The sequence below is a fragment of the Electrona antarctica genome, assembly GCF_951216825.1.
Source record: "Electrona antarctica genome assembly, chromosome: 20".
Lineage (NCBI taxonomy): Eukaryota > Metazoa > Chordata > Actinopteri > Myctophiformes > Myctophidae > Electrona > Electrona antarctica.
Genome location: NC_136801.1, coordinates 41,224,466 through 41,368,644, shown reverse-complemented (window position 1 = coordinate 41,368,644; position 144,179 = coordinate 41,224,466). Strand labels below are relative to the sequence as shown.

At 44.2% G+C, this 144,179-nt stretch overlaps 1 protein-coding gene and 3 long non-coding RNA genes across 4 annotated transcripts; 1 reads left to right on the top strand and 3 right to left on the bottom strand.

The window, feature by feature from the left end:
- Positions 1-41,680: 41,680 nt before the first annotated feature.
- On the bottom strand, positions 41,681-45,169 carry LOC306913446. Its single transcript, XR_013788535.1, has 4 exons — positions 45,028-45,169; positions 43,744-43,817; positions 42,778-42,845; positions 41,681-41,812 (listed from the first exon to the last, which is right to left on the bottom strand). It is a non-coding gene; the product is annotated as an uncharacterized lncRNA (long non-coding RNA).
- Positions 45,170-64,293: 19,124 nt separating this feature from the next.
- On the top strand, positions 64,294-119,366 carry LOC306913444 (ankyrin repeat domain-containing protein 33B-like). The gene is made up of 8 exons (XM_079490103.1): positions 64,294-64,899; positions 67,153-67,428; positions 97,730-97,859; positions 105,328-105,468; positions 106,523-106,664; positions 113,641-113,839; positions 117,542-117,959; positions 118,645-119,366. The coding sequence occupies exons 1-8, from the start codon at positions 64,813-64,815 to the stop codon at positions 118,782-118,784; spliced, it is 1,533 nt and encodes a 510-aa protein (XP_079346229.1). The 5' UTR covers positions 64,294-64,812; the 3' UTR covers positions 118,785-119,366.
- LOC306913449 lies at positions 98,113-98,754 on the bottom strand. The gene is made up of 3 exons (XR_013788538.1): positions 98,529-98,754; positions 98,382-98,449; positions 98,113-98,179 (listed from the first exon to the last, which is right to left on the bottom strand). It is a non-coding gene; the product is annotated as an uncharacterized lncRNA (long non-coding RNA).
- On the bottom strand, positions 102,267-103,639 carry LOC306913448. The gene is made up of 3 exons (XR_013788537.1): positions 103,478-103,639; positions 103,331-103,398; positions 102,267-103,128 (listed from the first exon to the last, which is right to left on the bottom strand). It is a non-coding gene; the product is annotated as an uncharacterized lncRNA (long non-coding RNA).
- Positions 119,367-144,179: the final 24,813 nt, after the last annotated feature.

Here is a 144,179-nt window from a genome sequence, read left to right as displayed (position 1 = left end):
GAGTGACCTGAAGAAACACCAGCGTATCCACACTGGAGAAAAACCCTACGACTGTAAACATTGTGACAAGAGTTTTACTCAGTCAAGTCCACTGAAGAGACACCAACGTATCCACACTGGAGAAAAACCGTACCATTGTAAACGGTGTAACAAGAGTTTCAGTCGGTTAAGTTCCCTGAAGTCACACATGCCTGTCCACACTGGAGAAAAACCTTTCCACTGTAAACAATGTGACAAGAGTTTTACTGAGTCAGGTAATCTGAAGAATCACCAGCGTATCCACACTGGAGAAAAACCCTACTACTGTAAACAGTGTAGCAAGAGTTTCAGTTATTTAAGTAACCTGAAGACACACCAGCGTATCCACACTGGAGAAAAACCATACCAATGTAAACATTGTGACAAGAGTTTTACTGAGTCAGGTAGTCTGAAGAAACACCAGTGTTTCCATACTGTAGACAAACCCTACTTCTGTAAAAGGTGTAGCAAGAGTTTCAGTCAGTTATTTGAATTGAGGAGACATCAGCGTATCCACACTGGAGAAAACCCCTACCACTGTAAACAGTGTAACAAGAGTTTCAGTCAGATAAGTAAGTTGAAGAGACATCAGCATATCCACACTGGAGAAAAACCGTACCATTGTAAACAGTGTAACAAGAGTTTCAGTCAGTTAAGTCACCTGGAGTCACACCTGCCTATCCACACTGGAGAAAAACCTTTCCACTGTAAACAATGTAACAAGAGTTTCAGACACTTAGGTAACCTGAAGACACACTCCGCACTGGAGAAAAACCCTACTACTGTAAACAGTTTAGCAAGAGTTTCAATCAGTTAAGTAACCTGGAGACACACCAGCGTATCCACACTGGAGAAAAACCATACCACTGTAAACATTGTAGCAAGGGTTTCATCAGTTATGTGAATTGAGGAGACATCAGCGTATCCACACTGGAGAAAAACCCTACCACTGTAACATTGTGACAAGAGTTTTACTGAGTCAAGTCATCTGAAGAGACACCAACGTATCCACACTGGAGAAAAACCGTACCATTGTAAACGGTGTAGCAAGGGTTTCATCAGTTATGTGAATTGAGGAGACATCAGCGTATCCACACTGGAGAAAAACCCTACCACTGTAACATTGTGACAAGAGTTTTACTGAGTCAAGTCATCTGAAGAGACACCAACGTATCCACACTGGAGAAAAACCGTACCATTGTAAACGGTGTAAAACGAGTTTCAGTCAGTTAAGTCACCTGGAGTCACACCTGCCTGTCCACACTGGAGAAAAACCTTTCCACTGTAAACAATGTGAGAAGAGTTTCAGTCATAAGTAACCTGGAGACACACCTGCGTATCCACACTGGAGAAAAACCCTACCATTGTAAACAGTGTAACAAGAGTTTCAGCCACTTAGGTCACCTGGAGACACACCTGCGTATCCACACTGGAGAAAAACCGTACTACTGTAAACAGTGTAGCAAGAGTTTCAGTCAGTTAAGTAACCTGAAGACACACCAGCGTATCCACACTGGAGAAAAACCATACCAATGTAAACATTGTGACAAGAGTTTTACTGAGTCAGGTAATCTGAAGAAACACCAGCGTATCCACACTGGAGAAATAACCCTACCACTGTAAACATTGTGACAAGAGCTTCAGTCTGAAAGTCACCTGAAGTCACACCAGCGCAAGTGAAGACGGCTCGCCACAGAATTTCGAAAAGTGATGACGGCTCGCCCCGAGCCGTGGAGAGCCCGCCCCCATAGTGTGGACAGCTCGCCCTACAACGTGGATATCTCGCCCCAACACACGGATATCTCGCCCCGTGTTTATTTCATGTTTATTTTACCTTTATTAGAACATTGTTTGTCAAAGGAGAACATTTAGAACCAGTTAGAACCAGTCTGTTGTTGGTCAAATGAAAATGATGCATGGATAATGAATGGCTTACTCCCCTCCATTGTTCTGGAAATTCCATTCCAAGTACAGTACTTGAAATTCCAAGGTGTTCCATTGCTCCATTACTGAAATTAGTTGTTGTTGTACTACCATTATGTTAAACTTGGGCCACAGCCATATGCACTCATGTTTACATAATGTTATCCAGTAACATTAGTTTTTGCATGTCATGGTATGGAGTTGCTTATTTTATTGTTTAAAAAACGTTAGAGTTAAATATTTAGCTGGGGACCTGGAGCCTGTGAAATCTTTCACAGACTTACAGTGCCACCAACAGGTGGATTTTTGAAAATGACTCAAATCATGACTAAAGTGCATGTCCCAGTGCCCACTGTCACTGTCCCAGTGACCACTACGTGACACTGAAGACCATTTCCGTTACCTTTTTGCTGGACTTTGAAACTAACCCTATGGGACACTAGTTTTTTTATGCTAGTATTGAAGTAGCGTTGTGTATATATATTTTTGTTCAACTTTTTTTCTTCTAGTATTGAAGAAGCGTTGTATATATTTTTTAAGTGGCATCCCATATTATTTATCTCAAATAAATGGTTACATTCCTACAGTTGATCTGTTGTTGTTGTTCTTGTTGTAGTAACGACCCAGCACACTCAAACAAAAGAGGCTGATGACCCCCCTTGGGCCCCCTCCACTCTCACTATAACTAGACACATCCCCCCCCCCCCCCCCCCTCTCTCTCTCTGTTTAAAAGTACAGGAAAAATCTCAAAGTACATGTACAAATATAGTACAGGTAAAAAATCTCTCTCTCTCCGTTTAAAAGTAGGCTACTATTGTGAATCAGTGGACCATGACAGCTTAAACACAACTCTTCTTTACTTTCAAAACTCAGAGTCAATAATAAGGCAAAGCAACATCATCACACATCATGTTGTATGTCAAGACTGAAGTAGTCGATCCCAGATAATCCCCCCAATCATCACAAACAACACAGGAATATGCAAGAGCGCAGCACAATCAAACAGCTGTCAGTGAGACATAACAGCTACATGTAAATAATCTCTCTCTCTCTTTGTTGGGGCGACTTCTCCGGACTTTTGGGGGCAAATTCTCCGGACTTTTGGGGGCGAATTCTCCGCGCGTTGGGGCGACCGCTCTTCCCGTTGGGGCGACCGCTCTTCCCGTTGAGGCGACCGATCTTCGCCGCTTTGGGCGAGTTGGAAAAGGGCGAGCCGTCTCGTATTCTTTTTGAGGGCCTATATACAGGTTTGTTTTTAGTTCAATGTTTGTTTTAAAAACGCCATTGACAATGAAGGGAAAATGTACGTCATATTGTCCCTCATTACGTCATATTGTCTCTTTATTGTTAATGGCATTTAATGTTTGTGTTGGCACCGTTTGTTTGACATCACCGTTACATCACCTATTCAACATGATATATTAGCGCCCCTCACTTCACACGGGTGTGATCTTTTTCACTGGGCGTGGCTAGCAATTCCGGGCTGGAGCCAGGTCAGAGTGATCTAGTAAGAGAGTGGTGACACGCTTTGATCTCACCGCGAAGCGGGTGCCTATGGGCTATAGTTCCAAACATTGCTCCTATGGCTGGAACTATTCCATTGAGATAGAATGAGCACTCGCATTGTAACATTCCATTGTTACAATGCGAGTCAACGGGAGTGTCATTACTCTCTTACTAGATTACTCTGAGCCAGGCTAGACACATGCACAAACTGCAGCAGCGCCTGAACAAATGGTGTCGTCAGGCATGCATGGTGATGGTTTGTAGTGTATAGTGACGTCAGCCCTGAACTCTGCCTCCTATATAAAGTGTCAAAATGTCATTCAAAACCATTATTTTTCAGGAAGATCTTTCAAAGAGATAGTGTGAATATTCTGCAAAAAGTTTACACTCCATCCCACCACAATCCATGTTTAGCAGCCTTTCTGAGAATAGACCACTGCTCCTGTAACATATGACATCTCCCCAGACTCAGGTCAGCTTCACGGAGCATCCGTATGGTTTAATGTATCAGGTCGACCTTCATGAATACGCAAAGACGGGCCACGATGACCTGGACTGCCAAATGCAGAGCAAAAGCCAGATCCCCTCAGCAGCCTGTCAGACGATCAACAGCTCTCTAAACGGCCAGAAACAAGAAGACACAAACTCACCAAGATCGTGCTGTCGTCAACAGCTTACCAAGAAGACTGTAACTCAGCCAGGAGAAGTGAACACTCATCACATGACTTACACAGGGAGTAGACCCCACATCTGTAAACATTGTGACAAGAGTTTCAGTCATTTAAGTTACCTGGAGAGACACCATCGTATCCACACTGGAGAAAAGCCCTACCACTGTAAACATTGTGACAAGAGTTTTACTCAGTCAAGTCCTCTGAAGAGACACCAACGTATCCACACTGGAGAAAAACCGTACCATTTAAACGGTGTAACAAGAGTTTCAGTCGGTTAAGTCAACTGGAGTCACACATGCCTGTCCACACTGGAGAAAAACCTTTCCACTGTAAACAATGTGAGAAGAGTTTCAGTCACTTAAGTAACCTGGAGAGACACCATCGTATCCACACTGGAGAAAAACCTTTCCACTGTAAACAATGTGAGAAGAGTTTCAGTCACTTAAGTAACCTGGAGAGACACCAGCGTATCCACACTGGAGAAAAACCCTACCACTGTAAACATTGTGACAAGAGTTTCAGTCATTTAAGTTACCTGGAGACACACCTGCGTATCCACACTGGAGAAAAACCCTACTACTGTAAACAGTGTAGCAAGAGTTTCAGTCAGTTAACTAACCTGAAGACACACCAGCGTATCCACACTGGAGAAAAAACATACCAATGTAAACATTGTGACAAGACTTTTACTGAGTCAGGTAGTCTGAAGAAACACCAGCGTATCCACAATGGAGAAATAACCCTACCACTGTAAAGTGTGTTACAAGAGTTTCAGTGTTTTTAATTAACCCTGTTCTTTTTTCACCTAAACATCATCATGGATGTTCATTGTTTAGTCTTGCATTGCCATTGGTCATATTTTCATATAAATACCACCCACAGAGGCACAAATTTACACAACTTCAAAATCTCTGGACAATTTGTAATGAAAATTAACATATGACTTTTGACCTTTATCCCTGATACAAGTAATTAAAAGTTCCAGACCCACATGAACGCACCCAGGGTGCCGGCCCAATTCCGGCGAGCCGCCCCCCGTCCGAAACGAGTTACCGTGTGGGGGTCCCTCTACTGTACTGTCACTGTACTGTACTGTACTGTACTGTAATGTACTGGCACACCCGAAATCACCATATACTGTATACGGGTGATTCTTCAACTTAGGGAGTTTTTTCTGTCCCCAGGGTAGATTTCCAAGAAAACAATATGTTATGAAAAGAAAAATATTCTATTTATTAGTGCTAGGTTGTAGTGGCCATGAAAAAAAATCATTGTGTATCAGTGATAACATTTTAATGTTTTTTCAGTATGTTGAAAACTTAAAAGTACCAGAAATTCACTGTTTTTGGCTTGTCCCTAAACCAGACCTTTGAACTTCATCTCCATAATAAAGTAATAAAAATTGTTAAATTAATTATAAACGTACTTTGCATTTCCTCATAATTACTTGAAAAGACATATTTCAATTTCCTATTGTTCATTTATGTGGAATTTGAATATTTGTTCAACTGTTTAACTGTTAAATATCACTGTCCCTCATGCATACGTCATTACCATCACAACAAACATTTAAGAGAACAATAAAGTTTTATTCAAATAACCACAAGGTGGTTGCCATGGAAATTAGAAGTGCCAGATCACATGACCAGACATGCTGGAGAGCAGGAGTTTTTGATGTCCACAAATGTAAGTAATTTAAGGGTTTATACACCCTGATTAACTTTGGGAGCTTGACAAGTTGACTGTCTTCGACCTGGTTGATCACTGCTTTGAGAGCACCTCTTTCCATTCCAGCAGCTCTTGCCTTGAGTTCCTCGCCGGGCTTCTCTACGCAAGTACGCATGCATGCTTGTAAAATGTCAGTTTTACAAACACAGGATATGATGTTATTATCCAAAGTGCCATGGACTCTACTCGGCAGGGGCGTCCTCCTCCCTGAGCCAAGCTTGCGCCTAACCTTGCTCAAACTGACAGGTGCATGGAGAGATGTATTGTTACTGAACACTCGGTCCCGCAAGATGTTCAACTTCTCCTCTCCTGCAAAATGGGCTGATTTAAAGTCCACAATGAGCTCATCAGAGGCAGGCATGGCTCACTGTTGGGTGCGAAGTGTGGATGAGGCCGGATTTATACAGGAATGAGTCCAACTCATCACTTTCCGTGTGCTTCCTCTTGGCTTCTTTTCGGGTGGGAAGAGTGCTGTGAGCTACTCTTATACGGGCAGCATTGTTAACATTTCTGGAGTGCACCAGCAACTGCTTTTCATTTTAGAGGATGGAGAGACAGCCTGACTTAATTTTTCTGCCCTTGTTCATTGTACATTCAATCCACATGTCCCAGGCCATGTTGGAATTAAGCAATATTACACAAGAGGGGGTGGTCTAAAGTCATTAATGCACGCCTGCGATGCTGCAGGGTGTAGTCACTACGACCACAAATGTCCCAAGAAACTAGCTAGCCTATCCAACGAGTTTGCTGCGCTCTGGGAGAACAGAGCAGCTGAATTCTTAGTTTTGATTAGGTGTGGAGTGGTGCTCGTTTGAACCACGGCTAGAAGGCTGTTTCAACCAATCAGATTGCTTCCTCGAAACGACCTGTTGTATAATAGTGGTTACCTGTGATGGACTGAGTGAAGTTATTATGAAGGAAGGCAACCTGTTCAGCAGGGAGAGCTGTCAGCATTGCCCAGAAGTCAGCCAGCCACCTCCCATACTTAGTGTTGTCGTATGCTACCATCCACGGCTGCATAGCACGCCCAGTTGTAGATATGGACTGCTTGCACATTCTGTGTTCTGCCCTCGCTGCTTCGAGGCACAGTTAGGCAGAAAGATAACTCCGGACAAAAGTATCGGGTGTAGTATCTCTTTTACTGAAGTCCCAGAGTAAAACTGTAACAAATACAAGTTCAACAAAACATCATCAGTTTGATTAAAATATAGCATAAATGTTCATTCATTTGACATACATAATCATGAAGATGCGAAAATAGTACTCACAGACAATGGTTTGTCACACAAGCAAGATAAAGGACATCTGTCTGCCTTCACACACCAAACTGAACTGAACAAACTAGTGTGCTGCACTGCTAATTACAATTGAGCACACCTTGAGCAGGCTCTGCAGAGACTTGATTACACAATGTCAAACACCTGTCTTAAAACAAGGCACATTCTTCAAAATAACTTGTAAAACAGCACCACCCACTGGCGGACATAGTCTCAGCCAGCACATTCTGCATTAGCACATATGTCATGGACAGGAAGTCCCTCCAGCATCCTCACTGACCTCTAATTGGGAGAAAAGGTTGCTGATGAGATTCTTGAGATCAGCACATCCTCCAGTGCTATGAGCAGCAGCAAGGGTTTCCTGGGAGAGAATTGTATTCCTCAGAATATCAAGATTCTCTCTGGTCTCCTCTGTTAGGGTGGGTATCAGCCTCTCCTTGGCCAGCTGACTAGGCATGTAGCCCCCTCTTGGCCTCTTATAATGCTGCCTTTCAGCACACAATCAACGGATCCCTCAGCAACTCCTATATATCTCCTAGCTCACTCCGCTTGTAGAACTTCTTGATGGCACTCATCATCACACATATGGAAAGGACCAACAAAGGGCACGATGACATGGTACTTGTCTGGGTTCTCTGCCTTGAGCAGAGTGATGAGGACGTACACATGCAGGATGATCTCCCAGTAAAAAGGCAAAGGGCATGCGTTTTGTGATACCTGCCCCAGGGCCAGTTGAAGAGGATGAGCAGGTTGAGAGTGAGGAGGATGAGGATGATGATGCACAGAGGAGGGTGGAGTCATCTGAATCTGATGATTCAGAAACCAGTGACACAGAATGTTCTGACACATGTTTTGTGTCTGTAAAAATTACAACCCCCAAATACATTACTTTCCTATTCAAGTATATGTTTACACTCTACTGGATGGCGGCCATCTTGAATTTCGGGGCCAAAACTGGGTCTTATGATTAAAGTGGTGTCAGATTTGGAATCCTCATGGTTGACTTGTATGGAAAAGTGCCTTCATACATGATTATAGGTCATCTGGATCAAAGGTTAATTGTTTGTCATTACCAAACACATATTGTCATTACCAGAACACACAGTCATTACCATCATGCTACATGTTTTGATAGAAAATAAATGTTTTGGGTCTTATCTCAACCATTGTGGTGACTGTTTTAAAGTAAACATTTGTATTCTCTAAAAACTAAAATTGCTATTCAAATATTGTGACTAGTAAATAACATTACATTGTTGAGCCAAGGCAATATGTTGAAAAGTTACAGAGAACATGCCATTAAAATGTATTTTAAATGCACCTACACATATGTAACACATGGTTCTCAAAGAATGCTTGTTGTATTTGCTGGAATGATATTGAAAACTTTACTTGTCATGTTATTTTTGCATTAAAATCTAACTTTTGCTGTGACAACTTCGAAAAAAGCATGATAATGTCAAAATGATCATGAAGGACAATCAAAGCTATGCTAAGATCATTGTTCCAGACCCCTTAATTAACATCTAGGAATCGAAAAAACTGAGTTTAAACCATATTTATATTTTTTTAAAGTGAATCACCCATACAGTTAATATGTGCGTGTGTTTGTGTGTGTGTTGCGCACAGGTGGGGGGCAGGAGGCATGTGGTCAGTCCGCTGCCCCCCCCCAGGTTGGCAGAGGAAGTGAAGCGCCCAGGATTACATTAGATAATTGACACTGGGTGAAAAAAATGGGTTAAACAATTGTGGGATAAGTGGTGAAAAACAACCATGCTGTTTTCATGCTCAGACGCACCCAGCCAGCCAGCCAGCCACCCACCCACACACATAGTCACTTAAGGAAGTGGTTGCACCACTTTAAAAGTAGTATACGGTTGAAATCTCTTTTTTGCAAGTATAAATTAATCCGGGTGTTACAGGGTTAATGCTCCTTCTGCATGCATGGCTCACTTGTCTGAAAGTCCTGAAAGTGTGGTTGTTATATACTGTATATTGTATGGTCTTGCTATAATGATCATGCCATGGTTTTCCTATAGCCTATACTATATCATGACAGGAGATGGTGCTGTTGGCAGTTTGCCAGGTTCCTATGGTCATGTTAAATGGGTTCACTTCCAGGTTGCCAGGAGTGATGGAGAAAAGTAGCCATATTGAATCCCACATGGTTTCTGTAATGTTTGATCTGCAAATCTGATATGGCTTATGAAAGACATAAAGACTGAGTTTGTGCCTTTCTTGATGTGAAGTTACCACATCTTTTTGGCGACGAGGAAAACTGGATTACTTTATTTTGCTCAAGCTGGATGATGTTTGTGCTCAAACTGGATGAGTATGAGCAGCAGTAGCAGTGACTCGGCAGAGGACGAGCAGAACGGAGACGTGGGACAGAACGTGGCAGTGGCCGGCGAGCAGCGTGTTCAGATGGCAATGTTCGGAGCTATTAGTGAGTTTGTGGAAGGAAACGAGGACTGGACGGAGTATGAGGAAAGGTTGGGACACTTTTTCTCTGCAAATGACATTACTGAGGAGGCTAAAAAGCGCTCCATTCTCCTGAGTGTGTGTGGGGCGAAGACTTATAAGTTGATAAGGAACTTGGCCACTCCACGGAAACCAGGAGATATTTCCTATGATGATATTGTCCGGCTCGTGGCAAACCACCACAACCCAAAGCCCTCTGTGATTGTGCAACGGTTTAAATTCCACAGCCATTTCAGAAGGCAAGGCCAGTCAGTGTCTACCTTTGTAGCCGAGCTACGGCAGCTATCTGAACATTGTGATTTTGGAGCAGTGCTAGATGACATGCTCCGTGACAGATTAGTATGCGGCATTAGTGATAACGCCATTCAGCGCCGCCTGCTGGGGGAAACGCCACCATTGACTTTTCAAAAAGCCTTTGACATTTCCCAGGGCATGGAAATGGCTGCCAATGATGTGAAGGATATCCAAAAAGGAAATGGATCACAGGCAGGGGCAGTGTACCAAGTCAGGAAAGAGACTGGTAAGTCAGCAAGGCGGGTGGAGTGTTTTAGGTGTGGGGGTCCACACTATGCTAATGACTGTAAGTTTAAAGATGCTGTCTGTCATGCATGCAATAAGAGGGGCCACTTGGCGAAACGGTGCAGGGGCTCTAAGGGGAGAGTTAAGCCTGGGGGGAGGAAACCTCAGCAGTCCCAGGGCCGGGCACCCACACACCACCTAGAAGAGGAGGATGGGGAGGCCACGTGTTCATATAATATGTATGGCGTGGAAACAGATGAGGAACCACCTGAGCCGTATTATGCTACTGTCACTGTTAATGGGCGGGGCATTAAGTTTGAAATTGATTCAGGAGCTACGGCCTCAGTCATAAGTGAGGAGACCTACAGGGCATCATGGGGGCCGAGTCTGCCTCCTATCAGGCCATCAAAGCTCAAGCTCAGGACTTACACGGGACAGCCCATACCTCACTTGGGGGTCATATATGTGGACATTGCAGCTGAAGGTCAGAGAACTACAGCCAGGCTGGTGATAGCCACAGGGAGCGGGCCTAGTCTGTTGGGCCGTGATTGGCTTCGCAAACTCCGCCTAAATTGGCATGAAATTAAATATGCCCGCACACACTCAATGGAGGACATTCTGCAGCGCTACAGCGATGTGTTCAAGGATGAGCTGGGCACACTGAAGGGCGTGGCAGTGAAGCTACATATGGACACTGATGCCAAGCCACGGTTTTTTAAGCCCAGGCCAGTGCCTTTTGCTATGAAAGGTATTGTGGAGGAGGAACTGAACCGTCTGCAGAAACTGGGCGTCATCGAGCCTGTTCAGTTTTCCAGGTGGGCGGCTCCTATTGTTCCAGTATTAAAGGAAGACAAAACGGCAAGGATATGTGGGGACTACAAGCTGACAGTGAATCAGTGCTCTACGCTGGAGGAGTATCCATTGCCACGGGTTGATGACCTTTTCGCGACCCTGTCAGGGGGAAAGCTCTTCACGAAACTGGACATGAGCCATGCCTATCAACAGTTGCTGCTGGACGAGGAGTCAAAAGAGTTTGTCACAATCAACACACACAAGGGGTTATTCAAGTACAACCGCCTAGTGTTTGGAGTGGCGTCCAGCCCTGCCATTTTTCAAAGAACCATGGACACTTTGCTGCAGGGCATTCCGCATGTGGCCGTGTTTCTTGATGACATCTTGATCACGGGGGCCACGGAGCACAAGCATCTGGCCAACCTAGAGCAGGTGCTGAAAAGGATGCAGGACGCCGGCCTGCGGTTGAAACGTCGCAAGTGTGTGTTCATGGCACCCAGTGTGACTTACCTAGGTCACAAGGTCACATTAAAGAGGCGCCAAGTCCCAAGTCTGTACCCGCACTCAGATCGTTTCTAGGTCTAGTTAATTACTATGGAAAGTTCTTACCGGACCTCTCAACAGTCCTGGCCCCACTGTACAAGCTGCTGCATAATGACACAAAGTGGCAGTGGGGTGAAACACAGGAGAGAGCGTTTGGAGAAGTGAAAGCGCTTCTCCACTCAACAAGGTTACTCGTTCACTATGACCCAGCCAAGGAAATCACGCTTTCCTGTGATGCCTCGTCCTATGGCGTGGGGGCCGTCCTCTCCCATATAATGGAAGATGGATCTGAGAAGCCTATTGGTTTCGCTTCCCGCACCCTGACCGCGGCCGAGAGAGGGTACTCACAGTTGGACAAGGAGGGGCTGGCTATTGTGTTCGCTGTGAAACGGTTTCATCAGTACCTGTATGGCCGTCCATTTACCATCTATACAGACCATAAACCCCTGATGAGCCTGTTCAGCGAGACTAAATGCATCCCACCGCTTGCCTCAGCGAGAATACAGCGTTGGGCCCTCACCTTGTCCGCTTACCAGTACACTATTGTGTACAGAGCAGGTAAAGATAATTCAAATGCTGATGCACTGAGTAGACTGCCTTTACTGGATACACCTGCTAGTTCTTATGTGCCACCCGAGACTGTGTTTTCCATGCAGAGAGTGGCAGAGACACCTGTGCAGGCAGCCCAGATCAGACAGTGGACAGATAGAGATCCAGTCCTATCTCAAGTTAAGACGTTCTTGTTGCAGGGTTGGCCCAGTGAGGTGGAGAGTGAGGCTCTCAAACCCTATGCAAAACGCAAGACAGAACTGAGTTTGCAAGATGGATGCATTCTGTGGGGGGCGAGAGTGGTCGTGCCACCCCCGGCTCGTCCACGGATTGTGGAGGAGATACACGAGACTCATCCAGGTGTGTCTCGGATGAAAAGCTTTGCAAGGTCCTATGTCTGGTGGCCGAAAATGGATCTGGAGCTGGAGTACAAGGTGAAATCATGCACACAATGCCAGATCAACCAGAACATGTCACCACCAGCACCGCTGCACCCATGGGAGTGGCCAGACCGGCCATGGTCTAGGCTACATGTGGACTTTGCAGGCCCTTTTATGGGGCAGATGTTCTTTATAATGGTAGATGCCCATTCCAAGTGGATAGAGGCCCACATCATGAGCAACATCACAGCCCCCGTCACCATAGACAAACTCAGGCAAGTGTTTGCAGTTCATGGTTTGCCTGATTCTCTGGTGAGCGATAATGGCCCGACGTTCACCAGTGAGCTGTTCAATGATTTCATGCAGCAGAATGGCATTCGTCACATCCGGACGGCTCCTTTCCATCCTGCTTCAAATGGTTTGGCAGAGAAAGCTGTTCAGACAGTGAAGGCGGGCCTGAAGCGGTTGACAGGAGACTCCATTAGCACCAGGCTGTCACGTTTCCTGTTTAATTACCGCCTCACTCCACAGACAACAACTGGACGCACACCAGCAGAGATGTTGATGGGGCGTCGGCCCAAGTCAAAACTGGACCTGTTGCGTCCAGACCTGAAGGCAAAGGTGGAGAGAAAACAGGAGAAAATGAAGGAAGGACATGATCAACATGCCCGAGAGAGACAGTTGAAACCAGGTGACAATGTCTATGTGAAGGAATTTAGCCATAACAACAACCAGAAATGGCTGCCTGGGGTCATCCATAGGCAGAGTGGTCCAGTCTCACATGTTGTCAAGCTGAGGGACGGACGGGAGTTCCGCAGACATCAAGATCATGTGCGCCTGCGTTATGATGCAGGTCCAAACACAGAGACAGTCACACAGTTGCCGTTGGTGAGTTACCCTATTGAGGGAGCAGGCGGAAACATGCCTGTACCGGAGAGAGAGACACTGGCAGAGGTGCCTATGCCCCCTGAACAAAATGACAATTCTTCCACACATGCACAGGCCCCTCTCTTGCCCCCATCACCAGTCCCTCCAAAACCACCTACACCAGTGACTGTGAGAACACCTGTAGTGCGCAAATCACAGCGTGCTCGTAAACCTCCAGACAGACTGGTTCTTTAAGTGTTTATTTTTGAATATTGTGTGGTGGGAAAAAAACAAAAACAAAAACAAGAAAAAAAAAGAAATTATGCACTTGTATATGATGGGGGTGTGTAAATATTATGTATGCACTTGTAGATGGGTGAAGCAAAGGAAAATAAAAATGTTTTTGTCTTTTTGCAGTTTGAGGTTGAAATCTAAGGGGGGAGAAGTGTTATATACTGTATATTGTATGGTCTTGCTATAATGATCATGCCATGGTTTTCCTATAGCCTATACTATATCATGACAGGAGATGGTGCTGTTGGCAGTTTGCCAGGTTCCTATGGTCATGTTAAATGGGTTCACTTCCAGGTTGCCAGGAGTGATGGAGAAAAGTAGCCATATTGAATCCCACATGGTTTCTGTAATGTTTGATCTGCAAATCTGATATGGCTTATGAAAGACATAAAGACTGAGTTTGTGCCTTTCTTGATGTGAAGTTACCACAGTGGTGTTGTCTTTCCTTGTTTCAGTCGTATGACGCGGAAGCCCCTGTGATCTTGCGAAGAACAACTGCTCAGTAAGGTATGCGGTCAGTCTTGCGAGAACTCCTGAGGCATTTAATTTTATTCTTATCATTCGAACCTTAATTTGTTATAGTCGATTATTATTTTATTTTTTATATTCGAATATTCCTTAGAGTGTGTAATATTCCTTTTTCACGCTGATAACTGGCTAAACCTCAAAGTGTTCAGCTTTCAAACAAATCATCAATGACAACACATTGACCTGATAATGGGATATTTAGGTCAGTGTCCTCCAGATCGTATAGGCTACTGCCATCGTTTAGTGACAACCGTATAATGGTCATGCATATTCATTATACCTATACCCTACTTATACCACCCATAAGTGTCCATTTGATTAAATTTTTTACACTAAAATACAATTTTGTATGTTAAAACATTGCCAATCAACCAGCTCACAACGTGTCGATGTAGATATTTTAAGTATTCAAAAAAAAAAATCAAAATAGGAAAAAAAGGAAAAAAAAGAAAAAAAGGCAAAGTAGTTCAGCCCTCAGAGTTACAGAACTGTAACTGTAACTACAGTGGGGGCAGCCATGTTTGTTGTTTGACGTCATCGACGTGAAACGGCACTGATGGCGAATCAGCTGCTGCATCGGATTTTCGAGTAGTAGACCCCACATCTGTAAATATTGTGACAAGAGTTTCAGTCATTTAAGTTACCTGGAGAGAACAGGTAACTTAAATGTTAACAGTAACAAATCATCAATGACAACACATTGATCTGATAATGTGATATTTAGGTCAGTGTCCCCCAGATCGTATAGGCTACTACTGCCATCGTTTAGTGACGACCGTATAATGGTCATGCGTATTCATTAAACCTATACTTGTGTCAGCCCTGGAGCAAGATTATGCAAGACTGTTATACCACCCATAAGTGTCCATTTGATTCCATTTTTTACACTAAAATACAATTTTGTATGTTAAAACATTGCCAATCAACCAGCTCACAACGTTTTTAGTTTTAAGTATTCAAAAATGATTTTCAAAATAGGAAAAAAAGGGAAAAAAAGAAAAAAAGGCAAAGTAGTTCAGCCCTCAGAGTTACAGAACCGTAAAGATTCACGTGGATCCCTGGTGGTTGCTGAACCCGACGTAAAACAGTATTATTATTATTATATATTTCTGTGTGGAGTTTGCATGTTCTCTCCGTGTCCCCTAGGGTAAAACATGCAGTAATCCTGGTCTCTAAACTACCTCCCCTGGCCAGCCGGGGCGCCTGATGGAGGGGAAAGGAACTGGTTGGAATAACGTGTTCCTTCCACGCGCTATGTCCGGTCAGGGAAATTCCCCCCTGTCAGGTGAAAAGAAGCAGCTTGGACTCCTCATGCATGGAAGGAGGCATGAGGTCAGTCCCCCCCCAGGTTGGCAGAGGAAGTGTAGCGCTCAGGATTACATTAGATAATTGGCACTGGGTGAAAAAACTGGGTTGCAAAATCGTGGGATAAAAAGAAAAAAAAAGAAAAAAGAAACAGTGTTATAAGATTGTGCCAAAGTCAGGACACATGCTAGCCTGACACTCGGCCTGCATTTTCATTTTGTTTCACTTCATTATTCAGACTGAAATCCCTTCCCACGGCAGTGGGTTCATGGGATCGGTGTTGCCAAAGTGGCAGTCTTCGGCGATTTGGTTCACAACAACCAATCAAAATAGTAACAAAGCAGATGACATCGTTGTCAATGTGGCTGGCTAACCCGGTTGCTAACCAAACACAGTAAACGAGCACTGCTAGCGTGTAAACAAACACAGTAAAGTATGTCGGAGGATGATGTTTCTAAAACCTGCCAATTCTGTAAGAAACTATTTATCATAGGGTGATTTAATGTTCAGATCGATACAGTCGCATGTAACCACATGGGCAGCCATGTTTGTTGTTTGACGTCATCGAAGCGAAACGTCACTGATGGCCAATCAGCTGCTGCATTGGATTTTCGACCGAGACTAACTAGACCGAGTAACCAGAACATGTTTGTGAGGGCCTATATACACACAGGTTTAATGTTTGTTTTTAGTTTTTAGTCATTATTGTCCCTCATTACGTCATATTGTCTCTTTATTGTTAATAACATTTAATGTTTGTGTTGGCACTGTTTGTTTTACATCACCATTCCATTACATCACCTATTCAACATGAGTTAGACTTTAATATATTAGCGCCCCTCACTTCACACGGGTGTGATCTTTTTCACTGGGCGTGGCTAGCAATTCCGGGTGGAGCCAGGCTAGACACATGCACAAACTGCAGCAGCGCCTGAACAAATGGTGTCGTCAGGCATGCATGGTGATGGTTTGTAGTGTATAGTGACGTCAGCCCTGAACTCTGCCTCCTATATAAAGTGTGAAAATGTCATTCGAAACCAGTTATTTTACAGGAAGATCTTTCAAAGAGACAGTGTGAATATTCTGCAAAAAGCTTACGCTCAATCCCACCACAATCCATGTTTAGCAGCCTTTCTGAGAATAGACCACTGCTCCTGTAACATATGACATCTCCCCAGACTCAGGACAGCTTTACGGAGCATCCGTATGGTTTAATGTATCAGGTCGACCTTCATGAATACGCAAAGGCGGGCCACGATGACCTGGACATCCAAATGCAGAGCAAAAGCCAGATCCCCACCGCTGCCTGTCAGACGATCAACAGCTCTCTAAACGGCCAGAAACACGAAGACGCAAACTTACCAAGATTGTGCTGTCGTCAACAGCTTACCAAGATGACTGTAACTCAGCCAGGAGAAGTGAACACTCATCAGATGACTTACACAGGGAGTAGACCCCACATCTGTAAACATTGTGACAAGAGTTTCAGTCATTTAAATTACCTGGAGAGACACCAGCGTATCCACACTGGAGAAAAACCCTACCACTGTAAACATTGTGACAAGAGTTTTACTGAGTCAGGTAATCTTAAGAGGCACCAGCGTATCCACACTGGAGAAAAAGCCTACCACTGTAAACATTGTGACAAGAGTTTCAGTAATTTGAGTGACCTGAAGAAACACCAGCGTATCCACACTGGAGAAAAACCCTACCACTGTAAACATTGTGACAAGAGTTTTACTGAGTCAAGTCCTCTGAAGAGACACCAACGTATCCACACTGGAGAAAAACCGTACCATTGTAAACGGTGTAACAAGAGTTTCAGTCGGTTAAGTCACCTGGAGTCACACATGCCTGTCCACACTGGAGAAAAACCTTTCCACTGTAAACAATGTGAGAAGAGTTTCAGTCACTTAAGTAACCTGGAGAGACACCAGCGTATCCACACTGGAGAAAAACCCTACCACTGTAAACATTGTGACAAGAGTTTCAGTAATTTGAGTGACCTGAAGAAACACCAGCCTATCCACACTGGAGAAAAACCCTACCACTGTAAACATTGTGACAAGAGTTTTACTCAGTCAAGTCCTCTGAAGAGACACCAACGTATCCACACTGGAGAAAAACCGTACCATTGTAAACGGTGTAACAAGAGTTTCAGTGATTTAAGTTACCTCGAGACACACCTGCGTATCCACACTGGAGAAAAACCCTACTACTGTAAACAGTGTAGCAAGAGTTTCAGTCAGTTAACTAACCTGAAGACACACCAGCGTATCCACACTGGAGAAAAACCCTACCACTGTAAACATTGTGACAAGAGTTTCAGTCATTTAAGTTACCTCAAGACACACCTGCGTATCCACACTGGAGAAAACCCATACCAATGTAAACATTGTGACAAGAGTTTTACTGAGTCAGGTAGTCTGAAGAAACACCAGCGTATCCACACTGGAGAAAACCCCTACCACTGTAAACAGTGTAACAAGAGTTTCAGTCAGATAAGTAACTTGAAGAGACATCAGCATATCCACACTGGAGAAAAACCGTACCATTGCAAACAGTGTAACAAGAGTTTCAGTCAGTTAAGTCACCTGGAGTCACACCTGCGTATCCACACTGGAGAAAAACCTTTTGCCTGTAAATAGTGTGACAAAACCTGGAGACATACCAACGTATCCACACAGGATACAAATCCTACCATTGTAAACAATGTGAAAAGAGTTTCAGTCATGCAGATGCTTTGAAAATACACCTGGAGAACGATATTACATCTGTAAAGAGTGTTACAAGAGTTTCATTGTTTTTAATTAACCCTGTTCTTTTTTCACCTAAACATCATCATGGATATTCATTGTTTAGTCTTGCAATACCATTGGTCATGATATTTTCATATAAATACCACCCACAGAGGCACACATTTACACAACTTCAAAATCTCTGGACAATTTGTAATGAAAATTAACCTATGACCTTTGACCTTTAACCCTGATAAAAGTAATTAAAAGTTCCAGACCCACATGAACGCACCCAGGGTCCCGGCCCGATTCCGGCGTACCGCCCCACGTCCGAAACGGTTGAGAAATGACAGAGTTACCGTGTGGGGGTCCCTCTACTGTACCCTCCACTGTACTGTACTGTACTGTACTGTACTGTACTGTACTGTACTGTACTGTACTGTACTGTACTGTACTGTACGGTACTGTACTGTACTGTACTGTACTGTACTGTACTGTACTGGCACACCCGAAATCACCATATATACAGTTATTATGTGCGTGTGTTTGTGTGTGTGTTAGGTTGCGCACAGGTGGGGGGGCAGGAGGCATGTGGTCAGTCCGCTGCCCCCCCCCCCAGGTTGGCAGAGGAAGTGTAGCGCCCAGGATTACATTAGATAATTGACACTGGGTGAAAAAAATGGGTTACAAAATTGTGGGATAAAACATTTAAAAAAAAGGTTGCATACAGGTGGTGAAAAACGCAAGTTACGAATGTAACTATGGTTATGTGAATTCCTGGATGACTGCCAGTAGGCAGTAAACAATAGTGAATATACCTCTCGCGCTCCGCGTAGGTCGAGTCTTAATATAAACAAAGTCATGTGACGTGTAGGCTGACCGTGCGTCCCGGTAGGCTATATAAGCACGTGACAGCCCACACCCGGCCTCTTAAGAATCTTCTCGCCCTGAAAGATTCCGAGTGACCGTTATTACTGGCAGTCATCCAGGAATTCACATAACCATAGTTACATTCGTAACTTGCGTTATGTTTCATTCCTTACTGACTGCCAGTAGGCAGTAAACAATAGTGGATGACTCATACCAGAAGTGTCACGAGGAATCGAACCCACCTACTAAACTGCCGTAGCAGCCAGTGGCAGGATCGCTGACGTCAGTGAGGATCCAGAGGCCACATCAAGGCGATATAACCTCGAGAACGTGCAAGGGGCTGTCCAAGACGCCGCCGCACAGATGTCCGCCAGTGACACCCCTCTCATCGCCGCCCAGGACGTGGCAATGCCCCTGGTAGAATGGCAGATGACCTCGGAGGGGGCAGGTTTACCAGATGCTTCATAAGCCTTCTTAATCGCATCCACTACCCAGTGGGATAGCCGCTGTTTAGACAGCGCGCCTCCTCTATTCTTTCCGCCGTAGCACACAAACAGTTGCTCTGAGCGTCTAATATCCCGTGTTGCCTGAATGTACAGTTGCAACGCACGGACTGGACACAGTAAGTGGGCCCTTTCCTCCACCTCGGATGTAAACGGGGGAGGATGGAATGCCGCCAACTCTATGGCCTGGTTAACATAATCAGGGGGCAGAACCTTAGGCATGAATGACACATTTGGCCAAAGTGTGACCCCAGTGCCACTAGCCTTCCACCGAAGGCATGTGGGGCTAATAGAAAGTGCGTGGAGCTCACTCACACGCTTAGCTGTCGTAACTGCCAACAGAAAGGCAGTCTTAATCGATAACGAGCTCAAGGACGACCCAGCCATAGGCTCAAAGGGCGCCCTGCTCAATGCCTGCAGGACCAGAGGCAGGTCCCAAGCTGCAGTACGCCTCACCCTAGGGGGGCGTAACCTCTTGGCACCGCGCAGAAACTGTGTCACCCAGTAATGCGCACCAACTGACCTGCCATCAATATGGCTATGATTGAAGGATATAGCGGCCGTGTGCACCTTCAAGGTGGAGGCTGCACGGCCGGCATCCAGTAGACACTGTAAATAATGTAGTACGTGTTGTATAGGGCAAGAGACTGGGTCCAGACCCCTGTCGCTGCACCATAATGAGAAAGCAGCCCAGCAATTCGAGTACACCAACCTTGTGGAAGGGGCCCTTGCATTCCGCAAGGTCTCACATATTGAGGGGCCTAGCCCACTCAAGAGTGACTGATCCCTTTCAGTGGCCATACCCAAAGCTGAAGGAGGCTCGGCGATGGATGCCACACCTTCCCGTCCAGCTGGGACAGGAGGTCTATCCTCACTGGAAGCTGCCATGGATCCCCGTCCAACAGACTGAGGAGCGTTGAATACCATATTCTCGAGGGCCACCTGGGGGCCACCAAGAGAACTCTGTGATCTGACGATCTCACCCTGTGAAGCACAGGCAACAACAGGGGGATCGGGGGAAATGCATAAAGGAGCGCTCTCGGCCAAGCGTTGGCGAGAGCGTCCATCCCGAGTGGGGCACTGGTCTCTGCCAGGCTGAACCACTGAGGACAATGAGTCGTGCCTTCTGAGGCGAATAGATCTACGTAGGCTACCCCGTGCCGATCCCAAATCAACTGTACCACCTGGGGGTGCAATCTCCACTCCCCAGGGGGCAGTCTCTGACGAGACAGATAATCTGCCACAGAGTTTAATCTGCCTGGCAGGTGCATAGCCCTCATCGAGGAAAGTAGAGGATAAGCCCACGTCCACAGGCGATGGGCTTCCCTCAGGGACTCCAGAGACCTGGTCCCTCCCTGATGGTTGACATGAAACACCACTGAGGTGCTGTCTGTCCGAATGAGCACGTGCTTCCCCCTGAGAAAGGGCAAGAAGTGCTTCAGCGCCAGGTAAACAGTCCGGAGTTCTAGCACATTGATATGGCGTCCTCTCCATCGAGAGCGCCATACCCCCTGGACTGACCTCCTCTGCCATACCGCGCCCCAACCTTGAGGCGAGGCATCTGTTGTCACCACCTCTCGTCTCGCCGGGACCAAGCCGAGAGGGACTCCACTCAGCAGGAATGCATTGTCCCGCCAGCGGCGGAGATAACCAAGGCACCTGCGAGTGACTCTGACCTTGACCCCCCTGTGTAGACAGGGGTCCATGTGAAGGCCATTGAACCACCTCTGTAATGGGCGTAGATGTAGCAGCCCCAGAGGAGTGATTGCTGAGACTGCAGTCAGCATGCCGAGCAGTCTGAGCCATGTTAGGACGGTCAACCTCGCCCCCAGGCGGAAAGACCGCAGGAGGTTCTGAATTCTCCCCACCCTCTGTGCAGTCGGTCGTGCCTGCATCGATACCGAAGCTAGGGACATGCCGAGGAAGGTGGTCTGTTGCGTTGGGAGCAACGAGCTCTTTTCGAGGTTTACGGTCATGCCCAGTGCCTCGATGTGAGCGAGGACTCTGGACGTCACCTGTTCCGCCTCCCTGAACGAGGGGGCGCAAATGAGCCAATCGTCTAGGTAGGGAAGTATCTTCACTCCCGACAGGCATAGCGACGTTAAGGCTGCCCTCATACACCTTGTGAAGATGCGGGGAGCCAGAGACAGGCCGAACGGCAGAACGGCAAACTGGTAGACTTTGCCTTGAAAGGCAAAGCGTACGTACTTTCTGTGCTCTGGATGTATAGGCACATGAAAGTAGGCATCTTTGAGGTCTATTGTGGTGAACCACTCCCCCTGTGTGATAGCCTGTAGGACGTCGACTGTGCGAAGCATCCGAAACGGAAGGACCTTGAGGTACACATTTAACCCTCTTAGGTCTAGTATAGGCCTGAGAGACCCATCTTTCTTTGGGATCAGAAAGTAGGTGGAGTAGAACCCATCGTTCTGTGAACCTGGGTGAACCGCTGTTATTGCTCGTTTGTCCAAGAGCTTGGCTACCTCTTGAGACAAACACTGGGCCTTCACGGGGTCTGTGACTGAAGTCACCCTGACCCGTGAAGGTGGTGGGGGTCGGCGGCGGAACTGCAGCCTGTAACCTTGGGACATTGTTGTAACGACCCATGCATCCCTGGCATGGTCTGCCCAGTAATTCAGGTGCTGCTGTGAAAATCTGCCCACCGCCGGCCCCAGACCCTCAGGCTGTGCCTGGGGGGTTATATGGGGGCTTGGGGGGGCGCCGGCTATGCCCTCGCCCACGCTGGGGCTGGCGAAGCCGCTGCCCACCTCTGGGCTGATGTTGCCCTCTGCCTGCAGCCGCCTGGTCACGTTGCCAGGTCTGAGGCTGAGGATTTAAGTAGCCCAGGCGTCGCGGATCCCGTGCGCCACGTGGCTTAGCGGGTCGACCGGGCGGTGCCCTCGAGCCTCTGGCCCGTTGACCCCAGTCCTCTGAGGCCTGCCTTGACTGCTGCCTACGCTGCAGTGCCTCGTTTGCCTCCGGGCCAAACAACTGGCCCGGTACCACCGGAAGCTTCCGTAGCGCCTGTCTGCAACTGTCAGACATAGGCGCCTGAGCAAGCCACACCTGACGTCGTGCCACGACCAAGGTGGACATCACACGGCCAAGTTCGCTTGACATTAGGGCGAAGGACTCAAGAGCCACATCATTAAAGTCGCCCAACTCACTCCCTGGCCCACTCTCCAGGATCTTGGACTGGGCGAGGAGGAGCACAGAGAGAGAGTTCCCCAAACGGGCCATTGTGGCAGCAGAAGCATATGCCTTTGTCAGCAGGTCGTCAGTGACTGCACACTGCGCACTGGGACAGCGGGTTCTTGCCTTCAGTGCCTCATCTGGGGAGAGAACCAGCGCCGCAATGCACTGGTCTACAGGAGGCATGCGAACCAGTCCATGCGCTTCTGCCTTGTCCATGGAGGCCAGGGTCCTTGCATCCTTGCCTCGGTGGGCAGATGCACCCGGCTCAGCCCAGCACTCCTTCAGCTGACTTAGGTAGTCAGGCGAGGGTGGGACAGCAAAGGGTGGCATTTTAGCAGCGGCAGCCCGTTTGAAGAACGGGTTACTCGCCCCACGAGCAGCTGACGGGTCGTCCAGCTCAATCTTAGCCAGGGCAGCACGCAGTGTTGCGCGCAATGTGCAGGGCCCGATCCCCAGCTCAGTGCTTCCCGAGCTTCTGCGGGAAGTCTTTGAGCCATCCTCAGCCTGCACACTATTCACCTGGGGATCATCCTCGTCATGGAACATAGAGTCTGAAGCTCTAGTTGACATGGTGTCATCCTCCTCATAATCGTAATCTAATTCTAGATCATCATCGCCCTCCGGCTCCTGGACCGCCTGTGGCGGAGGAGGCGGTGGCTGCTGGACCGCCTGTGGCGGGGGAGGCGGTGGCCGTACTATTGCCTTAAGGCGTTCTATTTCAGCCCGCAAATCGTCCATTTCTTGGCGATATGGAGCAGTCGTGACAGCCGCCGTTGACCTCTTCTGGGCCAGGTGACCGTGCTCGGCGCGAGACCCGCGTTTGCGCTTCACCTTCCCATCAGAAGGGACCCCAGCGGGGACCCCAGAAGGTGGGAGGTTTCCTTTGACCAGGAGGTTCTCCACCTCACGCAGCCTAGCCTCTCTCACAGAGAGTGGTAGAGTGCCACAGTTCATACATGGGTCAGTCAGGGCTTCCCTGAGATGACCGACCCCCAAGCATGTCGGACACAAGTCATGTCCATCGTCGACTTGGAGCTGAGCGCTACAGGACGTACACGCCATAGCTCAGTAGTCTCAAGCCAGGCAATACCAGCGAGAACTGTACGATCACAGAACGCGTCAGTAACCTCCAGCAAACAGAGTAGCTAACCGGTCAGGCTAAGATGGCCTGCTGTTAGCTTAATGTCAATTTGACACTTAACTGGGCAATCCCCGCGAGAGCTGTGCAGCCACAGAATGCGTGGGAACCTCCAGTAACCAAAGTTTTTTTTTTTTCTTTTTTTTTAAGTTATTTAGATTGATTAATTAATTAATTAGATTAATCAAACAAAAATGTCAATCAGATATTTAACTAGGCAATCCCAGCGAGGACTGTGCAGGCACAGACCATGTGGGAACCTCTAGTAATCTGAATTGTCTTTAAACAAATTAAGTTATTTAGATTAACTAATTAATTAGATTAATCATCAAACAAAAATGTCAATCAGATATTCAACTAGGCAATCCCAGCGAGGACTGTGCAGGCACAGACCATGTGTGAACCTCCAGTAATCTGAATTTTTTAAACAAATTCAGTTATTTAGATGAATTAATTGATTAGATTAATCATCAAACAACAAATGTCCCTCAGATATTTAACTAGGCAATCCCAGCGAGGACTGTGCAGGCACAGACCGTGTGGGAACCTCCAGTAATCTGAATCTAATTATATATTCTTAATCAAATTAAGAATGAATTAATATTAGTTTAATTATCAAACAAACAATATAACTAGGTAAATTAGGCGAGTGCTGTGGGAAACCGGCAGCACGCGGCCAACACCCAGTGTGTGGAGGAAGCCCTTTAACAACAATACATGAGAGTGTTTGTAGCTAGGGATCCTCAAGACAAACAAAGAGAAATGGTGATAATTTTGACAACCACAGCCTTGAGAGGACAACAATTTGCGCTCTCGGCAATAGCCACAGGCAGGATGTCAACACCACGACACATATAGTGTCTTAACAACTCTTTGGACCTGCAATACAGAACTGATGTACAGATTCTAGGAGCTACACTTACCTACGATACTCACGTCAGGTAGCGAGAAGAAAAAAGAGGCCGGGTGTGGGCTGTCACGTGCTTATATAGCCTACCGGGACGCACGGTCAGCCTACACGTCACATGACTTTGTTTATATTAAGACTCGACCTACGCGGAGCGCGAGAGGTATATTCACTATTGTTTACTGCCTACTGGCAGTCAGTAAGGAATGAAACATAACAACCATGCTGTTTTCATGCTCAGACGCACCCAGCCAGCCAGCCACCCACCCACCCACCCACACACATAGTCACTTAAGGAAGTGGTTGCACCACTTCAAAAGTAGTATACGGTTGAAATCTCTTTTTTGCAAGTAGAAATTAATCCGGGTGTTACAGGGTTAATGCTCCTTCTGCATGGCTCACTTGTCTGAAATTCCTGAAAGTGTGGTGTTGTGTTGTGTTTCCTTGTTTCAGTCGTATGCCGCGGAAGCCCCTGTGATCTCGTGAAGAACAACTGCTCAGTAACGTTACATGTATGCGGTCAGTCTTGCGAGAACTCCTGAGGCATTTCATTTTATTCTTATCATTCGAACCTTAATTTGTTATAGTCGATTATTATTTTATTTTTTATATTTGAATATTCCTTAGAATATGGAATATTCCTTTTGCACGCTGATAACTGGCTAAACCTCAAAGTGTTCAGCTTTCAAACAAATCATCAATGACAACACATTGACCTGATAATGTGATATTCACTAGTTGGAATGAACACACATTGTGGAAGGTTTAAAGATTTTATTGAATGAAAGAATGGAATGATGAGGAGGAGAGTGGGGGGAGCGGGGCGTGGGTTCCGGGGGGGTCGCCGACCCTGGAGTCTTTGGGGAGGGGGTCGTGTGGCGGTCAGCCCGCGGCACACATGGAGGCGTGATCCCCCCGTGGGAACTCTGAGGAAGGGAGGAGGTGAGGAGAGAGGGAGGAGGAGATGGAGCAGTGGAGGTGCTGCTGGTCCTGAGGTGGTGATGGGGATGGAGGTGGGATACGAAAGCATAGAGGATGCTGGGTTGTATTGGGCGGGTATAAGTAGGCTCAGGTAGATTGGCGTGGAGGGCGGAGATTGGCGTGAAGGTGTGGTCAAGGTGTGTTCCTCCGCCTCCTGAACATCTGTTGTTCCAACTCCATTTCACTAGTTGGAATGAACACACATTGTGGAAGGTTTAAAGATTTTATTGAATGAAAGAATGGAATGATGAGGAGGAGAGTGGGGGGAGCGGGGCGTGGGTTCCGGGGGGGTCGCCGACCCTGGAGTCTTTGGGGAGGGGGTCGTGTGGCGGTCAGCCCGCGGCACACATGGAGGCGTGATCCCCAAAAGGAAGACGGGGGGCGACCACTAGGCCAGGGAGTTGTGGGCCTGTCTGATGTCGTGGAGGGAGGAGCGGATGTAGGTCAGGTAGGCTTGGGAGGACCATCTGCCGAGCAGGCGGACAGTGTGGTCCTGGAGGCCTCGGCTGGCGGCGGTGGAGGCGGCGCCGATGCGGAAGGAGTGGCCGGAGAAGTTTTCTGACGGGTAGCCTGAGGTGGTGAGGATTTGGCGGAGGTGGAGGAGGAACCAGCAGCGGGTGGCGACGGTTCCGTGTTCATTGGTGAAGAGGGGGTCAGTGGGGAGAGCGTGCTGGGATTGTCTGAGGCGGACATGGTTGACCAGGGAGTCGAAAGGACTGGTGGGGGAGTTGATGCGGAAGAGGTAGATGGGAATTGGGCGATGCTGGGAGGACTTGCTTCTTTTCAGGGTGAAGACCAACGTGTCGTGGTCGTGGGAGGCTAAGTCGGAGAGGCAGGGGTGGATTGCGGGGTCGAAGTTATGGTTGGCGGCCGTGAACTCAGAGCAGCGGAGGAAGCCGTAGAAGGCCAGGAGGAACATGGATTCGAGGGTGGAGTTGAGGGTTTGGTTGGCGTAGCCGGAACGGATGGTGTGGATGCAGGAGGCCAGGATCTCTATGGTGAGGGGGAGGCGCCGGGGAGGAAGCCGCGGTTCGCCGCGCTGCAAGCCTTTGAGTTGGAGGATGATTTGGGGGTGCTGGGTGAATGGATGGGGCGAACCGGTTAGGAGTTTGGTGAAGAAGCTGATGCCGCATAGGTAGACTCTGATCGTGGAGGAGCGGGTGGAGAGGGTGGAGGCGCTGTAGCTGATGAAGGCGGAGAGGGAGAGGAGATCGAGTGAGGGGAAGTGTAGATTGTGGCGGAGGTGGAAGGACCGGAAGTTGTGCCAAGCTGTCCGGTAGGATGAGAGGGTGGAGTCTGCTACGCTCAGCAGGATGGAGCGCTGGGACTGGAGGATGAGGTGGTGGAGAGGGTGTTCTAGGGGAAGATGATGTCGGAAAATGGAGGGACCGGGACTGGAAGGGGATCGGATAGCGGGGCCAAGGTCTTGAATTTCTGGAACAGAAAACGGGAAAGGGAGTCAGCGATGGAGTTGTGGTGGCCTGGGACGTGGGCGGCGCGGAGGAGAAACTGGTGGGTGACGGTGAGCCAGGTTAGGCGGCGCAGGAGGGACATGACGGGGAGTGAGGAGCAGCGGCCTTTGTTGATGATGTGGACCACGGCCTGGTTGTCCGTGTGGATGAGGACACTCTTGCCGGTCCACTCTGAGCCCCACAGGGCTGCGGCGATGATGATGGGGTAGAGCTCGTGTAGGGTGGAGGACTGGGAATGGTCGGGGTCGAGGATGCGGAAGTCGTCGGGCCAGGGGGAGGAGAACCAGCGTCCTGCGTAGTAGCCTCCGAAGCCTACTGAGGGGGCCGCGTCCGTATAAAGTTGGAGGTCTTCGGGGGAGGAGATGAAGTCGTCATAAAAGAAGGTGATTCCGTTCCAATTGGAGAGGAGGAGGTGCCAAAGGCGGAGCTCCATTTGGCAGGGGGTGTCGAGAGTGACCTGGTGGTGAAGGGAGGGGACTGAGGTGGAAAGGTGGAGGAGGTTGGAGATGAAGGAGCGGCCTTGGGGGACGATGCGTATGGCGTAGTTGAGATGGCCGAGCAGTGAGAGGAGCTGTTGCTTGCTGCACTGGGGGAGGTTCAGGTAATTGGAGAGGAGGAGTGTGATGCGGTTGAGCTTGTCGGGGGGTAGGGAGGCTTGGAGTGATACAGTGTCCAGGGTGATTCCCAGGAACTCAAGGGAAGTGGAAGGGCCCTCTGTCTTCTCTAGGGCGAGGGGGACGCCGAGGTCGTTGAAGACGGAGGTGAGTGTGGTGAGGCCGGAGGCGGGGGGTGCGTGAGGGGGAGTGACGACGAGGAAGTCGTCTAGCAGGTGGGTGACGTAGGGGAGCTTGTGGTTGTTAGTGAGGATCCAGCAGAGGGCTTCGGCTAGTGTGTCGAACAGCTTCGGGCTGCTCTTGCAGCCGAAGGTGAGGCGGACGGCGAAGTAGTAGGCGTCCTGCCAGGAGACCCCAAAAAGGTGCCAAGAATCTGGGTGGAGGGGGAGGATCTTGAAGGCTGCGGTGACGTCGGCTTTGGCCAGCCAAGCGCCTTGGCCGGCGAGTCGGATGAGCCTGATGGCGCCGTCAATGGTGGCGTACTGCAGGGAGAAGGGGGGGCTGGGGATGAGGCTGTTGACGCTGGGGGTGGAGGTGCCATGGGGGGAGGAGAGGTCGAGGATGATCCTCTTTTTTCCTGAGTACTTCCTGGTGGCGATGCCTAGGGGGTTGATGCGGTAGGTGGGGAAGGGTGGGGTGGAGAATGGGCCGATCATAAAGCCGCTCGCCACTTCCTTGTTGAGCAAGGAAGTGACGGAGTCTGGGTCAGTGAGGGCGGACTGGAGGTTGTGGCAGGTGTGGGTGGTGGTGGGGAGGGTGACGAGGCCAGGGGAAAAGCCATAGTTAAGGCCTCCGAGGAGGAAGCAGGCAGTTGCGGGGTCTGGGTGGCGTGATAGTGCAGCGGCCAGGGCGGGGATGTTGATGGGGGTGGAGAGGTGGACAGAATGTCAGCTGGGTTTGGAAGGTTTGGTGGGGTGTTGGGGGCAGGTGGAGCGGGCATGGGCGCCCCCGCAGTGGGTGCAGACGTGGAGGAGTCTGCAGACAGCCGCGGCGCACCCTGCCTCGTTGAAGTTGTTACAGATGGCTGAGGAGCCACAGAACAAGACAGGGCGGCCGCGTCTGTCGAGGGAGTTTTGGGAAGCTGGGTAGGGTTGGGGGCGTGGCGGGGGTGCGGAGATGGCGAGGAGGGAGGGGGGCCGGGAGTTGGTCTGTTGGTGATGGGTTTGGCTGTGGGGGTGCGGGGGGCGGCGTGGACGCACTGGCTGGCGGGGTGGGTGGGGTTGCCGCAAAGGCTGCAGGCGATGGCGAGCCTTCCAGCGAAGATACGGCAATACAGTTCTAGGTCCAGTTGGCCCCAGTAGGTATTTGTGTTGAGCTGATGGAGTCTGGCTGCGGCGGTGGCGGAAAACTGGCGGTGATATTCTAGGAAGAGGGAGCCGCCGAACCTCACGGCTAGGTCGAGGATGATGGTATGGTAGTCGTCCAGCTCCTGGCGCCGAGCTGGGTAGGCGGAGCAAATCACGTCTCTGAAGATGGAAAAAGCCAGGCCGAACTCGGCGACGGTGAGGATGGCGGAGCGTGAGGGGGTGGGGTTGCGGAGCTGAATGGAGATGTCTCCGCATTCGATGATGCGGGACTCGGAGTTGGTGATGGAGGGGCGGAGGAGAGTGGCTAGGTCAAGGTCGTTACCTAGTAGGATCTGGTTGCGGAGGGCGGCGCCGATGTTCTGTGGGTTCCTGGCGGGGGCGTTGGACGGGGCGAGTGCCGGGGTTGCTGTGGAGAGAGAGAAAAGGGGGGGACGGGGGGGAGGGGGGAAGGAGGGGTCGGAAAAGACGCTGGGGGGTACCAGCGTAGAGTGAACGCTGGGGAGAGCCAGCGTAGGGTGGTGGGGGGCCGGGAGGGAGGGGCAGGCGGGCAGAGCCTGGGGAAAGGCGGGCAGAGCCTGTGGGAAGGCGGGCAGAGCCTGGGGGTAGGCGGACAGAGCCTGGTTCAATGTAGCCACGAGGGCGGCGAGGGATGGGGGGACGGGGGAAGTTTGAGTGGGGAGGAGGGAGGGGGGGGGGGGGGGTTGGGAGGTGGTGCAGCCTGCGAGGCAAAAGAGGACAGGAGGGACAGGAGGGACGTGAGGTTGTGGGGGGCAGGCGCTGAGGTGGGGGGGTTTGGAGGGGTTTCGCTGATTGGTGGGATTGTACTGGTGGAAGGGAGGGAGCTTGGAAGGGTTGCGCTGTTAGAAGAAATGTGCAGTATGGGGGAAAAGTGGTGGGGAGAAGTGGCGGGAGTGGAGGGGAGGGGAGGAAGGAGGTAGAGGTGGGTGGTGTTGGGTAACTAACACTACATGGGCTTAATGCTTGGCAAGTTAAAGTAATGGCAATACATATGGCATATGTATTACCTCATATATAATATATATACATGCATATTAATATACATATATATAATCTATATATTCCAAATGTAATGTAAGACACCCGACGCTGGAGGGTGGGTAACTGACACCACATTAAAACTTAAAACTTGACAAGATTAAGTAATAGTAATGAAGTATATTCCAAATATAGTGTAGATACCCAAAGCTGGAGGTAGGGGGGGGAAAGGAGGCTGTGTTGACTCTGGAACGTCTGGAACAGCGGGTGACGTCAACAGCAGTGGTGGTAGCGCGAGGAGCGCGCCTCGTGACGTCATCGGGGAGCGCCTGGCTCGAGGAAGGACCCGGCTGTGTTGTTGTTGTTGTGGTGGTGGTGTCGCAGAACAGCTTGAATAATCCCGCTTTGTTGGTGGAGCGGGCAAATGGGACATTGTGAGCGCGGAGCTGCTTATGGAGTCCCGCTACAGTCCAGTCTGTGATGGCGGGTTGTGGCGGGCTTGGATTGCTGGGGAGGCGCGAGGCGGCGGAGCTGCGGTGAGCGCGCCTGGAGCGCTTGGTGCCGTCGGAGGGTGGTGGTGGGAGGGTGGGTGGTTGGTGGCGTTCCTTCGTCTTAAAAGAGCGGTGTTTGGAATGTGAGGTGCTGCTGCTGCTTTGAGAGCCGGTGCGAGACCGACCTGAGGAAGCGCCGGAGGAGCGGCTGGAAACAGAGTGGTGGGATGCGTTGGAAGGCGGGGCGGCGGCGGTCTGGGAAGCGGTGGTGGGACTGTTGTCACCACTGTTGTCGTCTGGGTTGGAGGTACTGGACGTGTCGGGGACGAAGGAGGGCGAACGCCCGGCGCCGGCAGGCGTCGGGCTTCCCTGAGCGTCCCCGGGGGATTCGTCGCCCGAGTCTGGGGACAGCGGGACGTTGGAGGAGGCCATGGTGGCAGGTGAGCAAGTTGGTATAACGTTTTGCTGTGGTTTTTTCTTTGGCTGTGGTATGAGTACTGCGGGTACGAGCATACGAAAGCATAGAGGATGCTGGGTTGTATTGGGCGGGTATAAGTAGGCTCAGGTAGATTGGCGTGGAGGGCGGAGATTGGCGTGAAGGTGTGGTCAAGGTGTGTTCCTCCGCCTCCTGAACATCTGTTGTTCCAACTCCATTTCAGGTCAGTGTCCCCCAGATCGTATAGGCTACTGCCATCGTTTAGTGACAACCGTATAATGGTCATGCGTATTCATTAAACCTATACTTGTGTCAGCCCTGGAGCAAGATTATGCAAGACTGTTACTTATACCACCCATAAGTGTCCATTTGATTCAAGTTTTTACACTAAAATACAATTTTTATGTTAAAAAATTGCCAATCAACCAGCTCACAACGTGTCGATGTAGATAGTTTAAGTATTCAAAAATGATTTTCAAAATAGTAAAAAAAAAAAAAAGAAAGAAAAAAAGGCAAAGTAGTTCAGCCCTCAGAGTTACCGAAACGGTAAAGATTCACGTGGATCCCTGGTGGTTGCTGAACCCAACGTGAAACAGTATTATAAGATTCTGCCAAAGTCAGGACACATGCTAGCCTGACACTCGGCCTGCATTTTCATTTTGTTTCACTTCATTATTCAGACTGAAATCCCTTCCCACGGCAGTGGGTTCATGGGATCGGTGTTGCCAAAGTGGCAGCCTTCGGCGATTTGGTTCACACCAACCAATCAAAATAGCAACAAAGCAGATGACGTCGTTGTCAATGTGGCTGGCTAACCCGGTTGCTAACCAAACACAGTAAACGAGCACTGCTAGCGTGTAAACAAACACAGTAAAGTATGTCGGATGATGATGTTTCTAAAAACCTGCCAATTCTGTAAAGAAACTATTTATCATATGGTGATTTAATATTCAGATCGATACAGTCGCATGTAACTACAGTGGGGGCTGCCATGTTTGTTGTTTGACGTCATCGACGCGAAACGGCACTGATGGCCAATCAGCTGCTGCATCGGATTTTCGACCGAGACTAACAGGGCCACAGACCGAGTAACCAGAACATGTCTTTGAGGGCCTATATAGCGTGTGAAAACGTGTACGTCACCAAGAGGGGGGCGGCGTCTGAAAAGCTAGGGACGGTCCTCACGTGGGCTTCAAATTCTAGCCCACATCACTCAGAATAGAGTGACTGTGGTATGTTTTTGTAAATATTGAGCTTGTTCTTGGCGACAACATAGTGGACCAACACCACCAGGATGGATAGAAAGAACGTCGGGCCCAAATACAAGGACAAGGAAAATGTTGTGATCAAACACGGCTGTGCTTAGATACTTTGTTGAACGGTATGTCTCTGCGCCCGTGCGCCGTACAGCCGAGATCCAAGCCATTCTACGTATTTTTGTAAACTCGTCAATCTGGGTTCCTTGGTGCTGTCTCCATGCTGGAAAGCTGAACATCTAATTCCGTTTTCTGGCTCATTCCCTCGACGGGACCTGCTGTGGCACTTATTTACTGAGCAAGTCTGCACCATTGTGAGGTCAGTTTAAAAAAATAACGTATACAATCTGGGTTCCTTGGTGCTGTCTAAGAAAGCTAGCAATTCCGGGTGGAGCCAGGCTAGACACATGCACAAACTGCAGCAGCGCCTGAACAAATGGTGTCGTCAGGCATGCATGGTGGTGATGTTTTGTACTAGTGTATAGTGACGTCAGCCCAGAACTCTGCCTCCTATATGTTTGAAAATGTCATTCAAAACCAGTTATTTTTCAGGAAGATCTTTCCAAGCGACAGTGTGAATATTCTGCAATTGCAATCCCACCACAATCCATGTTTAGCAGCCTTTCTGAGAATAGACCACTGCTCCTGTAACATATGACATCACCCCAGACTCAGGTCAGCTTTACGGAGCATCCGTATGGTTTGATGTATCAGGTCGACCTTCATGAATACGCAAAGACGGGCCACGATGACCTGGACTGCCAAATGCAGAGCAAAAGCCAGATCCCTTCAGCAGCCTGTCAGACGATCAACAGCTCTCTAAACGGCCAGAAACACGAAGACACAAACTTACCAAGATCGTGCTGTCGTCAACAGCTTACCAATATTCAACAGCTTGAATATTTGAAAATACACATGCGTAGCCACACGGGAGAAAAACCCTACCACTGTAAACATTGTGACAAGAGTTTCAGTCATTTAAGTTACCTGGAGAGACACTATCGTATCCACACTGGAGAAAAACCCTACCACTGTAAACATTGTCACAAGAGTTTTACTGAGTCAGGCAATCTGAAGAAACACCAGCGTATCCACACTGGAGAAAAACCGTATCATTGTAAACGGTGTAACAAGAGTTTCAGTCAGTTAAGTCACCTGGAGTCACACCTGCCTGTCCACACTGGAGAAAAACCTTTCCACTGTAAACAATGTGAGAAGAGTTTCAGTCGCCTTGAATATTTGAAAATACACATGCGTAGCCACACGGGAGAAAAACCCTACCACTGTAAACAGTGTAGCAAGAGTTTCAGTCTGTTATGGGAATTGAGGAGTCATCAGCGTATCCACACTGGAGAAAAACCCTACCACTGTAAACAGTGTAACAAGAGTTTCAGTCAGATAAGTAACTTGAAGAGACATCAGCATATCCACACTGGAGAAAAACCCTACCACTGTAAACATTGTGACAAGAGTTTTACTGAGTCAGGTAATTTGAAGAGACACCAGCGTATCCACACTGGATAAATAACCCTACCACTGTAAACATTGTGACAAGAGCTTCAGTTGAAAGTCACCTGAAGTCACACCAGCGTTTTCTCACAGGAGAAAATCCTTTTGACTGTAAACAATGTGACAAGAGTTTCAGTCATGCAGATGCTTTGAAAATACACCTGGAGAACGATATTACATCGTTACAAGTGTTACAAGAGTGTCAGTGTTTCTAATTAACCCTGAAGAGACACTATAGAATCCACACTTGAGAAAATACTTACTATTGTAGACAATGTGGCAAGAGTTCCAATCATTCAACTTGTCTAATGTCACACAATTGTATCCATATTGGATAGAAATATATATGAAGGAACATCAGCGTCTCCACATTCCATTACTGTCCAGCAGAGGATGCTAAGTATAGCAAATACCACCATGGCTGCTAAGTTTCCCTAAAGATGGCTATATACTTCACAGAGTCCAACTGAACAATAACGTTTGTCGGATGGCCGAACTGATAAACCCTCGGACAGACACTTGCCAATACATACTGCCACCGAACTCTTCTGTGTTCTGAACACACAAATACTCAACAAATATGCCCAGCAACAACACTGCAGCTCGCTCTGTCGGTCTCGAGCCACTGAAGCAGCTAGTACAGCCAGTGATGGAACTAAGTGCTGGTTTTAATACCCTGGATCATTCATTTATTTTCCACCAGTGTGCTAAAAGCACCAACACAAACATGGTCACATGTTGAAGCAGCCATAATACGGTAGCTGGTGAGTTACTTTAAAAGCCGCTATGACTCCACCAGATTGAAGAAGCTTGCTTCACTCGTTTCACAAACTTCCATCTGGGAAGACCGTCCATTTTTGAGGGCCCTATATGTCCAGCTTTGAGGGTCTGTGTAAAACACACATTGAAGACAAAAGTGTGTAAACACAGACATTGAAGACGAAAGTGTGTAAACACAAACATTGAAGACGAAAGTGAGGATGCAAATTGTGATTGGCCAGAATGAGATGATGTATGATGACATATGATAAGAGTGTCCCCTCACTTCACACAGGCGTGATACTTTTTATGTGTGTGTGCATTAGATAGATAGATGGATGGACAGACAGACAGACGGAAGGACGGACGGACGGACAGACAGACAGGCCTCCCTGTGGGATAAATAATATCCCACAGGGAGGTACCATTTAGTGTCTAAATATCTATCTAAATATTTTTTTTAAATCACACCCGTCTGAAGTGAGGGGCGCTCTTATCATCGTACATCATCATGGATCATCTCATACTGGCCAATCAGAATGCCTGTTGCCACAAATGTATACGTCTTATTTGGCGGACATTAATTTGACCTAATTTCTCCTTTCATTGTCGATGGCAAATATGAGACGTGTGGGGACAAGATGACGTACATTTTCCCTTCATTGTCAAGGGCATTTAATGTTTGTGTTGCGGACAAAAGCTCCGTATAGGAGGCTAGCCCAAAAGAGGTGTGCTAGCCCGCCCCTCAAAGGGCGCTGTTATCATCGTACATCAACATGACGTAAAATAGACCCCGGGCTACATCTTGTAGGCCTACCACCCTTAAGGCCTATTCATAGTCTGGATTTTCGGTGATGAGGTGACCATCAGTAAAGTGAGTAAAAACAGAGAGAAGGGCTGGAGCGGTGGCGGTGGTTTGCTCTTCACCGCGGCTCGTGACGTCGTGTTGTAGTTTGGTGGTCACCTAACCACCGAAAATCCAGACTATGTATGAGCCTTTACCCTTATCCCTTAACATATTTGCCTACACGGTGTAAGCTTGTAGATCAGCTATTTGAACTATTTTAAAAGGTTTTTTTTGCAAATAAGTTTAGGGATAAGGGTTAAGGGGTGGCGATAAGATATAGCCCCCCATGCCTATTTGGGTCACACTATGACGTAAAATTTAATGTGTGTGTAGGACAGAAGTTTGTGAACATAGACTAAAAGCTGGATATAGGGAAAAACTGAAAACATGACAAAATAAAAACTCGAGGGGAGATCGTCATGGAATAGGGTTTCATACCTCTCCTCTCCTGCACATTAGAGTTTAAAATGTTGGCCCGAGCCCTTCGGGACCCGACGGGAACCTGCTGCCTTGAATAGAATTGTGTGGGTTACTGATCAGGGCAGCAACATTATGCTGGCTTTGCGTCCATACCAACGACTCGACTGCATTGACCACGTACTCAACACAGTGTTACGTCATGGACTTGACATCAAAGAGCTGGAGGCGGATGGCTGTCCTGACATGGCAGATACACTTACTGCTGCAAAGGAGTTAGTGAGGTTTGTTAAACAGAGCGGGCTCGCAGCTGACCTGACCACAACTCTCTTGCAAATGGGGGACAGCCGGTTCAGTTCAGTTTACCTCACACTGACTATAGGCCGTTTTTCAATGAGCTTCAAGCTAAACTGGAAGTGAAGGAGAGAGTGAAAGAATCGAAAAGATTTACCCGGACACACTGAGCTTTTTGATAAACTTCCTGAAGCCTTTCTACGAAGCTCAGAAGGAACTCGAGGGAGACAAGTATCCTACACTCAATCTTGTGGTGCTTTGGAACGAGAAACTCAAACGTCATTGTCGGCCCCACGTAGACGACTCAGCCCAGCAGGCCGCCGGGCAGAAAAGGCATGAAGAGTGGCTCGCTCGTGACCATAGATGACTGTCACAAAGTCGCCACATTCCTCTGGCCAAAATGTAATCGGTTAAGAATGATGTCAACATCGGACAGGAGCCGTGTGTATGACCACGTCCGCGCTCTTCTCCTGAACATGCCTGCAGAAGCAGCACCAGTCCCATATGGAGACACTGATGGAGATAAGAGGAGGCTGGGGAGCCAGGGACACCACCTCCGGAGGCGCAACATGCGGACGTGTTTGTCGAGTGGGAAAATGAGCACAGAGCTGGTGAGAGACAAGCTGACGAGGTGTCTCTCTATATTGCCCAGACGCCTGCCATGGCTGATGAGAGAGATGTCCTTGGCTGGTGGAGTGCCAACAAGTCAGCCTACCCCAAACTGGCAAAGTTGGCTAGATCAGTGCTTTGCATCCCGGCCAGCAGCAGTTCCAGTGAACGGGTTTTCAGCGCTGCAGGCAGAACCATCTCCGAGTGGAGGACAGCGTTGAATTCGTCAACGGTGGAGTCCATCCTTTTCCTGCACAATAACCTGTGATTTGGTGAGTAGCCCCCCGGCCCCTATAGCCTTTAATTATATATTCACTGGTATTTCAAACATTATAAACCGAGTAGCACAGACGAAAAACAGTCTAAGTCCAAGTTTCATTCTGACCCCTCCACGAAAAGGCCTCGTTGTCCTGAATCTATCATTTATACATTATGGATCAATAGTGTGGACTTAGACTGTTTTTCGTCTGTGGTATTCAATGTAGGCTTTATTTATTTATTTATTTATTTGACAGGGACAAAGCTCATTAATCAACATGTCAGTTTTCACCTCAATGTAAATGGGCCAGAGTTAGCCAAACGCTAAATTTCATCTGTAGTCCCTGAGCAGGCTCTTAAAAAATGCTACCTTTACAGCTTCAGTAACAGGCAGTGTGACAGACTGTTGCTGACGTGTAATATGAGGACGTTTGCCGAGTCGGCCACGTACGTGGCTCAGAATGTGGTATTTGCATATCGTCTTTGTCGGGTGGAAAAACCTCACAAGTCCAAAAGACGTTACTTATCAGGGTTCAAATTCGAAGATAGCAACAGTTCGAAACGCGTCACAAATTGAACTTGTGGATCTGCTACTTTTGATGCTTTCGTTTCGTGTGACACTGTGGTATGATCAAGTATAGGTCAATCATTCACTAAATGTATTATAATTATGGAGATGAGAGGTTTCGAACGGATTTTGCATATTCATTAGCGTTATGAATCCAAGAATGAGTGTAGATGTGGGAACACATGCAGCCGCAACATGCCTGAGGCTCTCAGCTGTCCTCACCCTGCATGTGTGTCAACAACACAATCCAAGGTTATTGCTTTTTTTTCCATCAGTTTGTATTCAACTTGTTGGACTTTTTGTCTTCAAGTTTTTAGTTTAGTTTTTTGATTGGATTTTCCAGAAGAGTTGTTATTGCTATAGTTTCGTTTTTGTTTTTTTTAACAATCGAAATTACATTTAATTAATTGAAATTATAAACCTTTTCTTTAAAGGTACATGGCAGGACTGCATTTCTAAATGTGAAAGTAGCTAGGACTTTACAAAATAATCTATGACTCGCTCGATCATATGACAAGGGGAAAAAAAAAGGTTTCAATTTCAGTTGGACCCTGCACCAAACGGTAACAAGACAACTCACCCCTTTTGCCACTTTTGGTGAGTTGTCAGGACAACTCACCCCGAACGTCCGGACAACTCACCAGGGGTGAGATGTCTTCACTTTCGGGGGTGAGATGTCTTCACTTTCGGCCACTTTCGGGGTGAGTTGTCTTCACTTTCGGGGTGAGTTGTCTGACTGAATATGTAGCCTTTGAGCTCTTTTATATACTTTACTGAACTAATGGTGACATAGTTCCTATTGGATATTGAAGTAGTCTATTTTCAGAACTTTGCAACAACAACAATTTCTACAATCACAATATAGGCTACAGATGTAAATATATTTATGACACAGTAAAATGTCGAAAATGAGTGCTATTCCCCTTTAAGTATGTCAAGGTAAAATTCATACATTTAATAAACCTTACAAATACAAACATTATTGTTTGTATGTAGGCTACCCATATGATTAGATGAATGTGCAACATTGTTTCCATCTTCCAAGCATATTCCTGCCAAAATGGAGATCTTAAATTGTTGAAAATGTCTTTAAACCTCTGATTCCACTCATTTCCTTGTATAATCTGAATGATTTCCCCCCCCCCCCCCCCTATTATTAGCCGTGACTGCGCACGTCTGTAGGAACCGATAGTTAGATCCGAAATTGCATTAGGCCTATACTGTAATGGGTGCCACGGAAAGTAAAGACAACTCACCCCGCAATGTCAGAAAGTGAAGACAACTCACCGGGGTGAGTTGTCTGGACTTTCGGGGTGAGCTGTCCGTACTTTCTCGCCCAACTCGCCCCAGCGGAAAGTACAGACAACTCACCCCGACATGTCAGAAAGTGAAGACAACTCACCGGGGTGAGTTGTCCAGTATTCCACCAAACGGGCTTTCCGCAAGAGATCAAAGGGGTGGGTAGTGAAGGCTGCATCCCATTCGACCGTTATCTCTCTATTGAATAGGCGAAATCATCCGTTATCAGCACCTTCGAATAGGGCCAATATGGCCATACTGGCATACTCACTGTTTCAGTATGTCATTATCACCCATTGTCATTATCACTGATGTCCTGACGGAGGCGCGCCGTGTCTGGTGGCCTTGAGACACGATCCGAAGGTGAAGTGGACCACTGTAGCACCCAACACCCAACACCCAACAAGATTTGTTATAATCTGAGTGGAGGGGGACAATTTCAAACTATGCCTGTGTCGCTGTGTGGCCTTATTCCTTTTCCTTTTTTAACAATGTTTAAAATAAAACACATTCACTGAAATAGTCAAAGACGTATTAATTGTGGTCCTTGCATGGTCTTGTATAAAAAAGTCATGATTCATTTTAACAGCCTAAATCTATCTAGAAACAATGATTTGACCCTTTTCATAAACAACGTGCAGTATAGCAGCAACATATTCCAATTGTCTCCACCGTATCTAATAGAACATGCAGCCATATTTGTAACTTCTGCAGGCACAGTTCTGCAATGCTGGCTCGGGTATTATGCATGCTCACCAACACTTTTACTCAGGGGCCTATAGGCTGTGAGTGTAAAGTAACACCAACCTTGACATCAAATCAAATATATTTTAATTGTAGCCTATATGTCTATACATTTACAAAAACAATAGATGTACTATCATGCAATTCAAAGTGCATGTAGTCGGTCAAGAACGACTTGCAGGCTTTCTGCACAGAGCGGCAACAGGAGACATGCTGTGGCGAAGAAATGGTGAAAACACTGGAAATAACTGGGATGGAAGATATGTGTGTATCAGGGGGTTGACACTAGACCTGTACTTGCCATTCGGGCAAGTACAGGTCATGTTCTACTTACCCTCAGGTCATGGCCAGTACTTGCTCCCAAAAAATATCTTAACATTTGAATTACCGTTCATTTTTTACTTTCTACTTGCATGCTTGAAACATTTTGTCACAGGAATACAGTAAACAATCAAGTCATGCCACACAGATGCAAATACTAGCATTGTATTAAATGCCACAGACGGGAAACAGTCTAAGTCCACACTATTGAGCCATAATGTATAAATGATAGATAAGGGTTCAGGACAACGAGGCCTTTTCGTTGAGAGGTCAGAATGAAATTTGGACTTAGACTGTTTTTCGTCTGTGGTACTCAAAAATATGAACATGAGGTAGGTCTCTTCATATAGTGCATTGAGAACATTGTGCTTAATACAGTGAGGTAGTGGGTTCCGGTTCTATCCCCGTAAACTAGAACAATACATTTTACATCACTTTGGATAGCACTTTGACACTGAGCAGTTAGTCATTTTGATATTGCATTATTTGAACAGACTGAAGGTGCTTATTGTTACAGTAGCATAACTGCAACAGTTCCCTTTCCCAGAAGGTGGCATGAACATTTCCTGTTTGGAGTCAGTTTCCCATAACTTTGATAATTATGCACAGAGCCTATTCTCTGGTCATCGTCGTCCTCCTCCTTTTTTCACCCAGTGTCAATTATCTAATGACATCATGCTTCCTTCTATGCATGAGGAGTCCAAGCTGCTTCTTTTCACCTGAAAGGGGAGAGTTTCCCCGGACAGACGCGTGGAAGGAACACGTTCCTTTCCCCAAACTCCACACAGAAAGGCCCTTTCGCCAACCCCACCTCAGGTATGGGCACTGATGATGCGGAGGAGAGAACACGCCCACAGCAGGAATTGAACCCAGGACCTTCTAGCTGTGAGGTGACAGCACTACCGACTGTGCCACCGTACGCCTTACTGTAAATCACTGGATAAAGTGTGTCTAAATGCCTGTACATGTAAATTGTAAAGTGACTTACAACAAGCTCGATACTCAAAAACAAGAACACATTACTTGTTACTCATTTCAAAACTCCCATGCCAAAAGTACTGCCAACACTACTCATTACTTTACTTTTCCGTAAAGTAATGATAATAGAACAACCACAGGAAAAAAAACAATGATAATAAAGCCAAATAAATATCACAACCTCTGCAGTTAAAGAACGAGTGATTAATTATATCGGTCATAACCTGAACCGACCAACACCACCACACTATCACAAAACGAACGTAAACAACACGGAAATCACATTTTCCACCAAGGCTCCTGAAAAAAATTACTTTACTTAGCCTACTTTTGGGAATACTGATACTGCACTGCTTTTTCCATTTCATTTTTAAATATTTTTTTCTGGAAAGGCTGCTCTCCATGACTCTACGTTGTCCAAAACATCTAAAATAATTGTAATAAATGAAAAAAGTAAAGGAAAAAGCACAGCCCCCTCATGTATTAGGACAATATCAGTCAACAGTGTTTGCGATGAGTCTATCATGGTTAAAATGGAGTTTGAAGTTACAATGGGTTTGTATAGAAAGGGGGCGGGGCAGCTAAAATTAATATCAAATATTTAATGGAGCAACTTACAAACTGTCTGTGGTGTTCACATAAGCCCGAGTAGACGATGAAATGACCAAAAGTGTTTTTGAAAGTGAAATATCCCTATAAGTTTTGGGTCTGAGAGGCTAAATCTCATCAAATGGTGGTCCGTACGTGGCTCAAATGCTGCATGAATAAATAATGGGCCTTGATATGAAAAAGGGTTGAAAACCACTGCTTTATTGTATTTTTATTTCATGTATAGCATGTTGTGATCCTGCCATCGTGATTCCTTCTTCTCGTGACGTCTCATGAGTCCCCCTCCTTCTCCCGGCTGGACTCTTTGACCACCTGGTGAGGAACCAACAGGTGCAATCACTTTACAGTTAGACTTTATAGCAGTGGTTCCCAAAGTGGGGTCCAGGGACCCCCAGGGGTCCTTGAGGGAGTTGCAGGGGGTACCCAGCTAAATTATAGTTTGGAAACAAATGGACCCTTATGGGTCTGTAACTCTGAGAGGGCCCCTTTTCCACCGGTTGGTTCCCAATGGGAACCGGTTCAGTTCTTTTTGGTTCTTAGTCCATGAGCCAGAGCTCCAAAATTGGAACGTTAATTATGAATTGAGTGGGCATAGCATACCTATATTAGATTATCACCATGAAATTTCCCCAATTGAGTACTTACACGAAGACAATGATTTATTGTATTACACATTTTGAAATATGCAAATGCGGCATTATGTAGGAAAATATGCAAAATAATCGAACATATGAAAAAGCTACTACTGTGGAAGGGTTATCATGTATTCATTTACTTGTATTGATCCTATAAACAGTGTAGGCCTACTATATGTCTAGTTTTCAAACCAATTTTGGAGCTCTGGCTCATGGACTAGGAAGCAAAAAGAACTGAATCGGTTCCCATTGGGAACCAACCGGTGGAAAAGGGGTACGAGAGTGTACAAATGGAACAAAATGGACCCGTTCCATTTGTACACTCAGTTAAATTAACATTGATTTTACAATATAAATTGGGGGTCTCAGAGATAGAAATGTCATTAAATGGGGGTCCGTAGGCTAATGCATGTCAAACTGGGGGGGGGGGGGGTCCTTGAAATGAAACGGGTTGAGGATCTCTGCTAGGGCCGTAAAAATCTTCTTATGGAGGCGTCCCTGGCATATCTCTTCAAACGGGGGTCCGCGGGCTAATTAGTGTCAATTTGGGGGTCCTTGACTGCATGAAAACGTCTGGGAACCACTGCTTTATAGAACAGGGGTCTTCAACCAAGGACCCCTCCTCAAAAGTCACAACTTTACCTCTCCATCACACTTCTCCATGGGCTTCATCATCTCATTGTTCTTGGTGTCGTTGGTCTTTCTATAGTCTGAAGGGGTACAAAAGGAAGTGGCGTACAGTTTTGGTCCAATCAGATCGTTTTTCACAGCAGTGATTCGGTCGGTGTAGGCATACCTACCGGATCTTCTTTCTACACAAATTAGTCAAAACAAGACAAAGTTGACATTTTTTATTAAAAATAAAACCGTATGAGTTTTCCTGGTGTCATAAACTGTCAGAATCAGCTTTTGTTGCGTTGGTTCATGTGCTAAAAGACTGACTTTGAGAGCTGTTTCCCTGTTACAATGGAAGTCAATGAGCGACTTTTTTTATTTCTCAAATTTCTTATAAACAACACAACGGTGCGAAATAACTCATGGAATGGACTAGTTTGCCCATAATAAGGTAAGAAAACAACCCAAACCTCTAAACAAGTGGTCTTACCCTTTAAGGTCTGCTGGAAATGGTCAGTAATTTTCACCTTCATCACTGGCTTCAAAAGGCAAAGCTTAGATTTTAATGTTGTTTTCTAATAATGTGTGATTTTCATTTACCTTTATTTAAATCAGGGAAGACCAGAATAAACAACAACAAATGAAAACAACAACCCAATGCTCTGGATTAAGAGCGTCTGCTAAATGCCTAAATTGTATGTAATGCAAATACACAGGTGCTATACAAAGCAGGTATAGTCCTTGTAATGCATTCCTCAAGCAGTGCCTTAAGACTTAAATGTCTATAGTGACGTTTATCCAGTTTCAGAGTCCTGGAGTTTGTTCCATTTGTCCGAGGAATAAAAGATGAAAGCAAGTCCTTCCTTGTCCACTATTCATTCATGGAGTGTCAAAGTGTGTAATGTGTGTGAACGTGTTAGATATCCTGTGGTTTTTGGCTTTAAAAACAAAGTGTGTGATGACGACGATGATGCAGAAAGAGAGTCAGTTTACCCGGTTGGTCACCATGATGCTCCCCCGTGTTGTTGCTCGTGCCAGAGTCTTGCGTATCGACTGAATAGGATTGCCTGGAGAAACAAATGGGTTGGGTGTTTTTATTAAATGTGTCTCAACCCTTTCAGGCCGTGACCCCCCCGACATTTTGAACTGGGGAGTGGGGACCACCCACCCCGATAATCACTTGGAATAGGAGTTGAGAAATTCAATTTAGTTTGACTCGGTTTAGTTCAGATCTACAAGGTCGTGAGTTGTTGTGAGCTTGTAAGTCGGCTATTTTCCCCTTTCTTATATTAGGCTATTTGACAATTTGGCCAATGTTTGACATCTAAGTAAAACATCGGCCACAAAGTGAGTTTAACGTTGTTTAATACAAGCAGATTGCAAACGCAAATTGGATGAATGTCAATGGAGGGTATTGCAACTCCAGATTCATCCCATTATTATAAAAAAAATCTAGAGTTGCAAATTGCAGCTAGGTTCCAACCTGCTTTGCTGCATTCCATGGGAAGCAGGCTGGAACCTAGCCGCAATTTGCAACTCTAGATTGTTTTATAATGGGATGAATCTAGAGTTGCAATACCCTCCATTGACTCCCTATACTATATCCAAATTGCGTTTGTGATCTGCTTGTATTAAACAACGTTAAACTCACCAACATTGCAGCTGTAGTCCAAGCTTGAATTATCCTCTTTCAATCTGCCGAGCTTGTTTTTCATAAAAATCCACCGTAGACATGTTATGAGCTACTTTCTGTCAAGAAATTCTAAGCATGCAATTATTTTTGATTTGAAGTGTTGCAGTTTTGAAGCACTCTTTTTTATTAACAGGTCGCGCTGCTGCCTCCCGCATTATGTACAAATTCGAAACAGGTGGTACACAGGGCCGTTCAGTGACTTATGAAGAGTGCTTCCAAACTCCAGCACTAAAAAGAATCACCTGCACAGAATTTCTTGACAGAAAGTAGGGAGTCAATGGAGGGTATTGCAACTCTAGATTCATCCCATTATTTAAAAAATCGAGAGTTGCAAATTGCGGCTAGCTGGAACCCTGGCTAAATACCGGTAGCCTGTGTGTTTTTCCTTATTACTATGGGAGTGCAATCATCCAATCCACTAAGCAAATCGTACACCCCGCTCAAAGATGGTCTTTTTTTTGGTGGTTCAAATCAGTTTAGTAACTAGAGTTCAAAAACAACATAAAAGCCATAAAACAATTAAACATTCAAAACCTAACTTAAACATGACAATTAAACAGATCTTAGGTAAATGGAATACAAACTTTTGGCCCATTATTTTAAGCAGGGTGTTAAAAGCCTCTTTCTGCTGCAAACATTCTCCTCTCACTCTGAGCAGACAGGTGAAAATCAAACTAATCATGGAAACCTCACTCTGAGCGGACAGGTGAAAATCAAACTAATCATCGAAACCTCACTCTGAGCAGGCATGGAAACCCTTTCAAAATAAAAGCACCTCGCATGTTACATAAAACCCATAACAACATAAAAGCACAGTGCTCAGGGGTCATTTACAACGGGTAAATACCATCCATTTGCAATGTTGGCAAATGTTTTGGGGGGTGCTTCCTCTTCAAAATACGAGCCACTTGTAATTATGTAATATTCCTAGTTTTATTTTTAAGTCTACGTTGACAATGTTTACGAAATTACGTCATTGTAGTCGTTCAGTTCAGACCCAGCCCGACTTGCCAGAATATCAACCCTGTTTGATATGATAAAAATCGGGGTAAAAATGTGATAAACTATACCACGACTGAATGCAGGAGCGCGCCGTGACTCATCTCGACTTTATTACGACTTGACTGTGACCACGTCGTTTGAAAAGTCAGTAGGTGTAAACCCTGGTTAAGAGTTATCTCTAAATACCTAGAACGTTTCCCCTCGTGCTCTTGCTTACAGTTTTATTTGCTATGTGTATGTGGATGTTAGAAGTGTGCTTATTGTAATACATACAAGTGCTTCATTAATTCTGTTCTGAAGACCGTGTTGACAGAATCAGAATCAACTTAGTTTGTTCTTCTTTTTTTGTGCAAGCAATCATTTTAGTTGTTTTCAGAAAGAGAACAGAAAAGAGGTTGGCGGGCGGACAGGTAAATGGAAAAAGAAAAACATTAAGCAAAAAAATGTCCAGTTAATTGCATTCTGGAAGCCATAGAATCAACGAGGTAAAAAAAAGGATGGATTGAATATACCTGCATGAAAAGGCAATATTATCCATTGTTTTAAGAAGAAAAAGATCGGAACATGAAAACCCTCGAATATAGATTTTCCTATGTCAGAAACAGAGCCTATAAGGCTTCAAATGATGCTGAACTGTTGGGTGAAATATTCTAACTTCAACCTTCTGCCAAATCCAATGTGTGCCCTTAGCTCGGCTCTATGTAAAGAAGGATGTATCGAGCCTGGATTAGTAGGAAATAATTCAAGACATGGCTCTGCTAGGATTCCACCCTGAGCCTGGAAGACCATACTGTAGCTTCGGGGACAAAACCATCTTATGTCTGGGCACAGAGATATTGTATGTCAGGGGTGCCCACACCTTAAAATGACCAGCCCAACATGATCTACCCACCCCGAATAAAAATAAATAAATAAAAACTGAGGGAGGTTTGGAATAGCAGCACACTTAAACACACTTAGAAAATGAAATAGTGGGGAAAAAAGCCTTGCCCCCATTCTGTTTGGAAGTGGTAGGTTTTCAGGTTCTTCTGGAAAACAAAGCATTTCCCTACATTTAGAATGAAATGAAATGAAATGATTACTATATTTACCCAGGGTATCTGGGCTAAGCTCAAGAACTTGTTTCCAGCCATGCCCTGCTCATAGAACACATTTCATCGTAGTGGTTCAATGCCTTGTTCAAGGGCACTTCAGCGGTGGTAATTTTAACGTGTCGGACCGCTGATTCGAACTGGCGACCTTCCGGCCACCGCTGCCACAAAGCCGTGAAGGGAGCCAACAGGCCCTTCTTGTCAATCAATCAAGTCACCTTAAGTGGCAGATGTCAAAAAGAGGGGTTCAACTTTTGTTTTTGTATTTTAATTATAATTATTTTGGGGCATGTCATGTGGTCTACCTGCACAGCCTTTGTGATCTACTGGTAGATCACAATCTACCTTTTGGGCACCTCTGCTGTATGTAGTTAATAAAGTTATATTTTCACAGTGGTGGAAAAAGTACTCACATTGTTTTTACTTTAAGTAAACGTATCAATACTGCAATATAGAAATACTTGAGTTAAAAATGTACTTAAAGTACCAAAAGTAAACGTAATGCAGAATGTCCCATTTCAAGTTTGTATAAATAATCTTTGAAAAATAGCAGACCTATACAAGCTCAATATATAGCAGATCTATGAGCTTGTAGATCGGCTATTTTCAAATGGCCGAAATTAAGCCATTATGTTTTGTAATAATAATTAACATCTACAAAGTAACTAGTAACTAACATTTTCAAATAATTGTAGCGGAGTAAAAGTACAATATTTGGATCCAAGATGGAGTAGAAGTAAAAGTACTGCACTTTGAAAATACTTGTCTCCAGTATAGTACAGTCATGTACCTCTATGTTTTGTAATAATAATCAAAATCTACAAGTAACTAGTAACTTTTCACAATGGCTGTCCATACATGTAGATGGCAGCAGGTTTCATGAAGAGCTGTCTACTATTTGCCCACTAGAGGCCGCCCTACACCCAACCAGACCAGGTGGTTTGAACTGACTGACATATTGCTCTCCTATCCTAGAGTCAAGTGCTGCTTTGCTAGGAGGACCACAATGGAAACAAACCCTTAGGGATTTTTCGCGTTACTCTTTTAGCGCCACTGTATAATCGCACCACTTCATTGTTGTTAATAAAGTATTCAATCAATCAATGCTCTCACCATTGGTGCAGAAAGTTGTTCAGCGTTCAGTGGTGAAACGGCGCCATACAGCCTGATCTGCTTGTGAAATAGCAATATTTACCAGTAAGACGCCATAAAGGGCGAGGTCGTGTGCACGCATTCGCCTCGTTGACGGCAGACTGCTGGGCGAGCGCTGGCGCTTTGGCATGGGGGGGTCAGATCAACATGGAATGAATTATGTACTGGCCATATAAGGAGCATGTCTTGAGTTAGCTCTGGTCCATAGCCTTCTACAGCTTCTACGATTCTGCCCTGCAGGCAGAATCGTAGAAGCTGTAGAAAGCTATGGACCAGAGGTAGTCTTGAGTGTACAGTGTATCTGAAATGCGTGGATCTTCGGGGAAGTACCTTGAAGTACCGTGAAGTACCTTCATTATTTTAATTTGTGATGTGAATATACAGTAGCCGTAGGCCTACGCCATATCAATGCTTGTGCCCACATCAACAACATGATGTGGGCATCATTCATCATGTGATGTCCTGATTTAATTGACTTTATTATACCTCAGTCATTTTGTGAAGCAATTGTTTAACTGCTACAAAACAAATGCTGAGTTTATAGTTATTGAACAGTGACTGTGTTCAATAACTTACTTTGTTACAAAAAAGTTCAAAGAAAGTGAAGTGATACAGTTTGCACTTGTTGCATTACAGTTGCACTTTATTGTTTGGTTGTACAGCAGTCTGTTTGGGTGTTGCTAGACATGTATGCAGAGTTAAATTAAATTATTTTACTGTGTTGCTAATCAGGGACGTGCAGATAGTATTAGAGGGGCAGGGGCTGAAATCCCGTTAGGAGGGCACCTTTGGACAAAACGAGCGAAAATAGCTGATCTACAAGCTCACAATGCGTCGCGCTGCGACGCGTTGTGAGCTTGTAGATCAGCTATTTTCGGGACGCAACCCGGCACTCTTTTAGCTAGTGGAGATGCGGTGTACCGACATGGATTTCTAAACAAATTTGTTCAACGCAAAAAAACACTGTTCCAGTTCAGGAGACTTCGGGGGAAAAAGCAATTCTCCTGAATGTCTTTTGATGAATTTTGATGAATTGAACAAGGTGGACCCTCTTGTAAACAAGTGTATTGCTTAATTGGGTTGTCCACTCACAGTTAACAGTTTTTGTATTGAGTTTGTGCTTGAAATGTACTGTAATTCTGCAAACTGTTAATAAATATTTCAATCAATCAATCAATCAATGCTGCCTTCCGGCATGGCATGGATAGGAGCGGCATTTACATTTCTTTCACCGTGGTAAATGCTGCATTCGTGGTCTGGAGAGGGCAGTTGTTTTACAGACGGGTACAAGGGCATGGGCCTTTGATGTCTATGTGTGCACGTCCCTGACAGTGACTGTGTTCAGGACTTTGTTAGAAAAAAAAGTTCAAAGAAAGTAAAGTGATACAGTTTGCACTTGTTGCATTACAGTTGCACTTTATTGTTTGGTTGTACAGCAGTCTGTTTGGGTGTTGCTAGACATGTATGCAGAGTTAAATTCAATTATTTTAGGCCTAGCTGTGTTGCTAGCCTGCTCAGCTCTAATTGGCAATAAATGCAGATTGTAGATACTGGGTTAAAAAGCTGAATTGAAGGTACTTATGCTTCGGGCAATGCATAAGTACCTTCATTATTTTAATTCATGATGTGAATGACTGTACAGTAGCCATGCCCTTGTTGTAGCCTAGGCCATACTTGTAAGCCCCTCAATATGATGTGCGTGGGCATGTCATTCATCATGTGATGTCCTGATTTGACTTATTTAGAACTATACTATTATAATAAGAATTCAAAATTTAGATTTTGTTTGAATTTGATTAGATAGCCTATATTTGTAACTGAAGCTGAATAAACAGGATGGGGGATACCTTGTAAAAGAGACGGTCACGGCCACACAGCCAACTCAAGGTACGGCCACGGAGCAACAAAGAGACGGTCACGGCCACACAGCCAACTCAAGGTACGGCCACGGAGCCGACTTGGGGACCCAACGCAGCTCCTCCAAGGAAAACAAACAAATGAACGGAGCTGAACGTGAATCCCCCCCACCGCCCACCCCTTTTTTTCCCTCACTGTATATGTTTCTTTTCCCTTTTTACCTCCTTTAAGATGAATTCCTGTTCTGTCCTTTGTCTATACAGAAGTGTCTATTTGTACGTCTCTAAATGTTTTTGATTAATTGAACATGGTGGACCCTATTGGAAACAAGTGTAATGCTTAATTGGGTCGTCCACTCACAGTTAACAGCCTTTGTATTGAGTTTGTGCTTGAAATGTACTGTAATTCTGCAAACTGTTAATACATTTTTCGATCAATCGATCAATCAATCAATCAATCAATTGAACTGTACTTCCCTGTGCTTTTTTTTCTCTGCAAACTGTTCATAAAGTATTCAATCAAAACGATGAGTAGAACATACTTATTCTATACTGCAGGAAGTAGCCTACAGAAGAAAGGAGGGAATGGAAAGAGCTGGATTATCTGGAGTAAGAATAAAGGGGATTTATTGTATTTGCTGCATAGTATTACGGTATACCATGGCTCCCCCTATTGGCCGTTTAAGGTACGTACACTCCAGCGCCAGTGCGCATGTGCACAACCCGTATGGAGGCAGCTGCTGCTAAAATCCACAGAAGAACAATGAGAAGAAGTTTGTTAAAACAACATGGCGTCTGACTGTTGACATTTAATATACAAAGAAAACTTAAACGTGCATGTCGTTTCAAAACAGTGTTGTCGTTAAGCAGCAGGAGGACGTTTGTTAGCAGTTCAACCACTGAAACACAGCAGGTAAGATTAACTGATTCACGTTGTGTTTTATCCGTTTAGTCTTATATTTGACACATCTTTTAAGACAATTAAAAAAAGAAAAGAAAAAAAAAGACAACGTAAAATACTTCAATAGACCCAAATAGTAATGTAGAGGACTCCGAAATGAATAGACACGACACCGAAAAATGAAGGAAAGATAATTGTATTGATTCTCAGTCAAATAATGTTGTAAAGATTCAGAGTTACATATAAGCCAGAAAATCCCATTCTCTGAATAATGTCTCTATAGCACTGTAACATTGCTTTTAAGATGAAGGTGGCGCCACAGTTGTTGTGATTGGTTTTGATTGATTGATTGATTGATTTATTAACAGTTTGCAGAATTACAGTACATTTCAAGTACAACTCAATACAACAACTGTTAACTCTGAGTGGACGACACCATAAAGCATTACACTTGTTTACAATAGGGCCCACCATTTTCAATTCATCAAAACAATTAGAGACGTATGAATATACGGATTTAGCGATGACCGATCCAGAGGCTGGCCGAATCCTATTGGCCAGTCAAGGGATGATGTGCTCAAATCGACATGTAAATGATATGAAACGATGATATGAAACCTGTGCCCCTCAGGGCACAGGTCTCCACCAGGGCAGGTTAGGTTGTGGCCTCCTGGTGGCGCTATAATAGGCCAATGTGAAAAGGGTGCCTATTTCTTCTTATGCCTTGGATGGCAATTGGATGATTTGAGGCATTTTGTTCAAAAAATGTGTTTTGCAAAAATCCACCTGTTTGTGGCGCTATAACAGGCCAATGTGAAAAGGTGGGATATATTCCTCAGCCTAGTAGGAACGTCTGTGAAAGATTTGAGGCTTTTTGTTCAAATCGGGCCAATCCTGCAAATTTTGAAAGCCACTGTTAGCCAATCAGGATGGAATATGCAATATCGGACAGATCTGTCTTGATCACATGACTATAGAGATACTGTGTAACGATTTGCGGGATTTCTGGACAACATATGGAGGAGTAATATCAAAAAATTTGTTTTACAAAAGTCGGCCTCCTGGTGGCGCTATAACAGGCCGTTCTGGAAAATGTGGGGCAGAGGTTCATCGTTTGCATCCAGGGAGTGTGTGTGCAAAGTTTGGCATCGACCGGGATAACGGTGCCGGAGATTAGCTGGTAACGGACGGACGGAAGGACGGACGCACACACACACACGGACGGAGTGCAAAACATACTCTCTCCCCATGCCTTCGGCCTGGTGGAGACAATAAATGCTTAAAGGCCAAACTATATATTTTTTCAACCAAGGTTGCTCGAATGCCCCCGCCTCATGTCAAAAACAGCTAAAATCCCTAAAACGAACGAAAGCAGCAAATGAAAAAAAAAAACAACACTCATCTTTAACTTTCTCTAATAACAACCTAAAACATGAACCTTGGTTGAAAAAAACTAAAGTTGTCCTTTAAACATGTAGCTAGATGTAATGTCCACAGAAGTGAACCTTTCAAGCCTGTTTTCTTTCTCTGCAAGATATTATGATTATATAAGCCATATCTCCAAAACTGGTAGGTCAAACTGAACAACCAATATGTCAATTTGAAGCTGTGATTCCCTGCTTTCACATGACATGTAAAAAAATAAATAAAAAAAAATCAATGACTTATAGCCTTGGTCAGAAATGGTCACAGGAGACAAATCTTTGGACAGATCAAATATGGTGTGGCACGTTGTCATGACTATAGGACAAACGTGCAATGCTAATCTAAATCGCATTGGCCGAATGCATCATGACACCGCAGTCTCATTGGCCGAATGCACCATGACACCACAGTCTGATTGGCCGAATGCACCATGACACCACAGTCTCATTGGCCCGAATGCGGATCATGACCCTACAGTGGTCACTCACGACCACCACACCCCTCAATCCCTCCAAACAACTTATATGGGATAATGGCGTCTGTGTCGCCTCTCTTTCTTTTTTTCATTCTACCAAACAATGCACTGTACTCGCTGTGAAGCCTGCTCTCCAATTCAAACACGTTCATCTTCTCCATGAAACCACTTGCTCTTAATGCTACATCCTTATGCTTTGACAGACGGGCTCCGGAAACACGGCCGCCGGTTTTACCGTCGCAACAGTAGGCGGTCCAGAAATAACTGGGCACGTTCAGTCCTTCTGCCACCGTCTGTGTTCCCCTTTTTATCGGCAGCCAGGTCGCTGACGGAACCACCCCGGTCACCGTGTACGCTTTCCCTTTGCATTTGCTTTTCATCTCTAATCGCAGTGGCTCCTCGACCTGCGTCGCCCATTCTTTGTTGTGACTGTCGAGCTGTGGCGCTGCGTTTGTGAGAATGCAGGTGGACTGTCTGCCATCTTTGCCTTCTCCGTAACATAACGGGTACAGGTGGCCTCTGGTGTAATCCTCGTTACCACGGCTGCCGTCCTTAGTATGTGCTGCATAGTCTTTATCCAGAGCCTGGTGATCGTGCAGCTGAAAAGTGGCGTGATCACAGTTTGTCAACCAATTTGAACATTGTATATTGTTTACATAGCCTAACTTTATATACTGTCAAATATCACATGCCACTGTCGGGTGGAAACCTCGTAAGTCCAAAACATTAGGAAATGAAAAAAACGAAACAATAATAATAGCAGCTGTTCAATATTTATGAAAACCCACAGACACTACTCTAGTCTAGACCACCTGGTAAACCTATTTTGTACAGTACATTTACTACTTTTTTTTACATGCGAGACTCACCTCAGGTTCAGTCTTCCATTGTCTGTTCACCTTTCCTTCACTCTTAATATTGGGGTCAAAGGTGTATGCAGAGTACACGGGAATCCTGCGTCTCTTGTCATAGAGAGTGGCAAACCTGGGCGTGCCGCGAAACACCTGGCAGATGGTCGCGTAGTTGGTCGTATCCACGCCGAAGAGGATGCTGGGGATGATGCGTTGGTTCTGGGCCGCCGGGTTGGGGAAGAAGAATTGAGGACAACCTTGATTGTTGTCGGTGAAGCTGTTGACGACCCCTCCCTCAGCCGGCGTCCACAGCATCAGCAGGAGGACGGCCACCAGAGGCAGAGTCTTCATGATGAAGAGGAGGATGAAGAGTTTTCTGTGAGGAGGACACAGAGGAGACTGACTGGAGGAACTCACTGCAGGACATTAAATACTCCACACGTGACCTGGCGAATACCTGCACAGAAGAATGCCTACCCAGTACCCACACCTGACCTGATATTATGGACTTGGACATGACAGGCGTGCGTGCGTGCGTGCGTGCCAGTTTTGTTTTTGGCAGCAAATTTAGATTTTAGTTTTAGTCATAGACTAGTCTCTTGAATAGTTTTCATTTAGTTTTAGTCACATTTTAGCCACCTGGAATGTTTTAGTGTTTACTCTAGTTTTAGTCGACTAACTATCATAAGATTTTTGTCGACCAAATCTACAGTTGATTTAGTCGAACAAAATGTATTTTGGCGGGCCTTGATGGCGTCGTATAATGACTGTTTTTTCACTTGCTGAAAGTAGCTGATCTACAAGCATACAACGTGACGCAGCGCGACGTGTTGTGAGCTTGTAGATCGGCTATTTTCAACATGCAACTAATTGTAAAATGACTTATACTGGATCTCTTGTCCACTAGTCCCTTCCTAACATTTTAGTCTAGTTTTGATTTGTTGACGAAATTGTCTTAGTTTTCATTTAGTTTTTATTCCGTTTTCGCCCGTGGAAAAAGGTAGTTGACGAACATTTTGTGTCATAGTATTAGTCGACGAAAACAACACTGGTGCGTGCGTACCTGCGATGGCTGATGGTTCTGGATTGGTCTCAGGAGGAAGTGGTTCTCCAGTCCGCTGTGGATGGAAGCCGTGCACTGTGACTCGAGACTTGGCACTTCTTTCTCTGTGGCCCTCCTGCTCAGGGGTGCATATATATGTACTTGAAGGAGCAGTGTCGTCATGCCATGTCAAAAGCAGAAACACTGTAAAAAAGCACAGAATTACACAATTACACAGAATTACACAATTGCACTGCATTTGAAGATAAAGACACGCTTCCTCGTTAACTGCATGAGTCACCCTGCACCTTAAAGCCCACACCACACTGTGTGTGTGTGTGTGTGTGTGTGTGTGTGTGTGTGCGCACGTAACTGCACGTATGGGTGATTCCTGAGAAGTCTCCAATGCGCTCGCATTGGTCGCTGTTGCAAAAGCCACGATGACTTCTCAAGAATCACCCATACGTGCACACACACACACACACACACACACACACACACACACACACACACACACACACACACGCTGTTACTTGTACCCCTGAAGGGTGTGTGGGTATTTGTCCGGGATTTGCTGATTGCACTCTGTACAGCACCTTGTAAATATTTGTGTCCTTGTATTGTAAGTTTATGTGGACGTGTGTGTGTGTGTGTGTGTGTGTGTGTGTGTGTGTGTGTGTGTGTGTGTGTGTGTGTGTGTGTGTGTGTGTGTGTGTGTGTGTGTGTGTGTGTGTGTGTGTGTGTGTGTGTGTGTGTGCACGTAACTACACGTATGGCTGATTCCTGAGAAGTCTCTTTGGGATGCCAAAAAAAGCAGCCAAACGGCTCGCGAAATTCTGTGCAATCTCTTCCACTATCGGTAGCCTGTGTGTGTGTGTGTGTGTGTGTGTGTGTGTGATTCTTGAGAAGTCATCGTGGCTTTTGCAACAGCGACCAATGCGAGTCATTGGAGACTTCTCAAGAATCACCCATACGTGCACAGTTCACGTGCGCACACACACACACACACACACACACACACACACACACACACACACACACACACACACACACACACACACACACACACACACATTTGAATCATTTATTTATGTCCACACAAAGGATATGCATACAAGGACACACATATTATAGGTGCATATACATCTGCAAAATCATGGCATGTGTTTTCATGATACACACACAAACACACACGCACAAATTTACTGTATATAATATGGTGATTTCGGGTGTGCCAGTACAGTACAGTGACAGTACAGTACAGGGTACAGTAGAGGGACCCCCACACGGTAACTCTGTCATTTCTCAACCATTTCGGACGCGGGGTGTCTCGCTGGAATCGGGCCGGCACCCTGGGTGCGTTCCTGTGGGTCTGAACGCACCCAGGGGTGCGTTCCTGGGTGCGTTCCTGTGTGGCAGTGGTGCAACTCCCACACGGAGTTGCACCACTCACTTCACACGGGTGTGATTTTTAGTTTTCTCCCACAACTCCCTTCCCAATCCTCCCCACCCACCAACCATCTTTCTCCACGAGGCCAGATACAAACAACATATTTATATTCCACTGTTATGTTCTTAGCTTACGCATGTTTCATGATAACTACTTTTTATGTATGTGATGTATTGGTCATGCTTTTTGTTCTTGCTTAATGTAAGTCGCTCTGGGTTAAGAGCATCTGCTAAATGCCTAAATTGTAAAATTGTATATATACAGGTATAAAACCAATAGATTGAGTTCATAACTAACTAACGAAGAAAGTGATCACAAGGTTATGTTCACATAAATAATTAATACACAATTTAAAAGGGGGGTAAATGTCAGTGCTTCTCAAACTATTTCATGTCAAGGACCCCCAAAAATATATGCAATTGGCCGCCGACCCCCATCTAAAAAATATGTTGTTCCAGGGAACCCCCCAGAATCAAATATTTGAGTTAAAAACATTCGCTGTGAATATATGTTCAAAAATGTGCACGATTTTTCAATAGCTAAAGTATAACAAGCTTAAAACACCAAAAGGGGTCCCCGCCCTGAATGGGTTAATAACATTTAGTGAGAAGAATTAGAACTATACTATATACAAATTAAAAAATGTGATTTTGTTTGAATTTGATTAGATCTATTTGTAACTGAAGCTGAATGAACGTGATGGGGGATCATCCTTGTATTGAACTGTACTTTCCTGTCCTTTTTATTCCATGCAAACATGTTCATAAAGTATTCAATCAAAACCAACCAGACAGTGAGCACTGCACCATGAACAGTAGATACTGCAGGAAGTACAGAAGATACAGTAGGAGCTGGCAATGGAAAGAGCTGGGTTAGCTGGAATAAGAATAATGGTGTAACTGCATAGTATTACGCTATACCATGGCTCCCCCTATTGATCGTGTATGGTACGTACACTCCAGTGCCAGTGCTTTTGATTGATTGATTAATTGATTGAAAGATGTATTAACATGCAGAATAGGTAAATGTCAAGTACAACAAGTTAACTGTGCACAACACCATAAATACAGCATATCGTGAGGGCTGACACGATTTCAAATTTATAGGTTGACTAATAATTGTTACACAAATACTTTTGGCTTCATAATCACAAATTGCACAGGGCAGATATGAAAAATAATACATTCAAATTAGATCAAAAACAATAAGTGACCAAAGTTACTTTGTGACTTCTTGGTCCCTTAATAAAGGACCAAGTCCTTTCAGGACTGCTTGGTCCTTTAATAATAATAATAATATTTTTTAGTTTAGTTTATTTGAACATCTTCACAGAACAGATTCAAGTGCACGGTTTACATCAGCAGAGAAGGAAAAAAATAATGAAGACCCGTGAAGGTGATCAAAAGGCATGGGCTGAAGCTTAAAAGCTTATAAGTGCCCATCCTACTCACAGCACAGCATTAGAAATACTCAGCATAATTATCAGTTTAACAATACATTAATCAGAGACAAAAAAAGAGAAAAACAAATAACAACCCTACACCCAACCCACACCCGTGTCACTGTAGAGATCCACCAGGATCCATAGTGATTATGACTGCTTTAGTTAGATATTAGTATTGTTTAACACACACACACACACACACACACACACACACACACACCCACACACACCTATGATAAACTGTATTTAGCCAGGGTAATACGCTTGAGCAATGTTTTGAATTGTGATATATTACTGCTGTGTTTGACATCCTCTGTCAAGCCATTCCAAATCTTCACCCCACAGACAGAGATACACATACTTTTTCGAGTGGTATTTATACTGGGTTGTTGGAAGTTTAAGTCCCATCTCAATAATAAGGGCAGTCACGGTTACACATTTAAGTTAACTATTAATTGTCAAAGCAAACAAAAAGGTAGGCGCACACCAACAGTGGGGAGGTACTGACCACGGGAGACACACTTTAAAATAGAAAGGAGAGGTCGCACAGATCGTAGTCACGATGCCAAAAATATGTTTTATTGTTACCAACGTTTCGGCAAACAAGTTGCCTTCTTCAGGTTGTGACTATTAATTGTCACACATAATTGTGTTTAAGATGTAACGCAGAAACCTGTGGCCTGTAAAAGGTAGAATGTGGCCTAGTCCTTAATGGATTAAGTATGTCTGTATCTGTTATAGATTATTGCTCAAATAAACCGTACATTATCTGTCAAACTGTGATCCATTTATTAGACTACATGCATGTGTACATAATAATTACAATAAAATAACCCCAAAACAAAATTGTTGACATACTGTATAGGCTACATAGCATGCTGAATATTGATGCATTGCTGCCACCTGCTGGACGTTTTAAAACATTGCAGAAATGTCTAATTAAGTAGGCCTACAAATTAAATGATTGCAGTACTGTGATCCTAAATTGATTGTTGATTGAAGCCAAGACATCGATTGGCATATTTCACAATTTCTTTTAAACTGGCCGATCTGTCATTGACACGTTGTGAGCTTGTAGATTTGCTATTTGAATTATTTAAACGTTTTATAAAAATCACACCCGTGTGAACTGAGTGGTGTAAGGTATTATATAGCCTGATCAGCTGTGTTCTGACGTAATGTCTGACGTAATGAAATCAGCATCAACCAATCAGCATCAACCATGCTCATTTTTTTTGCACAGACAGACAGACAGACAGACAGACAGACAGACTAACAAAGCCAGTTGTAGGAGTGGTTTACACCACTCAAAAATAGTAATGGCAAAGAAGTATATAGGGTAGGCGCGTATCATCATCATCATCATCATCATCAAACCAGGAAGTTATGCAGGAACGCCTACTGAGTGGCAAAAACTACTTTCTGGCCTTGACAGCCCATGCATTCAAACAGAAAAGTCCTATCTGAATGCATAACATGACTCACTTAGGCGCGTATCATCATCATCATCATCATCCAACCAGGAAGTTATGCAGGAACGCCTACTGAGTGGCAAAAACTACTTTCTGGCCTTGACAGCCCATTCATCCAAACAAGAAAATCTGAATGCATAAAATGACTCACTTTGTCTGTCGCTTTGCCACTTGTTTTGCCATTCACTTTATGCATGCGCATACCCTCTAGGGATAAGGTCGGGCGGGGTAAGGCAGCTCACAAAATAGGGCCCTATGATAGACTGCCATTAATAATGCGGTCGCAGTTTACTATGAAAACCTGTCAGTCCGTCACGCCTTGTGACACGCTCCATATATGGCCAATACAGAATTAATTCCATATGTCGATCTGACCTCATCAAACCCTGTACACTCAGGACACTTAACCCCCTGCTGCCACCCTTAGATCTCCAAATATGGAGCTACGGTATGTTGATCTGACCTCATCTGACCTCATCAAACCCCCCATATATGGCCAGTACAGAATTCAATTTCATTCCATATGTTGATCTGATCCCCCATGCCAAAGCGCCAGCACTCACCCAGCAGTCTGCCGTCACGTCACCCAGATGTTGCTTGTCGCCCTCAGGGCGTCGTACTTGTTTTTTCTTGCGCGAGCAGAGCGTGCAAGTATTGTGGTCGGCTGGACCAAAAGTGGTATGTATGTATGGTATGGTAGTCCCTAATTGGCTGTTGATGGTGACGTAATTAAGATATATTTAAATGTTGGTGGGTAAAAGGCAGTGTTGTCAAGTAACTAAAGTAATATATTACTTTCAGTAATATATTACTTTTTCCAGTAACAACTAGTGACGTAACTAGTTACTTTCACACTTACTTTTTTTCCAAACTAACATGTTACTATTTCCACGAGCCTTGGTGGAACTGTGGGTTTTAGTGTTTATTTATAATGGTAGACTGGGTTGCGGTCGAGTTGCTTTGCAGGCTGCTGAATTGATATGTCAGTTTTAGCGCCAGATTTGTAGATTGGTGTTATCACTGCAACTTTCCATTGAGGGGGAACAGTGCGTTGTCTGATGGACAGATTTACCAGATGTGTGAACGGTGCCACCAGAGATTCAGCATTTGTTTTTAAAAAGTTTGTATCGAGCCCATAGGCATCCTTGGCTTTGGATGCTTTCAGTGATCTGATGATATTTACCACCTCGGTTTCCGTAATTTCCTCTAGGTTAAAGATGGGGAGGTCTTTTTGGATAGGGCGGGGTACAAACTTGGAGGGTTTAAACTTTGTGTTATTTCGCTAACAAAGTTTAGAAAAAACATAATGGGGCGACTGTGGCTCAGGAGGTAGAGCAGGTCGTCCAATGATCCATGGGTCGGCGGCGTCCTTGGGCAAGACACTGAACCCCAAATTGCTCCCGATGTGCTGGTTGGTACCTTGCATGGCTTCCGCCGCAATCTGTGTATGAATGGGTGAATGTAATGCACAATCTATGCCTTGGATAAAGGCGCTATATAAATGCACCATTTACCATAATTAGGTTACTAGCAAGGGTTTGGGGATCTTTCACCAGGGTGTTGTCTATTTTTAGTTCTAAGCTATTGTTGTTTTGTTTGTAATATTTCCCTGTCAGTTTGTTAATGCACTCCCAGACTTTGTTACCATTTCCTTTAGCACTTTCTATGATATAGATATACAATTAGGAATTGGGTGACTTGGTTTCGGGCATATGCCCAGTGGGCCACCCAATGAATGGGCTGCTCCATCCATTCCTTTTCTTTTCTCCATTCCATTTCCTTTTTGACGCACGCACGCACGCACGCACGCACGCACGCACGCACGCACGCACGCACGCACGCACGCACGCACGCACGCACGCACGCACGCACGCACGCACGCACGCACGCACACACGCACGCACACACACACACACACACACCATCATATGTAGGCTACCTAAGAAAAAGTATCTGGTGTTAAGATGTATTTAAGTATCAAAAGTGTCTACTTCTCTTTCCTTTCAGAATAATGCAGCTTTCAAGTACCGGTACTTCAGCTGTTTTTGTAGCTGTTTCGGAGTTTTGAGTGGCTGTTGTCCATTACACCAAAGAAAGAAATCTCCTCTTAGCTAATTTTGTCTTCCAATTTCTCCGTCTCCAATATGGTTGCACCTGTCTTTCAGTGTCCTGGGCTGAATGAGGGTCTAACTCTCCATGATTGATTATAATGAAGCACATATAAGGGCTTGTGCTCTTATAAGCCGGATGCTAGGGGAAGAAAGGGAAAAAATACCATTCCTTAATACGAACATGCATAAGCACTTCACCATGCTTCACAATACTATTATATTTCAGTATAAAAGTGGTGGTATTAGGGCTTGTTTGTTTGTGTGAGCCGAAACTGGACCCGAAACTGGTTCCCAAACATTACAAGTCCATAGACTTGGCTGCCACATGACATCATGTCTGAAAGCCAGACAAAATAGTCAACCTATACTCAGTACTCTACAGCCTTTCTAGAAGTTTACTCTAGTAAAAGTAAAATAAATTGTCTTGGAAATGTACTGGAGTAAGAGTAATAAGTATCAAAAAAATCTAATACTCAAGTAAAGTACAAATCCTCAGAATCAGTACTTAAGTACATTTACTCAGTTACTGTCCACCTCTGTATTTTACATATTTCAAAGATGGCGACTATCTACGATACGATACGATACAACTTTATTGTCAGCTTGCACTGAAATTTGCTTTGCGTCCATGACGTCACCGTTCAAGATACATACAGGACATACACAATACATTACAGAAGATACATTACAGGACACACATCACAGAAGCAGACAGGAACAAGAACAATAGAACATATCCTCTTGGTTTACCAATTTTGGTTTAAAAGCAGAACGGACTGGTGTACAAAAGAGTTCTTTAGCCTGTTTTTCTTATATTTAGGGACTATAAACCGCCTCATGGAGGGCAACAGTTGATTTTCATCATTTAAAACATGTAAGGGGTCAGAGGAGATACTCTTTGCCAGTCTGTCTTTAAATGAATGTAACACGACCTCAACAATCTGACAATTTGTTTTACTTTCCTTAACTTTGTAATTTTTTGCAAACTTGGTGACTATTTTGTACTTTTTGAGCATTAGAAACACATTGGAATGCTCCTATTCATGATTAAATCCATCTAGAGATTTGTTTATTACAAATACTATATGGCCTATATATCAAAAATGTTATGTAACATGAAGTTTCATCCGGTTATGAGTGTAGAGTTGTTGAAATAGATTAAGATCAAGCTGGAGAAAATAAACAATCTGTGTCTTCTTCTTTTCCTTTCGGATTTTCCCTTCGGGGGTCGCCACAGCGAATCATCTGCCTCCATCTTACCCTGTCCCCTGCCTCCTCTTCTCTCACACCAACTAACTTCATGTCCTCTTTCACTACATCCATAAATCTTCTCTTTGGTCTTCCTCTAGGCCAGGGGTGGGCAACTTTGAAGATGGAGAGGGCCATTATATTTCCACACTCACTCCAGAGGGGCCACGTTGCATTATACTGTCGTAGCAAAAATAGATCTACAAGCTCAAAACGCGTCGCACTGTGACATTTTGAGCTTGTAGATCTATTTTTGCTATATTTGAATTGAAATCCTGAATTATTTTTTAAATGGAATCCTGAAAATGAACATTCTTATTTAATTTCAAATGCCTAACGTTATGAACTAAATACAAATTACATTGGACATAAAAAAGACAATAGCATTTTAATACTAGTCATTAAGCTACATGAAGTAAAGTGGGTCATGTTTGCACGTTTGGAATTGTAAAAGCTGAAATAAATAATTAACATGAGAGCCCCATTAAGTGGAGGTGAGGGCCGCATGTGGCCCCCGGGCCGCCAGTTGCCCACCCCTGCTCGAGGCCTCCTGTCTGGCAGTTCCAACCTCAGCGTCCTTCTACCGATATACTTACTATCCCTCCCAAACCATCTCACTATCCTCCTCTGTACGTGTCCAAACCATCTCACTATCCTCCTCTGTACGTGTCCAAACCATCTCACTATCCTCCTCTGTACGTGTCCAAACCATCTCACTATCCTCCTCTGTACGTGTCCAAACCATCTCACTATCCTCCTCTGTACGTGTCCAAACCATCTCACTATCCTCCTCTGTACGTGTCCAAACCATCTCACTATCCTCCTCTGTATACGAGTCTAAACCATCTCACTATCCTCCTCTGTACGTGTCCAAACCATCTCACTATCCTCCTCTGTACGTGTCCAAACCATCCCACTATCCTCCTCTGTACATGTCCAAACCATCTCACTATCCTCCTCTGTACGTGTCCAAACCATCTCACTATCCTCCTCTGTACGTGTCCAAACCATCTCACTATCCTCCTCTGTACGTGTCCAAACCATCTCACTATCCTCCTCTGTACGTGTCCAAACCATCTCACTATCCTCCTCTGTACGTGTCCAAACCATCTCACTATCCTCCTCTGTACGTGTCCAAACCATCTCACTATCCTCCTCTATACGTGTCCAAACCATCTCACTATCCTCCTCTGTACGTGTCCAAACCATCTCACTATCCCTCCTCTGTACGTGTCCAAACCATCTCACTATCCTCCTCTGTACGTGTCCAAACCATCTCACTATCCTCCTCTGTACGTGTCCAAACCATCTCACTATCCTCCTCTGTACGTGTCCAAACCATCTCACTATCCTCCTCTGTACGTGTCCAAACCATCTCAGTCTGGCGCCTCTGGCTTTATCTCCAAAACATCTGACATGTGTTGTCCCTCTGATGTACTCGTTCCTGATCCTTTCCATCCTTGTTACTCCCAGAGAGAACCTCAACATTTTGGTCTCTGCTCTACCTCCAGCTCTGCTTCCTGTCTTTCTGACTATCTCTAAAACATAAATGTGTAAACTACAGATGTAATTTTATTGAAACAAGAGAATAATAGCATAAGAGCTAAGAGCATAATAATAGTTTAATAATTTATGCTGAGCATTAGTCAAAGGTATCAAATGTTAACAGTATGTTTAAATTGGAAACACGCGCAAGCACACACACACACACACACACGCTCCGTCCGATTCCTCGCGGAGAATACCTTTTTTTGTCAAACTATCACAATATTAACATTTGAACAAAACATTGATTGATTGATTGATTGATTGATTTATTGATTGATTGCCTACTTTATTAACGGTTTTCAATTTGTACAAGCCCTTAATTGGGGCTTGTTTCCATTGTGACCCTGAACAATATACAAACAAATAAACAATGAACAAACAAACACTTGTTGTACTACCTTTAATTTAACATGCAAAGTGTGTAGCCTATTGTGGAGAATGTGGACTGACAGTGACTCCACCCAGTAGGCCTATACCATCATCATCATCATCATCATCATCATCATCATCTGAAAATGATTTACTCCTCGCGATCAACGCGAGACTGGAATTAATCTATATCAAAGGGGAGGGGGGAGTTGTTTAATCGGATTAGGCAGCCAGCTAGGTCTCTCTCTCTCTCTCTCTCTCTCTCTCTCTCTCTCTCTCTCTCTCTCTCTCTCTCTCTCTCTCTCTCTCATTGGGACGGTGTGGCGTGTGTTTACGCACCGCACGTTATCACTTCCTACCCGAGCAGATCAGCAGCTCCACATTTTGTTCACCCCTATAGCTGGTCTTTTCAATCAAATGAAAACGCAAGGATTTTAAGGATTATCGCCTTTCTTCTTCAGAAGTGAATCTATATACCTTTTTTGCTTTTCGGCCGGCCGGGGGAAACAAGAAGAACGTACAACGCGCGACGTTCATAAAAGTTTCGGGTTTGTATGACTGACTGACTGACTGACTGACAACACAACAACTCGATCGTCCGGCGCCGGCGCTGGCGGTAGGTTCGATGATGATGGACCCGGTTTCACTCTGCCGATCAGGCGGCTGCACTTCCAAGTTCTCTCGCCGCTACGGTTCTGGTTAAAGTTGGGAAGGAGAGAGAGAGAGAGACGTAGGCTACAGACCACCACCAGAGGATGATGTCTCACTCTTATCTTCTGCGGCCCCGAGGTGGACGGCGGTGACCCCCCCTATAGGGGGTCCGGACCGGACCGGACCGGACTGGACCGGGGGGCGGGTTGGGTGCTTTTTAGGTTAGAATGATCAATGACGTTCAGATGTTATTTTTTTATTTATTTTTATTTTTTAGTTAAATGGTTCTAATCACGGACGACAGGCGCAGAAGCGGGGGGAGCAACGCTCAGGTCCACCCGGCCAAGACCTCTGAAAAGGACTGCCAGGTAGTCTATATTATATGGGCTTTTTTCACGTCTATAGGAGTAGTATTAGTATAGGACCCCCCCATCTGAAGAAGTACTCACATTTGTTCTTAAGTAAATAATAATAATAATAATATCAGTATTGCAATGTATAGAACATGCTCTGTACGTTACAAGTAAAATAAGAAAGTATAGTAAAAGTAGTAGTCAGTAAAAGTATGCTACATTGTACAAACTTTCCCTTTGTTTACCTTCCTGTTTTTAAAGAAGTGTATATTTGTACTTCTCTAAATGTTCTGATGAATTGAAAATGCTCATGCTGCACCCTGTTGTAAACAAGTGTGAGTGCTTCATCATGGTGTGTCCATGAAGTAATCAATCAGAAATCAAAATGTGGCAGCGGTGGCCGAACGGATTGCGGAGCGGTCTTGATACCGGAAGGTCGCCAGTTTGAATCAGCGGTCCGACACGTTAAAATTACCACCGCTGAAGTGCCCTTGAACAAGGCATTGAACTACGATGAAATGTTCTATGAGCAGGGCCTGGCTGGAAACAAGTTCTTGAGCTTAGCCCAGATACCCTGGGTAAATATAGTAATCATTTCATTTCATCATCAATCAATCAATCAAGTAAGCTCATTATGCAGAATGTCACCATTTCACTATGCATCTTTAGAAAATGGCAGATCTACAAGCTCACAATGCATGTCTCAAGGCACTGTGAGCTTGTAGATGGGCTATTTTTCAAATAGCCGAAATGTTTAGGCTATATAGGGTTGAAGTGGTTAGTGTGTTTTGTATAATAATAATAATAATAATAATAAAAATCTACAAAGTAGCTAACGTTTTCAAAAGAGGCCTACGCCTCTCAGATGTAGGCTAGTGGAAAGCATTGGAAATATATTGTACTTACCGGTAAGTATAGTAATTGAGTAAATGTATACTTTACACCAGGGGTTCTCAACCCGTGGGTCGCGACCCCTCGGGGGGTCGCCAAATTATTTTAGGGGGTCCCCAAATTATTAAAAAAAAAAAAAAAAAAGATTTTTTTTTAATTTTATTTTCACGATTTTTCAAAAATAGCAGACCTACAAGTTCATAGCGCGCCACTCGGTGGCGCGCTATGAGCTTGTAGATCTGCTATTTTTCAATAGCTAAATTATAACAATGCTTAAAACATCAAAAGGGGTTCCCGCCCAAAATGGTTTAAGGTTATTGTAGCAGTCAATTTATATTGGGGGTCGGGAGGGGGCGGGGCGGGGGTCCCGAGACATTGCCAAAGCATTTCCGGGGGTCCCCGGCCAAAAACGTTGAGAACCCCTGCTTTACACCACTGAAAGCAGGTTAAACCGCCTCAAAGACCCCTGGGGGTCCCCGGACCCCACTTTGAGAACCCCTGCTCTAGTCTAGCTATAACCAGTTGACCATGTGAAGAAGTCTGGACACCTCAACGTTATATTGATTTGTCATTTGTTATGTTATTATATGAATGGTGACAACATGGTTTGAAAATGACAGTTTTCTGAAAAAGCTATGTTTCTATGTCAGTCGTTCTTCGATTTTTCAAAAATAGCAGATCTACAAAGCTCGTAGCGTGACACTCGGTGGCACGCTACGAGCTTGTAGATCTGCTATTTTTCAATAGCTAAAGCATAACATAATGCTAACACCAAAGGGGGTTCTTGCCCAAAATGGGTTAATACACTATAATCTGTGGAGTGTAGGATAGCCAGACATTTCGTAATAATGACCACTCACTCATTGTGTTCACGTCATGTATTCTTATTTCAGACCATTGGCATTTTCCAAAGCATACTTTTATTGATTCATTCATTACCCAATCACATATCACAATATAGAGCTATTTAACTTTTTTTATATAACCCATTTAGACGTCGAAATAAAAAAAAACGTTCGCTCTGAAAGAATATATATTCAAAGATGTATGCCGCATTTTACGATTTTTCAAAAAATAGCAGACCTGCTATGAGCTTGAAGATCTGATTTGTTTCAATAGATTTTCTGCCTTTCTGAGCTGCAATGAAAACAGGCAAAACAGTGAAAACAGTGACATCTGCTGGCAAATCCCATTGACATATATGGGATTTTCTGTCTCTTACATCACAAACAGCAGGAAACTCAGAACACCTGTTTGAGCCAGAAAACCCCAAACCACAGAAAATCTACTGAATGTTAAAAGTTTTTTTGGGTGCAATTGAGCTCAGAAAACCTAAGAAAAATTACAAAAAAAAAGAATGTCACAATCCCTTTTAAGGAAGAGTCCGTGGAATCCGTGGAGGATGAAGAAGATGCCGAGGAGGTGGACTTCGAGGACGTGTACGACACGCGGAGTGTCATGTCGGACGACTCCTTCTACCCGCCGGACGACGTGTTGGGGGACGGCGCCCGGCGGCGCTCCTCGGCGGCGGTCCCCACCGGGCCTGTGACCTTCTACCAGGCGTGCAGCCGCAACAACCCCACCGTGCTGCGCTACATGTTACGACAGGGAGTGGGCCAGGACCAGGTCATGGAGACCGACAGGAATGAAAGGGTACGTGTTTAAAAGCTAATTTACGTCACATTTGGCGGACATTTGACCTCATTTCTCCTTTCATTGTCAATGGCAAATATGAGACGTGTGGGGACAACATTTACGTCATAAAAACATCCAGACCCCTAGGACCGTGCCCAGGGGGGCGGCCCGGTTCCGGCGAGCCTTCCCGTGTCCGAAACGGTCGAGAAATGACAGCGTTATCGTTTTGCCTCTTTCCGTGCTCTGATGGACACATAGTCCATAGGCCAGATGCCTCATTATCGGATATCGTTGCCATACGAAGGGACAATGTGATTTTTGTATTTGCGAATGAAGTGAGCACTAACTATAGAAAACTGACAAAACTGTCTGTCTGTGTGTCAGTCTGTGTGTCACGCTGTAACACCACCTGGCCGCCACCAGAGGGCAACTACGAACTGAAATTGGAATGATACAGAGGTGTGTGTGTGTGTGTGTGTGTGTGTGTGTGTGTGTGTGTGTGTGTGTGTGTGTGTGTGTGTGTGTGTGTGTGTGTGTGTGTGTGTGTGTGATATAAATAATATTTAGGTAGTTTCTGATTTAGTAGGTAAAAGCTTTTGGATGCACACATCTGTCAAAATCAATCAAAGCCAAAGAATAAAAATGAGTTTTAAAAACGGGTAATGTTGGAGCCAGCCTGGCATGGTTAGGTATAGCTGTGGTTCCACAGTTTTGGAGCCATAACCGAGAAGGCTTGTTGCCTCGTGTTAGGGACGACAAGCAGCAATTGGCCATATTCTGACCGCAGCCATCTTGCCAGCAAGGTGCTAACCAGGTGCAACTTCCCATAGACAGCCCATTCATCCAAACAGAAAAGTCCTATCTAATTACATTAAACAACGTCAAAATCACAAACATTGCAGCTGTAGGGAAAGCATGAATTATCCTCTTTCAATCTGTAAAGTGTTTGTTTCATAAAAATCCACGTAGACATTTTATGAGCTATACTTCCTGTCAAGAAATTTGTAGGAGTTTGGAGTGAGCGGACGGGGTCGACATATGCCCTTACTGAGCTGCATGCAAGACACTTGCCTTGTGTCTGACACCTGACTAAAATATATATCTTGTTGTCGGGCAGAAACCTCCAAATTGTAACTTTTTGTAGTTTTCCGTACTGTATTACAGCGTCACACACAAGCATCAAAAGTAGCATATTTTTGAGTGGTGCAACCACTCCAAGGAACAGCAATGTCCGTGTTAACCTATGTGACTATGTGTAGCAGTAGGGGCAAAAGTGGCGCTGTTGTGCCAGAAACAGAGAGAGAGATAGTGCTGCACTGTTGCCTGCTAATGAGAGAGAGAGAGAGAGAGAGTGGGGGGGGTCTGGGGGGGCAGGGGGAGAGGGGAGAGGGGAGTTGCACCACTCAGTTAACACAGGTGTGATTTTTTTTATTTCAATCCTGAAAAAGTAACTGTTTGTCCACCATCTATACATTTCTTGGATGTGCTACCTTTTTTGAATTTTGTAAATTCCTATTTTTTTTAATGTATACTGGATTTGGGTTTTGCACTCCACTGAAAACCACACCGCTGATGTGCAACCTCTTTTTCTCATTTACATTTCTGCGTGTTGTCACTGCTGTTGTAGCCGTACTTGTTCACGTGTCCGTGAGGAGCCCCCAGGCCCCCCACCGTGAGGTCCCCCCAGGCCCCCCACCGGGAGGAGCCCCCAGGCCCCCCACCGTGAGGACCCCCCAGGCCCCCCACCGGGAGGAGCCCCCAGGGCCCCCCACCGGGAGGAGCCCCCAGGCCCCCCACCGTGAGGAGCCCCCAGGCCCCCCACCGGGAGGAGCCCCCAGGCCCCCCACCGGGAGGAGCCCCCAGGCCCCCCACCGTGAGGACCCCCCAGGCCCCCCACCGTGAGGACCCCCCAGGCCCCCCACCGGGAGGAGCCCCAGGCCCCCCACCGGGAGGACATAGCACCTAGCTCTGTCCTCGTTTTCGTCGACTACCTTTTTTCACTGAGGAAAACTAAATGGAAACTAAATGAAAACTAAGCTATGGTGACTAAAACTATGACTAAATATACTGTCGATTTTGTCAAACAAAAACTAGACTACAATGTTAGGAAGGGACTAGTGGACAAGAGATCCAGTATAAGTCATTTTACACTTGGTTGCATGCTGAAAATAGCCGATCTACAATCTCACAACGTGTCGCACTGCAAAGCGTTGAGCTTGTAGATCGGCTATTTTCAGCAAGTGAAAAAGCCCGCCAAAATACATTTTAGTCCTGTAGATTTAGTCGACTAAAATCATGGGATTTTTAGTTGACTAAAACTAGACTAAACACTAAAACATTCCAGGTGACTAAAATGTGACTAAAACTAAATTAAAAAGTTTCAAGAGACTAAAATAGAAATTTGCTGCCAAAAAAACAACACTGCGGCCAACACTCCCTGCTGACAGGCCCCGCCCCCAGCCCGTAGTGAGTGCGTGACGTGTGGTGACAAATATCACCCTCACCGCCTGGCTTCCTACCCCGAACATGGGAGCCGCGGTAGGACAGCAGGAGAGCACACATGGCAGTCGTTTTTGAAAAAACTCATTCCTATACTCTTCCTTACACACCCGTATACGGTATACCGGGCCATTCGGAACCCCATACTCAAGGACACTTTGAGACCGACTCACTGGTGTAGCCAGAGTGTTTCCAGTGAGCCGACATGCACAAAAAGCAGCACCCTGACTTTGGAACAGAGCTTTAATTAGTATCATCGGTAGCACCTGTGAAGGAAGGAAGTAGGGAAGGGGCCCGGAAGTATAGGAAGAGTTCTTCTGTGTGTGTATACCCTTTTGTGTTCCTGTAGATATACACTTGACAAAGCCGGATGCAGCACGGTGGATTCAAACCCCTATAGGGCCCCCTTATCAGAACGCGTTCACAAACCCGTTCACTGTAGTCTAGGACCTGGCTAAGGTATGTATATGCACTTCATTTAGGAGATAATATCTCAATTGTTCTTGGCTAATATGACCCCCCGCGAACAACTTGGGAACTGTGAGAAATTCTCTATCCGGGGCGAAATACCCGGACATGACCACGCCCTTTTTAAAATGGCCGCTAGTTCAAACATGGCTCTATTTTCTAAACTGTTGGAGCTACAGATGTGCTCAAAATGTTCAGAAAACTCATGTTTGTTGAATCCGTGCCCGAGCCAGCAACTTTCCAGGTCATCATAGTGGCCAAATCCAATATGGCCGCCAGTCCGCCACCTGAAAAAGGTTTTGTCTACAACTTTTGAACCAGATGAGCTATGAATGCAAACTTGTTGTCTAAATCATGTTTTTTGACAATTAGAAACATTTTGGAATGCTTATCTGTATGACTGGGTGTGGCTGAACCTCTATTTTACCAGAGGTGGACAGAGTACTCGACCCCAGTACTTGAGTACAAATACGACCTGTTCAGATTTCCACTATAAGTTAAAGTAGCTCAGTCAAAATGTTACTTGAGTAAGAGTGAAAAGGTATGTGCTATTAAATGTACTTAAGTATTCAAGAGTAAAAGTAAATTCAGGCCTTGACTGGCCACTTGACGTACAGGGCATATGCCGGTGGGCCACCCAATGAATGGGCTGCTCCATCCATTCCTTTTCTCCATTCCATTTCATTTTTGACCCTGTCCAGCCCTGCGCACACACGCACACGCACGCACACACACACACACACACACACACACACACACACACACACACACACACGTAGGCTACTTAAGAAAAGTGTTACGATGTATTTAAGTATCAAAAGTAAAAGTATTAAAGACCTTTTCATGGTACAAAGAAAAAGAACAGACAGACATGTCTACTTCTCTTTCCTTTCAGAATAATGCAGCTTTCAAGTACCGGTACTTCAGCTGTTTTTGTAGCTATTTCTGAGTTTTGAGTGGCTGCACCAAAGAAATAATTGTCCTTCTAGCTAGTTTTGTCTTCCACTATCCACTATCCACTATGGTTTCATCTGTCCTTCAGTGTCCTGGGCTGAATGAAGGTCTAACTCTCCATTATTGATTATAATGAAGCACATCATAAGACCTTGTGCTCTTATAAGCCGGATGCTTAGGGGGAAGAAAGGGAACAATTCCTTAATACAAACATGTAAGCACTTCACCATGCTAGTCGGCCTCCAATATTTCAATTCAATTCAAAGGGCTTTATTGAAAGAGCTCTTTCACTACATCCATAAATCTTCTCTTTGGTCTTCCTCTAGGCCTCCTGCCTGGCAGTTCCAACCTCAGCGTCCTTCTACCGATATACTTACTATCCCTCCTCTGTAAGTGTCCAAACCATCTCACTCTCCTCCTCTGTATGTGTCCAAACCATCTCACTATCCTCCTCTGTACGTGTCCAAACCATCTCACTATCCTCCTCTGTACGTGTCCAAACCATCTCACTATCCTCCTCTGTACGTGTCCAAACCATCTCAGTCTGGCCTCTCTGGCTTTATCTCCAAAACATCTGACATGTGCTGCCCCTCTGATGTACTCATTCATGATCCTATCCATCCTTGTTACTCCAAGAGAGAACCTCAACATTTTAGTCTCTGCTACCTCCAGCTCTGCTTCCTGTCTTTCTGACTATCTCTAAAACATAAATGTGTACAGATGTAATTTTATTGAAACAAGAGAATAATAGCATAAGAGCTAAGAGCATAATAGATGAATAATGTATGCTGAGCATTAGTCAAAGGTATCACATTTTAACAGTATGTTTAAATTGGAAACACGCGTGAGCAGACACACACACACACACACACACACACACACACACACACACACACACACACACACACACACACGCTCCATCCTTTAGATTCCAAACGGAGAAGACCTTTTTTTGTCCTGACCAACTTCTATATATATCGAGGTGCAAAGGATTCCAGCTTTGCATTATTCCATGGTGTCCTTCAAAAAAGGACAAAGTTAAAGTAAGTAAAACAAATTGTCAGATAGTCGCCATCTTTGAAATATGCAAAATAGAGGTTCAACCACACCCAGTCATAAAGATGATCATTCTAAAATGTTTCTAATTGTCAAAAAACATGATTTAGACCAGTGTTTCCCAACCTTTTTTAGGCCAGGGCACACTTTTCATAGCCAAAATATCCCAGGGCACACCTAGATTGTGTGTGTGTGTGTGTGTGTGTGTGTGTGTGTGTGTGTGTGTGTGTGTGTGTGTGTGTGTGTGTGTGTGTGTGTGTGTGTGTGTGTGTGTGTGTGTGTGTGTGTGTGTGTGTGTGTGTGTGTGGGGGGGGGGGGGGGGGGGGGGGGGGGGAACCAGAACAAAAATATTGACTCACATGTAGGCCTACACAAGATGTAATAAAGAAATGCTAGGAATCTAGGTTGGATTATATATATACCGGTAGGCCTATAGTGTTTCCTGTCTGACCTACAAATACTTTCATCACGTCGCGCATGATCAATAATAAAGTTTTGAGTGCATGCACTGCACACACATTAAGTTAAGAACGTCATCACACTGGTACCTCGCTCAGTGAGTGTGTGTGTGTGTGTGTGTGTGTGTGTGCGTGCGTGCGCGTGCGCACAAAGCAAAGTTCTTTGTTTACCCAGGGTGAATGGACTAAGCTCGAGATGCTTGTTTACATCCAGACCCTGCTCATAGAACATTTCATGGTAGGGGTTCAATGCCTTGCTCAAGGGCACTTCAGCGGTGGTAATTTTAACGTGCCGGTCCGGGGATTCGAACTGGCGACCTTCCGATAACAAGACCGCTCCGCAAACCGTTCGGCCACCGCTGCCGCGCGCGCGTGTGTGTTTTAACTTTGTCCCTGTGTAGCAATCTGGCCACGCTGAATCACACGCGGTGAACCCATAGAGTATAAAGAAGGATAGAGACTGATCTGGCGCGAAGCTCCGCCCCCACCGCTATTTATGTCAGTGGAAGTTGCTCAGTGGCGTTTTGAAGCACCCGGAAGGACCGTCTCAAAGCGTCTACTTCCGCATTGGACCACCAAATTTTGGTGGTCCAATGCGGAAGTGCAACCGAGCGCTCAATGTTAAAGCCCAGCTGCACAGGGTTTCCCGGTCATGAATCCACGGGTCCGCCTGTAATCCCTCCTCTTACCACTAGGGCCCAGTGCTTCAACGTTGGAGTGCCTCACTGGCCCCTTGGGTGAACCGTTGGTTCAGCGCAGTCAGGCAGGACTCCTTTCCATAAACTTCACTTGAAAGTTACGTTTGGCAAACTTAAATAATTGTGCGAACTTCTAACATGAAGGATCTGGCTCTTCTCTGCGTGGCATGTCTCTGTCGCCTGTGTGCCGTCAAACATGCAGTCGAGTGCAAGCGCTGTAGCTCCGCCCCGCGCCCCAGCCGATTTACAAGTCCACCTCACGTCACTGTTGCAACACTGTGTGGGTTTATAGGTCAGCTCAGCTGTATTCTACACGAGAAAAAGTAGCAGGCTGCTCTGAACCGGAGCGCGCCGCAGAGGCATAAAGCGGTGTTTTTTAATACAGTACCTGCAAGGCGAGTAGGGGTGATGTCCCCATTCTCAAAGCCATAAATTAGCATTCCTACGGCCGAGGGTAGCTTCACTAAATGGACAGGCGATTGTCTGTGTGTCCGTGATGGACGAGTTGTCAATGGAATGCAGCCCAGCTATTGTTGTCCGGGGAGGTGTTACATTCATTCCATTTCGTTGCCGGCACACAGGTTGGGAATCACTGATTTAGACACCAAGTTTGCATTCATAGCTCATGTGGTTTAAAAGCTCTAGATAAAACCTTTTTCAGGTGGCGGACTGGCGGCCATATTGGATTTGGCCACTATGATAACCTGGAGGGTTGCTGGCTCGGGCACGGATTCAACAAACATTTTGAGCACCTCAGAAAATCTGTAGCTCCAACGGTTTAGAAGATAGAGTCAGTTTCGGGTATTTCGCCCCGGATAGAGAATTTTTCACAGTTCCCAAGTTGTTCGCGGGGGTCATATTAGCCACGAACAGTTGAGATATTCTCTCCTAAATGAAGTGCATACATATCTTAGCCAGGTCCTCTACTACTGAACGTATACTATACTGTATTTCTGTTATTGTGAACGAGTTCATTTCTGGCGTGTGTGTGTGTGAACGTCATAGTTCACTTCGTTCAGGAGTGAGAGTCTTTCCAGGGCGAAAACCCAGCTAAAACACACCCCTTAAAAAACAGGTCTTAATGTGTGGCGGAAAACCCACCAATACGCCCAAATCCGACACCAAATTAACTAATCTTTCTCAGCCCTGCAATTTCTCTGGAGCGCAGCAGACAGCATACACAGTCAGAACATGTTAGGTAAACTTGTTGTTGTTTGATTAAACATAAAATAGCTTCCAATAGCTTGTTGTTTTTGCGTCGAGGAGCACTCTGAGTACATGCACGATCGCCTCGATCGGCCAACAAAAGCCATCTCCCTCCCACAGCGAAGCCTGATTTATTCTCCGTCGCACGACGTGTTGCATGCTAACAAAATAGCTGATCTACAAGATCACAACGTGCCGTGTCCATGCCACGTTGTAAGCTTGTAGATCAGCTATTTTCAGCACATATATCTCTATGCAGGCTGTGACTGAGAACGTTCAGAAACGTTTTGCCTTCACAATAAAAGCAAACAGTTTCACAAGTTGGGGTTTTATTGTCACATGGCCCATGAAGACAGATGCAGTGTTGTTTTCGTCGACTAAAGCTAAGACGAAAAATGTTCGCCGACTACCTTTTTCCACTGACAAAAACTAAATTGAAACTAAATGAAAACTAAGCTATGATGACTAAAACTAAGACTAAATATACTGTCGATTTTGTCAAGAAATAAAAACGAAACTAAAATGTTAAGAAGGGACTAGTGGACAAGAGATCCAATTTTAGACTTGCTCACAACACGTCGCAGCGCAGACGTGTTGCGTGGTTATCTTAAACTCGTTTCATATAAGCATTGTGGTCCAAAAATAAACAAGCTGTCTCGGCGTTATTGTCAGGGAGGTGTCTCTGTGGCGTTTGCGACCGTCAGTCACTCATATATGATACTGTTTCTAGCGAAAATGTAACTAATTCAGTAGCAGTAACAATCTACAGTTGATTTAGTCGAACAAAATGTATTTTGGCAGGCCTCGATGCCGTCACTGCAGTCTGTTTTTTAGAATGGCCGGTGGATGACATCAATGTGACAATTGAACAGTTGAGACGAATAACCAATTTATTCTGACCCCTCCCCGAAAAGTCCTGACCACTTATCCATGATTTTTGTTGGAGTTTGGATGGTTATTCGTCTCAACTGCTCAATTCTTGCCACTGTCTCTGATTGCTTTGAAAAGTTCAAAGCAATCACTTCAATATAGAAAGTGAAGGAGTTGGTTTTATTTTTATTATTAAGGATCCCCAGCATAGCTGGTGCCATAGCAACCAGCTAGTTGAAGTAAAAAATTGACAAAAGTACATTTCCATGGCCATGGAAATAGTAACAATAATACGCTTGACTATTAAAGTAATTAGTTACAAATTGCTCCATCTACACCTTCCCTCTCAGCTTTTTTAAAAAAGGTTGAGGAAACCGCGACATGCTTCTTTTAAAACCACTTCACGTTGCTTGGAGAAAAAAAGTGTGAATGTCAAACCACTCTCCCACAGCTTTAAGAACAGTGTGCTTTTCTTCATCATGTCTACTGGACTAGTATGCATCAGAGGCGTATCTACAATAAGGCGAGGGCAGGCGTCCGCCTGTCCAAATCCATTTCTGGCCTGGCCAAAATCCATACAATTAGAAAAAAAGAGGACAAAAACAAGACCTGAGAACTATTAGTGGACAGCTGATTGGCCGTCGCGGTAGAGCGTGACCCTCAATCACCCATTGGAATGTAAATGCAAGCCTTTCAGCCTTTGGATACTACTCGTCTACAACTAGCATAAACACAACAGTTTTTACAAAATCTCATTGCTTTATATACATATTTCTTTGAGATTTACCACAATCCGATCTTTACAACAATCCGATTCCGATCTTTTGAAAATCATGTGTTCGGAGCCGATTTCCGATCACCCCGATCCGATCGGGGAAAACCCTAATTAAGACGGCATCGAGGCCCGCCAAAATACAGTTTGTTAGACTAAATCAACTGTAGATTTAGTCGGCTAAAATCTTATGACATTTAGTCGACTAAAACTAGACTAACACTAAAACATTCCAGGTGACCGAAATGTGACTAAAACTAAATGAACTACTATTCAAGAGGCTACGACTAAAACTAAAATAAAAATGTACTGCCCCAAAAACAACACTGCGCACTTCAAAAGGGGCAGTTAACCCATTCAGGCCTGACGTCGAAATTTAAAAAAAAAAACGTTTTCTAAATCATGACAATTTTCGGAAAGATTTGAGGCACATTTTAACGATTTTTCAAAAATAGCAGACCTACAAGTTCATAGCGCGCCACTCGGTGGCGCGCTATGAGCTTGTAGATCTGCTATTTTTCAATAGCTAAATTATAACATAATGTTTAAAACGCTAACGCTAACGTGACATGGATGCGTTCCAGGTCTCAATGGATTAATAAGCCTATCTCACATAATTTCCCCGCACCCCTAAATACGCCCCCTTTCGGGGTTAGTGGTGATAGCGTGACGTCACTCCATAGACGCTACATGTTAACAGAGGTAATTTAAGAAGTCTACAACTTTTGTTTTCTCAAGGTAAGGTTTGTTCTATCTGTTCGAGCTGATTTACCATCTTGTTTGCTTCATAATAATATTGGTCTGTCACATTTTTACATTAGAAAATGTACTTAGATTCTCCAGAGAAAAAAACGTGTAAATGCTCATGTTAAAGACACCACTATTTACCGGAAGTGGGCGTGGAAAGCGGGCTGTGAGATAGGCCTATTGGCAGCCCCTCGATACCGCACCCAACAATATCTGCAGGGCTATTTTTCCCAAGGATCCGTTTGTTCAATAGCATTTAAACGATGCCATTTACCGATCGTGTCCTGAACTGCACTGAATCGTGTTCAGCCCTTGTTCCCATGCTTCACTTCATGAGTCCAGCGAGGGCTCTTAAATGCTAGAGAAAAAAAACATGATGTCTTTCTCCCACTTATCAGAATGCACGTGCGCGCGCTGCGCGCGCGCGCGACACACACACACACACACACACACACACACACACACACACACACACACACACAGTCACACACACACACACACACACACAGTCACACAGTCACACAGTCACAGTCACACACACACACACAGTCACACGCACGCACGCACGCACGCACGCACACACACACACACACACACACACACACACACACACACACACACACACACACACACACACACACACACACACACACACACACACACAGAAAAGCATAATTTTGTGGTGTTGCACTTTATTCAGCCACTCCACCTTGTCTGTCTGTCTGTCTGTCTGTCTGTCTGTCTGTGTCACAAAAGTAGTGAAAATAGATGGACTATTATCACTACTTTACAATGAGTTATAGTTTTGGTTATTGTGTTCAGTACTCTCTCTGTCTCTCTGTCTCTGTCTCTCTGTCTCTCTGTCTCTCTGTATCTGTCTCTCTGTCTCTGTCTCTCTCTGTCTCTCTGTCAATTCAATTCAACAGGCTTTATTGGCATGACATTTTACAAGTGTTGCCAAAGCACAATCACATATATGACAAATAACAACATAATATCAATGACATGAAAAAAATAATTAAAATAAAATAAAATAAAGCAGGTGGTGCAGAAAATAAAACATGGCATACTGTATGTGTGTCCTACTGGTTGTCCCTTTTCTTGGGACAGGAATTGACATATTTTGCAGCCAAAACTGCACATTCTTTCTGTTCCCCCAGAAGGAGTGGTAATTTTTCCCTTTCTGTCATACTTCGGAATTCTGGGAAATTTGTTTCAAATTTTGGGAAGAACTCCTCTCTAATATTTGTGTAGTTTACATTGTGTTAAGAAGTGTAACTCTGTCTCTATAGCTCCGTCATCACAGTGACAGCACAGCCTCTCCTCTCTGGGCAGCCAGGTCTGTCTGTGTCTGCCCTTCTCTATTGCCAGACTATGATCACTCAGTCTGTACATTGTCAAAGTCTTTCTCAGGTTTTTATCAGTTACTGTGGTTAGGTAGTCTGCCACAGTATACTGTCTGTTCAGAGCCAAATATGTTTCTAGTTTGTGTTGTGATTGTGTGAGTTTGTTCCAATATGTGATGTATTTATCTTTTTCTTTAGTTATAATTTTCTGAGTGATAGTGTAGCTGCACTGAGGCTGGCTGGGGTTTGTGATGTCAGAAGGTGAGAGGTCAGCTAGTTTCAGAACCAGCTGACTGAGGGGGCTCCTTTGGATGTTCAACTCTTGGCAGGCAAGGGCTTTATAATGGTAACAGGCAGGGTCACTCTTTTTAATATGGCTCCAGAAATTAATAGATCTTTTCTGTATTTCTGTCTCTCTCTCTGTCTCTGTCTCTCTCTCTGTCTCTCTCTCTCTCTCTCTCTCTCTCTCTCTCTCTCTCTCTCTCTCTGTCTCTCTCTCTGTCTCTGTCTCTCTCTCTCTCTCTCTCTCTCTCTCTCTCTCTCTCTCTCTCTCTCTCTCTCTCTCTCTCTCTCTGTCTGTCTGTCTCTGTCTCTCTCTCTCTCTCTCTCTCTCTCTCTCTCTCTCTCTCTCTCTCTCTCTCTCTCTCTCTGTTCTCTCTCTCTCTCTCTCTCTCTGTCTCTGTCTCTGTCTGTCTCTGTCTGTCTCTCTCTATCTCTCTCTATCTCTCTCTCTCTCTCTCTCTCTCTGTCTCTCTGTCTGTCTCTCTGTCTGTCTCTGTCTCTCTCTCTCTCTCTCTCTCTCTCTCTCTCTCTCTCTCTCTCTCTCTCTCTCTCTCTGTTCTGTCTCTCTCTCTCTGTCTCTCTCTCTGTCTCTGTCTCTGTCTGTCTCTGTCTGTCTCTCTCTATCTCTATCTCTCTCTCTCTCTCTCTCTCTCTCTCTCTCTCTCTCTCTCTATCCGTGTACTCTCTTTCTATCTCTCATCCTCGCTCACTTTTTGTCACTCTTTTCTTCCCCCTCACTTGTCCCTGCTCCACCCTGTGTGTGTGTGTGTGTGTGTGTGTGTGTGTGTGTGTGTGTGTGTGTGTGTGTGTGTGTGTGTGTGTGTGTGTGTGTGTGTGTGTGTGTGTGTGTGTGTGTGTGTGTGTGTGTGTGTGTGTGTGTGTGTGTGTGTGTGTGTGTGTGTGCGTGCGTGCGTGCGTGCGTGCGTGCGTGCGTGCGTGCGTGCGCGCGCGCGTGCGTGCGCGCACATGTGTGTAATCAGTGAGGTCATATGGGCTCGAGGGAAGCAAGAGTAGAAATTGCATCATTAGAATGGCATGATTGTCTGTCTGTCTGTCTCCGCCTCTCTCTCTCTCTCTCTCTCTCTCTCTCTCTCTCTCTCTCTTAAATGCAGGGCATACAGATCTGCGAGTGATTTACAGTAATTGCTTGCGTGTTGTAGATGTCACTGCTCTCACACACACACACACACACACACACACACACACACACACACACACACACACACACACACACAGTGGTGTCATGCTCGTAAAATGCGGTACCACACCGTGGTACAAAAAAATGGAACAGACCGGTGCACACGTGTGCACGCTAGAACGCGTCCCCCTAGATTCAAGAGAAGACTAACCTCGGGTCACAAGACTTTCCAAGTCTTGTGGTAAACGCATGCACGCACGCACGCACGCACGCACGCACGTACGCACGCACTCAGAAGGGCGTCGTGTGCATGCTTTTTACAATCAGCACCTTATACCAAGCAGGAGGTGTGTGTGTGTGTGTGTGTGTGTGTGTGTGTGTGTGTGTGTGTGTGTGTGTGTGTGTGTGTGTGTGTGTGTGTGTGTGTGTGTGTGTGTGTGTGTGTGTGTGTGTGTGTGTGTGTGTGTGTGTGCGCGCACGTGTGTGTGTCACGGGAAGTAACTCATGGCTACAAACATGGAAGCCAAGGGAAGTCACTTTTGAAACAATTAAAACATTTTGGACTCTTGGAAAAAAACAAACAAAAACAACATTGTTTTCTGGGGGATTAACACGACGTCTGTTTCTCAGTGCAGAACACATTGCTAGAAACAACTCATGACCTTCCCTCCGAACAGGAACACAAACTCACAACATTTGTTTCGTAAAACCATATTTTTAGTCCATAATTATTATCAAAATAAGCTTCCCTGTGACTCTGAATAGATGCTGCAACATTCTGGGAAGCCCTGTAAATCAAGTGGTTGTTGGCTGTATAGTCACACAGCAGATTACATTTTAGCCATTAAAGGTATAGCGTAGGCCGCCGCCCGAGTGTTATTTTTTAGTTAACCAATTTAGACCTGAGGCAGATAAAAAAAAAAAAAGGCTTCTAAATCCTAACAATTCAAGGACCCCCAGAATTTTCCATATTTGGCTGTGGACCTCCATCTGAAAATATGTTGTTCCAGGGACCCCCCCCCCCCCCCCCCCCCCCCAGAAGCAAAGATTTGAGTTCAAAAACGTTCGCTCTGAAAGAATATAATATTCAAAGATCTGTGCCACATTTTCACGATTTTTCAAAAATAGCAGAGCTAAAGCTCATGGCGCGGCACTCGGTGCCGCGCTATGAGCTTGTAGATCTGCTATTTTTCAATAGCTAAAGTATAACATAATGCTTAAAACACCAAAATGGGTTCCCGCCTTGAATTGGTTCAAACTAAATGTTGTTTGTAACGATGTTAAAGCACTACATTCTGGTCGTGATCGTTGTTTGTTCAGCAACAGGAGTCTCCCTGTCTCTCTCTAGCTCTAAACAGAACATTCGTTTTCTGGTGCGTACGTGCCAATTCCATTTTACGCCAATCAGGAGACAGTAGTACCCATTTATCCCCATTTCTAGTGTCCCAGCTCAGCTTTTTTCTTTCTACTCCTGCTCATTCTTCCAATTTCACTTGTTTACCCCTGTATCCTGTGTGAGTTCTCTCTGCTGATTGGACGAAATTGGTATCCTGACCCTGAAAATGCATTTTCCTATCATGGAACTATTATAATGTTGTGCCTGGGGAGAGCCGGCCCACATATTTCAATTGTAATATAAAGTCCTCACCATGGGGTCATTGCCATGCGGGCTTGTTTTGTGGTGGACATTTTTGTTAAAAAACACATTTTCTTTTGCCACAGACATACAAAATGAGTGAACAATAATATCCATAATAGGCTACCAGAAACGCACAAAGAGTTGGCCTACGTAGGACCATGACAGGTCAGTAAGTGTACAAATGGTTGTTGTTCCATTTTCTACACTCTCAGAGTTAGGCCTGACTCACACCTTCGCATCTAGCATACAACATTGTTGGATGCTAGATGTAAACAAAGGGTTTGTTTACATCTTGCCCCAGTGCATTTCCAATGGAAGTCACATGGTTTGACACAACATTTGTGTTGTACGGCTTTCGGCTGTGTTTCGACTGCCCCCCTCCCCCTCATACAACAAAAATTTTGTGTCAACCATGTGACTCCCATTGGAAATGAATTGCGAGCTTGCATCAGTAAACAAGTCTCATGCATCAGCTATACATCAATCTGTTGTGCACGTGTGAGTCAGGCCTTAAACCATTCTGTACGGGAACCCCTTTTGGTGTTTTAAGCATTATGTTATACTTAAGCTATTGAAAAATAGCAGATCTACAAGCTGGTAGTGCGGCACTAGGTGCCGTGCTACGAGCTTGTAGATCTGCTATTTTTGAAAAATCGTAAAAAATGTGGCGCAAATCTTTGAATATATATTCTCAATTCTGAGCGAACGTTTTTACCTCAAATCTTTGCTTCTGGGCCCGGGGGTCCCTGGAACTACATATTTTCAGATGGGGGGTCCGCAGCAATGAAAAAGGTTGAGCACCGCTGACACAGAAACATATGGTTTTTCCGAAAACTGTCGGGATTTAGGAGACATTTTGTGGAATCGTCCTCGGGTCTAAATGACACGGCTCGTGCCGCGCTATGAGCTTGTAGATCTGCTGTTTTTCAATAGCTAAAGTATTACATAATGCTCAAAACACCAAAAGGGGTTCCTGTACAGAATGGGTTAATAGTACCAGTTGGTATTTCATTTTATATCACTTTTATCGATCACTAGATCCCTTTACAATGAAGACTGTTGTAAAGACACTCTTGTAGGATTAAGTAGGACAGTCAGAAATAAAGAAAGTCTTTAGTACCCTTGGTTGTGGACACGGACATTCATTTACACAAAAATAAAACATTTTAAACATGGAGATGTTGCCTGACACCTGATTGGTGATCTAATGGAAATATTATTTTCTGTGACCATATAATATAATATCCACATTGGATTCATTTCTGAATTTCTGTCCGACAAACACCAGGTGTGTGTGTGTGTGTGTGTGTGTGTGTGTGTGTGTGTGTGTGTGTGTGTGTGTGTGTGTGTGTGTGTGTGTGTGTGTGTGTGTGTGTGTGTGTGTGTGTGTGTGTGTGTGTGTGTGTGTGTGTGTGTGTGTGTGTGTGCGCGCGCGCGCGTGTGCGTGCGCGCGCGTCCTTCACTTGCTCCACTCGATAAACTGCCTGTCATTTTCACACAAACTCAATACAAACATATAGCACACACACACACACACACACACACACACACACACACACACACACACACACACACACAGTATTACATCAGCTGAAAATAGGCCATACATCTCTCTCTCTCTCTCTCTCTCTCTCTCTCTCTCTCTCTCTCTCTCTCTCCCCTCGCCAGCACATACCCAATGATTAGTTGTCCTGATAATCTGATTTCTCCTTAATCAGAACATCAGCTTAAGGTACACAACACACAACCCATTTGCTGACGAACTGCAGTCTGTTATACAAAGCTACTGTACACTGCAACGCAAACCTGTGCAGTTGAATACACTATAGGCATTAGCCTCGCATTATACAACACAGACAGAACACACAATATACACAGAAAGCTGGACAGAGACTTAACCCATTTTGACCTGAGATCAGTTTTCTGAAAAAGCTATGTTTCTATGTCAGTCGTTCTTCGATTTTTCAAAAATAGCAGACCTACAAGCTCATAGCGCGCCACTCGGTGGCGCGCTATGAGCTTGTAGATCTGCTATTTTTCAATAGCTAAAGCATAACATAATGCTATCACCAAAATGGGTTAAGGGCAGATTCATACTGAATCCGTTTGATTCAAACTGTTCCCTGAATATGATTGCCTGGTCCACGCTGGCCATGATTCACATTGGCCTTGATTCTTCCGCATACCCATGTACACTTCATTTGACTGTACTCAATGCTTTCACATTGCAACGATCCGTATCCGAGTATACGGATCAATCAATCAGTGCTGAGACTACCTCCATGTGGTCCCGGGGAATGGTTGGGTGATCCACTCCCGGGGAACGGTACGCAGTATTCATACTACCACACAACATCTGCCCAGTGGTCCAGAGTGCGCACCCGGTACCACGGTGTGAATCTGCCCTAAATTAGCCTGGCCCAGCCTGTCAAGGTCAAGGTAAACTTTATTGTCCACAAGGGGACATTTGTCTTGGGCTTTCACTCCAGCTACAGCCACACATAAAACATCAATGACAAACACAAATACATTACAGAGGGAGACACAACATTACACTTATTGCACACATGATGTGGATAATCTAGCCTCACACACAGTTACTGCTGTTTCAGAGCCTCGTTCAACATCTTAGTTGATGCTGGTGTACAAACGACTTTTTAAATCTGATGTACTTCCACTTTGGTTCTTTGTATATTCTCCCAGAAGGCACAAACTCGCCATTTAAAACATGGTGTAACATCACTGACACATTTTTTGAGCCTGTTTTAGTGTAGCCTGCTCATAAATAGACTGCAGCGAGGGGAGTTGTCTTACCCCTATGATCCTGTGTGGGTTCTGGTCTATAGAGGGTCAGGGTGCCGGTCGAAAAAACAGACGGTGGATCCTATTGGTTCACCGATCTGAGCACCTGCCCCTGTTGGATTGGGGGTATATAAAGCGTCGCAGTCCCGCCCCCTTTCATGACGACGCCAGGCCCAGGAAATAGTTCCCAATGCATTTTTTCCATAGACATTTCAAAACGTATTTATTTAAAGACCTTATAAGCGTCGTATAAAGCCAACTCTTGTCGTGACAAATCATGACAACAAACACAATATTCTGGAACAAACAAATAATTACAAAGAAGAAAAACAACAAAAGTGTATTGTTGTTTTCTTCTTCTTTCTAATTATTTGTTCAGCCCGAAAAATTGTGTTTGTTGTCATGATTTGTCACGACAAGAGTTGGCTTTGTCCACGGCGTAAACGTCTTTAAATAAATACTTTCTGAAAAGTATATGAGGAAATTGAACGGGGATTTATTTTCCGGGTCTCTCGAGGGGGCGGGACTGCGACCCTCTATACGCCCCTGCGACATACTAGCGTCATGTCCTGGGGGGCAGACAGGGGGTGTATACTTCAGGGAGTTTAGTTTGTACATCAAGCTGCCTCACGCTACAGAAACAGGAGATAGGCTCCCGCACCCTATAGGCATCATGGCTCGGCAAGGCTTACTTACGTACGTACTTACCGGGGATAGACGGTACACAGAGGCATGTCGCCGGATGAACGAATAGCACAGCAACAACACTCGGATTCTCCTACCTATACGCTATAGAAGAACAGACCGACAGACAGACAGACGTTGGACGGACAGACCGACAGTCAGGAGACCCACAGACAGACAGACAGACCAACAGTCAGGAGACCCATGGGCAGACAGACAGACAGACAGACAGACCAACAGTCAGGAGACCCATGGGCAGACAGACAGACAGACAGTTGGACGGACAGACCAACAGTCAGGAGACCCACAGACAGACAGACAGACAGACAGACAGACAGACAGACAGACAGACAGACAGACAGACAGACAGACAGACAGACAGACAGACCAACAGTCAGGAGACCCATGGGCAGACAGACAGACAGACAGTTTGACGGACAGACCAACAGTCAGGAGACCCACGGGCAGACAGACAGACAGTTGGACGGACAGACCAACAGTCAGGAGACCCACAGACAGACAGACAGACAGACAGACAGACAGACAGACAGACAGACAGACAGACAGACAGACAGACAGACAGACCAACAGTCAGGAGACCCATGGGCAGACAGACAGACAGACAGACAGACAGTTGGACGGACAGACCAACAGTCAGGAGACCCATGGGCAGACAGACAGACAGACAGACAGTTGGACGGACAGACCAACAGTCAGGAGACCCATGGGCAGACAGACAGACAGACAGACAGACAGACAGACAGTTGGACGGACAGACCAACAGTCAGGAGACCCACGGGCAGACAGACAGACAGACAGACAGACAGACAGACAGTTGGACGGACAGACCAACAGTCAGGAGACCCACGGGCAGACAGACAGACAGACAGACAGACAGACAGTTGGACGGACAGACCAACAGTCAGGAGACCCACGGGCAGACAGACAGACAGACAGACAGACAGACAGTTGGACGGACAGACCAACAGTCAGGAGACCCACGGGCAGACAGACAGACAGACAGACAGACAGACAGACAGACCTACAGTCAGGAGACCGACGGGCAGACAGACAGTGTAGGTTTAGACGAATAACAGATGCCACATAGATGGAACTTCATTGAAGTTTAGAATATGTATTGATTGATGCCAGCAAACCCATAAAATCAATGGAAGCTTCTCAGTAATGCATTAAATTGGATACTGACTGACAGAGAGAGAGAGAGAGAGAGAGAGAGAGAGAGAGAGAGAGAGAGAGAGAGAGAGAGAGAGAGAGAGAGAGAGAGAGAGAGTCAAACAGACAGGCTATTGACAGAAACAGAAGTATTCTGTTTGCATGTTTGCTTGCTTGCTGCTACAGCGTGCGTTTCTACTAACTTGTACTTAGCCTGGTTTCCAGCCTGATTAAAACCCATTTAGACCTCAAGACGAGTCTACAAATTAGTCTAGTAGCCAGAATGTGAACCCGGACATGTTGAGTACACCGTTTTATGTTAAAGATGGAGTGCCACGATTTTTTCCACCCTAAAACAGGTATTATTATAATATAAGGAGGACAAACTTTTTCCAAAAAGTGTACAGTATTTGTTAAAATCATGCTTTTATGTGGACACGCCCACCAGTTCATTAAGTATGCCTGGTTTGCCTGGTGGTGATGGGTGGTGATCCACCTGAACTGAAACCGCACCCACAGCTGTAGTTGTATGATAAAGGGGGAGGGGTTAGGGGAGGGGCTGATAGTGTGATGTCACTATATTACTGTTTATTTCATTGGCCCGTTTGACTGTCAAGGGTTCAGCCTCCAGGAAGAAACCCTAAATACAAAGTTAATACACCATTGCACATAAAAACGACTCCAGGGTGTCTAATGAAGTACTGTCACCTCATACACACATGAAAAACTGGAAAAATACAAAAATTGTGGCACTCCATCTTTAATGTTTAGTATGGGTCCCCAGCATGTAGAAACTGCTGGATGCTAACTTGCATATTATGTTGAGCAATTTTCATAATTGGCATAATATCTGACCATACCATTAACAACCTATAATAAGGGGAAAAAAATATCTAAATTTGATCATGCTTTATGTAGCATGTGACGTGTCAAACTAGGGGGTTTTCATTATGCTGAATCCATTCCAAGCATTAGTTTTGCACAATGTCCGGGTTCACAATGGGGCTCTATGGGCTGGCAACTAGACTAAATGTCTTCTAAATCATGACAGTTTTCTGAAAACCCTATGTTTCTAGGTCAGTGGTTCTCAAACATTTTCATGTCAAGAAGCCCCGGAAATATATGTAATTGGCCGCTGCCCCCTAATTGAAAATATGTTGTCCCAGGGACCGCCCCCAGAAGCTAATATTTCAGTTAAAAACTTTCCCTCTGAAAGAATATATATTCAAAGATTTGCGCCACATTTTCACGATTTTTCAAAAACATAGCAGACCTGCAACAAGTGCGGCGCTATGAGCTTGTAGATCTGCTATATGAGCTTGTAGATCTGCTATATGAGCTTGTAGATCTGCTATATGAGCTTGTAGATCTGCTATATGAGCTTGTAGATCTGCTATATGAGCTTGTAGATCTGCTATATGAGCTTGTAGATCTGCTATATGAGCTTGTAGATCTGCTATATGAGCTTGTAGATCTGCTATATGAGCTTGTAGATCTGCTATATGAGCTTGTAGATCTGCTATATGAGCTTGTAGATCTGCTATATGAGCTTGTAGATCTGCTATATGAGCTTGTAGATCTGCTATATGAGCTTGTAGATCTGCTATATGAGCTTGTAGATCTGCTATATGAGCTTGTAGATCTGCTATATGAGCTTGTAGATCTGCTATATGAGCTTGTAGATCTGCTATATGAGCTTGTAGATCTGCTATTTGAGCTTGTAGATCTGCTATATGAGCTTGTAGATCTGCTATATGAGCTTGTAGATCTGCTATATGAGCTTGTAGATCTGCTATATGAGCTTGTAGATCTGCTATATGAGCTTGTAGATCTGCTATTTGAGCTTGTAGATCTGCTATATGAGCTTGTAGATCTGCTATATGAGCTTGTAGATCTGCTATATGAGCTTGTAGATCTGCTATATGAGCTTGTAGATCTGCTATATGAGCTTGTAGATCTGCTATATGAGCTTGTAGATCTGCTATATGAGCTTGTAGATCTGCTATTTGAGCTTGTAGATCTGCTATTTGAGCTTGTAGATCTGCTATATGAGCTTGTAGATCTGCTATATGAGCTTGTAGATCTGCTATATGAGCTTGTAGATCTGCTATTTGAGCTTGTAGATCTGCTATATGAGCTTGTAGATCTGCTATATGAGCTTGTAGATCTGCTATATGAGCTTGTAGATCTGCTATATGAGCTTGTAGATCTGCTATATGAGCTTGTAGATCTGCTATATGAGCTTGTAGATCTGCTATATGAGCTTGTAGATCTGCTATATGAGCTAGTAGATCTGCTATATGAGCTAGTAGATCTGCTATATGAGCTTGTAGATCTGCTATTTTTCAACAGCTAAAGCATAACATACTGCTTAAAACATTTCCCGCCCATGATGTGACACGTGTATAGTGAATCAGGCTGTAAAACCATGCAGGCTAACTTTTATTTGCATTAAAACAAAACAAGAAATTACTCTAGTCATTATATATCAGCTTGCATTCCATATTTCTCTTGCATATTGCGCCTTAGTGGGGCGTTTTTCAGTCTCTATTGTCATGTTGCGGTGGGGGAGAGGAGAGCAGGCTTACTGTCCCATTGGCCGTGCGGGGCTTAGTGTCCCATTGGCCGTGCGGGGCTTAGTGTCCCATTGGCCGTGCGGGCTTAGTGTCCCATTGGCCGTATAGGGCTAGTCTCCCATTGGCTTAGCATACTGGCTTTTTTTGTTTGTTTAGAGGTGTGTGTGTGTGTGTGCGTGTGTGTGCGTCCGTGCGCGGGGGGGGAAGCCTAATGAGTGAGAAATCAAGGCAATCAGATGGTTTATTCACTTAGAGGCGTAACTAGGACTGATTGATCATGGAGACAGTGTCGCCGTGACTTTGGGCGTATGTTCTTCTCTTCTGTATTGTGTTAAAGTGACTTTAACCGGACCGACCGGACCACGACCCCCCACAATGGGGTTTGGACACAACCTTAGAGAGAGGAAGAGAGAGATCGATCAATACCTCTCTCTTTCATTCATTCATTCAGCCATAGGTGACTGATAAGGCTAAGCCTTTCTATTCCTGGCCCTGGATATTACCTTGTGGATTACTCTCTCTCTCTGTGTGTGTGTGTGTGTGTGTGTGTGTGTGTGTGTGTGTGTGTGTGTGTGTGTGTGTGTGTGTGTGTGTGTGTGTGTGTGTGTGTGTGTGTGTGTGTGTGTGTGTGTGTGTGTGTGTGTGTGTGTGTGTGTGTGTGTGTGTGTGTGTGTGTGTGTGTGTGTGTGTGTGTGTGTGTGTGTGTGTGCGCGCACTTAAATCCAAGCATTTATCCAATCACAAAACAACAATTTACAACCGCTGTCATTCAACCATTAACCGCCAAAGTTGTCTCCATTTCTCCAGCAATAATTAGGCGGTTGGCTTTATTGGTTCTCGTTTTTTTGTTTTGTTTTTAGTCTCTTGAATAGTTTTCATTTAGTTTTAGTCACCTGGAATGTTGACTAGTTTTCATTTAGTTTTAGTCACCCGGAATGTTTTAGGGTTAGTCTGGTTTTATATAGTCGACTAAATCTACAGTTGATTCAGTCAACTGAAATGTTTTTCGGCGGGCCTTGATGCCGTCGCGATGGCCGATTTTACGCTCGCAAATAGCCGATCTACAAGCTCACAACGCGTCACGACGCAAGCTTGTAGATCGGCTATTTTACGTGCGAAAGAAGAAATGGTTCCTCCAGGGTGACTTACCCATGTGCCTGGGGTCAGGACAGGACACTGCTGTACACTGTCTTGGTTTGTTTCTCTCTGCATCTACACACACACACACACACACACACACACACACACACACACACACACACACACACACACACACACACACGCGCGCAGTACTACACCCACCTCTGGAAGTGCCTCTCCTGTTGATTGTGCTGTCAGGAAAGAGGTGTTATTTTTAGCCCGGAGTACAGTTGACGGGTGGGCTATATTGTTACTGTTAGCCATGCATCGCAAAGCCTGTGTGTGTGTGCTTCTGCACGTACCATACTGTACTCTACTGTGGTGTGAACGTGTGACATTTCAAGCCTAACCTTTATGCAGAGATTAAATGCCTACACAGGAGCCATCAACAGTGCCAGAGGTTAAGGATGAAAAGGGACAAAAAAAGACCATTACGGCATCACAAGTAATGGTTGTTTGTAAGCGTGTAGATCGGCTATTTCCCACAATATTTATCTGTGGAATGGAGCCAAACAAAATGTAATGTTTAGAGGTTTCTAAAAATGACTCGATCAATGATCGCTGATCGGCTCAATTTACACGATCCGGAGAAACCAATCTTTTTATACCATTTAACCCATTTTGGACCCACTTCTAAATCCTAAACAAAATCTGAAAAACCCATGTCTCTATGTCAGTGGTGCTCAACCTTTTTCATGTCAAGGACCCCCAGAATTATCTCTATTGGGCCACGGACCCCCATCTCAAAATATGTAGTTCCAGGGACCCCTCAGAAGCCAATATTTTAGTTAAAAATGTTCGCTCTGAAATATATATTCAAAGATGTGCGCCACATTTTCACGACTTTTCAAAAATAGCAGACCTACAAGCGAGTGGCGCGCTATGAGCTTGTAGATCTGCTATTTTTCAATAGCTAAAGTATAACATTACACTTAAAACACCAAAAGGGAATCCCGCCCAAAATGGGTTAAGGGGTATAAAAGTCAATCAATACTGTATACTACTATAATATTGTGTTGCACGTTTGCGACAGGCCTAAACAATCCTCCCTGCACACACAGGAACAGTTTTGACACGTAATCATTTCGGAAATGTTCAAATTGTATCCTTTATAATACGAACAAGATCTGTATCGGCCGATCATGAGGAAAACAATTGTGTGATTGGGATCGATCCCCAAAAAACCTGATCGGAGCTCCTCTAGTAATGTCTCAACTCCTACAAGTCCATGTGCTTGTGTGTGTGTGTGTGTGTGTGTGTGTGTGTGTGTGTGTGTGTGTGTGTGTGTGCATGTGCGTGTGCGTGTGCGTGTGCGTGTGCGTGTGCGTGTGCGTGTGTGTGTGTGTGTGTGTGTGTGTGTGTGTGTGTGTGCGCTACTTGTGAGGGCTAAATGTCTACAGGATTGTATTAGAATGTGAGACACAGACATCGTGAGGACAATGTGTGGCGTGCATTCGGCTGGGATCAGCTGCAGTGCATGCTTCTCAAAGCCACAACAAGGCCCATGTGCGTGCGTGCGTGCGTGCGTGCGTGCGTGCGTGCGTGCGTGCGTGAGTGCGCGGACACCATGGAAAGTACAGAAAGTCATAACTAATCAGGCAGTTAGAAAACGTATCTTATTATATTCGTCTGTCTGTCTGTCTGTCTGTCTGTCTGTCTGTCTGTCTGTCTGTCTGTCTGTCTGTCTGTCTGTCTGTCTGTCTGTCTGTCTGTCTGTGTCTCTCTCTCTCTCTCTCCTCTCTCTCTCTCTCTCTCTCTCTCTCTCTCTCTCTCTCTCTCTGGCTGCATGTCTCTGTATATCATGCTACGTGTGCAGTAGCCCTGAGGCGAGATTGACAGCCCGGGCCTCCCTTACTTACCCTGACGCGGTATTAATCTCTTAACAGCGTGTGCTTGAGAGAGAGAGAGAGAGAGTATACAGTTTACTACCACACATCGGAGCGGCCGGTCGGCCAGGCGCCCCCCCCCCCCCCCCCCCCCCCCCCCCCCCCCCCCCCGCGCGGGCCCCAATGCAACTGCCTCTATTGCCTCTACGATATCGCCGCGCCTGTACGTGTGACATTGTAGCTTATTACAAGTCTCTCTGGGTTACCAGGATATTGCAGAGTCTGCAGACACACCCACGGGGAGAGGGTATAATGACATAAAAGTCATCTCCACGGAAGGCACTTTCACGTTTTTTTTAATATCAGCAGTCCGTACAACACTGACTCCCCGGGCTATGGGAGGGAACTGTTATTGGATGTACTGACTCCTCGGGCTATGGGAGGGAAACCATGACTATGTTGTCTGGCTATTTCACAGTGAAAAGTACTCTTTTTCTTTTTACTTAATTTAACTGCAACGTATACATACTCTGAAGTAAAAGTCTAGAATTCTAAATTGACTTACTTTACACAAATATTGGTCCTACCAAAAGTATTAACTCTTAAGGTGGTTGCACACTGGACGCGTTTTTCAGAAAACCGATGGAGAAACGACGCTAAAAATCCGAAAATTCTTGGCCGAAACCGAATACCGAATATAGGAAACAGTTGGCCGAAAACTGAATACCGAATATCCGAATATGATTAATATACTTTTTTCCTACCATTACTGTCATGGCCGTACCTTAAAGCTACCTGATTTATGGCAAAATAAATGGTTATGGCAAAACTTAACTTAAATAATAATCACTATTATGGGTCCATAAAACATTTATTCAGCTTTTTTGAATGCATTAATTGCATACACTATTCGGTGATATATGTTCTGCCTATTCGGGCCGAAACCGAATAGGCGGAAAATGCATTTTTAGCCATTTTCTGCCGAATATTTTCTGCGGCCGAATATTCGGTGCATCACTACCTTGGTTCCATATTGCCAGTTGCAGCAAAAGGCTGCCTCACCCCCTTTGCATGCGCTATAGCGTACAGTGAAGTGTTCCTGCTGACCGTGGTTAAGCTGTGCAGAGCACGGTGCAGCATGGAGGCTGCTGCTGCATCACAGGTCACACTACAGTGTTGTCATAGCAGAACGGATTTGTACAAGTTGTGACTGAGCTCATTAAAGAGACTCTCTCCGTGCTTCTCTCACTCTGCTTCTCTCTCTCTCTCTCTCTCTCTCTCTCTCTCTCTCTCTCTCTCTCTCTCTCTCTCTCTCTCTCTCGCACCTGTCAGTGTGTATGTGCGTGCGTACGTGCACGGACGTGTGTGTGTGTGTGTGTTGGTGGAGGGGAGGGGGGGGGGATTTCCTGTTGATTTTACTTTATCCGGACCTGCGGATCCAGATTCCAGTCCTTCCTTCTTCTTCCACATGACTAAATCAACATGATTGACTAAATCAACTTGATTTATCAACGCTGTCCACAGTGAAGACGTTGTTCTGTCCCGTGTTGATTTTGACACCAAATTTGAGATTTTAGTTTTAGTCAGTCTCATTTTATTAGTATTTTTTTTTTTTATATTAGTCGACGAACATTTTTCGGGAAAAACTGAAAAAAACGGACTTAGGATATATAAATGTTTAACAATTTTCTACTGATTATCCCTTACCACCATTTAATAATACTAAAATTAATATTATTATGAATACACGCCCCCTTGGAAATAACGCCAGTATGTCACGTTAGTGCCAAGCAGAGAGAGGCACTGGGGTCCCGTTTTTATCGTCTTTGATATGATCCGGCTGGGGAATCGAACCCTGACCTCTCAAATGTCAGCGCGGACACTCTCACCCAGCGGTGTTGTTTTCGTCGACTAAAACGAAGACGAAACATTTTCCACGTCGACTACCTTTTTTCCCACTGACGAAAACTAAATGGAAACCAAATGAAAACTAAGCTATGATGACTAAAACTAAGACTAAATATAGTCAAATTTTGTCAACGAATAAAAAAAAAACTAGACTCAAATGTTAGGAAGGGACTAGTGGACAAGGGACTAGTGGACAAGATAAGGGACTAGTGGACAAGAGAAGGGACTAGTGGACAAGATAAGGGACTAGTGGACAAGAAGGGACTAGTGGAAAAGAAGGGACTAGTGGAAAAGAAGGGACTAGTGGACAAGAGAAGGGACTAGTGGACAAGAAGGGACTAGTGGAAAAGAAGGGACTAGTGGACAAGAGAAGGGACTAGTGGACAAGAAGGGACTAGTGGAAAAGAAGGGACTAGTGGACAAGAGAAGGGACTAGTGGACAAGAGATCCAGTATAAGTCCAGATTCCATGCATGATGACTTCCACAAAGTGATTGAATTAACGGCCACAAATTTGGTCGTTTTAGGGGTGATTTTGTTTCTCTACGAGGACTTGAGATGGTCACAGGGCTGTGTGTGTGCGTGCGTGCGTGCGTGTGTTTGTGTGTGTGTGTGCGTGCGTGTGTGTGTGTGTGTGTGCGTGTGTGTGTGTGCGTGTGTGTGTGTGTTTTGGCTGACGGAGGCTCCGTCTTCCGGGAAAACACCCAACTTTCTAGGACTTTCCATACCCTGTGTACACATCACAGCCCATATATGAATGCCCACCTACACACATGTGCACACACACACACACACACACACACACACACAAACACACACACACACACACACACACACACACACACGCACGCACGCACGCACGTGCGCGCGCGCACACGCACTCGCACACACATAAAAGAGCAACTATGCTGCCATGAATGAACACAGGTCGACACAGAAATGCTCCTATAAAAAAAAGCACCAGTCGGCATGCATGGGGAGGAGGGGTGAGGGGGTCTAAATACTTCCAACGGGGTCGGGACAGTTCACTGAACTCCTCGAAGACAGAACACATGTCTTATTGTTGCTGTCGGCCGGGGGGCAGAAGCCTCCATTATGGACATTGTTTTTTCCCACCACTTTGGCATATATGGTGAATGTGTAGCCGATCTACAAGCCCACGACGCAGAACTTTGCGGCGCGCCGTGAGCTTGTAGCTCGGGTGCAGTACTTAGTTTAGACAGTTTTTGGTTTAGACTAGTCATTGGTTAGACCAGTCATTAGTCCTACAACTACAACCTATCTCAAACCCTCACCCTAAACCTAACCTCCCACGGGGCAGCACACCTAAACCTAACCTTAACCCATGTCTAACCAATGACTAGTCTAAACTAAGTATGCACCCCTGTAGCTCGGCTGCTTTCTGAAAAAGCTATGTTTCTATGTCGTTCTTCGATTTTTCAAAAATAGCAGACCTACAAGCTCCGAGTGGCGCGCTATGAGCTTGTAGATCTGCTATTTTTCAATATCTAAAACACAACATAAGGCTAACACCAAAAGGGGTTCCCGCCTAAAATGGGTTAATGTTGGAAGTGTTTTACCCATTTTGGATTGAGGCCAGATTCTACAAAATGTCTTCAAGTGTTTCTATATCAGTGGTTTTCAAACTATTTCATGTCAAGGACCCCAACATTTTTAATTATGTAAATGGCCGCCGACCCCATCTGAAAATATGTTGTTCCAGGGACCCCCCCAGAAGCAAAGATATGAGTTATTTTCGCTCCTATGCCACCAAAATGTGGAACGCCCTACCAACTGTCATTAAGACATGCGAATCCCTTGACTCCTTCAAAACCGCTCTCAAAGGGCACCTACGGATGGCTGCAATTCGAAACTGGCCCCAGTAAAATCTGAATCCCCCCCCCCCGCCCCCCCCTTTTCCCCTCACTGTATATATTTATTTTCCCTTTTTACCTCCTTTATGATGAATTCCTGTTCTGTCTATAGAAGTGTCTATTTGTACGTCTCTAAATGTTTTGATGATTTGAACATGGTGGACCCTATTGGAAACAAGTGTAATGCTTAATTGGGTCGTCCACTCACAGTTAACAGCCTTTGTATTGAGTTTGTGCTTGAAATGTACTGTAATTCTGCAAACTGTTAATACATTCTTCAATCAATCAATCAAGTTAAAAACCTTCGCTGTGAAGAGATTTGCACCACATTTTCAAGATTAAAAAAAAATAGCAGATCTACAAGCTCGTAGCGCGGCACTCGGTGCAGCTGAAGAATAACATAATGCTTAAAACACCAAAAGGGGTTCCCGTCCTGAATGGTATGTGAGTTTTTATAAATATTCAACCAATGAAAAGTATTGACAGGAGCATGTGACTAAATAATACCTGCATTGGATCTATTTGGACAAGTTTCACATCCCCGCGGTCCTGAAAAGTTACATTTTTGCATGCTTTCCATATTTAGTCTTCCATATACGATGTGTTCAGTGTTGTTTTTGTCGACTGAAACTAAGTCGATCTTTTTTCGTCGACTACCTTTTTACACTGACGAAAACTAAATGGAAACTGAATGAAAACTAAGCTATGATGACTAAAACTAAGACTAAATATATTGACAATTTCGTAAACTAGACTAAAATAGTGGACAAGAGATCCAGTATAAGTCATTTTACACTTAAAATAGCAGATCTACAAGCACACAACGCGTAGATCTGCTATTTTCACCAAGTGTAAAATCAGTCATTACGATGGCATCAGCGCCCGCTAAAATACATTTTAGTTGACTAAATCAAATGTAGATTTAGTCGACTAAAATCTTATGACATTCAGAAGACTAAAACTAGACTAACACCAAAACATTCCGGGTGACTAAAATGTGACTAATACTAAATTAAAACTATTCAAGAGACTAAAACTAAAATCAAAATTTGCTGCCAAAAACAACACTGTGTTCCACTGATCTTCTGGAAGGCACTGGACTGATTATCATACATGTGTTGATTGTGTTGATTGTGTTGATTGCCTCCATCTGGTGACACTGCTTTCATCTCACCATGATTCATGTGGTTAAACCCATTCAGGCCTGACGTCAAAATTTAAAAAATGTCTTCTAAATTCTGACGGTTTTCTGAAATACCTCATGTTTCTGTATCAGTAGTGCTCAATATTTCATGTCAAGGACCCCAAAAAGTATATGTAATATGCCTCCGCCCCCCCCCCATCTGAAAATATGTTCTTCCAGGGACTCCCCAGAAGCAAAGATTTGAGTTAAAATGTTCACTCTGTAAGTCTGTAATAATATATATTCAAAGATTTGAGGCACATTTTCACGATCTTTCAAAAATAGCAGACCTACAAGTTCATAGCGCGGCACTCGGTGCCGCGCTATGAGCTTGTAGATCTGCTATTTTTCAATAGCTAAATTAAGGGGTTCCCGCTCAAAATGGGTTAAGACTCCCAGTATTCAGATTTACGTACATGTAAAAGTAACTGTATTGTACTGTACTGAAGCAGTGTTGATTTTGTCGAGTAAAACCTAGATCAGTATAGGCCAGTAAGGAGGGAGTTACAATAGTAGTACTACTACGAGTAGAGTAGCCTGTACTGAGTAAAACATCACCCCCGTGTGAAGTGAGAGGCGCTAATAATATTAAAGTCTAGCTCATGGTGATGTAATGGCGATGTAAAACAAACGGTGCAAACACAAACATTAAACTGTCTTTGTTGTTAATGGCATCTAATGTTTATGTTGGGGACAAGATGAACATTTCCCTTCATTGTCAATGGCTCAGTGTTTTTCATGCTACACTAAAACCTATTCTTACTTTTCTTCCCCCCCCCCCCCCCCCTCTCTGTCTGTCTGTCTGTCTGTCTGTCTGTCTGTCTGTCTGTCTGTCTCTCTCTCTTGCTTTGTCTGTCTGTCTGTCTGTCTGTCTGTCTGTCTGTCTGTCTGTCTGTCTCTCTCTTGCTTTGTCTGTCTGTCTGTCTGTCTGTCTGTCTGTCTGTCTGTCTGTCTGTCTGTCTGTCTGTCTGTCTGTCTGTCTGTCTGTCTGTCTCTGTCTGTCCCTCCGTCCCTCCCTCAGACAGGGCTGATGGTGGCGTGCTACCAGGGCTACGTTGACGTGGTCATGCTGCTGTCACAGTGTCCACACCTGGACGTCAACTGGCAGGACAGCGAGGGCAACACGGCTCTCATCACTGCTGCACAGGCAGGTGAGCTATATGCACGCGCACGCACGTACAAACACATGCACGCACGCACACACGCACGTACAAACACACACGCACGGCTCTCATCACTGCTGCACAGGCAGGTGAGCTATATGCACACGCACACACGTTCAAACACATGCACGCACGCACACACGCACGTACAAACACACACGCACGGCTCTCATCACTGCTGCACAGGCAGGTGAGCTATATGCACGCGCACGCACGTACAAACACATGCACTGTAGCGTACCCGGCTGGATAAAGAGGTTGAAGGCCGACTGATGATGTGAAGTTTCTTTATTAAATCAACGTGAAAACTAAAAACAAAGCACAAAACATATAATCAATATAAGGCACACATAATCAATATAAACAGACAAACAAATACAATTTACAAATAAACCAATTAAAAAGGTATATATATCAAACCACAATACCACATGAACAGACCACCAACTACAACAATAAAATCCCACAACAATATCACACAAACAAATAACCATAAAAATTGACATTCACCTTGTTCCCTCTCCAGCTAGGTGCTAACTCATGATGTCCCTCGACCATGTCATTCTCCAGGAGAGTCACTAAAACCAATGAATCAACAAATTAAAATCTGAAAGTTCCATTTCCATTTGATCTGTTATTTAATTTCTCTGCACTCACTTGATCCTTTTGGTGTTCCATTTCATCCTGTTGACGAGGTTAGGCTTAGCTCTCAATCCTCTTTGTTTGAGAGAAGCATGGTGAGGAACAAACATTTCCTCTGACTGATGTTGGGCTGTCTTTTGTCTGTCAGTCTGGCTCAGGTGAGCGAGCGAGCTTCCTGTTTCCTGTTTCCTGACAGTCCTTCAAATTAAAAGCGTTTCCTCCATTTCGCTCCGGGGTCCGTTACACTCCCACCAAAATCATACGTGGGCATGAAGTGTATTAGTCACATATGATTTTCTAGTCAGAACAGAGGCAACAGTGTGTATTAACAATCCATCCGAGCACAAGCCTCCCAGGGTCAGAGATGTCCACAATTAGGAAGCAGGCTCACCAGTCTCCAACAACAGGCCCAGCTTCTGCACAGAACGCTCGTCCGCACTGGTCAGCCTCTTCAGCTGCTGCTGGAGAGTGATTGAGGCATTGTAAGTATGGAGAACTTTGGTCGTCAGACCTTCCATCAACTCCTGGAGATGCTTGTTCAGAATTGAGGTATTGTGCCACAGCCCTCTGTCGGATTCGCATCTCCTTGGACTTCCAGACATCGTAGTACTGGGACCTCAGGCGGTCCACACACTTCAGTCGACGGGCCGTCTCGTATTTCTGCACGTCTTTCTCTCCCTTGATCCTTGAACTGGGGTTCAATATGTACTTGAGGGGACCTTGGATATTTTCGGTCCAAGATACAAGCCAGGTTACTTTGTTGTCCTGACGAACCTCCTTCCACTTTGTGCCTGGGGGAGCCTTGGAGTGCTTAGAGTCTTTGCTGCAGTTGATGATTATGTCCTTGGGTCTGATCCTACGCTTCAGCATGCCCATCTTGGGATGGTCTCCTCTGCCCCTATAAGGTCCAGGCGGCTCAATGCGGAAATTAGCAATGCTCTCCTTGCGTTTGTCCATGAGACAGAAGTCATACTCCTGCAGGATGTGCTCATTCTCTAATTTTACTTTCTGTTTCTCTTTCTTTGACATGCGCTTTCCATTATAGTAAATGTTGACACGCCTGGGAAGAGGTTCACATGGTGGTGCCAACACTGGTCCTTTGTGTTCCAGAAATCTCCACTTGGAGCCGTCTCTGGCCCTCTCCTCCTCCCACCATTTCCACTTCTCCTCCGGCTCCTTCTTAGCTTTCTTCTTTCCGTCGGCAACTTGACCTTTTTTGTTTTTTGTCTTCTTGGGCTTGACAGCCTCATCATAGTAGTCTTGTTTCCGTTTTTTGGCCTTCTTTTCATTTTCAAACTTTATTTTCCTGGGCTTGAAAACAGAGTCATTGTCATCTGCATCACCGTCCTTAAAGTCAGACTCCAACATGCGAATGGCATCAGCGGTGATGATTGGGGGTAGCTCTTTGGTGATGACTCTATGACATATACTTGTGGGGTTTGAAAAGTGGGGACGTGGCAAAGAGCATCCTACGATACTCCACCCCAGATCAGTTTTAACAGCGTATGGTTCATTTCGTTTTCCCAGAATGACCCGTTTAGGGGCCAGCGCTGCAGAACAATTATAGCCTATTAACAGGCCCACTTCACAGTCTTTAAGCGATGGCATCTCATCTGCTATCTCCCAGAGATGATTCCACTGCCTCGCCGTTTCACAGGTGGGAATGTGAGACCGATTTGCAGGTATCAAGTCCTTCGTGTAGGCTACTGGAAGGTCCACAAAAATAGCTGAATTGTATCCCCTGACTCGGAGGTCTGAGGTCCTTTCACTGTTGACAAGTGTGTTACTTCCACTCATGGTGGTCAGTTTCAGCTTAACTGGATACATTTCTGCTCTCAAGGCCTGGCTCAAACCCCTTTCAATGAATGTTGTATCACTCTGAGTGTCTAGTAGGGCATAAACAAGTTTCTCTGTATTTGGTTCGTTCTTAGTTGACACCCATACTGGCACAACCATAGAGGTGTTAGGAGACCCGTCTCTGGACACACTAAGTGATGTTACTGCAGTTGAATCGTTCATATTGTCTTGAGCTGGAGCTGTAATAGATGTGGGTGTCTCCATGGCATAACTAAAATTATGGAGGCAGGTAGGGTGTTTTTCTGTACAGACCTCGCACACCTGGGGATAACGACAACGTTTAAAGTTATGACCGGGTCTCAGGCATCCGTAACAAAGTCTTTTTTCCACCACATAATTTTGTCGCTCCTCTAAAGACATCGCTGTAAACCTTAGGCAGCCATGAAGCTGATGCCTACCGTCTTGGCAGAGAATGCATGGAGGTTTTGAACTCTTTGGGTATTGATAGCCATCATCCGTGTCTGTTTGAGTGTGGAAAACACTAGTATTGTTTCCCTTCGTTTCTCTGTGATGTCCTTTTTCCATGTTGGAATCTGAGGATCTGAGAGCGTGGGAAGATGTTATTGGGTTACATGCAATTTCCGCCTCTATGGAAACAAAATCAGAGAAAGTTTTGAAACTGGGAAAATCCTTGTTCTCATGCAGACGCTGAGCTACTTGCCGATTCCACATGGAAGCTGTCCATTCGGGTAGCTTTTGAATGAGCCTTTGATTTTCCTCACAGTCATTCAGAATTTCTAAACCCTTCACATGGGGCATGGCATCCTGACAACATTTTAGAAAGTCTGCAAATTCCCGCAATCCTAGGGCATCTCTGTTCTGAATCTTAGGCCATCTTGTAAGTTTCTCTCTGAAGGCTCTTTGAATAGTAAACGGCTGTCCATAGCGCTGTTGTAATCTGTCCCAGGCTTCGCGATAGGCCTCACCATCGCTCCTATAGAAGGTGCCCTCCAGAACCTTACGAGCCGAACCACCCACGTATCTTTTTAAGTAATACAACTTTTCTGCAGGTGAAATGGGCCTATGATCTACCAACGAGCAAAAGGAAGCCTTCCATTCAATGAAGCTTATGGGTTCTCCAGTAAATATGAATGGTTCAGGAATGGGAAGTCTGTTTAAGATCATACTGCTTTGAATTGCCTGGGTGATGGAAATAATGTCAAGGGGTGCGTTTGATGTAATGATGTCTGAGTGCTGGATTTCCTTTGAGGTGGCAGACTCTCCTATATTGATGTTAGGATTGCTGTTGTCCCGAATGGCAACCTCCTCTTGTACTGCCTGATCATAAACACTTAGTTTAGCTCGAGCTACCTTGACTCCCCTTGCCGCTTGTAGCTGCTCGAGTTCTCCCTTCTGAATCTCTATGTTGGTTTTCTTTTTCTGCTCTTCCACTCGGGCCTCATATTCAGCCTCCTTTCCAGCAAGGTCCGCTGCTGCCTCTAGTCGACTGGCTGCCACAGATGTAGTTCTAGAATGGTGGCTAGAATGGTGGCTTCTTCTGGAACTGACTTGTGACTGAGCACCAAATATAGAATGGGAAGAATCACGGTCACGCAGTTCATGAAGGCGATTAAGTTGTCGTTCCGCATCAAATTCATTATTCAGCATTGTGTCATATGCTATTTGCGAGAGGTCTTTTGTAATGGATTCACATGCGTCAACCCGCCGCCTCACATCCGTATCCGGCGTGACATGTTCTCGAATGTCGTTGTAGAGCCTTATGATGTTGTCCTTGCTTTTTTCCAATTTGGTTATTAAGAGTTCTATTTCCTTATCCGGAACTTTAGTTCTTAGATTCGTCCTTAATGTACGCACTATGTCCTTCCATTGTTCGTACATACTTAGCAATGTTTTGACCCCTTTTTCTGTAGTTTCCATTTGATACGCAAGCATTTTTCCTGTTGGAACTTGTTTACGGTTGCTGCGTCGAGGGCTTATGGTTTCGTCCTGAAGTTTGTCTTGTAAATCCGTCCATCTTTCTTTGAGATCTGTTAGTGTTTGTTTTTTATCATGAATGGCTTCCTTTAATTTTTGTCTTTCCTCGGGTTCCTTTTCCCTTTGGAGGGCATCCTTCAAGTCCTCAATTTCCTTGTCGACATTTTCCATTTGTTTGTCCAGTTCCTGGTCTAGATCAGACCCATGTACCTCAACACTTAAATCTGGCATTTTATAGTTTGGACATATAGCACAGAAAAGGACTGAAAATGACCATAAAAGGTGAACCAATGAAACCTCAGTGCAGTATTTAAACACTGAACAAACCCTTCAATGAAATCACCACATTGCATAAAAACTCCAAAACCACAGTATTAAAACTGTATGAAACCTTCATGAAAGGGACCTTGCATAAACCTTATCAACCGTAATTCATATGCATGGACACATGGCACTTGAAAACCCTTTAAACCATTTTTCAAAAAATAAATGTGTAAATGTCCACAGTTCACATTCCTCTGTATGAGCCTTTATTTTGTTTCTGGAGGTGTGTGTAATGTTCAATTGTGCATTTGTTGTGTTTGTGTGTGATCATCCATCAGACCACTAACCACTGCTGTGATGCAGGCTGACAGAGTGGAGTAGGCCGATTTCTGGTGTACAGGCCTCAGAATCTGAGACTGGGGCAATGTAGATGTCTTGCAGGGGAGGTGGGGGAGGCCATGTTGGGTCAAGTTTTCACTCACTGTAGCGTACCCGGCTGGATAAAGAGGTTGAAGGCCGACTGATGATGTGAAGTTTCTTTATTAAATCAACGTGAAAACTAAAAACAAAGCACAAAACATATAATCAATATAAGGCACACATAATCAATATAAACAGACAAACAAATACAATTTACAAATAAACCAATTAAAAAGGTATATATATCAAACCACAATACCACATGAACAGACCACCAACTACAACAATAAAATCCCACAACAATATCACACAAACAAATAACCATAAAAATTGACATTCACCTTGTTCCCTCTCCAGCTAGGTGCTAACTCATGATGTCCCTCGACCATGTCATTCTCCAGGAGAGTCACTAAAACCAATGAATCAACAAATTAAAATCTGAAAGTTCCATTTCCATTTGATCTGTTATTTAATTTCTCTGCACTCACTTGATCCTTTTGGTGTTCCATTTCATCCTGTTGACGAGGTTAGGCTTAGCTCTCAATCCTCTTTGTTTGAGAGAAGCATGGTGAGGAACAAACATTTCCTCTGACTGATGTTGGGCTGTCTTTTGTCTGTCAGTCTGGCTCAGGTGAGCGAGCGAGCTTCCTGTTTCCTGTTTCCTGACAGTCCTTCAAATTAAAAGCGTTTCCTCCATTTCGCTCCGGGGTCCGTTACATGCACACACGCACTGTTTTTCTTGTTATTTAGAGCAGTGGTTCTCAAAGTGAGGTCCAGGAACCTCCCGTGGCCGATGAGAGGGCGGTTCCAAGGGGACCCCACATTGTCCTTAAACCAATTAAGACCTGGAATGCATCTTACGCACCTTAGCTTTTAAATAACCACTTTAACCAAATTATTTTAAACTGTAGCTATTCAGTATTTCAGCCGTGACGTAAGCGCCCCCTCCAGAGATACTTCCGGGTCCTACTTTTATGTCTCTTTTGTGTCCCCATAGAGTTATACTGTGTCCCTCCGTCGGGCTAAATCTGAGACGAAACCAACCACGAAAGTCTCATTTTACTGCTTTCCTTGCAACAACAAAGCTACTGGTCTCCCAAATCTGGCTGTGACAGGCCGTCTGCCCCACACTGAATACTATCGCCATTTTATTTCACTGTGTCAACTAAATCCTCATTAAATGCAAACTAGATTCAACATACTCAACCCTGCACACATTCTAAATATGCCCCCGAAATATTGTACTGAGCAAATGGACCACCTTCAATAATAATGATAATAATAGTCTTTATTGTCTCAACATCATATATGTTCTTTGTCATGGACACTTGTACAGAACATTAATAATTGTACTCGAGTTGGAAGCATTAAGACCCATTTTAACCCTCAATGGCTTCCTTTTTGAAAAAGAACGTCATTGTGAAAAGATTCACGCGTTTAGATATTATATTATATATTATATATTATATTTACAATGAGATGCGGATGGGAGCTAGTGCCACTTGGACCCGGACGTAACGTAGGACTACAAAATGACGTCTGACTTAAATACAGAATAGAGGGTATGCGCGTGACGTCATCATCATACCCGGAAGTTGTACGGGAACGCCTTCAGAGTGGCAAAAAAACATCTTCCTGGCCTTGACAGCTCCTACATACAAACAGAAAAGTCCGATCTGATTGCATTAAACAACCTTAAACGATATTAAACTCACTTTGCCACTTGATTTCCCATTCACTTTATGCATGCACATACCCTCTATAGAAACATAGCAGATATATACGCTATATACACTATGAGCATGTATTTCTGCTATTTTAGAAAAAAATAGTGAAAACGTGTGCAAATCTTTAAATATATAATTATTTCACAGCAAACGTTTTTAACCCATGTTGGGCGGTAACCCCTTTTGTTATAATTTAGCTATTGAAAAATAGCAGATCTACAAGCTCATAGCGCGCCACCGAGTGGCGCGCTACGAGCTTGTAGGTCTGCTATTTTTTTTTAAATCGTGAAAATATTTATTTCAGAAAACTGGAGGATTTAGAAGATTTTTTTTAAATGTTGAGGTTCCGGGGGGGGGGGGGGGGGGGGGGGCGGAGGTCCCTGGAACAGCATATTTTCAGATGGGGGTCCCCGTGGCCAATTACATATATGTGGGGCTCCTTCACATGAAATAGTTTGAGCACCACTGACAAGGAAACATGGGTTTTTTTCAGAAAACTGTCAGGATTTACTGTCACTTGTAGAATCATCCTCAGGTCAAAAATGGGGGTCATGGGATCGCGTAATACGTAATGTACAACGTTGTGGTTAATAATTGCCTCCACCATGCAGGCCACGTGATGATCACCAACTATCTGCTGAACTACTTCACGGGTCTGGACCTGGAGAAGAAGAACTGCCACGGCTTCACGGCCCTGATGAAGGCCGCCATGCAGGGGCGCGTGGAGTGTGTGCGCGCGCTCATGACCGCAGGTAGGCCGGGATAGCACTGTTTGTTTCACATCACCGTTACATCACCTAATCAACATGAGATAGACTTTCACCCATTTTGGGGCGGGAACCCCTTTTGGTGTTTTAAAGCATTATGGTATACTTTAGCTATTGCAAAATAGCAGATCTACAAGCTCGTAGCGCGGCACCGAGTGCCGCGCTACGAGCTTGTAGGTCTGCTATTATTTTTAAATCGTGAAAATGTGGCGCAAATCACCTGAATATATTCTTTCAGAGCGAACGTTTTAAACTCAAATCTGTGCTTCTAGGGGGTCCCTGGAACAACATATTTTTTTAGATGGGGGTCAGCGGCCAAATACAGATAATTCATTCATCGACATGAAAAAGGTTGAGCACCGCCGACATAGAAACATAGGTTTTTCAGAAAACTCAGAAGACATTAAAGAATCGAGCTCAGGTCTAAATGGGTTAATATATTAGCGCCCCTCACTTCACACAGGTGTGATTTATTTTATTTAAGACCCCCTGGGTCCCCTGGAAAAACACATTTTCAGATGGGGGGCGGGTCGGCAGCCAATTTTTGGGGATGACATGAAAACTTTGAGTTTTCTGAAAACTGTACTGACAAGGACCCCCAAATTGACACTAATTAGCCCCGCGGACCCCCATTAGGAAAGATATGCCAAGGACCCCCCATAAGAGAAGGATTTGTACGGCTCTTAGCAGTGATTCTCAACCTGTTTAATTTCAAGTAACGGGGGGGTTTGACATGCATATTAGTCTATACAGACCCCCCATTTAATGGCATTTCTATCTCTGAGACCCCCAATTTATATTGTAAAATCAACGTTAATTTAACTGAGAGTGTACAAATGTGTATTTGTACACTCTCAGAGTTACAGACCCAAAAGGGTCCATTTGGTTCCTAACTATCATCTAGCTAGGGAACTCCCTCAAGGAGCCCTGGGGGGTCCCCGGAGCCCACTTTAGGAACCACTGGGTCAGTTCGTGCCAGTGGTGAAGAACAACATACCAAACGAACCACTGACCTTGTTGTGTCTGTTGCCCCAACCAGGGAGCGACATGAACGCCAGGGACCACGGACGCAAGCTGACGGCCAGGGAGTGGGCGTGGTTCACGGGCCGCTACGAGGCGGCCTGGGTGATGGCTCGTCTGGTGTGTCGGCCCTGCCCCCGGCAGTTGTCTGACACCTTCAGGTATACTATATAACTAACCCTGGTGTGTCGGCCCTGCCCCCGGCAGATAATATACAAGTAAGACGTGCGAACGCGGGAAGCGAACGCAGCTCGTAAATGTAAGTTCTGTTTTTTTAAGATTTTTTTTTAGTGTGTGTATGTGTGCGTGTGTGTGTGTGTTTTTTTTAAAGTTTTCTTTAAGTTTTTTTAAAGTTTTTTTGTATACGTTTTTTTTAGTTTTTTATTTTTTATTTTTTTTTAAGTTAAGTTTTTTTTTAAGTTAAGTGTGTGTGTGTGTGTGTGTGTGTGTGTGTGTGTGTGTGTGTGTGTGTGTGTGTGTGTGTGTGTGTGTGTGTGTGTGTGTGTGTGTGTGTGTGTGTGTGTGTGTGTGTGTGTGTGTGTGTTTTGACACACACACACACACACACACACACACACACACACACACACTGCCCCCACAGATACTATATAACTAAGCCTGGTGTGTCGGCCCTGCCCCGGACAGATACTAGTAGGATGTGACGTGTAAAACTAGTTTTTTTTTTATGATTCTCATTCCAAACATTAGTTTTGCATGAAAAATAGTCTCACATTGCCAGACTGTTGCCTCTCACAATTTCCAAATGCTTCCATCATACAGTCTGGACCAACGGAAGGGCTGTCATGAGTCAAATATAAAGCGGAAGTGGAGCCTCCGTTTCGTCTTTACAGTCGCGCAAATGTACCCTAATATAAATAGAAAACATCTAAGCATATAATAGCGTGTTGCTTAGCAGAAAAGGAAATAAAAAAATAAAATGTAAAGATATTTTGCTCTATATAGCATTCGGAGATTGTGGAATAGTTGTCTGTCTATGCGAGACTAATGAAAACAAATTTGAATATGTTATTTGGATGACCCTAAGGATCATAAAACAACCTTGAACGATTACTATTGCAATGTCTTTTGGTTCAAACCTTAGATTGACTGGCCTAAAAGTGTCATTTTTTAGGATCTATATAGGGCTGCTAATGGGCACACACACACACACACACACACACACACACACCTGCCTGCCATTACACGTATGGATCTAATTTAGTACCTCGTTAATTAAATGAGCACCCACTGAGCACAAAACATGGCTAAAAGTAAATGTGCTTGTCAGCGACTAACTTCTCAGCGAGCCATCTGTCTCGCTGCCAAGTAAAAGCCCTCGTTATGCTAGCTCCATCGTTTTTTTTGTTTTTTTTATGTATTTTTTTGTGGCTTTCGCCTTTATTTTATATTTTTTATGGAGGGACAGACAGTAGGCTGACAGGAAATGGGGAGAGAGATGGGGGGATGACATGCAGTAAAGGCCGTCGGGATCGGGAGTCGAACCATCGTTTTTAAACAGGCCTCGTTATGCTAGCTCCTACGTTTTTAAACAGGCCTCGTTATGCTAGCTCCTACGTTTTTGTTCTACTACAAACTGTATTTGACATCATCGAGTTTGGCCGGTTAAAACTCACCCGTGGCTCCGACATGCGTGGCCGGTTAAAGGGGAATTTCTCCCTAAACCTTTTTTTACAAAAGTAAGTTGATAATTATGTATATTGCCCCAAAAAAATAAAAAAATAAAGATATAGGGGAGCTGAAGCAGCAGAAGGAGCTGGAGCTGCTCCTGGAGGGGTCTAACATCAGCTCACGTAGACCAGGAAGAGTGCAGTGTCAACAATGCATGGTGTGTTGCTGTCACATCATCTAGAACAGATGTAAACAAAAAACAATTGCGCGATTGAATAGGAGTTCTAGCGTTAGACCCCTCCAGCCCCAGCTTCATCTCCAGCTAGCTCCCCTATATCTTTTTGGTCAATATACATAATTATCAACTTACTTTTGTAAAAAAAAGGTTTAGGGAGAAATTCCCCTTTAAGACAAATACGTGGCTGGTTAAGACACATTTGTGGCCGGTTAACACACATACGTGGCTGGTTAAGACACATACGTGGCCGGTTAAGACACATACGTGGCCGGTTAAGACACATGCGTGGCCGGTTAAGACACATACGTGGCCGGTTAAGACACATACATGGCCGGTTAAGACACATACGTGGCCGGTTAAGACACATACTTGGCCGGTTAAGACACATACGTGGCCGGTTAAGACACATACGTGGCTGGTTAAGACTCACCCGAGTTGTGAATGCGTAGATCTGACAAAATGTTCACATTTTTATCAACGCACTAAACACATTTTCAGATGGAGGTCGTTCCGTGGACAAACACAATGTTAATAATAATAATCTTTGTTGTCCCGAAGGAAATTTGTCTTCACAGTCTGTTCAGACAAACACCCACATCAAAAACAACACAGAGCACATAACACCAAGACAATACAAAAACATGAGGTCCCCTCAGTATACAGAACCATCCTTTCGGCAGGGCAGTTTTGTTTAAGCCATTTGGGGCGGGAACCCCTTTTGATGTTAGCATTATGTTATGCTTTAGCTATTGAAAAATAGCAGATCTACAAGCTCATAGCGCGCCACCGAGTGGCGCGCTACGAGCTTGTAGGTCTGCTATTTTTTTAAAATCTTTTTTTTTAGAATCTGATCTCAGGTCAAAATGGGTTAATGCCGCGATGGCTGAGGGGACAAAACTCCTTCTAAAACTGACCTTTTTGTTCTGTATCTTTGTCCAGATGCAGATGGCATGAGGTTTAGAAGAAGCGATACAGAGGATGATCAGTGTCATTTGATATTGAAAGTGCTAGCCGTGTGATATGGCCTTATTGTTCATTTCAGTGTGGGTGTGGGAAGTCCGACGATCATTGTCCTCGACGTGAAAATGTTTGAGAACCGACGTGATAAGAGGTGCTCTTTGTAAAATTAAAATTGTCTTCTCGTCTGGGCGTTTGAAAAAGCACATTTCTTTGTTTTTTTCTAAATGAAAGACAATCTTGGCATGGGTTCCTTTAAAAAAAAGAAAACCCTATGGCGGAAGAAGTTAATTTGTGGAGATTAAACCATTCTGGGCGGGAACTCCTTGGTGTTTTAAGCATTATGTTATACTTTAGCTGTTGAAAAATAACAAGATCGGTGCCGCGCTACGAGCTTGTAGATCTGATATTTTTGAAAAATCGTGAAAATGTAGTGCAAATCTTTGAATATATATTCTTTCAGAGCCAACGTTTTTAACTCAAATCTTTGCTTCTGGGGGGGGGGGGGTCCCTGGAACATCATATTTTCAGATGGGGGGTCGGTGACCAATTACATATAATCTTGGAGGTTCTTGACATGAAAATGTTTGATAACGACTGAGGGACATGGGTTTTTTCAGAAAACTGTCTGGATTTAGAAGACATTCGTAGAATCGTTCCCAGGTCTAAATGGGTTAAAATGTAGCCTGCCAGACAGACTGCTTCACACGTCATTATGCGGTGCATAAAGGATAGTCTAGTATAGCCCATTTTGACCTGAGATCAGATTCTAAAAATGTCTTCTACATCCCGACAGTTTTCCGAAAAAGCTATGTTTCTATGTCAGTCGTTCTTCGATTTTTCAAAAACAGCAGACCTACAAGCTCGTAGCGCGCCACTCGGTGGCGCGCTATGAGCTTGTAGATCTGCTGTTTTTCAATAGCTAAAGCATAACATAATGCTAACACCAAAAGGGGTTCCCGCCCAAAACGGGATAGGCAGCCTGCCTGCAGCAACACATCAACAAGGCTTAAACATAACCTGTCATATCATAATAATATGCATGCGTGGAAATGGAAATAAAACCCTTCAAAAATGCTGTCAGGAGAAAATGGAGAAGACTATAATATCGTTGCTGTCTGACAGAAACCTTGTATCTCAATAGTTTTTGAGTGGTGCAACCACTCCAAGGAACAGCAATGTCAGTCTTAGGGCCGATTCATACTCCTATTTTACAGCTGTTTCGGCGCTGTAGTGCCGAAATGATTTCGGCTCGTCAGAAATTTTCAGCAGCACCGAAGAGCCGACTTTAGGACGGTACCCGCCCCCCCGAACCTCAAATGACATCACATTGTAGGCTCTACAGAGCCGAACCGACTTTTATTCGGCTCTAAAATAGGAGTATGAATCGGCCCTTAACCTATGTGACTGTGTGTGACTATGTGTACCAGTAGGGGCAAAAGTGGCGCTGTTGTGCCAGAAACAGAGAGAGAGAGAGATAGTGTTGCACTGTTGCCTAGTGCTAATTACAGAGAGAGAGAGAGAGAGAGAGAGAGAGAGAGAGAGAGAGAGAGAGAGAGAGAGAGAGAGAGAGAGAGAGAGAGAGAGAGAGAGAGAGAGAGAGAGAGAGAGAGAGAGAGAGAGAGAGAGAGAGAGAGAGAGAGAGAGAGAGAGTTGCACCACTCAGTTCACACAGGTGTGATTTTTATGTTTAATTCCGTAAGTGGATCCCCTACTTCGGTCATGCAAGTGTTGCACAAACGCAGTACAAATAGAAATAGCAGATCTACAAGCTCACATGCTTGTATAACTGCTATTTGGGTTTTTTCTTTCTATTTTTTGAATTTTGAAAGTGAAAGCGGTTAAGTGTGTCTGTGGGTTTTAGGAATATTGAACTAAATAGCTTGTGACAAATAATAACTCCATTGGATCCATTGAACCTACATGTTATGGTTCTGTTTTTTTATTCATTTCATGCAGAGTAACCGTTTTTAGGACCAGCGTTGATTTCGTTGACTAATACTATGACAAAAAATATTCGTCGACTACCTTTTTTCACTGACCAAAACTAAATGGAAACGAAATGAATGATGACTAAAACGAGAATATATTGACAATTTCGTCAACAAATAAAAACTAGACTAAAATGTTACGAAGGGACTAGTGGACAAGAGATCCAGTATTAGTCATTTTACACTTGGTCGCAGGCTTAAAATAGCCGATCTACACGTCGCAGCTTGTAGATCGGCTATTTTCAGCAAGTATCAGCCATTACGACGGCATCAAGGCCCGTCAAAACACATTTTAGTCGACTAAATCAACTGTATAGTCGACTAAAATCATATGATATTTAGTCGACTTAAACCAGACTAACACCAAAACATTACAGGCGACTAAAATGTGACTAAAACGAATTAAAAACTATTCAAGAGACTGTGGCGGCGGCTGTGGCTCAGGAGGTAGAGCAGGTCGTCCAAAGATCCCTGGGTCGGCGGTTTGAATCCCGGCTCCTCCTGTCCACATGTCGAAGTGTCCTTGGGCAAGACACTGAACCCTACATTGCCTCCAATGAGTCGGTCGGTGTGAGCTCGCCACCGTTGGTGTGTGAATGTGGGAAGTGAGGACGCTGGCGTCGACTGTTCGCCGCTTCAACTCCCAATGTATGAATGAATGAAAAGCGCTTTGAGCACTTGGAAAAGCGCTATAAAAATGCAATTCATTATTATTATTATAACTAAAACTGAAATCAACACTGCTTAGGACACACAAGGTTTCCATCTGACGGCGACAATGCACTAATCACACCGCCGTATGCAGCGGACTCGCTGTGTCTCCATGCACACTAATGCACCAATGAGTCAATAGACTGGGAATAATTATTGGACTGCCACTCCCAATAGCAGCTTTTCAGTGCCTTCTATTCATATTTTTAATTCATAATTTTAATGCCAATAGAAAAATCCATGATATACACACTATACCTCATTCTGACACGGCAATCCTATAGTATTAGACACCCAGTCCTGATGTTGGCGGCAACGTCACCATTATGCCGATTTTGACCCAATATAGAGCGAATCTGGCGAGAGCACTTCCGGTTTAACGAACAATAACATCCGGTAATAGTTTTGCCCTGCATGTGCAGCACTATCAGATGTCCGGGATGTTAAGCGATCATCGTATTTTTTATAACTAAGTCAAATTAAAGGAGCATTCAGTGATTTGGGTGATTTGGAAAAAAACCCGGTCCACCCAAAGCCCAAACCGAAACTAGGGTTTTTTTGACCCCAGGGGCTCACTGGGGACAGGGAGGAACTCCTTATATGGTCAGCACACTTTATAGTAGGGAGGATTATCCAAAAAATAAGACAAAATAAGTGATATTTGAATGAAGTGAAATCACTGAATATACCTTTAAGCTCTAATCAAGCCCCAAATATCGCATTTTACGCAGCGATGCACATAAAGACCGCGCGCGTGCGTGATCAACCGTGCACGCGAGGACTTCGGCCGGTTTTAGGTAGATTACATCGGCCGTTAGCCAAACTAGCCAAAAGTTGCTACATTTTGCTACATTAAACGCCCGATTATAGGGAATTAAACCAGCCCGTCAATTCCGTCAACGGTAGGTTTGGATTAATTAATTCAATCCGTCAATTCCGTCAACAGTAGGCTAGGGGTTAAACGACACGCTCTGGGTGCTCGGGTGGCGCAGTGGTTAAAGTGCCTGCCTATCACCGCGGAGGTTGTGGGTTCGAATCCACTGCGAGGTGCAACACAATGAGGGCCTTTCTCGGGTCCCCACCCTTCTCCCATTGTTTATATTGTGCTTAGTTTCCAAGATGGCCGCAGCACCAGGAGGGGGTGGGGCGGAGGCGAGCGGGCGGGCAGGGTCGACATATGCCCTCACTGGGCTGCGTTCAAGACACTTGCCTTGTGTCTGACACCTGACTTGTGTACAAATACCTCACGAGCTTGACACCTGACTTGTGTCTGAACACAGCTTTGATGGATGTGTTCTGTGCGTGCGTGCGTGCGTGCGTGCGTGCGTGCGTGCGTGCGTGCGTGCGTGCGTGCGTGCGTGCGTGCGTGCGTGTGGTTGGGTGGTCAATGGGTCGTGGTCAGAACTAGCTGCAGGGGTCAATAGGTCGTACTAATACATATTTAGTCTTAGTTTTAGTCATCATAGCTTAGTTTTCATGTAGTTTCCATTTAGTTTTCGTCAGTGAAAAAAGGTAGTCGATGAACATTTTTTGTCTTACTCGACGAAATCAACACGGCTGTAAATTGTAAATTGACACCGCTCAAAAATGATAAACAACACTCTTTTGCAGTCTGGAGTGGCCTCAGCTGCGCTCCCTGGTGGAAAGGGGCCAGGAGCGCCAGGGCTACGTGAAGCGCGCCATGGACCAGGTGAAGAGCGCCTTCAGCTTCGCCAACGTCACCAACCCCGTGGACCACGGCGCCATCGACCACCTGGTGGCCGCCACCACCGCCCTCAGGAGCCCCTTCATCGCCACGGCCTGCCGCACGGTAAGGATGGACCTGATGCCCCGAACCACACCAAAAGGTTGAGGCGGGACAAGACGTTTTTTTAAAGTTGACCTTAAAACGGTTTTGTCCCAGGGAGTCCATACCAGTGTGGGTTTTTTTGGGGCTTATTCAGTGGTGGAAAACGTTCTCAAATCTACAGTTGATTAAGTCGAACAAAATTTATTTTGGCGGGCCTCGATGCCGTCGTAATGACATTTTGTTTTTCACCTGATGAAAATAGCCGATCTACAAGCTCGCGTTGCGCTGTGACGCGTTGTGAGCTTGTACATCGGCTATTTTCAGCATGCAACAAATTGTAAAATGACTTATACTGGATCTCTTGTCCAATAGTAGTCACCTTCCTGACATTTTAGTCTAGTTTTTATTTGTTGACGAAATTGTCAGTATTATTTAGGCTTAATTTTAGTCATCATAGCTTAGTGTTCATTTAGTTTCCATTTAGTTTTCGTCAGTGGAAAAAGGTAGTCTACGAACATTTTTCGTCTTAGTTTTAGTCGACGAAATCAACACTGCTATACTGTCACTGTAGGCTATTATTTAATATTTATAGTACGAGGGAGGCTTAAGTCTGTGTTGTAGGATGATATTGGGCCCATACAAAGGCCACAATGAAATGGTTTTCATATCGCTTTGCAGCCGAGAAGAGCTCATGGCTCAAGAAGCGGACTGCAGTGATAACTCCCTCCCTCTGGGGAGAATCTCTATCTCTCATAGAACAAAATGTCAGGGAAAAGCCAAAGGGGTTTTTGTGCACTGAGCTCCGCCGGGAATTGATATTGGCTACTAGACGGCGCTTCTATCCCATTTTGGGCGGGAACCCCTTTTGGTGTTAACATTATGTTATGCTTTAGCTATTGAAAAGTAGCAGATCTACAAGCTCATAGCACGCCACCGAGTGGCGCGCTACGAGCTTGTAGGTCTGCTATTTTTGAAAAATAGAAGAACGACTGACATAGAAACATAGCTTTTTCAGAAAACTGTCAGGATATAAAGACATTTTTAGAATCTGATCTCAGGTAAAAATGGGCTATTACACACTGTACTATACACATTGATCCCAATATCTCCAACATAACCTGCTCTGGAGAAGGTCAGGTTTGCACAGCGTATCGTTACTATGGCAATGCTGCACCCCCGCGGGTAAGCGGTGTTTGTTTTTGTCGACTAAAACTAAGACGAAAAATGTTCGTCGACTACCTTTTTTCACTGACGAAAACTAAATCATCATCATCATACTATAATATATCAATATATCACAACGGGTAAGGGCTAGTGAAAACTAAGCTATGAAAGACCGACAATTCCATCAAACAAATATAAACTAGACTAAAATGTCAGGAAGGGACTAGTGGACAAGAGATCCAGCATAAGTCATTTTATAATTAGTTGCATGCTGAAAATAGACCTAGATCTAGAAAGCCCACAATGTGTCGCGCTGCGACGCGTTGTGGGCTTGTAGATCGTCTATTTTCGACTAAAACTAGACTAACACTAAAACAAATTCCAGGTGACTAAATGCAAACTTTTTTTCACTGACGAAAACTAAATTGAAACTAGATGAAGACTAAGCTACTATGACTAAAACTAAGCTAAACGTATTGACTAGGCTAAATTGTTAGGAAGGGACTAGTGGACAAGAGATCCAGCATAAGTAATTTTACACTAATTTTACACTATAGTCGACTAAATTAACTGTAGATTTAGTCAACTAAAATGTTATTTTAGTTATTTAGTCGACTAAAACTAGACTAACACTAAAACATTCCAGGTGACTAGAATGTGACTAAAAACTAAATTAAGTTTCATTACAAAGACTTTGACTAAAACTAAAATAGAAATTTGCTGCCAAAAACAACACTTTGGATTATCTTTTCAACACTACGACAAGCGAGTACACCCTTTTAAAGCGGATCTTCATGAAAAACGGAACGACGAACGTCGGTGCGGTCGTTCTTCAGAGGTTAGCGAAATCAAGGCAGGGAGATGGATGGAGCTCACGATCATTTAATAATCCCGCAGTCAAACTGTAAACCCATTTTGACCTGAGATCAGATTCTATAAATGTCTTCTACATCCTGACAGTTTTCTGAAAAAGCTACGTTTCTATGTCAGTCGTTCTTCGATTTTTCAAAAATAGCAGACCTACAAGCTTGTAGCACACCACCGAGTGGCGCGCTACAAGCTTGTAGGTCTGCTATTTTTCAATAGCTAAAGCGTAACGTAATGCTAACACCAAAAGGGGTTCCCGCCCAAAATGGGTTAATAATCCCGCAGTCAAATTGTTAAAATACAGATGCAGATTAAGGAAAAAAGTACTAGTAAGCAGATACAGGAATAATGCCACACAAAAAAAGCACCCATCAATAGTGAAGCTCGTGTGCAACGAATGGGCACGATCAAATCCCGATACTAAATCCTGCACTGACAGAACACCCACCCCGAGCTTACCCCCCCCCCTCACAATATGAAATATAAGGTATTACTATTATTGAAGGCTAGTTGTATTGTTAATATCCATAATTAGGGCTCCTGGTCTACTGGGCCACCTGGCCTAAGGTAGCACACACATATTTAGTTAGAGTTAGACGGAGGCTGTACTATGTCCTCACCAGGGGACGTGCAGAGATCTACAAGCTCACAACGCGTCGCAGCGCGACACATTGTGGGGAGCTTGTAGATCAGCTATTTTTGGGGCGCAGCCCAGCACTCTTTAGCTATAGTGGAGATGCGGTGTGTAACGACATGGATTTCTAAACAAATGTGTTCAACACAAAATACTGTGTTCAAGTTCAGGAGACTTTGGAGGGGGAAAAAAGCAATTCTCCTGAATGCTGCCTTCCAGCATTTTGCATTTGTTTCACCGTGGTAAATGCTGCACTCGTGGTCTGGAGAGGGCAGTCTCTCAGTTGTTTTACAGACGAGTAAAAGGGCAGGGGCTGAAGCCCCCTTTGATGTCTATGTGTGCACGTCCCCGCTACTCACTCACTCACTCACTCACTCACTCACTCACTCACTCACTCACTCACTCACTCACTCACTCAAGGGTGGGCAACTTTGACGATGGAGAGGGCCACTATATTTCCACACTCACTCCAGAGGACCACATACTGTCTTAGCAAAAATAGCCGTTCTACAAGTTCGAAATTCAACCTATCTTCATATAATAGGTCCTCACTAATAATCTTCCAGTGACATCATCGATGGTGAATACAAGCTAATAAAAACTGCAGGCTTTCTAGTCCTGAAAAGTTGCAATTCGATAATGGAAGCCATCGTTCTCAAAACTCTAAACATTTTTGTAAAATAATCTTGTTTAAAAAATAATCTGCCTAATGATGATGTCACTGGAAGACGGTTTCTAAACTGCCCACAGCCCTCCTATGAGACACAGACTGAGTAGAAAAAAAACGTGCCATTTTATCATGATTATTAGTGAGGACCTATTATATGAAGAAAGGTTGAAAAGTGGTGAAGTGGTCCTTTAAGGTGTATATTATAATATATAATAAGTGGGAGGTGCGGCCGGGCCGCATTAAGTGATGGTGGAGGCCGCATGTGGCCCCCGGGCCGACAGTTGCCCATGTATGAACTGACTGACTGACTGACTGACTGACTGACTGACTGACTGACTGAATAGCTCCACCAACGTGGGACTTTTTAATTTGCATCCACTCGTCGCAGGTGTGTCCAGAGACCCCCCCGTGCGTGGGCGTCCGGCGCTACGCCGTGCCCGAGATCGTGCGCATGCAGCGCGCCAAGGAGCTGCAGGCGCTGGACCCGCAGCGGAGCAACAGCCACCAGCGGCTGTTCGAGAACTCCCGCATCGTCTCGCTGGTCAACAACCGGGTCGGGTCCTGCTCGGACCACCGCAGGACCAGCCTGCAGCAGCAGAGCCCCAAGCCCAGCCCCCAGCACTCCCCCGAGGCCTCCACCTCCTCCTCCTCGGAGGCGGCACGGAGGACCAGCCTCATGCCCCTCCACACGGTCCGGCGCAGCAGCGTCCGGCCCGCCTTCCCCGTGCCCAAGGTGAGGGTGACCAAGGCCCCCGTGCCCACGTACGAGCCGGAGAAGGAGACGCGCCGGAAGAGCAACTTTAGAGGTAAGCTGTGACTATGATGGTGATGATGATGAGGGACAAACGTATCCCATTCTGGGTGCCGGGAAACCCCCCTTTCTGGTGTTTTAAGCGTTAATACTTTAAAGCTATTGAAAAATAGCAGATCTACAAGCTCATTGGCTTGACACTCGGTGGCACGCTACGGGCTTGTAGATCTGCTATTTTTTGGGGGAAATCGTGAATGTGTCGCAAATTTCGAATATATGTTCTTTCAGAGCGAACGTTTTTAACTCAAATCTTTGCTTCTGGGGGGGTCCCTGGAACAACATATTTTCAGATGGGGCTCAGCAGCCAATTACATAAAATGTTTGGGGGTCCTTGACATGAAATAGTTTGAGAACCACTGACAATAGAAACATGGGGATTTTCTGAAAACTGTCAGGATTTAGAAGACATTTTGTAGAATCGAATTTAGGCCTAAATGGGCGGGAACCCCTTTTGGTGTTAGCATTATGTTATGCTTTAGCTATTGAAAAATAGCAGATCTACAAGCTCATAGCGCGCCACCGAGTGGCGCGCTACGAGCTTGTAGGTCTGCTATTTTAGAAAAATCGAAGAACGACTGACATAGAAACAGCTTTTTCAGAAAACTGTCAGGATGTAGAAGACATTTTGTAGAATCGAACTCATGGGTTAAAATGCTGCGTTGCTGTGTGTCATTTCAAAGAGGGGGGAGCCCATCTGCTGGACATCCCCAAATGGAGGTACAAGGAGGTGAAGGAGGAGCGTAGGAAAGCAGAGGACATGGAGCGAAGGAGGCAGGAGGCCATGGCCAAGAGACACCTCGCCGTCGGGACCAAGAAATGACAGCGGTGACATCTTCCGTTTTTCTTCTCTTCTCGGCCTTCAGGAGGCGTATTATAGTTACAGACTCTTATGTATAGAGAGATCGTGAAATTAATCTCTGGCTTTGAAAGAGACTATTTTTGGTTCCCAACTATCAATCATTTTGATTGCCGGGACCCCACTTTGAGAACCAAGGATTTAGGGGGGAGCCGAGATCGCAACGTCGAGTCTGAGGTTGTCCTATACTCGGAATAGATTACAGATGTTCCACCTGAGCGGTACGGGACGGAGTTCTCCGCTCTATCGATTAGTAACGCCCAGCACTCAGGACAGAGACTGATCAAAAAAGACAGAGATTATTGATATCAAAACTGATCGCATCGCTCCACAGGCTGGAAGCGTCTGCTGCGCAATACTCAATGTTATTTTCCGGTGGGACGTCATCGAAAATGTCCGTAGCCGACAAGATCGAAAATCTTAAAACTCTTGAACTAAATCATTCCATCCAATTCTAAGAAAAATAAAGAATGAATCATCATACCTCCCGTTGTTGTCGATCGGCTCGGGAGTGTTTTGGGCTACGTCAAGCTACTTCAGCCACATCCGGGATATAGCGTCCGGTCCGTCGCTATAAATGTGCTCCGCTGCTATGAATCGCTGGGCGCTACGATTTAATGGATTAAATAACCCCGGGGCGTTCGGGGGGGGTCGGGTCTTTCAGGGGTCCACCAGTACACTCTCAGAGAGTTCATTTAACACTGGGAATTTTGTCAGAATTTGTCAGAATTTTATTGAGAGGATGGCCCCTTGAGATGTAGCATCTCGTTTTAGAGGGGGCCCTATACATACAACATTACAGCAGTGCAGGTACACATAGTGTTATGTGTACATACACATTATGATAGGGGATCATAATGTGTGCGTCCTCACTGGTCAATGTTATACAGAGGACTCGAAGAGGAATGAAAACTGTAGGTTTCTAGCATTTTTGGAACCTTTTAGCTGAATTTAAAGAGGTAATTTCACATTAAAACACCTCAGTGGGGTCATTTTTTTTACATCTGCATTTGCACGTTTAGGTTGCCGGAACACTAGGAAACCAGGACGGGTGTTTTTAAAATAATCAAACGTGGTTAAAATGGGAGTTTTGAAGTATGGAGTTATATTAGAACATGAAATGTCAAATGTTAAAATGAATATCAAATATATAAAGATTTAATCGAGCGATTTAAGAGCTGTCTTGGGTTGCACACAAATGCGCGAGTATGACCCCGGAAGAGTTCTAAAGTGAAACTCCCCTTTAAGTAGATGTCGCCGTGCCGTCGTGTAGCAATACTGGAACTGTTGGGAGTTTCCATAGCAACCATGGAGAGGAGATTTGATACTTGAAATGTTTGTCATGTAACTTATGTTTGTTTTCATATTTATTGGTTTTTAACTGAATCTGAAGATGATCGATCGGGTGTCTGTTTTTTACAGTTTGGATGCTTAATTGCAGCAGCATTTTTGTAGTATGTATGTTGAGACTGTCTAGGCTTTGTTTTTGGTTTTTTTGAGTGGTGCAGTCACTCCAAGGATCAACAATGTGTGTCCCTATTGTATGTATGTATGTCTGTCTGTATGTTTAGAGTACCCAACAGGTGACACAGTGGCGCTGTTGAGCTTCACACTGTGCACAGCACAGCATGATGGGAATTTGAGTTTTGAGTGTAACACCAGCAGCACAGAGCACAGTGCAGTACAGACTACGGTGTAGCACATGCACAGGTGCATGAAGAGAGGCAGTACAGTACAGTACAGTACAGTACAGTACAGTACAGTACAGTACAGTGATGCACGATTAATCGGTAGCATAATCAGAATAGGCCATATCGGCCATTAAAATGCCATATTGGTATCGGAACGGTCTCAAAATAATACAAGTTATTTAATCGGTTTTCACCAGCAAAAATGTAAAAAATCATCAATGAGTTCAATATAAATCAAAACTGTCTAGTAGCCTACCTCTGGTCTGGAACAAAAGCCAAATCAAATGTGATAAACTTTACATTTTTCTACATTTAATTTGTGTACTCATCTCATTTAGTGATCATTCAGTTGTGAAAACAGACACTTAGAAAAGAGCACAGGCTATTTATTGATTGATTTCATACTTTATTAACAGGCTTTACTTTATTAACAGTCCGACAATCAATAGACCGACAATCAATAGTCCGACAATCAACAGTCCGACAATCAACAGTCCGACAATCAACAGTCCGACAATCAACAGTCCGACAATCAATAGTCCGACAATCAACAGTCCGACAATCAACAGTCTCACTACTCCAATAGTCCGACACCCCAACAGCACCGCTCGGTTCAGACGGGTAGGGTTTTAATAATGTATACATATTTTAAACCAGTGGTTCTCAATAATTTTTTTATGTCAATGGTTGATATGTATTTGGCCATGGACCCCCATCTGAAAAGAGTTTGGTTCCAGGGACCCCCAGAAGAGAAGGTTTGAGTCCAGTGTTGATTTTGTGACTAAAAACTAAGACGAAAAATGTCCGTCGACTACCTTTTTCCACTGACGAAAACTAAATGGAAACTAAATTCAGCTATGATGACTAAAACTAAGACTAAATATACTGACAATTTCGTCAACAAATAAAAACTAGACTAAAATGTTAGCAAGGAGATCCACTATAAGTAACTTTACAATTGGTTGCATGCTAAAAGTAGCCGATCTACAAGCTCACACTAGATCTGCTATTTTCAGCAAGTGAAATAGCCAATCTAGTGAACGACGAGCAAGTGAACGACGGCATCAAGGCCCGCCAACATACATTTTGTTCGACTAAATCAACTGTAGATTTAGTCGACTGAAATCTTATGATATTTAGTCGACTAAAACTAGACTAACACTAAAACATTCCAGGTGGCTAAAACTAAATGAAAACTATTCAAGAGACTATGACTAAAACTACAATCTAAATGTGCTGCCAAAAACAACACTGTTTGAGTCCAACATTATTCCAAATGTGTTGCGATCGTTTATAGCTGTAAGTATGAGACAGGGTTAAAGTGGTCAAACTGGTGTTAAGGATTGAGGAAGACAGTCTAAAATATTACATTTTGAAAGCTGTTGAAAAGCCAATGTCATACTGACTGAGAAATGAATATCTATCTATCTATCTATCTATCTATCTATCTATCTATCTATCTATCTATCTATCTATCTATCTATCTATCTATCTATCTATCTATCTATCTCTATCAGAGCAACAATATTTTTGATGAATGTATTTTCCTATAGATTCTGCCTTGCAAAGGTATTCTTTTTATAAATAGAGATCCGGATGCTTTGAATGTCAGGCATTTAATGTTTCATTTCAAAGGACTTTTTGTACACTTGGCACCCTATCAACACAATTCCGCAAATGTTTTCCAGTGTCAAGAACAAGTTACAGTAACTGGAAGAGTGAGTAACTGAGCACCTAAGCATTTGGAACATATGCTCTGAAATGAGGTATACGGTATACATGATTTGACACATGGCTACTAAAACTTTTGGGTGACAAAATCGTAGGATAAAGATTTAGAAAAGAAATCAAAGAAGCTGAAGGTTAAATTTGGGTCTGATAATCATCTACCGTGCATGTTCACATCATCTATGCGTCACATCATTTCAGGGCCATTTTCCAGAGCATTTATTTATTCTGTATTTTGAAAAAAAGAAATTGCCATTTTAACATTGAGGCGCCCACAATGTTTCCCAAACTTCCTTTATGTAAGACTAAAACACTAAATTATCAAACACTGCTGTTAACACTTTTAAATGCTCCCCATGTGGGAAGAAAGCGCTTATTGTCCTTACTGTTTACAAGTTCAACTTTTGTTTTTTGTTTTTTTTAACACTGGCCATGGAATAAATAAACAGTGGGCGTCTTTAAATGAATGTGATTATGTGGCACACCATTAGATTGATGAGTTTTTGTATGTATTGTTGCTGTCGGGCAGGAAACCTTGTTTCTCCATATTTCAAACGGTATGCTTTTTATTATTATTTACTTTGTTTTTAAAAGGTATATTCAGTGATTTCACTTAATTCAAATATCACTTTTTTTTTGTTTTGTTGTGATAATCCTCCCTACTATGGAGTGTGCTGACCATATAAGGAGTTCCTCCCTGGCCCCCCAGACGCAAAGATTTGAGTTAAAAACTTTTGCTTTGAAAAAATATATATTCAAAGATTTACGCCACATTTTCACGATTTTTCAAAAATAGCAGACCTACAATGCCGCTATGAGCTTGTAGATCTGCTATTTTTCAATAGCTAAAGTATAACATAATGCTTTAAAACACCATAAGGGGTTCCCGCCCAGAATGGGTTAAGTAACAGTTTTGGACACACAAGGTTTCCCCCCTGACAGCGACGATGTGTGTGTGTAATCCGAGTATGTAATTTAACAAGTTTGTCAGTGAATTAAAAACAAAGATGTATATGTTTTTAACCAAGTTTGAAATCCTCATTCATCTCTTCGGAGAGAGAGACGTTAATTTGTCAAGTACCATGAGGGTTTTGGTGAGTTGATATTCAGCATTTTGGAGCAACTGTCCATCCATCCATCCATCTTCAACCGCTTATCCGTAGTCGGGTCGCGGGGGCAACAGCTCCGCCAGAGAGCTCCAGACTTCCCTCTCCAGTGCAACATTAGTGACTTCCTCCTGGGGGGTATCCCAAGACGTTCCAAGGCGTTCCAAGACAAGTCGATGTAATCCCTCCATCTGCAGCCTTGGTCTGGAACCGGAAGCAGCGGGACAAAAATCTGATCATCTCCACGATAATTTCGAGTTGTGTAGTCTTGTTAGCTTGTGTTTACGTTTGCGCTGTGGCACAGATACAATACGTCACCAGCTTCGCGTTGATACGGCCGCATATCGCTCCGGTCAGATTTTGTTTGGAGTACAAGATCGTCTCTGCCCGAGAGAGACCAGATGGGAGCAGGAGGAGGAACTCACTGCTGCCACCAGCTGGCGCGGAGTCAGGTTACCACACTAAGGGCAGTATTATGCATGTCTTAAGTACCAGGTCTTATTACTTAACTTAAGACCTGAAGGCGTGATCAATGTCATTTGGCTATTCTGAGTGGCCAAACAGCATTGACCACGCCTCCAGGTATTAAGTTAAGTAATAAGACCTGGTACTTAAGACACGCATAATACTGCCCTAAATGTCTCAATAGAAGAGCAGGGGAGACCAAATACAACCAACACAGTTATGTTAATTATATTGCATTAACAAAAATATAATTCTATTCACACAATAAGCAGTGTAACTTTTAAACATGGTGATTGCTGGACATTTCTGTTTGTGTCGCTGGACATGTCCTTTAAACCATTCTGGGCGGGAACCCCTTTTGGTGTTTTAAACATTATGTTATAATTTAGCTATTGAAAAATAGCAGATCTACAAGCTCATACGAACTTGTAGGTCTGCTATTTTTGAAAAATCGTGAAAATATTTATTTCAGAAAACTGGAGGATTTAGAAGATTTTTTTTTAAATTTCGAGGTCAGGCCTAAATGGGTTCAAAACGACAATGAGGTTGCCATTGTTCCCCCCCAAATGCAGTTATGTGAAGCCAAACCCCATAGTCCCGAAGAACTGCTCTGCAGAAGAAGGGTGCCAGTATAATCCCAGACATATGGAGCACGCTGATACCAAAAAGACATGCAATTAAAGAGGGAGAGGTCAGCTCCCTTTTGCACATTAGACCATTCTGACCTGAGATCAGATTCTAAAAATGTCTTCTACATCCTGACAGTGTTCTGAAAAAGCTATGTTTCTATGTCAGTCGTTCATTGATTTTTCAAAAATAGCAGACCTACAAGCTCGTAGCGCGCCACTCGGTGGCGCGCTATGAGCTTGTAGATCTGCTATTTTTCAATAGCTAAAGCATAACATAATGCTAACACCAAAAGGGGTTCCCGCCCAAAATGGGTTAGACCATGCAGGGACAAAAAATAATCGGTTGAGAGAAATTGCTGCGAGGTTAAAAGCACTGGATATGGAGTCATGTGAGACAATTTCACTTTTTTTTCCTTCAGTTTAACCCATTTTGACTTGAGGACGATTCTAAAAGAAAATGTCTTCTAAATCATGACGGTTTTTTGAAAAACCCCATGTTTCTGTGTCAGTGTGGTGCTCAACCTTTTTCATGTCAAGAACCCCCCGGAATTATCTGTATTTGGCAGCGGACCCCCATCTGAAAATATGTTGTTCCAGGGACCCCCCTAGAAGCAAAGATTTGAGTTAAAAACGTTCGCTTTTAAATAATATATATTTTATTTTCATAAGATTTGCGCCGCATTTTCACGATTTTTCAAAAATAGCAGACCTACAAGCTCGTAGCGCGGCACTCGGTGCCGTGCTATGAGCTTGTAGATCTGCTATTTTCCAATAGCTAAAGTATAACATAATGCTATAAACACCAAAAGGGGTTCCCGTTCAGAATGGTTTAAGTGCCATCCAAGAGTCCATGTCTAATATGCATAGTGATGCTGTTGCCTGTCGGCCAGAAACCTTGCATCTCATCTTATTCATTTCATTTTCTCTTTTTTTTTTACTGTACACAATTTTACAAAACATAGCAGATCAACAAGCAACGCCACTTCACATTGTGAACTTGTATAGATCTGCTATTTAAAAAAGGGTAAAGTGGATTTTATGAATGTCAATATTGTCAACCCATTTTGGGCGAGAACTCCTTTTGGTGTTTTAAGCATTATACTTTAGCTATTGAAAAATAGCAGATCTACAAGCTCATAGCACGAGCTTGTAGGTCTGCTATTTTTGAAAAATATTTATTTCAGAAAACTGGAGGATTTAGAAGATTTTCTTTAAATTTTGAGGTCAGGCCTAAATGGGTTAAACCGATGAAGGTAATAACCAGAGCCTGAGACTAAATAATATTTAATCTATTGTGAACTTCTTCTTTCCTTCCTTCCTTCCTTCCTTCCTTCCTTTCCTTCCTTCCCTTCCTTCCTTCCTTTCCTTCCTTCCTACCTTCCTTCCTTTCCTTCCTTCCTTCCGTCCTTCCTTCCTTCCTTCCGTCCTTCCTTCCTTCCTTCCTTCCTTTCCTTCCTTCCTTCCTTCCTACCTTCCTTCCTTCCTTCCTTTCCTTCCTTCCGTCCTTCCTTCCGTCCTTCCGTCCTTCCTTCCTTCCTTCCTTCCTTCCTTCCTTTCCTTCCTTCCTTCCTTCCTTCCTTCCTTCCTTCCTTCCTTCCTTTCCTTCCTTCCTTCCTTTCCTTCCTTCCTTCCTTCCTACCTTCCTTCCTTCCTTTCCTTCCTTCCTTTCCTTCCTTTCCTTCCTTCCTTCCTTCCTTCCTTCCTTCCTTCCTTCCTTCCTTCCATCCTTCCATCCTTCCTTCCTTCCGTCCTTCCTTCCTTCCTGCCTGCCTGCCTTCCTTCCTTCCTTCCTTCCTGCCTTCCATCCTTCCTTCCCTTCCTTCTCCAAAAAGTACCGCTGTTGGACATACCAGGTTTCCCCACCACCACCGTGTCAATTTGCCACGGCACCGCCGCTGGGCCCTGCATGCGCATCCATCCCATAATGTCTCCTTCCAATACACTCCATGGCATTCATTCATGCTGAGCCTCTCAGCGTCTCGGCACTCTAGGTAAATTGAGTGAACGCAGAACGAACCACATCATTATTACCTCCACTCCAGAGTCCCGTGGTCTCTCGAGACGAGACTGTCTGCTCGACTGCCTACGCAACACTTTTATAAACGCTTCCGCTTATCCCATTTAGGCCTGACCTCAACATTTAAAAAAAATCTTCTAATTCCTCCAGTTTTCTGAAATAAATATTTTCACGATTTTTCAAAAAAAGCAGACCTACAAGCTCGTAGCGCGCCACTCGGTGGCGCGCTATGAGCTTGTAGATCTGCTATTTTTTAATAGTTAAATTACAACAATGTTTAAAACACCAAAAGGGGTTACCGCCCAAAATGGGTTAATATAAGCAGTGTTGATTTTTTACAGATTCGTTTTGAATAAAGTTTAATTTATATTTAGTCACATTTTAATCATCTGAAATGTTTTAGCGTTAGACTAGTATCGGTCGACTAAATATCATATGATTTTATAGTCGATTGAATCTACAGCTGGTTTAGTCGACAAAGAACACATTCTGGCAGGCCTTGATGGCGTCGTAATGGCCTTTTTTTACACTTGGTTTGCGTGCTGAAAAATAGCAGATCTACAAGCTCGGCAAGGCGGAGACTCCGCGGCTGATGCCGCTGCCGGAAAATGCACTCGCTCTCCCTCACTTTGTCATCACGCGATGACGTCGCGCACCATAGATACACATAGGTCACATAGGTCAGAGAGGGTAAGAGACAGGGACGTGCACACATATATATCAAAGGGGGGCTTCAGCCCCTGCCCTTTTACCCGTATGTAAAACAACTGCCCTATCCAGACCACGAATGCAGCATTTACCATGGTGAAAGAAATGCAAATGCCCTCCTCTCCTTTCCATGCCATACCGGAAGGCAGCATTCAGGAGATTTATTTTCTTTTTTTCCGAAGTCTCCTGAACTAATTTGTTTTGAAATCCATGTCGTTACACTGCATCTCCAGTAGATAAAGAGTGCAGGGTTGCGCCCCGAAAATAGCTGATCTACAAGCTCTCAACACGTCGCAGTGTGACGCGTTGTGAGCTTGTAGATCTGCTATTTTGGGCCAAAAGTGCCCTCTTATGGGATTTCAGCCCCTGCCTCTCTAACACTTCTCTGCACCAGTGTTGTTTTCGTCGACTAAAACTAAGACGAAAAATGTTCGTCGACTACCTTTTTTCACTGACTAAAACTAAATGGAAACTAAATGAAAACTAAGCTCTGGTGACTAAAGCTAAGACTAAATATATTGACACTTTCGTCAATAAATAAAAACTAGACTAAAATGTTAGGAAGGGACTAGTGGACAAGATATCCAGTATAAGTCATTTTACACTTGGTTTGCATGCTGAAAATAGCAGATCTACAAGCTCACAACGCGTCGCGCTGCGGCGCGTTGTGAGCTTGTAGATCGGCTATTTTCAGCAAGTGTAAAATCTGTCATTACAACAGCATCAAGGCCCGCCAAAATACATTTTAGTCGACTAAATCAACTGTAGATTTAGTCGACTAAAATCGCATGACACTTAGTCGACTAAAACTAGACTAACACTAAAACATTCCAGATGACTAAAATATGACTAAAACTAAATGAAGTTTCAGTCTAAAGACTATGACTAAACAAAAATAGAAATTTGCTGCCAAAAACAACACTGCTCTGCACGTGCCTGGTAAGAGAGCCTGAAGGTCCCCATAGACTCCATCCCTGCACTCCGGCAATGTGTGGTGATGTCACTGAGCGAGACGCTCAGTGGTTCTCAAACCATTGATATCCATTTGGTTGTATTTGTATTTGGATATCAAATAATATTTTGCGCAAATACATTTTTGCACACATTTTCAAAAATAAATCAACAATTGCAGATCTACAAGCTCAAGCTCATCCGCTATACATCTCAGGAGAAAATATTGTAATTTTTACTCTTTTAATCTTCAATTACTGCTATAGTTAAGGCCTACTTATATTTTAAACTTCCCTAAATCGGAAATTGCCGATCTACAAGCTTGTAGATCAGCCTTTTTGAGTGGTGCAACCACTCCAAGGAACAGCAATGTCCGTGTTAAACTATGTGTTCGTTCACCTATGTGACTGAGTACCAGTAGGGGAAAAAGTGGCGCTGTTGTGCCAGAAACAGAGAGAGAGAGATAGTGCTGCACTGTTGCCTGCTAATGAGAGACAGAGAGAGAGAGAGGGAGGGGGGGAGGGGGGGGGGAATTGTTTTTAAGAGTAGTAGGCCTACGCCTACTGTAAACTTTGGTATATGTTGATGCCAATAGCCTACTTCTGTACTTTTACGAGTCAATAATAATACATTATTGTTCTTGTTATTGTTATTATTAAGCTCACAGCGCAGATAGAGATGGTGAGGGAGAGAGGGTGGGAAGGGCATACAGAGAGAGGGAGAGAGAGAGAGGGGGAGAGAGAGGAGAGAGAGAGAGGCAGAGCAGAGCTATTAGCGCTGGATGCATCAGATAATATTTAGGTCATCATGTTAGCTGTAACAGCTGCTGGCTTAGATTGTAACTTGAGATTATAAAGCGTCATAGGGCTTGCTCAGCGATTCCAACCCACAGCCCAGGGACAGATCACTTTGCGTTTCGTCGAAACGGACCCCCTGATACTGGCTGAGTCAGCTGTTATGGCATGCTGCTGTCATGTGCTTCGGATGTACTGTATGGAACTGACATGTGCTGACATTCCACATGTTTATCTGACCACAACAAACCCTGTAGTGTACACTCAAGACACGCTCCATATATGGCCAGTACAGAATTCAATTCATTCCATATGTTGATCTGCCAAGTCCTGGACCGGAAGTAGGCAGAAATGCATTGGACTCAGGCAACAGCCCAGTTTTAATGATCTTAAATCCCTTAATTATTTTGTAGTAATAGTGCAACATAAACATTAAAGATAATTTAGTTGTTACTGTACAATACTTTAAAACAGTTGTCATGTTGCACACATGCTTAAAATAGCACATGTTTGCGCCGCCCTCGTTGAAAACAATGGATTTCCAACTCCAGCTTGTCTCAGTTCAGGCTGCATGAACAGCACTCGAGCGCTCAGTTTCTGCCCCCTAAATATCGTAACTCTCCTATTAGATGGCTCTGGTAACAACCAGTGCCTCCGCCATATTGGAGAGATGATTTAACTTCTGGTTGCTTTAAAATACATTAAAAAGTCACGCTGTACAAAACACAAACTTGTTTTATCCTATTCTACTCTTATATATTAATTTACTCATTCATTTTATTTATCATATTTATGAATGGATCAAAGCAGAAATTAGTAACATATTCATTCAGAATGTCAGGGTGCATGTGTGCACATGCATGTATGCACGTGCACGCGCGACCGTGCATGTTTACACGTGTGTTTGAAGTTTGAAGTGTTACAGAAAGTGCTGCCGCCATATTGGAGTGATGCGCCATCTAGTGGTGATTCCAAATATTTGAGGACTGTCGCCCCCATAGAATCTCTTTTTTGCCAGTAGGCCTACTCTCAATACAGTCTGCTGTTAATACAAACCACCATTTGGGGGCAGCGTACTGCATGTTTACAATAACACAGACGGATAGACAACCTGCCACAGCGTGACTATACAAATGAATGACTAGAACAAAATGACGAGCGTGGAGTAAACACAGTAATAGTGTAACTTAATTTTCCATCATGAAATTTCATAATGGAAAAAGACAACTCAGTCAAATCACTGCAGAAAACTGCATATGAGAGAAGAACAGTGCAGACTCAGACTATAAGGACCTGAAGAGGACCTGGTCGTCAAAATTATCACATCACACGAATATAAGGTAATTTTCAAAGAGCTGTTATGACACTGACGGTCAAGCCTAGTCACTAGTAGTAGTCACTCAATGCTAATGCTAAATTATAAAATCAACTTTCTGTTCTTTGCAGTGGATCAGCCCCCCCCCCCCCCCAATAAAATAAATAAAATAAATCATGTGATCATCAGGTTGAGAACCACTGCTCTATCTACAGTAGCCGCTGCAACACAGGTTATTCATCCTTTTCTTTTCTTGCATGTGATGTAAACTTTATTCACATGCAAGGAAGGACATTTATCATTCCAGCATGACTTTGGACTTTGATGTACGCCACTCCAAAACTCACATCTGGTCGGGAGCTGTCGTAGGCTTTGTCTGCACCCGCTATTCTGTCGTGGACAAGCGGAGCAGCCTTGTCAGGCAGACAAGGCTGACAGCTGACAGGCAGATCTAACATGATCTAAAATGTATAGCAATAAAATGTATATAATGGCTACATGTGGAGAAAAATATTGTGTCATATTATGAAATTGGTAGGATATTTCCAACTGTAGGTTAATTTACAATTCAAATTGTGCAAATACAATATAACATGTTTGCAATGTTACAAGTTATAGATGCTTAATCAAGCGTGTGTTTTACTGGATCTGTTAACTGTTTAGACATATCAGTGCATGCATGTGAGAGGACAGCAGCGGGAGATCAAACGCACTAATAAAGGATCCCTGTGAAAATATAACATGTTGGCATACATGGACATAGGCACGCCTATTTTATTTCTAAGTAACAATGACAAGCATTTTGCAGCCTATTTGTCATGTTGTAGACCAGGGTTCCCCAATTAATCTTCCTCGAGGGCCATATTTTGACTAGGGTACCAGGCTGGGGGCCGAGTCCGCACGCGTGAGGTCGAGGTCTTGCCCTGAAAATTCATTTTCAGGGCAGGACCCCATTTGAAAAGGATGCCCAGTTTGACATGCATAGGCTACTGCATATCTCAATATATCAAACGTGTTGGCACATCTTCTGGAGTTGTGTACAACCTCCATTAAGGATAAACGACCACATGCTTCAAACCTGTGCCCAGTGCATTAAAGGAGAATTCCATGCTAGAAGGCTTTCTTACCTTTCTTACCTTTCTTTGTAGTCGTTACGTCCCCACCAAAGAGGTCCAGGTGTTTTTTTTGTGTGCAAAACTCCTTATTGGCTATTTCCCCTACAACTACAAAGAAAGGTAAGAAAGCCATTTAGTATGGAATTCTCCTTTAAGGATATCTTCAAGCTGTGGATGTATTTGGGCCACCGGGATATCAGAGCTATAACCATCCACCCAGCACACCAGCCTTCATCCTTATGTTTATGCATTCATTCATCAATCACTCCATAAACATTGATTATGACTGGCATGCCAGGCTATCTCTCATTGACGTGGCATCACTCACAGCAGTCCGACTCATGGGGGATCGCTGACTGCTTTAACGTGCACTGCGCACGTTTTAAGAATGGGTTAATTAACAGTTCTACTGCGTAACCCGCGTTGCCCGCTATTTAATCCAATATTCTACGCTGCCTAGATTGTCGTATTACCTTTGGAGCATACGCCGAAGTATTTGCAGCTTTGACCCACAAAAATCCAAACAAACCCCTCGTTCACTTGCATTGAGCTCATTTTCCCAGAAGCCCTAGCAGCCCAGGCTTGATATCCGGTTCTGTCAATATAACGCGACGGCCTCGTCACCAGGTCTGCGACAAATCCACTCTTTCTTTTTAATTTTATAAACGGCAAATTAAACAAATAGCGGGTTTAGCGTATTAAGCAGGGCGGAACGTTGGATTAAACAATTTAAAGCCCTGAAAGTGTTTTAATATCCTAAATGTAGCCTATTCCATTCATGTCAGGACGAATGACGATGTAAATGTGATGTGTGTAGCCTAATTGACAAAGGTTTTTCCCACACGGTATAATCCTAATGAGGCCCATGGTGTTTAAACAGCAAAGGCTCTGGTTGTATGGTTCTCCTGGTTTACCGGGACAAGGTTCAACTCCCTGCAGTGCCCTGCTGACTTATTCACATTTTATCCTCTTGTATGTGTACCTGAAACATTGGGAGGAATAAGCCTGCCCACAGAGGAGCACATTTTTCAACATATGTCATGTCATGCCGTTTTTCATGGTTTTCGACGGACCAAACAATAATGACGTAACATAGTATACTGTCATTTCATCTGTTCATAGTTTGCGACGATAAAAAATGAGAATCATGAAAAACGACATACTAGTACGTCGTTTTTCACAGTTTTCGATGACATAATTTAGTATTTGTACTTAGTATGTCGTTTTTCATGATTTTTGACAACGAAAAAAAAAAAAGATGAAAATCATGTAAAACTACATACTATAGCAGTGGTCCCCAAACCTTTTTGTCCGTACACCCCCTGTTACCTCCTGACCTTGACACGCTAAGTCTTGTTGTGTATGGCCGAAAATAATATATGTTTTAACATGATTATGGCAAGTAATCACAGAATGTCACTGCACTGAGAGACATGCAGCTGCAGTATACTCCCGCAGCTGCTCTATACAGGTACATCTCCTTACAACAGTGGTTTACCAGATTTTGCTGTTTGTGCTAAATAACACCATAAAACCACCATTACCCATTTCATGTCACGCACCCCCTGGTCCTGGCTATATATAGTCCATGGTCTCGGAGTGATTTTCGTCTTTTTTTCAAATCCTCAAAAATGATGAAAAAACGGCATGCTATAGTATGCCGTCTCTCTTTCTCTTTCTCTGCGTCACTCTCTCTGCGTCACTGTCTCTGCGTCACTCTCTCTGCGTCACTGTCTCTGCGTCACTCTCTCTGCGTCACTGTCTCTGCATCACTCTCTCTGCGTCACTGTCTCTGCGTCACTGTCTCTGCGTCACTGTCTCTGCGTCACTGTCAGCAAGATGAACCTAAGTAGGCTAGAATGGGGTTGCTAGGTGTAAGTATGTAGGACTAGTAGCATGCCAAAGTTTGTGTTATTGCCATAGAGAATGCATTAGGCGTTTAAGTTAAATAACTCAGAAACTACATAACATGTCAAAGTTATGTAGTTTCTAGGTGAAAGTGCTTTTTTGACGTGCCAATATCTGCCATTGAGCCCCATTGTAAATTCCTCAAATTTGAAAGCACTATATTTCTAAAACTATGAAACATTTCAAAGATTCCTTTTCAGGCAAACATTTCCACCGTAAGATGAACCTAAGTAGGCTAGAATGGGGTTGCTAGGTGTAAGTATTTAGGACTAGTCCAAAGTTTGTGCTGTTGCCATACAGAATGCATTAGGTGTTTAAGTTAAAAAACTCAGAAACTACAAAACATGTCAAAGTAAAAAGTTCCAGCATGTGTCTCCACAGTAAACTGAATAATAAAAAGCGTGAATGGAGTTTCTAGGTGAAAGTGCTTTTTTGACGTGCCAATATCTGCCATTGAGCCCCATTGTAAATTCCTCAAATTTGAAAGCACTATATTTCTAAAACTATGAAACATTTCAAAGATTCCTTTTCAGCCAAATAGGTTTGAATGGGGTTTCCAGGTGTAAGTATGTAGGACTAGTAGCATGCCAAAGTTTATGCTATTGCCATTGAGAATGCATTGGGCGTTTAAGTTAAATAACTCAGTAACTACAAAACATTTCAAAGTAAAAAGTTCCAGCATGTTCCAGCATTACTGTGTCTCCACAGTAAGCTGAATTATAAAAAGTGTGAATGGAGTTTCTAGGTGAAAGTGATTTTTTGACATGCAAAAGTTATAATTTTTTTCGGACGGCATACTATAGCATGTCGTTTTTCGTGATTTTGGAGGGTTTGAAAAAAGATGAAAATCATGAAAAAACGACATACTATAGTCCATGGTTTGGGACGGCATAATATATTTTGTCATATTTTCATGATTTTGTGACACTATGTCAGAGCCAGGACTTGAACCTGCAGCCTCCTGATTCCCAGGCAGGCTCTGTACCCAGTGAGCCACTGTGCATGCTGTTCTTAAAAGGCCGAATAGATAATGACAGAAGAGCCAGAGACTTGTTTCCATTGTGGTTCATAAACATTCAAACGTCTAGAGATAAACAACAGCAAAATAAACAATAGACAAATCTCCTGTTATTTTATTTTTTGTATTTTATTTTTGTATCAATGTTGTACTCAAAGGGAACAGCAGACTGTGTTGTCGCAGGTAGCAAGTAGATCAGTGACTTAGCACACTGGCTGCATGATCTGGAGATTGTGGGTTCAAACCCCACTCAAATCTTTACTTGCCAAAATCTGCCATTGACCCCCATTCTGAATTTCTCAAATTTAAAAGCACTATATTTCTAAAACGATGAAACATTTCAAAGATTCCTTTTCAGGCAAACATGTCCACCGTAAGATGAACCTAAATAGGTTTGAATGGGGATTCTAGGTGTAAGTATGTAGTATGTAGGACTAGTAGCATGCCAAAGTTATAATTTCTTTCGGACGGCATACTATAGCATGTCGTTTTTCATGATTTTGGAGGATTTGAAAAAAAGATGAAAATCATGAAAAAAATACATACTATAGTCCATGGTTTGGGACGGCATAATATATTTTGTCATATTTTCATGATTTTGGTACACTATGTCAGAGCCAGGACTTGAATCTGCAGCCTCCTGATTCCCAGGCAGGCTCTGTACCCAGTGAGCCACTGTGCATGCTGTTCCTAAAAGGCCGAATAGATAATGACAGAAGAGCCAGAGACTTGTTTCCATTGTGGTTCATAAACATTCGAACGTCTAGAGATAAACAACAGCAAAAGAAACAATAGACAAATCTCCTGTTATTTTATTTTTTGTATTTTATTTTTGTATCAATGTTGTAATCAAATGGAACAGCAGACTGTGTTGTGGCAGGTAGCAAGTAGATCAAACTATACATATATACTATACTATGCTATACATATGTACTATGATGTGCTATGACTACATACAATGCAATTATTGTGCTGTCTACATGACATGCTATAAGTCTGTTTCAAGTGCTATCTAAGTCTAAAAAGTGCTATCTAAGGGGGTAGGATAAGTGCTATGGGCCATGATGGAGTCTGAAAAGGTGGGTCTTCAGACTACGGCGGAAGATTGGGAGTGATGCTGCAGTTCTGATTGCAACGGGAGTGCATTCCACAGTTTTGGGGCCAGAAGGGAGAAGAGTTTGGGACGTGTGGAGCGTTGTCCCAGCGTTTTTAGTGAGGGTACTTCCAGCTTTCCTGCGTTGGCTGATCTGAGTGCGCGGGAGGGTTTGTAGGGTTCAATCATGCTTGCAAGATATTGGGGAGCCATACCTTTGGTTGCTTTGAATGCCAGCATCAGAGTTTTGTATTCTGTGCGGGCAGCGACTGGGAGCCAGTGCAGGGAGCGGAGCAGGGGGGAGACATGTGAGAATTTTGGCTGGTTGAAGACCAGACGAGCTGCAGCATTTTGGATCAGTTGGAGAGGCTTAAGTGCACATGCCGGTAGGCCAGTAAGGAGCGAATTACAATAGTCAAGTTTTGACAAGACTGTTGTCTGGATTAGGAGCTGGGCTGATTCCTGGGTGAGGAACGGTCTAATTCGTCGTATGTTATAGAGTGTGAACCTACAGGATCGAGTGACAGCTGTGATGTGAGTTTTAAACGAGAGCTGACTGTCCAGGACAACACCAAGGTTCCTGGCTGTTGGGACAGACGTTACCAGGGCGTTGTCTACGGAAATAGTTAGCTCCCGCATAGGGCAGGACTTAGCTGGGAAGAAGAGAAGCTCAGTCTTGTCTGGGTTCAGCTTGAGGTGGTTGGAGGACATCCACTGTGAGATGTCAGCCAGGCATGCAGTGATGCGCTCTTCCACCTGAGTGGCAGAGGGGGGGAAGGATAGAAACAGTTGTGTGTCATCGGCATAGCAGTGATAGGATATATTGTGAGCAGAGATGATAGTGCCAAGGGATTTGGTGTACAGTGAGAAAAGGAGGGGACCAAGTACAGATCCCTGTGGGACCCCAGTTTGGAGGGTTCGGGGGGATGATAGCAGACCTTTCCAGGAAACCTGGTAGGTCCGGTCGGTGAGATAGGAAGAGAACCACTTTAGTGCTGTCCCGCCGATGCCTAGATCCGCTAGGGTGTCTAGGAGCAGCTGGTGGTTCACTGTGTCAAATGCCGCCGATAGGTCTAGCAGAATCAGGACAGCAGAGTGGGAAGCAGCCTGGGCAGCATGTAGTGCTTCTGTGACTGCCAGCAGGGCAGTTTCTGTGGAGTGTGCCTTCTTGAATCCTGATTGGTTGGGATCCAGCAGGTTGTTCTGTAAGAGATGGAGAGAAAGCTGGTTGGAGACAACACGTTGGAGACAACACGTTCAGATCAGTGACTTAGCACACTGGCTGCATGATCTGGAGATTGTGGGTTCAAACCCCACTCAAATCTTTACTTGCCAAAATCTGCCATTGACCCCCATTCTGAATTTCTCAAATTTAAAAGCCCTATATTTCTAAAACGATGAAACATTTCAAAGATTCCTTTTCAGGCAAACATGTCCACCGTAAGATGAACCTAAATAGGTTTGAATGGGGTTTCTAGGTGTAAGTATGTAGGACTAGTAGCATGCCAAAGTTTGTGCTATTGCCATTGGGAATGCATTGGGCGTTTAACTTAAATAACTCAGAAACTACAAAACATTTCAAAGTAAAAAGTTCCAGCATGTGTCTCCACAGAAAGCTGAATTATAAAAAGTGTGAATGGAGTTTATAGGTGAATGATTTTTTTGACGTGCCACTATCTGCCATTATAAATTTCTCAAATTGAAAGCACTATATTTCTAAAACTATGACACATTTCAAAGATTCCTTTTCAGGCAAAAATGTCCACCGTAAGATGAACCTAAATAGGTTTGAATGGGGATTCTAGGTGTAAGTATGTAGGACTAGTAGCATGCCAAAGTTATAATTTTTTTCGGACGGCATACTATATAGCATGTCGTTTTTCGTGATTTTGGAATATTTGAAAAAAAGATGAAAATCATGAAAACACGACATACTATAGTTCATGGCTTCGGACGGCATACTATAGCATGTCGTTTTTCATGATTTTGGAGGATTTGAAAAAAAGATGAAAATCATGAAAAGACGACATACTATAGTCCATGGTTTGGGACGGCATAATATATTTTGTCATATTTTCATGATTTTGTGACACTATGTCAGAGCCAGGACTTGAACCTGCAGCCTCCTGATTCCCAGGCAGGCTCTGTACCCAGTGATCCACTGTGCATGCTGTTCTTAAAAGGCCGAATATATAATGACAGAAGAGCCAGAGAATTGTTTCCATTGTGGTTCATAAACATTCCAACATCTAGAGATAAACAACAGCAAAAAAAACAATAGACAAATCTCCTGTTATTTTATTTTTGTATCAATGTTGTACTCAAAGGGAACAGCAGACTGTGTTGTGGCAGGTAGCAAGTAGATCAGTGACTTAGCACACTGGCTGCACGCGCCGGCCGGTCGTGTATAGTCGGCACAGCCGAACAGCCAATGAAACGAAGGCTTGCCTTTGTTGCCAGGCAGTTTTGCCATCTTTTTCACCCAATCAGAATTTTTCACTTCTCTTTGTAGGGGATTTGGAGACTGGAGTTCGATTCCCCCTCATGGAAGATAGATCCATAGTTAAAGTTAGTTATTGACCTGTTAACTGCCTGGTAATTGCATACCTGGATGTAAAATAATAATAAAATATGTTGAGTTGTAATTGTACCACTGTGTCTGTGACTTATTTCTCTGCCCTTGATTTTCTATACTGCTGTAAATTTACATTGTCAGTAGTTATGATTGAATTCATGAATTTGGATAATTCTTTCCATCTAGATGACCAAGTTGGTTCCGGGGACCCTCAGGGGTCCTTGAGGGAGTTCCAGGGGGTCCCCATGCAGCTAAATGATAGTTAGTAACCAAATGGACCGTTATGGTTCTGTAACTCAGAGTGTACACTCTCATAGTTAAATTAACATTGATTTAAAAACAAAAATTGGGGGACCCAGAGATAGAAATACCAGAAATGGGGGTCCGTAGACTAATGCATGTCACAACTGGGGGGGTCCTTGAAATTAAACGGGTTGAGAATCACTGCTATAGCCGGGGGAAAAAGGAAAGAATATCTCTTATGGGGGGTCCCTGGCATATGTTTTCAAATGGGGGTCTGCGGGCTAATTAGTGTCAATTTGGGGGTCCTTGACATGAAAAAGTTTGGGAACCATTGGTAGATAGCAGTAGTACTCATCATCATTGCTATCTAGTGGCTGTTATAAATCATAGCACAGCAAATGGAAGGCAGCCTCTGTAGACATTTTTAAAGCTCAGCTCAAGACCCACTTCTACACCCTTGCTTTTAATTGATTTATTTGTCTTTTTAAAAAAAGTTATTCATGTCCTCACTGTATTGTTTATGCCCTGCATTTCTTTCTTTTTTGTGTAAAGCACTTTGAGCTGCATTTCATGTCATGAAAGGTGCTATACAAATAAAGTTGTATTATTATTTTTTATTAGCAACAAAACATTTCTGTTGAACTCTGTGAAATTACACAACTCTTATATACATACAAAGATAAAGATAAATAGTATTAGAAAATAGATAAAATATCAAAAAACTGTGGGATACAATATATAGTGCAAATGTATCGGCTAGCAGCAGTTGAAATCCCATCCTAAAAATAAAACAAATGAAGAATGTATGTAACAGAATTTCTTTATACAGATGTAATTTGCTGTAAGCAGTGTATGGGTATAAACAGTGTACACACAATGATTTGTATTCCTTAAGGTGCTTCCATTCCATTCCTTTCAGAGTGCATTCTCTCTCTATGAAAAAGGTTTTAGTCATTTGTTTTTATCAACACTTGTATGTGTGTGCGTGCGTGTGTGTGTTCCTCAGGCACAGTAGAGGCGTACAGACAGTTGGACTGTGAGGTGATGTGGCAGCCCTCCTCCTCGCCTCCAGAAGGAGACTTTGACCTGTGCGTCCATGAAGGCAGCGCCCAACGCCTGCACTGCGTTGCCACGGTCTGCCGCTCACTCACTCGTTAACTAAAACACCTAAAACAGGCAGGGAAAGCATATTGTTTTTTAAATGACCGGTTAGTTTGATTAGAAAGTTCTGCATTGTCCCTATAACTCATGCATCAAATCACAAAACGTGTCGGCTGAGTAGAGATACAGAATGGATTCTTCTAATGGTTTGTTTGATTTATTGATTGAATACTTTAATAACAGCTTGCAAAGAAGTACAGAGATACAGATAATGCTAAAAGGATAACACAGGCCTTGTTTCCATTCTGGTTCTATGTATTCAACTCATCAAGCGTGGGCAGTGTGTGTACTATACAGGCTACACATCTGTCAGACCCCACTTCTGCATTGCTGTACTGAAACGTCACACCTGTCCTCAGACGATTGAGGGTTGTCCACTCCATGCAGGGCAGGTGCTGGCTGGCCAGGAACATCTGTGGGATCCTTGATGTAGTGGTGAAGCCTGGATGTTCTGCTGCCTTGCACTGATCCCTCCATCTCGCCATCACCCAGGAAGCCTTGGAGGTGTCAGCTGGTGTTGTGTGAAGCAGTTCCTGAGCCTGTGTGGCAAAGGGGCACAGGGACTGGTGTTTTAAGGATTATGTTATACTTTAGCTATTGAAAAATAGCAGATCTACAAGCTCATAGCGCAGTGCTGCACTACGAGCTTGTAGATCTGCTATGTTTGGAAAATCTTGAAAATGTGGCGCAAATATTAGAATATATATTCTTTCAGAGCGAACGTTTTAAACTCCAATCTTTGCTTACGGGGGAAGACGACTTGCAGCAAGCTATACACCTTGAAAAGTACAGTCATGACTCTTACTAAACACCAAAACTCAAGTGTACACTTAAACTGTATGTTGGCTTGTTTACTGTTGAGTGAGAGACCCACAGTTTGGAAAACACTGCATTAGCTGTCTGGGTGTTATACATATTGATATGACAATTAAAATTGTATTGCTATATCACACAAATTATGTTGTATTACTGTTGTATGGTAGACAATATATTTGGGTTTCAAGTGTGGTCATCTGAACACAGCGTCTTTACACTCTAGTGAAATAGTGCATTTCATATTTAATGTAAACATACAAAGAGGACTAAGGTGAGGCAGTCAGCAGGTCACAGCGCTGTAGGGCTTCGAACCCTATATCCAGCAGAAGCTCGGATAGTACTCTACCAGTGCTTTTTTTGCTTTGCAACACCATGCCTTTACTTGCATGTGAATTATTGATGACACCATGATAGGAGTACAATAACTTTGCATTGTGAATAAAACATATTAACCACAGTGTGGTTGCAGTGTAATGCTAACGATGTAATCACAGGGCTGTCTGCTTCATGTATTATAATTAAAAGTGCATTCTGGTATTGTGAATCAATGTACTTAAATGAAAGCACCAACTTCAGTGTTTACTGACTGACCTATAATAACAATATAGCCTCCAATAGCACAGCGAGGGGTCCGGGGACCCCCAGATTTTGTAAATAGCATCAACATCAGCTAAAGCCACTATAAAGCCTATTTGAAACTAGGCGATCTACGAGCTTGTTGATCAGCTATTTTCAACAAATCAGACCATTAAACTCAGTCAAATAAATGTTAAATCATGAAATATAACATCGGGTCTTGTGTAGGGTCTAAGGAGTCTAACACTGATACAGTGAGTTATTATTTTGTCTGCTGGTTGCACGAGTTCAGCCCCATGTACAGTAACAGCTCAGCACAGTACTCAATTAACAGATCCCTGATCGATCTAAAAACGAATCCACTACATTCACCAAGACATTAAAACGTTTCCTTTGACAAGTCAGAGAGTGATCTGTTCGTCTGTTTACGATGATGCTAACACGCTAATTCGATTAGCATCCCTTCCTTTGTCAAAGACGTGCAAAATAAAAAATCTGTCAATGTATACACATTATGTTACACGTCTTTATCGGCGTTTCTGTGGTCGAGACAATGCATTGTACCGACCTGTCAGTTTCTGCTGCTGCTCGGGACTTTAAACAGGCAGAGAGACATATATGAATCCAGGCATTAATCTCGTCCAAAAATATATAAAACGTAAACGCCAAAATCGCGAGAGAGTCAGCTATTCATTACAAAATATTTCACAGACCTTGATGTGATTGTTCGCTGTGATAAAGTAACACAAAGGTGATGATGATGATGAGTAAGGAAAAAATACAACGAGACGAGAGGATAAACATAACTCGAGAGAAGAAGAACAGAGGCATTTGGCAGCGACCTTCAGAACAGCGCCACAGCCAGCCCATCCACACCCACTCTGTGGCCAGACGTATATTACATCGGCAGTGAGATTAGGACAGCGCCACAGCCAGCCCATCCACACCCACTCTGTGGCCAGACATATATTACATCGGTACCGAAGTTTAGGACAGCGCCGCGGCCGCCGTCCGCACCAACGTTGCGGCCGGAAGCGGTACTGCGCCCGTAGTGAAAATTCACTACCGTAGAGAATGAACGGGACCTCGTTTAGGGCCGTTTAGCTAAACAATACGCGACGGCCGCGCGCCGGAGATTGTGGGTTCAAACCCCACTCAAATCTTTACTTGCCAAAATCTGCCATTGACCCCCATTCTGAATTTCTCAAATTTAAAAGCACTATATTTCTAAAACGATGAAACATTTCAAAGATTCCTTTTCAGGCAAACATGTCCACCGTAAGATGAACCTAAATAGGTTTGAATGGGGATTCTAGGTGTAAGTATGTAGGACTAGTAGCATGCCAAAGTTTGTGCTATTGCCATTGGGAATGCATTGGGCGTTTAACTTAAATAACTCAGAAACTACAAAACATTTCAAAGTAAAAAGTTCCAGCATGTGTCTCCACAGAAAGCTGAATTATAAAAAGTGTGAATGGAGTTTCTAGGTGAATGATTTTTTGACGTGCCACTATCTGCCATTATACATTTCTCAAATTGAAAGCACTATATTTCTAAAACTATGAACAATTTCAAAGATTCCTTTTCAGGCAAACATGTCCACCGTAAGATGAACCTAAATAGGTTTGAATGGGGATTCTAGGTGTAAGTATGTAGGACTAGTAGCATGCCAAAATTATAATTTATTTCGGACGGCATACTATAGCATGTCGTTTTTCATGATTTTGGAGGATTTGAAAAAAAGATGAAAATCATGAAAAAAAGACATACTATAGTCCATGGTTTGGGACGGCATAATATATTTTGTCATATTTTCATGATTTTGGGACATGTCAGAGCCAGGACTTGAACCTGCAGCCTCCTGATTCCCAGGCAGGCTCTGTACCCAGTGAGCCACTGTGCATGCTGTTCTTAAAAGGCCGAATAGATAATGACAGAAGAGCCAGAGACTTGTTTCCATTGTGGTTCATAAACATTTGAACGTCTAGAGATAAACAACAGCAAAAGAAACAATAGACAAATCTCCTGTTATTTTATTTTTTGTATTTTATTTTTGTATCAATGTTGTACTCAAAGGGAACAGCAGACTGTGTTGTGGCAGGTAGCAAGTAGATCAGTGGCACACTGGCTGCATGATCTGGAGATTGTGGGTTCAAACCCCACTCAAATCTTTACTTGCCAAAATCTGCCATTGACCCCCATTCTGAATTTCTCAAATTAAAAGCACTATATTTCTAAAACTATGAAACATTTCAAAGATTCCTTTGTCAGTGATTTGTGCTGCTGCTGCTGTGCCCTGTGTATGTGTGTGCGCACGTGCGTGTGTGTATTACAAGTCCATGGGCTATATATAGTTCATGGTCTCGGAGTGATTTTCGTCTTTTTTTCAAATCCTCAAAAATGATGAAAAAACGGCATGCCGTCTCTCTTTCTCTTAATCTGCGTCACTCTCTCTGCGTCACTGTCTCTGCGTCACTGTCTCTGCGTCACTCTCTCTGCGTCACTCTCTCTGCGTCACTGTCTCTGCGCCACTCTCTCTGCGTCACTGTCTCTGCGTCACTGTCTCTGCGTCACTCTCTCTGCGTCACTGTCTCTGCGTCACTCTCTCTGCGTCACTGTCTCTGCGTCACTGTCTCTGCGTCACTGTCTCTGCGTCACTCTCTCTGCGTCACTGTCTCTGCGTCACTGTCTCTGCGTCACTCTCTCTGCATCACTGTCTCTGCGTCACTGTCTCTGCGTCACTCTCTCTGCGTCACTGTCTCTGCGTCACTGTCAGCAAGATGAACCTAAGTAGGCTAGAATGGGGTTGCTAGGTGTAAGTATGTAGGACTAGTAGCATGCCAAAGTTTGTGCTATTGCCATACAGAATGCATTGGGTGTTTAAGTTAAATAACTCAGAAACTACAAAACATTTCAAAGTAAAAAGTTCCAGCATGTGTCTTCACAGTAAACTGAATAATAAAAAGTGTGAATGGAGTTTCTAGGTGAAAGTGCTTTTTTGACGTGCCAATATCTGCCATTGAGCCCCATTGTAAATTCCTCAAATTTGAAAGCACTATATTTCTAAAACTATGAAACATTTCAAAGATTCCTTTTCAGGCAAACATGTCCACCGTAAGATGAACCTAAGTAGGCTACAATGGGGTTGCTAGGTGTAAGTATGTAGGACTAATCCAAAGTTTGTGGTATTGCCATACAGAATGCATTGGGTGTTTAAGTTAAATAACTCAGAAACTACAAAACATTTCAAAGTAAAAAGTTCCAGCATGTGTCTCCACAGTAAGCGGAATTATAAAAAGTGTGAATGGAGTTTCTAGGTGAAAGTGACTTTTTTACGTGCCATAAGCTGCCATTGAGCCCCATTATAAAGTTCTCAAATTTGAAAGCACTATATTTCTAAAACTATGAAACATTTCAAAGATTCCTTTTCAGGCAAACATGTCTACCGTA

Excerpts from the sequence above, each read along its gene's own strand:
- LOC306913444 (XM_079490103.1), top strand. The coding sequence starts at position 64,813 with ATGGTTCTAATCACGGACGACAGGCGCAGAAGCGGGGGGAGCAACGCT. Across the intron at positions 67,429-97,729 it reads AGACCGACAGGAATGAAAGG|ACAGGGCTGATGGTGGCGTG; the intron begins GTACGTGTTTAA and ends TCCCTCCCTCAG. Across the intron at positions 106,665-113,640 it reads CAGTTGTCTGACACCTTCAG|TCTGGAGTGGCCTCAGCTGC; the intron begins GTATACTATATA and ends ACTCTTTTGCAG.